General features: G+C 44.5%; 3 protein-coding genes across 6 annotated transcripts; 2 read left to right on the forward strand and 1 right to left on the reverse strand.

Moving 5' to 3' along the window:
• Positions 1-35,844: 35,844 nt before the first annotated feature.
• On the reverse strand, positions 35,845-36,984 carry B3GALT6 (beta-1,3-galactosyltransferase 6). The gene has a single exon (XM_074306625.1). The coding sequence runs from the start codon at positions 36,982-36,984 to the stop codon at positions 35,977-35,979; it is 1,008 nt and encodes a 335-aa protein (XP_074162726.1). The 3' UTR covers positions 35,845-35,976.
• On the forward strand, positions 36,865-77,729 carry SDF4 (stromal cell derived factor 4). 3 transcript variants are annotated; one of them, XM_074306622.1, is made up of 7 exons: positions 36,865-37,507; positions 44,632-44,991; positions 56,157-56,293; positions 64,038-64,151; positions 68,879-69,037; positions 71,933-72,108; positions 76,684-77,729. In XM_074306622.1, the coding sequence occupies exons 2-7, from the start codon at positions 44,687-44,689 to the stop codon at positions 76,858-76,860; spliced, it is 1,068 nt and encodes a 355-aa protein (XP_074162723.1). In that variant the 5' UTR covers positions 36,865-37,507; positions 44,632-44,686; the 3' UTR covers positions 76,861-77,729. The 3 variants fall into 3 exon arrangements, with proteins under 3 accessions (XP_074162723.1, XP_074162725.1, XP_074162724.1); XM_074306624.1 differs by having other exon boundaries at positions 37,347-37,533; positions 44,585-44,991; XM_074306623.1 differs by lacking the exon at positions 36,865-37,507 and adding an exon at positions 38,005-38,112.
• An 8,917-nt stretch (positions 77,730-86,646) lies between these two features.
• Positions 86,647-100,160, forward strand: TNFRSF4 (TNF receptor superfamily member 4). Of its 2 annotated transcripts, none has more exons than XM_074306627.1 (7): positions 86,647-87,236; positions 89,345-89,467; positions 91,203-91,304; positions 96,936-97,002; positions 97,259-97,329; positions 97,977-98,102; positions 98,305-100,160. In XM_074306627.1, the coding sequence occupies exons 1-7, from the start codon at positions 87,095-87,097 to the stop codon at positions 98,364-98,366; spliced, it is 693 nt and encodes a 230-aa protein (XP_074162728.1). In that variant the 5' UTR covers positions 86,647-87,094; the 3' UTR covers positions 98,367-100,160. The 2 variants fall into 2 exon arrangements, with proteins under 2 accessions (XP_074162728.1, XP_074162727.1); XM_074306626.1 differs by having other exon boundaries at positions 86,648-87,236; positions 97,259-97,470.
• Positions 100,161-109,465: the final 9,305 nt, after the last annotated feature.

Genomic DNA, 109,465 nt, shown 5'->3' on the forward strand with positions numbered 1-109,465 from the left:
ATGTAGTGGTTCATAGTCATCTCCCAGAGTTCTTTCGCTGGGCGTAACTGGTTCAGTTCATTACTGCTCTATTGGAACTGATTTGGTTCATCTCATTGTTGGAGAGGGCCACGTCCATCACAATTGATCATCATACGGATGTGGGCATCCACTCAGTTTCCAGTTTCTGGCCACTATAACAAGGGCTGCCACAAATATTCTTGCACATATAGGTCCCTTTCCTTTCTTTAAGATCTCTTTGGGATATAAGCCCAGTAATAGCACTGCTGAGTCAAAGGGTATGCACAGTTTGATAACTTTTTGAGCGTAGTTCCAAATTGCTCTCCAGAATGGCTGGATGTATTCACAATTCCACCAGCAATGTAAGTATCCCTGTTTTCCCACATCCCCTCCAACATTGCGCATTATTTTTCCCTGTCATTCTAGCCAATCTGACAGTTGTATAGTGGTAATGAGATAATATTTTTAAAGCATTTTAGCACAGTGTCTGGCATGTAATAGATACTTAATAAATGTTTGTTTCTTTTCCTTTTTGGTCTACCAAAATGTAAATCCCCCTGGTAGGGAATTTGATAAGGATGGAAAAATGGTCCTTTCTCAGCACCATGGCCAGTGATGTTGACCTTCTTTGATTCTGAAATTAAACCAGTTCATTTGTATTTGATATCTGAAAGATCATGGAAAACAGGAGAGGTAGCTCAAGGAGAAGGGCAAAATATGTCCCTATTTCCCCCAGAAAGGGAAGACAATAGAGTAGCAACAATAAGCCAATGAGTTTGGCTTGGATTCTTGGGAAAATTCACATTAAGAATATAAAAGAGATGACTGGCGACCATCTAGAAAAGGGAACAGGAATTGCTAAGAGCTAGCCAAGTCACACCAGACTAAATGCAATGACTTTTTTGAAAGGATTGCTATTTAGTAGATGAGGGTAATGTTGTGGATATAATTTATTTTTTAAATTATTTTTTAATTATAGCTTTTTTATTTACCAGATATATGCATGGGTAATTTTTCAGCATTGACAATTGCCAAACCTTTTGTTCTAACTTTTCCCCTCCTTCCCCCCACCCCTTTCCCCAGATGGCAGGTTGACCAATATATGTTAAATATGTTAAAGTTTAATTTAAATATAATATATGAATACATGTCCAAACAGTTGTTTTGCTGTACAAAAAGAATCCGACTTTGAAACAGTGTACAATTAGCCTGTGAAGGAAATCAAAAATGCAGGCAGACAAAAATAAAGGGATTGGGAATTCTATTTAGTGGTTCATAGTCATCTCCCAGAGTTCTTTTGCTGGGTGTCGCTGGTTCAGTTCATTACTGCTCTATTGGAACTGATTTGATTCATCTCATTGTTGGAGAGGGCCACGTTGTGGATATAATTTATCTAGATTTTTGTAAACATTTGGTAAAGTGTTTCATTCTATCCTTGTGAAGAAAGAGAGATATAGATTAGGCAATAATATGATGGATTCCAGATTTCATTGAAGACTAGATTCAGAGCATGATTGTTAGTGGTTTAATATCAATATAGAAAGAAGTCTCCAGTAGAGTGCCCCAAGGATATGGGCCTAGTATTGTTCCATTAAACATTATTGTTACACTTTGGTTGGGCACCTTGATGGTGGATAGAGTGCCCTGCTTGGAGTCAGAAATATCTAGGTTCAAATTTGGCCTCTGACACTTACTGTGTGACACTGGGCAAATCCCTTTATTCTATTTGTCTTGGTTCATCATCTATAAAATGGTCTGGAGAAGGAAATGGCAAACCACCCCAGTATCTTTGCCCAAAAAAATCCCTAATGAAGGATTCAACAACAATAAAGTACATTGGTTTAATAAAGATATTGATAACCTGGAAAGACAAAGATAAATCAATAAAGAAAGTGATAATTAGGATGGCAAAGATTTCAAGTTAATGTCAAGTGAAGATTGATTGAAAAAAGTGGGGATATTTAATTTAGAGAAGATTCAAGGGGGACATGTTGGTTGCCTTGAATAAGAGAATTCTTTTTGGCTAAGGGTTGGATGAAATGGTTATTGAGGTCCCTCCCATCTCTGAAATTCTGTTATTCAGTATATTTGAAAGTTTTCAGACTAGGATTCTAGGAAGATGGCAGAGTAGCTTGGTAAATTTTAGCTTTCCCAATTTCCCTCACAAATAAAACAAATTTGCGCCTTAGGATGAACACAGGTGACAAACCAAGAAGACTTGGGGCAGAACAGTGTTCCTCCTGATACAACCTGAACAGATCTGAAGAAAGACCCCGGGGAACAGATTTAACCTGTCTGAAGTGCAGAACACCTGCTAGCTCCACAGAAACCTTCAGGCAAGCTGGATGTGGCTGGAGCTTCAGAAGGAACCAGAGACTTTCACTTCCTAGACTGTTTGTAGAGTTGGGTTTGTGTCCTTGAAGACTGAGTGAACTTTGGCTGGTTGGGAACCCCTGGCCTCAGTCCTATTGTGGTGCAGGGACACTGCCCTGGGTGAGAAGCAACCAGCATCCAGTGAGTGCAGAAGCAGTTGGGCAGAGATGCTGATGGCTGTGGGCACTTGCAGGAGAAAGGATTTCTTGGTTTGGAGTTCCTGGTCAGAGTGGACAGCTGAGGGAAGCTTGAGGCACCCTCTCCACATACACATATAGTTAGAGGTACTTAAAGTAATACCTCTTATTAAAAGTTAAGTGAGACTGCAAAGAAGAAAGAATCCCACTTTGAAACATATTATGGGAACAGGGAAGACAAGGATTCATCTTCAGAGGAGGACACTTTAGTGTAAAAAAAAAAAATTCTACCCCAAAGAATAACAATGCGAAATGGCTTCTTGCCCAGAGATAATTTATAGAAGAACTCAAAAAAGGATTCAAAAATCAAATTAGACACATTGAGGAAAAACTAAAGAAAAAAATTTAAACTATCCAAGAAAAACAAGATTATGGGGAAAAAAAGTTAACTAATTAGAAAAGGAGGTACAGAGTTTCAAAGATGAAAATAACTCTTTGAAAATTAGAATTGGGAAAGGGGAAGCCAGTGAAGCTATGAGAGATTAAGAAATAACAAAACAGATTATAAAGAATGAGAAAATAGAATGTGAAGCATCACATAGGAAAAACAACAGATCTGGAAAACAGATCAAGAGAAAATATAAGAATAATTGGACTGCCAGAAAGTTGTGACCAAAAAGAGAACCCTGACACAATAATGCAGAAAATGATCCTAGAAAATTGTCCTGGAGGGATAGAACATGAGGGAAAAGTAAATAGAAATGGAAAAAAATCCACCAATCACCACCTCAAAAGATCCTTTGTGGAAAACATGTAGTAATATTATTGTCAAATTTTGAAACCCCTAGATCAAAGGGAAAATTTTGCAAGAAACAAGAAAAAAACAATTCAAATATCTTGGAGCTACGCTTAGAATTGTACAAGACTTATCAGCAGTTACAATAATAGATCACAGGCCTTAGAATCATATCTACAGACAAGCAAAAGAACTAGGCCTGCAGCCAAAAATATATCCAACAAAATTATCTATAATTTTCAATGAGGAAAAACAGATATTCAGCAAACTTGTAGATTTTCAGGACTTTCTATCAATCAAACTTGAACTCTTACAGAAAATTTAATATAGAAGAGCCAATATGAAAGAACAATTTTAAGAAACTTAATATGGACAAACTGTTTAAACGTGGACAAATTGTTTTTTTAGCATGAGAAATGTAAGATTTATCTCAACAATAGGGTAAGCTCAAAAGAAAGATTGACAGAATAAAGTTAAAAATAGTAAACGTGTAAAAGCCTCATTTCTAAAATACATACAGAATCGACTCAAATTTATAAGAATTCAAGTCATTCTCCAATTGATAAATGGTCAAAGGATATTAATAGGCAATTTTCAGATGAAGAAATTGAAATTATTTCTAGTCATATGAAAAGGTGCTTTATATCACTATTGATCAGAGAAATGCAATTTAAGACAATTCTGAGATATCATTACACAACTCTCAGTTTGGTTAAGATGACAGGAAAAGGTAATGATAAATGTTGGAGGTGGGAAAACTGGGACACTAATACATTGTTGGTGGAATTGTAAACGGAGCCAACCATTCTGGAGAGCAATTTGGAACTCTGCTCAAAAGGTGCATACCTTTGATCCAACTGGGTTTATATCCCAAAGAGATCTTAAAGGGGAGGGCAGCTAGGTGGCAGCTAGGTGGTGCAGTGGATAGAGCACCAGCCCTGAAATCAGGAAGATCAGAGTTCAAATCTGGCCTCAGATACTTAACACTTCCTAGCTTTGTGATCCTGGGCAAGTTACTTAACCTCAATGCCTCGGGGTGGGGGGAAGATCTTAAAGGAGGGAAAGGGACCCACATGTGCAAAAATGTTTGTGACAGCCCTTTTTATAATGGCAAGAAACTGGAAACTGAGCAGATGCCCATCATTTGGAGAATGCCTGATTAAGTTATGATATATGAATGTTCTGGAGTATTATTGTTGTATAAGAAATGAAAAGCAGGATGATTTCAGAGAGGCCTGGAGAGACTGAATGGGGGGAAGTTAAGTAATAGTAAGCTAAGTTATGGAGCAGAATTTAATGAAAGAGCAGGGACAGGAAAGACATGTGTATGTGAGGTAAGTCTTTATGAGTGTATGTACATATATATATATATATACACATACAATGTATACATAAATATATCCTTTCTTAATTGTAGCTTGTTTGGGGGTGGGAGTGGAATGAAAGAGATATGTGTATATCTATGTGTGTGTATGTATGTGCACGTATATATCTCTATCTCTATCTCTATCTCTATCTCTATCTCTATCTCTATCTCTCTCTATCTCTATCTCTATCTCTATCTCTATCTCTATCTCTCCTTTCTTTACTATAGCCTACTTGGGAATAGTGGAGAGGGATGAAAGTAGAAAAAAAGAATAAAGTAAAAAAAGGTGTCCAGAAGAGAACAAAAGAACAATTTACAAGGAAGTAAAGAAAAGGACACTCATGAATATAATTTCTTCTACTGATATATATATATATATATAATTATTATTATTACTATTAACTTGGTATTTGTTGTTATATATTTTGAATCCTCCCGATGTTCTGTGGGCACATGATAATATTCTCTTTTGTTTTGTATTGCTTTTTTTTTTTCCTTATTCTGTTTCTTCAAATAAAATAAGTTTGGGGGAAAAAGAAAGTATTCTCTAAGTTATGTTTTTCTTCATCAAGCCCTCTGGGCATTAGGAAGAGATAACATCCTCCCCATCCACTCCAACAAGGCTGAAAAAGAGCAGAGCTCCGCTACCCCTCCTGATCCCATTGCTTGCCAAGGTCCCTGCCTAGGACGAAAGAGTCACACATGACAAGTCTTCGGAAAAACCTCCGTCAAGCCTGCCTAGGATTTCATGAGAGTAGAGTGGGAAATGCCCTCAGAGACTATAACCAATTCTGGGAATAATGCTATTTGAGTAACTTTCAGAGGAAAAAGAGAACAAATAACAATGTGGTATGAGGGTCTAGGATTATAGCTTCAGAACCTGGAAGAATCTGAAAGTGGAGAGTATTCTGACTTTAAATCTGGGGCTCTCTCCACGATTTCATCCTTCCTGAAATGAATCACTCACATTTTAGGGTGAAGGGAATAGGGCAGTTTGGGGAACCAAACTGGTGTTGAATGGGTGTTTCCTGCCAGGGGAGCAATGGGTCCCCTCAGGCTTCCAAGTGAATGTGAATCCTTGAGTGAACCTTTTGCTCTAAGGTCCTTGGACCTAGGGATAAACTCAACATGATCTAGGCTGGGTAGGGATCACTCAAAAGAGGCTGGCCTTTCATTTCTCCTTGGCTCCAGTTTCAGCCCTTATCACTCTCGGATCTTTGGGTAATTAGGACAGGACAAGCCGTTCCCATTCTTTCTGTCATAAAGGACAGATGGGTGTTTAATTAAATCTGTAATCCCCCCTCAACTCTCACTTCAAAGCGAGTCTCTCTGAAGACAGCTACAAGGGAAGAAATCTGCTGTGATTCAGGGCTCAGTTACTGAACTAGGCAAAAAACTAGGCTTGGGCTGTTGAACTGTATTCACTAAAATGGGGCCTCAGAAAGCCCAGGACAAGAGAGGGTAACTTCCCTCACACACCTCTTCATGTCAGATTGTGGCCTTGTGGGGCTGGATGGCTGTGCTGGCTTTTGGCATTGGTGCCGTTGGTCTTGGAATGGCTGGGTATGGTATTAGTGCTACTGTGGTATTCCGTTTTAAAAATTTAATTATTTCATTTCATTTTCATTTTCAATTTCCAAATACATGTAAAGATAGTTTTCAACATTCATCTTTGTACAGCTTTGTATTCCAAATTTTTCTCTCCCTTTCCTTACCTTCCCCTCCCCAAGACAGCAAACAATCTGATATAGGTTAAACACGTGCAATTCTTTTAAACATATTTTCATATTTGTCATGTTATGCAAGAAAAACCAGGGGAAAAACACGAGAAAGAAAAAAAAAATAAACAAAAAAGGGTGAAAATACCATGCTTTGATCCACGTTCAGTCTCATAGTTTTCTCTCTGGATGCAGATGGCATTTTCCATCCGAAGTCTATTGGAATTGCCTCGAAGGGCCAGCTAAATGGCACAGTGGATAAAGCATGGACCCTGGAGTCAGGAGGACCTGAGTTAAATTCAGCCTCAGATATTTAACACTAATTAGTTGTGTGATCTAGGCAAATCATTTAGCCCTAATTGTCTCATGAAAGGAAGAAAGGAAAGAAAGAAAGAAAGAAAGAAAGAAAGAAAGAAAGAAAGAAAGAAAGAAAGAAAGAAAGAAAGAAAGAAAGAAAGAAAGAAAGAAAGAAAGAAAGAAAGAAAGAAAGAAAGAAAGAAAGAAAGAAAGAAAGAAAGAAGGAAGGAAGGAAGGAAGGAAGGAAGGAAGGAAGGAAGGAAGGAAGGAAGGAAGGAAGGAAGGAAGGAAGGAAGGAAGGAAGGAAGGAAGGAAGGAAGGAAGGAAGGAAGGAGGAAGGAAGGAAGGAGGAAGGAAAGAAGAAGGAAGGAAAGAAAGAAAGAAAGAAAGAAAGAAAGAAAGAAAGGAAGAAAGGAAGAAGAAAGAAAGAAAGAAGAAAGAAAGAAAGAAAGAAAGAAAGAAAGAAAGAAAGAAAGAAAGAAAGAAAGAAAGAAAGAAAGAAAGAAAGAAAGAAAGGAAGAAAGGAAGAAAGAAAGAAAGAAAGAAAGAAAGAAAGAAAGAAAGAAAGAAGAAAGAAAGAAAGAAGAAAGAAAGAAAGAAAGAAGAAAGAAAGAAAGAAGGAAAGAAAGAAGGAAGGAAGGAAGGAAGGAAGGAAGGAAGGAAGGAAGGAAGGAAGGAAGGAAGGAAGGAAGGAAGGAAGGAAGGAAGGAAGGAAGGAAGGAAGGAAGGGAGGAAGGAAGGAAGGAGGAAGGAAAGAAGGAAGGAAGGAAAGAAAGAAAGAAAGAAAGAAAGAAAGAAAGAAAGGAAGAAAGGAAGAAAGAAAGAAAGAAAGAAAGAAAGAAAGAAGAAAGAAAGAAGAAAGAAAGAAAGAAAGAAAGAAAGAAAGAAAGAAAGAAAGAAGAAAGAAGAAAGAGAAGAAAGGAAGAAAGAAAGAAAGAAAGAAAGAAAGAAAGAAAGAAAGAAGAAAGAAAGAAGAAAGAAGAAAGAAAGAAAGAAAGAAAGAAAGAAAGAAAGAAAGAAAGAAAGAAAGAAAGAAAGAAAGAAAGAAAGAAAGAAAGAAAGAAAGAAAGAAGGAAAGAAGGAAGAGGAAGGAAGGAAGGAAGGAAGGAAGGAAGGAAGGAAGAAGGAAAGAAGGAAGAAGGAAGAAGGAAAGAAGGAAGGAAGGAAAGAAGAAGAAGAAAGAAAGAAAGAAAGAAAGAAAGAAAGAAAGAAAGAAAGAAAGAAAGAAAAAGAAAGAAAGAAAGAAAAATAAAGAAAGAAAGAAAGAAAGGAAGGAAGAAAGGAAGAAAGAAAGAAAGAAAGAAAGAAAGAAAGAAAGAAAGAAGAAAGAAAGAAAGAAAGAAAGAAGAAAGAAAGAAAGAAAGAAAGAAAGAAAGAAAGAAAGAAAAAGAAAGAAAGAAGAGAGGGAGGGAGGGAAGGAGGAAGGGAGGGAGGGAGGAAGGAAGGAAAGAAAAAGAAGGAATTACCTTGAATCACTGCATTGCTGGGAAGATCCAGTTGATCATCACATAATTTTGGTACTGTGTACAATGTTCTCTTGGTTCTGTTCTACTGTGGCTATTCCTTATTGACTTTGGTATAGAAGTAAGCTTCTCAAGGGCATGGATCATTCTTTGCCTTCCCTTGTATATCTGGTGTTTAACACAATGCCTGGCATGTGGTAGGCACTTAAATAAATGTTTAACTTATTGATGACTGGGTGCCTATCTATCAAGGGGCTATTATAGAGAGATTCCTCAAGTGGATGTTCATATTAAGGGGATGCAGTGGGAGAAAATCAGACTAGATAATCTCTGAGTTTCTTTCTGATGCAGCAGGAGAGAAAGGTGAGGATAAAGGGAGGAACTTGAGGAAGAAGCAACTGAAGAGGGGTGAGTACATGTATAAACTATATCAGATGTGTAAATAAAATTTAAAAAAAAGAGATAGAGTGAGTGGAGAGAGGCAATTGACCTATTTCCCTTCTTCATTCCTCCCTCTCCAACTGAGAATTTTATTTGTCCAGTTACGTGTAACAATAATTTTCAACATTTATTTTTGTAAAATTTTTGAGCTTCAATTTTTCTCCCTCCTTCCTTTTCCTCCCCTCTCCTCAAAACAGCAAGCAATCTGATATGGGTTATACATATGCAATCATTTTAAACCTATTTCCATATTAGTCATATTGTGAGAGGAAAATGAGAACAAAAAGGAAAAATCTACAAGAAATAAATAACGGGGGCAGCTAGGTGGCGCAGTGGATAGAGCACCAGCCTTGAGTTCAGGGTTAGGGTTAGGGTTAGAGTTAGGGTTAGGGTTAGGGTTTAGGGTTAGGGTTAGGGTTCAAATCTAGTCTCAGACACTTAACACTTCCTAGCTGTGTGACCCTGGGCAAGTCACTTGACCCTGGGCAAGTCACTTAACCCCAGCCTCAGAGGGAAAAAAAAAAAAAAGAAAAAAGAAAGGTGAAACTAGCATGCTTCAATCTTCGTCTCCATAGTTCTTTCTCTGCATATGAATGGCATTTTCTATCCCAAGTCTGTTGGAATTATCTTGGATCATTGTATTGCTGAGAAGAGTTAAGTCTATCATAGCTGATTATCACATAATTTTGCTGTTGCTCTCTATATTGTTCTGGTTCTGCTCATGTCACTCAGTATTAGTTCATATAAGTTTTTCCAGGTTTTTCTGAAATCACCCCGCTCATCATTTCTTATAGAACAATAATATTCTTTTATAGGGGAATGAATTCTTACCAAGATGCAGTTAGGCATGAGGAAGGGCTTCCTTTGCACCACTGGGGCTGTTCCGATGCCATGCTTAAATGATGAGAGTGAGGGAGAAGATGGCTCCTTTGGGTACCTGGCTGCCTGGAAGAATGTGAGTGAGAGACATTTGAAGAGGAATGCGTTGTGGAAAAACAGAATTTTTTAAATTTTGGTTTTATTTTGGATATGTTGAGTTTGAGATGGTAAATGCCTTGAGGACAGGAATGATCTCATGCTTGTCTGCTTCTCACAGGTGCTTGGGGCACGCTGGATGATTAGTGATTGATATTGGAAAGGTATCATTCAATGGAAAAAACGTAGACTTGGAAGCAATGGACCTAAAAACAGTTCTGCCTTTTACAAACTGTGTGTCTTTGGGCAAATTAAGTAAACCTATTTTCCTCAGTTTTCCCAGTTGTAAAATGGGGATTTTTTGGGAGGACAAATACTCCCTGCTTCCCAGGATTGTTGTGAGGATTATATGAAATCATATTTCTAAAGTGCCTAGCACCCTGCCTGGCGTATGATAGCCACTATATAAATGATAGTTATCCCTCTTTTGTGGCTATGAGGAGACTATTTTGATCTCCCAAGTATGGGAGGGCAGCTGGCTGCATTATCCTGCTTGTCTAAGACCACGAGATTCCTCTGTTTATTTTATATATTTTTTTCCTGTTTTTACACAAATTAGCATTCTTCACGTGGCATGATGAGGCCTGCAGGTTCTGAGGTCTCAGAAGGGACCAGATGCAGACACAGGGGCTCCCAGTGCAGTCATGGCTAAGGATAGAAAAAGCCCCCAGAGATGGGGATGGTGATGGTATTATAGGGAGGTGATGGCTTTAGAGAAAAAGAACCCTCTCAGGAAAGAGAAGGGCTGTCTGTGGGCTCAGCATAGGCCCAGAAGTGATGCCCACTTGAAAAAGAACTGTGGACACATCACCACAAAAGAAGAAAAGTGGATTTCCAGTGTCAAGTTTGGAATGACCCTTTGCCATATGTGTTGTCTATACATGTGGCGAGTTTGAGCTCATGCTCCCAGGATCATTGTATATCTAAGAGTCAACAGCCCACCCCCATTTTCGAGAGAAAGTTTTATACCAAATTTTTTACTTCTTAGTAAGTACCCTTTTGAATGTCTCTAATTGCCAGGAAGCTTTTCCTTTCTTTAAGCTGAACACTGTTTCTCAAACTCCAAACCAAGGGAGTGAATTCTTTATTATTGGAGGAATTCCAGTACCCAGGAGCCAGGTAGGAGGGCAGCTACTTATTAGGGGTGTTACGCTGAGGATTCTTAGTCAAGCCTGGTTTGGACTAGGTGGCTTCTGGGGTCAAGTCTAGCTCTGGAAATCTATAACCTGTTATAATGTCCTGAACCAACTCAAGATTGTTGGATTTAAAACTATCCAATGAAGCAATTTTTGGTTCCTTTCTATTCCACCCAGGCCTAGGCCCCCATATACTTTCTGGCATGAGGTGAGGAATACCAGAGACCAAGCCCAGGTGAGAGCCTGACTGGGGGCAATCACACATGATCCTGTGGGGTAGAGTCTGTGATACCGAGAGCTCTGGACCTTGTCAGACAAGCTTGAATCCAGCCTGGAATAGTTACAATTGCATAGCTCTATCTCAGGCACAAAACTTTAGTGTTTTCATTCAGAAGGAAGGCCCATTCTCTACTCGATGTATTAATAATCTGAATATTCATATAAAAGCTGGGGGACTTTTTGTATATTTGGTACATGAGTCAGGTTTTGATTTCCTCAGAGGAATCCTTGGGTAGAGTGCAAGTAGAGGTAAATGCTGATGAACACATGGAAGAAACCCAAAAGATAGATCATCTTGGAAGGGTCCCCAAGACTGAACTGTTTTTGTAAACCCAGAACTTTAGTTTGGGGTCACAGGTTATAATTATCTGTATAGGTACGGGGGTATCCGCCTGAGCAAGAGCCTTAGTGGTCCTCAGAGGGAAGCCGGCCAGGAAGGGGAAAAGAAATTTCCTCAGCTTCATCTTGTCATCGGAAGCAAGTGAAACACAAGCTTGCACGCCTCCGGGACAGATTTTTTTTTTTTTAAATGAAAAAAAATCATGAACCAGAGCATAAATACTGAACAGCAAATTAGATTTACTCTGAAAATTCCATTCTTATTATCTCCCGTGACATGAACAACACAAAGAAATCATGATTTTTATCTCTATACCACCCCCTTTAAATTTTTCTTCCAAAGAGCTTGGGCCCCTTTTTTCCTTCTTCACGAATGTCCTGAAATACACTCTGGCTGTTGACAATCGGCCTAACCTGTTATGAATTATTCCCCTTTTTGTTGTTGAATAGTTTACTATCTGTGTTCATTTTTCCTTTCTTTCTCTTCCCCCTTCCCCCCGTTCTTCATTGAATTGGATGTATCAAGTCCCTGGGGTCTGCCAGACATCCATCCCAAACGCAGCTCAGTCGTGGGGAAACTTCCATCACTCAGGCCTGGCTAGGGCCGAAGCTGTCTATTTATGTTGGATCGTCTGGCCCCAGAATCATTTCTCAGTAATTTAAACTCAATCATCCAATTCAAATGGGGGCAGTCTGCTGTTGAACACGACAGGCCGTCTCCTGAGGAGACAATAAATCCAGATGTGAGGCTGCCAGAGGAGCAAGCTTGTGCATAATTCATGGTGCCTTCCAGCAAACTTGACCAAAAGAAGAAGAAAAAAGGGGGAAGGAAGAGAACAGACAAGCTGCTTCCTCCAGATTCTGACCCGGGCTGAGGGGCACAGGGTATTGGAAGGAATTCACCCTTTCGCCTGTACTGGGCCCGAGGCTCTGCCCGTCTGGTCCTAATAGGATTCTTAGTGGGTGAGTGGACAGTCTCACATCCAAGCCCAGTGGTTAGGGCTCTGAAGCCTTGGGAGAGGGGAAGATGGGTTGCTGGCCCCAAGATGGGGCTCTCTCCCATGCAGGAAGTTCAGGTCCTCTCCAGGGGATTGTCCGTACTGGGGAAATGGGATGGCCGTTCTTAGGGGCTAGAAAGTAGCACCCACCTATGTATCTCTTCTCCTGACTCTCAGAGCTTGGACCTAGGTCCACAATCAGGGTTTTTCATGTCTGAGGCAAGTTCACAAAATACTAACAGGGTGAATGTAAAGTGCCTTCAGATAAGTCATGCAGGAGGTGGCAAACTATGGGACAAAGGGAGGCTGATGTGCTCTTATGGGGTGACTGGTGAGAAACTGGCCCATGGCAATGGCTGGGCACTCCAACTGCTATCAGCTCCTTGAGGCAAAAGGCCCAGGTCACAGCTCTGACAGAGCCCCTTGGCAGAGGATGCCAGACTGACTGCAGAGGGGGCAAAGCTTAGAGTGGTGACTTCTTTGGGAAATGTGGGGTAGGGCTCCCAGGGGCTGGCTAAGAGGGTCACAGAGGCCCCAAAAGCAAATCTCAAGCATGAGATCGGCTAAGGAGTTTGTGGAGAATGACCAGAATCTACACGGACCACTTCTGCTCCTGGGAAACAGGTCAGGGGATCCGGGCAGAAGCTGATTTACCGGCTCCCTTCAAGGTCTGTGTCTAGAATGAGTTCAGCTGTGGAACAGAAAAGGACCGTCGGCAGATTTGACAATTAATCAGATCTAGCTTAGCAAAGTGAATCATTAATTTGTTTTTAATACAATATTGGTTCTTGTCAGATAATCAGTGCCCATTTGAACCAATGGGATGGGGGTGGGAGGAAAAGGCATGGAATTGGAAGCCAAAATGTCTGGATTCTAATCTGTTCTGTGATAGAAAATCCACAGGATCTCAGAGCTGGAAGAGACCTCGGAAGTCACCAAATCCAGCCATACCTGAGCAGGGAATCCATTCTTCAATACCTGCACAAACTTTCCTCCAACCTGTTAAAGACCAGTGATGAGTGACCCCCTACCTCCTTGGCCATTTTGTGGAGTCATTGTGGTCATATCTCAATCTCTGTGACCCCCTCTGGGACTTTTTCATGTTATGTCAGACTCCTTGTGGCCTCTTTGGGGTTTTCTTGGCAGAGATACTTCTGTGGTATGCCATTTCCCTCTCCAGTTCATTTGGGGAAACTATGTTAAATAGGATAGGTGACTTGCCCAGGGTCACACAGCTAATAAGTATCTGAGGACAGATTTGAACTCAGAAAGATGAGCCTCTAGGGCTGTTACCTGACTGCCCATCTCCTTTCCACTTTGGCACAGCTCTAATTATTAGGAATTTCTCTTTTAATTAAACGTAAATCTTTGGGGCAATTAGGTGGAACAGAAGATAGAATGCTGAGTCTGGAGTCAGGAAGAGCTGAGTTCAAATCCCATCTCAGACACTAGCTGTGTGATCCTGGGCAAATCACTTAACTCTATTTGCCTCAGTTTACTTATCTGTAAAACGAACTGGAGAAGGAAATGGCAAGCAGTTCCAGTATCTCTGCCAAGAAGACCCCCAAAGGGGACATAAACAGTCTGACATGATTGAAAAAGTGACTAAAAAACTTTGTAACTTCCTCCCACTACTCCTGGTTTTGCCCTCTTGGGCCAAACAGTGTAAAAGATTAATCCCTCTTCCCCAAGACAGTTTTTCAAAGTCCACTCTCTATTCCCCTCAAATACTCCCTCTCTAGCCTAACCAAGACCAGGTACTTTTGCAATCAAGGTCTCCCTCTCTGCATCTTGGCCAGCCCTCTCAGGGATCCTACTTTCTCATCTCTACAGTGACAGCGTTGGATGTTCTGTGCATTTCAATATTCCACGTTCCCCATCTCTTGCTACTCAAACTTCCTATGATCCTAGTTGTCTCTGGGTTTGTACATATGGAATTTCCCATCTGCTTCCAACTTCATTGGGATACTTCTGAGGAGGTCAGTTTAAATTGATCAAACAATACATATTTAGGACTCCCTATTAAAGACATGCACCGTGCTAAGTACTAGGGACACAAACATGAAAAACAAAGACAGACCCTTCTCTTGAGGAGCTTACAATCTAGTGGGAAAGAATAGCACACAAAAGAAAGTTGAAAAGGGGTGGGTTGGGGAAAGATGGGCAGTAGGGGTATGTATGCCATACAAGGTCTCTGGGGAGAATGGAATCGCATTTAAAGTAAATGGTAATAAGATATACATATAATGAACACACACAGGAAGTGGGTATCTCCTGACTCTTGACCCTGGAAGTCTTTCTCTTCCTAATGAAGACCTCATGGAGTTTGTGGAGGGATGTGCTATTGGTGATGAAGTTCTTCCACCATCTCACTGGCCTGGTTCCTCATAGAATGGGTCCTTCTGTTGTTGGACTGAGCAATGATGAGAGTCTACTTTCTGGACTTAAGCAAGTAGAGGCACAATGGATAGAGTGTTGAGTCTGAAATCAAGAAGACCTAAGTTCAAATCTCATAAGCTTATAGCCAATCACAGGATTATAGAATTGGTGTTAGAAGAGATTTTCACTGAGTCCAATTTTCTCCTTTTACAGATGAAGAAACTGAGGCTCAATGAGGTAAAATTATTTGCCCGGAATCAAACAAGATTTGACACAGCTACTTGTCTTGGGAGTAAATCAGAGAAGCAAACGAAACTCTCCTTCCCTGTCACTAGTTAGAAAGTTGAAATGGAAGTAAAGAGATGAGCCCTCTGATTATGGTCTCTGGGCTGCTTCATGTGGGCCACTTGAGCTTTACTTCAGCTCTGAAGGACTTGGCATGAGGGATGGCACAGAGAGTCCTTGATGGTAACAGCAGGAGGTATATTGGAATAGGTTCAGTCACTGAAGAGCTGCCCATTCAGCACTTATTGGGACAAAACTTCTGTTCTTGCTTTCCTTTCTCCCTTCTGAATGTAAGTCTTGGAACTCTCTGGGACTTCCCATGAGATGAAGGGAACGATTTTTTTCTTTCTCACCCCCATGCTGGCAGCAGTGGGGAAATTGAGAAACTGCTAAACAAAAAATAAGAACTCTTCGGGATTTACCAGTAGACTAGTTCATCCATCTCTAAGAAAGCAGTATTTAATTCCACGAAAAGAAAAGTGTGAGAAGTTTAGAGAGATTCAAGATGGTTCAGTAAGAAGGCAGAGAAAATTCAGTTTTACACTGATAGTAACAATCCAAAGAGCTTTGAAGATGCCCTGAAGGCTATTTATGGGCCAAAGATCCATGATATATTTCAACTATTCCATGTTGGAATCATATGGATGGAACCATAAGGACATGATCCTGGAGAGAAGGACTGAACACTTCCAGAGTGTTCTCAACACATTGTCATCATTCAATGCTCAGGGTTAAGTCAATTCCTCTCAGATGAACTTCTAACTGAAGAGGTTTTGAGATTACTAGGCTCCTCTCATGTGGCAAAACACCTGGTGCTGATCCTAATCCAGCTGAGATTTACAAGGGACAGTGTCCATCGCTCATATAAAAGCAGATGGAAATTTTCTGGCAAGAGGATGTTATCTCCTAAGAGTTCAAGGATCTTTCATGGTCCATCTCTATAAGGGAAGATTCTGAAGATCACCTGGCAGGATAAGGTACCAGACACCAAGCTCCTTTCTAGAACGAAATCATCAAGCATTCCAACTCTAGTGCAAAGAATGCCGCTCTGATGGGTTGTAAGGATGCCAAACATGTTTCCCTAAATGATTACTTTGTGGAGAACTTACAGGGCAAGAGCTCCCATAGAGAAGAAGTGACACGAGGACACTCTCAAGGTCTCTTCTCAAGAACTCTGGAATTGACTGTGGGACACGGGAGACGCTGGTGCAGAACTCCCCAGAGGGCTCTGCCAGCTTTATACCTTCATCACAGTGATGTCATTCAGGCCTCTTCAAGATCGAAGGCTGATAACCAACCAACTTCAGCTCTGAGGGATGGCACAGGGATGTCTTGATGGAACCTTGGAAGGGAATGCATCAGAATAAGTCTGGTCAACAAAGAGCTGCCTACTCAGCAGTTTATTGGGATAATTTCTGTTCTGCTCTGTGCTTTCTTTCTCCTGAATGTGACTTGGAACTCTCTGGGATTTGCCTTCAGGAGAAAGGAACAAATTTCTTCTTTTTGCCCCATGCTGGCAGCAATGTCAATCTCTCAGACATGGCTCGTGTCTGTCTAGGTGCACCTGAGTCTAGATTTCAAGGTTATTGGCCATCTCTGTTTTGCATTTCTTTCCATGAGCATGGGTGGCCAGAGATGTTGAGATGGGTATTTTCGGCCTGGGAGGCAATTCTGTAAGCTTCTGGGTGATGGCTGCCTGCACTGCAGGAAGAACTGTCTGCACTAGCACAGTACTCCCTGAAGAAGAGCTTCTACATCAGAAGATATGGACCTTGAGGGAACCAACAGTACAGAGCTGAGGTTAGGGTGAATGACTGTTCAGCAGCATTCTACTAAATGTTTCATGTTTGAGGCTGGTTCTTAAAGCATTTGCTGAAGAGCAGAAGTTGCTGCTCACTTGTATTTTATTTATTGGTGCACGTTATTTATATTCCCCTCCCACCCAGTGAAATGTAAGCACTTAAAGGCAGGGACTATTTCCAATAAATTTTGTCTTTGTATCCCCAGAGTTCAACATGTGCCAGCTATGTCCTGAATAATGTCTGTCATTGAATTGACTTGCAACAAGGAGGTGGGAAGTGGGGACTGCCCCACAAGAGCCCAGTCTTCCAAGCATCCCCAATATTCTCTGCCCCTTGCATAGCCAGGGGAAGGTTTGGTGATCTTGCTTCCAGAAATGTGTGATGGGATGGAGCAGCCCTCGATCTCCCTGATGTAGAGCACGCCCAGGAGTGCTACGTCTGTTTCCTGTTGGCTTACTGCATGATGACAAAAAAGTCAGAACTGACTTTACCTACAAAGGAATGGGACCACTCTCTCTTCACTGGTGGCAAGATCTGTGACAACTGGAGAAGGGGCTAACAGTGTGCTTAGCTGCAGGTTGCTGTGACTGCCTTCTCTCTCTCCCCACCTGGGTCACCATGGGCCCATAAACGATCATTGCCTTTTGTCTCTCTGATGCTCTTCTTTCCTACCTTCAGGTAAATTCGTATTGGAGATAGAACAAAGCAGGTTATGAGTCTGTGAGGTTCAAAAGGTTGATGGTAGATACTTTCAGTAGCTGCAGCAGTCAGTCAGTCAATCCACAAATATTTTTTAAGTTTTACTCTGTGACAGACACTGTGTTAAGTGCTAGGAATATAAAGAAAGGAAGTGATGATCAATTCAGCTCAATAGTGAATCAAACCATTGGCTGAAACACCGTGTCTTTCTTTCTTTTTTATTAATTTTATAATTATAATTTTTTGACAGTATATATGCATGAGTAATTTTTTAATAACATTATCCCTTGTATTCATTTTTCCAGATTTTCCCCTCCCTCCCTCTACTCCCTCCTCTAGATGACAGATAATCTCATACGTTTTACATGTGTTACAGTATAACCTAGATATTATAACACCGTGTCTTTCGACAAAGAATGGCCTTAATTTACTGGCTTGAACTAGATGGGGAAAATGGCAGCCATCACTTGGTAAATTTGAGCTCACTCACTAATGGGATAAAGGGGGAAGTCTGGGAGATTTTTCTACTTCAGTTCTTGCTATAACTTTTCAGTTAATATCCCACTGTTTGACCTTAACTAGTTAACTAACTAACTGACATACAATATGATATTGAGGAGATAGCAATGGGTCAAAAATTATACTGCAGCAATAAATCCGGGTGATGGAGGAGAACACAGATGGGAACTCATGGGCAGTAGTACTAAAGAAGTCTATCTCCCTGATCTCTCCATATCCTTCGAATCTGGAGTAGTCATCTGATCTGTTAGGGTGGGTTGGAAGAGTAAACCCAGAGCCCATAAGCAACAGATTCAAGTTTTTGTATATAATTTACACTTGTGTTCATGTTGTACATCCCCTTTACAATATAAGTTTCTTGAGAGCAGGAACCATTTCATATAATGTACAAGCCTTGGACATAGATATGTAATAAATAATTGCACAGTAGACACTGATAAATGTTTGCTGAATTAAGTAGGGGAAAAATGTAGGAAAAAAACAACCTTTGGGTGGGACTTTCTGTGTCATCCCTGTACATGTGATGACTGTATTCTTCCACATATCCCAGGTTTCTCTTCACTAAGTTTGGATCAAACGGGAGTGTTATTTCCATATTGGAGTTATTTCTGACTTTGTTTAAATGGATAGTTTCTGAGCAATTTGATTTCTTTTCCCAGATTCCCTAGATGGGCTTTGGGCTTGGGTTCGATGAGAGGTCAGGAATTCAGCCAGCCAGGCGACATTCCATTTCCCTGAAACACTGGATGTTGCTAGAACAGCCAGTTACCTGGGGCTGAGAAAACCAGCTCCTTCTAGGACTCCACAGCAGCCTCGAGCTCCCACCCACTGTGGAGAGGTAAGGTCCAGGCAAGGGCTGGAGAGGACAGGGAGTTCACCACTGTCAGACAGGGAGGACCCTTTCCTACAGACAAGCTCAACTGAGATACCCACCAGGCAGTTCTCTCCAGCTTCTTCAAACTAAGTGGGGCCAAGAGAAAACGAACCATTGGTACTGATGATGATGATGGTGACTGTGCTTTTGCTGTGGGCTCAGAGATGGAATTCCTTAGATTATGGGAAGTGGCGTAGGGTGGTTTGAGCTGACTCCCCCTGGCTCTGTGACGCCAGGCAAGTCCCCCAAGCTCTCTGTCACCTATCTAATGGGCAAGATTACAAAAAGCTAGACATCTGCCCAAGTTCCAATGGGGGAATGGGCTTCTCCACCATATAGTCCAATTAAATCACAGGCCAGGATGAAGGGAGGAAAAAATCAGGGATCCAGATTATACAGACAGGGGAACAAGGTAATAAAATCTTGTTAAGTGCCTATTATGTGCCAGATACATGTGCTAAGTGTTGGGGATACAAAGAAAGGTAAAGGACAGTACCTGCTCTCAAGAAGCTTACACCTAATGTGGGAGACAACATGAAAATAATTATATATGAGCAAGTTATAGGCAGGATAACCTGGAAATAATCAGCAGAGGAAAGGTACTTGCAGGGAGGAAGACTGAGAAAGGTTTCCTGTAGTAGGTGACATTTTAGCCTGGACTTGAAGGAAGCCAGCAAAGCCAGGGGGCAGGGATGAGGAGAGAGAGAATTCCAGGCACTAGAGAAGTTTGTCAATAGGGAAACGCTCTATTTGCTGCCTTTATTTTAGTCTCTTACTTCACATGAAACAGAGCAGCTCTTTACTGTGTGGGATAGTGGAGAAAGGGCTAAATTTGTCTTCAGGAGACCCGTGGTCAAATCCAAGCAATTTCATGTCCAATGATTAAGTGGCAAATTTTGGGATGGAAGTTTTAGATAGTTAAAAAAAGTGTTCTCTAAAGATAGGCAAGCAATTAGAAACCCTATGATCACTAATAAAGTGTTATCAAGAAGAAAGAGATCTATAAAAATGAGATGGGCCAAATAGTACAGTATATATAAAGCTGTCTCTTGATTCTGAGAAGGGATCTATAGGCTTTGTCAAAGGGGTCCAGATCACAAGGAAAGAGAAGATTCCTCCCCCAGTCCTCCTCCCCTTCATTTGGAGTGGTCATGGAGCTCATGCAAGAGATCTGGGGCTCAGTAAAATCCCATTATTCGCAGTGGGTCCGGAGGCACTTGCCGACTTTCTACCTTTTTTCTACCCGAATATACAAATGGCACATCTTTCCCAACACAGGGAAACTCTTTGGGGAGTAGAATTCTCCAATGTTTATGCCTCAGGTGACCTTAATAATGAGAGGATGGTGGTCTTCTCTGTGGCTGGTATTTCTCAAGGATTCACCCATGATTCTGGCGGCTAAGAGCCTTTACTTAAAGTTGCATTTTTGCTTCATGGAATTCATTGTTTTTTGTTTCTTTTTTTCCAATCAATAAATTCAACAGGATCCTATCTTGTCTCCCCCTGTCAGTCAATTGCATAAATAAAAGGTGTTTGCTCTAGACACAGTGCCACTCAAACTTTTTAAATAGGGGCCAGTTCCCTGTCCCTCAGACTGTGGGAGGGCCGGACTATAGTAAAAACAAAAGCTCACACTCTGTCTCTGCCCCTCAGCCCATTTGCCATAACCTGGTGGGCCGCATAAACATCCTCAGCGGGCCGCATCTGGCCAGATGAGGAAACAGGCAAACAGGATGAAGTGACTAATCCAGGCCTGGCCTCACTTTGTGAATACAAGTTAGAACAAAAGGATTATGTTTTCTTTTTAAAACTTTTACTGATATTTTTTGTTTTGATATCATCTCTATATCCCAATATTTTCTTCTCCTCTTTCCCCAGCTATCTTTTAAAACAAAGTTTTTATTTTATTTTTTTAGCTGAGGCAATTGGGGTTAAGTGACTTGCCCAGGGTCACACAGCTAGGAAGTGTTAAGTGTCTGAGACCAAACTTGAACTCAGGTCCTCCTGACTTCAAGGCTGATGCTCTATCCACTGCACTATCTTGCTTCCCTCTAAAACAAAGTATTTTAAAAGAGAGAAAAAAAATTTTTAAACACAACTAATCAATGAATACACCGAGTCCAACATTATATGTAGCCTCAGTTTCCTCAACTGTAAAATGGAATAATAGTACTTTTTAAGGTTATTACAAGATCAAATGGAATCTATTTGTGAAGCATTACTTAATATAGTAGCCAATAAATGCTTGTTTCTTCTCACCTCCTGTTTAAGCTTGATCATTATAACTCACAACATTATCTGTCTATTGTTTTATTGTTGCTATTCTTTCTATTTACATTATTGTAGTCATTGTATATATTTCTCAGTTCTTGGAAGCACAAAAAAGCTTCTCCTCTTGCCCTCTCTTTTAGAAATATTAAGACATAAATATTTCTCTGGGCTGAAACCCTTTCCAGATTTAAGTGAAGGAGGAAAACTTATCAGCATTTTACCCAGCTGTTAGGATAACAACGTCCTTCACCAAATCCTTTGTCTTTCTTCAAAGGTCTAACTTCTCTTGGTGAGGAAACTGGGAAAAAAATTTAAGTGGGAGATAAAATTCCTAGAAAATAGATTACAGGTGATAATCCGACTTTAGAATATCTTTATCTAATTAATTATCTACCTCCAGGGCAGCTAGGGGGAGCCTTAGTGAATAGAGTACAGGTCCTGGAGTCAAAAGACTCATCTTCCTGGGTTCAAATCTTACCTCTGACACTTCTAGCTGTGTGACCCTGGGCAGGTCACTTAAAACTATTGACCTCAGTTTTCCTCATCTGTAAAATGAACAGAAGGAAGTGGTGAACCACCCCAGCATTTCTGCTTTAAAAAACCCAAATGGGGTCATAGTCAGACATGTCTCAGCGACAACAATCTGTCTCCACACTTGTCCCAACTGAATGAAAGGAAAGTTATTCTCCGGGATCCATCCTTGCCATTTAAAAAAAAAAAAAAAAAGTGACTGTTCTATTGATGAATAAAAATTGTTAACTCAAAATGTTCATCTGAGCTCTGCAATTGTTTTATTTATTTATATTTGCTTGAGAATGTTATAAATTATAACTTAAAATGGCTCTTGTCAGAGAGATTTTCGAAGGCAGATGGATTTCTGTTCCTTTGGATTTCAGATTTTGTTTCTAAACAGAAATACTTGGAATTACAATCATATTAATACAATTTGTCTCGACCCCAAACACAGAATACACCAGTTCTACAGCTTAGTTCAAACTTTTTTTTTTTTTTTTTTTTTTTTTTGCCCTTTTCTGAGTAATTAGCAGAGCCCTGAATCACAAGATCCACATCACAGGTTGGTAGGGCAGGGAGATTTCATGAGAGTGATGTCATGGTACCCACAAAGAGTCTTTCAGAGTTTCCTCTTTAGCAGCCCCTAGTTCGAGAGTGTCAGAATCCAATCTTGTAGCCAGAGGAGGGGAGTTTTGTGAGCAATGAACTTCAGAATCTCGTTTCTTTGGCGGGACTAGAATTGCCTGATAGGTAACCCCAAGTTTGAGAGTTGAGGGATCTATCAAGAAGATATTTCTTGAACAAAGAAATCAATCAATTGTAACTTAATTGTTAATCGTAACATTATTAAGCACCTACTATGTGCCAGATATTGTGCTAAGCTCTGGGGGTACAAGAGAGGCAAAAGACGGCGCCCCACCTCAGGCAGCTTCCAGTCTAATTAGTATCTCTTAAGAGAGTCCAGAGGTTGATGTATGGGACCAGAGATTATCCGTGACATTCAAACAGCCAGGAAAGACTGAAGCTGATGTAGTTAGATTTCGTTTTCCTTTTCCTTTCATTTTTTCTACATTTTCTGATCTAGTTAATGGTATGGTTATTCAGACAACTCATGCTAACCTGGCTTTGAATCTGGGTCTTCCGGTTTTGCCTCATTTGTGGGACTAGCTGACTTCTCAAGTCTCTTCCAGCTCAGATGTCCTACCTGTAAGAGACACAGTTCTCAAGTATGTAATCAATTTGTCCAGTCAGTTTGGGGTATCTCCTGGGTCTACGGCTTTCCAAGTCAATTTTGAAGAAAGGTATGTGGTTTGGACTTGTGGGACTGCTAAGGAGGCCACAAGCCTTTGAGGACTGAGCTAAAAAGCAGTTAGATTGGAAAAGCGAGGCCCAGAGGGCCAAGGGACTTACCTAGGATCACACAGTTAAGTATCAGGGGCTTCCTGCTTCCAAGCCCAGCACTTGAACCACTCGGTCCTGTTTTCTCCAGCATCCCTTTACCCATCCTCCCCTCCTTGCCCACCTTTGCACTGTGCACCCAAGATGAGAAAATTTCTCCATCTCTTCATCACCTGCAACCGATATCGGCGTTTATGTGGTGCTTATGTGGCGATTACCTTCAGGGTGGTCGCTTTTTGTTCTTGTTATTGTGAGCATCACGAACCGTGCAATGTCAGATGATTAAGGTCCCATGAAATGACAGTGTGTTGAAACCAATTCTGCCAAATGCTGGTCTGACTCTCCAAGGAGAACCTGGGAATTAGTCTGCTTTGGGGCTGCAAATCTCCTTCGTCTTCTGCTTTCATTTATCATGAGAATATAAATATTTGTATGTTTGAATCTTTCCAAAATTACACTGGACCAAGATCTTACACTCAGAGTACCTAAAGTTAAATTAGTGCTTCTAGACAGTCTGCAACTGACTAATTCTTAGCAGTCTCTTTTTCTATTAACATCTACCCGGGGCCCAGGGTCCTCCACTATTTTTCTTTCCTTCATGGGTTGCCACGGCAAAAGAATTCATGACCTAGTGGGCAGAGGAGTGGTGGCGAGCTGCTTATTTCACGTGGTTGGTCCAAGTTCTATAGGCTCTGTCTGTTGGTGGGACCACCCCCAGACTTCAGTGGGGAAAAACCTGCCAGGGCTAACTCTCTTCCTGCCCCCTCCTCCCAATCTTTGAGAGTCCCAGGTCACCCCCAACCCATAATCAGGCGTTCAAATTAGTGGTTGTGGATATTCGAATGGAAACCTTTGAGGTTTCAGGCACTGGCATAGGACTGAGCTTTCAAGCGGAGTCTTGCTTCTATTTGGGGGGAAATGGAATATTTTAAAGTAATAACAGAGTTGTGTATGGAGTTAGATATCTTGCAATTTGACTATTACTGGGTTATTTAGAAGATGGAGAGTTATGGCTTGTGGGTTAAGTAGACTGTCTTCAGTCTCCTTTCCCAAACCCGTGGCATTTGTGGGTGCCAAATTGTGAACAACAATAATAGGCATGTATAGTAGCTCCCTTGGACCTAGGACCTTATAATCTTGGGTTCCATTCTGTTCAAAGTGAGACACTGAAGAAAGATAAGAGAATGAGAGAGAAGGGGAGAGAAAGAGAGAGACACACAGCAAGAGATAGCAACAGAGAGAGACAGAGAGAAAATGAGTTAGAGAGTGAAGGTTAGGAAAAAGGGAGGAAGTTAATTAAGAAGGGAGCAAAAAGAGAGAAATGGAAATAGAACTGAAGAAGGAAATAAAGGAAGGAATGAAGAAAGGGAAGAAATGGAGAGGGTGAGAAAGAGAGAGGAAAGAGGAAGGAATGAGACAGAAAGATGGAAAAGGAGAGAGGGTAGAGGGGGGAAAGGAAGAGACAGAGAGAGGTTGAGAGACTGAGAGAAAGGAAGGGAAGGAAAGTGGGAGAGAGAAAGAGGAAGAGGGAAGAGGAAAAAGGGGAGGAAAGGAGAGAGGAAATGGGGTACAGGCTCCAGCAGACTTTATTTTCCTACAGCTTAGTGTGAACCACAAGCCCAAATCCTGGCAATGTGAGGGTTTATCCAGAATGTTCTCTGGGTAAAGCATTTCAGATGTGGGGTGGAAGAATAAGGGGTACATACTTTATATATAGTTTAAATTCTTTTAAGAATTTTTTTCTTTAAAAATTTTTTCCCCTTTTCTTAGCAAGAAAAGACTGTCTTCTGTTAGAAACTCACATTCTGTGATTGTTGATGGCAGATGAAGCATTTCTGCTGGACCCAATGAATTCAGGTTTTACTCCAGGGCTGTAGAGCTCCCTCCCATGGGGACTGAGTTAACTGTTATATTAAAAAAGAAAGTTTTATTGAAACTCTTTTCCCCCCACCACAGTTATTTACTGAAATTCTCTCCTCCCATCAAGTTCAGAAGGGGACACAGAAACAAACTGGATAATTGTGTTATTAACTTATTAAATTTAATAGACACTTTTTGATGGAAAAAAAAAAAAACAAAAACCCCCAAACAAACTGTTCCCAACAGAAGTCCACAGTCTCTTTTACAATTCTCTTTGATTCTTTGCACTTAGAGATTTGCTGTGGCTAATGTTCAAAATAAGATAATTTTTTGCAACTGAAAAGATACATCATAACTACATAAGGAATTTCATTCTTTATGATCTGTTTTAAACTAAGATTTTATAATCTTTTCTATTTGTAATGGAACATACATAGATTTGGAGTGGCTTTTCTCAACCCCTTCAAGCACTGCTGGATCCTTTTTCAAGAACAGACCTGATGCATCTCCCTTCAAGGGGCTGGGGGACCCCCAGGAATTAGGAGGTAGTTCCCCTTTTTTTTAAATCATTTTTTCCAATTACATACAAAAACAATTTTTAACATTTATTTTCTAAAATAGTGAGATCCAAATTCTTTCCTTTCTTCCCTCTCCTCGTTACTGGGAAGCAGTTTTCATATGCTATGGAGTTTAGGAGCCTTTTCTAATATCCATCCCCAACACAAGGCTGAGCACTTATCCCTCTGATGTCAAAGTGGATTTGGGAAGAGCTAAGAGTGATCAGGTGAGAACTGACACAACTAACTCCATTTTATTCCCCGTTCACCATTTGATTCTGCATTTCCCAAGCAGGGACAACAAGCTGGCTGCTGTCAGCCTTTAGTTGAGGCAAAAAGGCTTTATTTTGAAAAGGAGGACTTGGATAATTAAGAAGTCTGTGCTTCTTCTCCTGCTAATTAGCACTAGTGAATAAGTCTGCTCCCAAGGAGAGGTTCCTTCCATTGGAACAAATAATGGTGTAAGGACCTTTCCAACCTATGATCTACATGCTCTGACCCATCAACTCTCTAATAAATACTTCTGCTCTTTTATCTGGAATCAGAAATTTCAGACCCGGCCTTAGACATTTCCTCACTGTATAACTCTGGGCAAGTCACTTAACCCCATTTGCCTCAATTCTTCAATTGTCTCCGTCTGGAGAAGGAAATGGTAAACCACTCCAGTATCTACGCCAAGAAAGCCTCAAACGGGGCTGGCAGAGTTGATCACAAATGAAGAACAACCTCTTTTATCTGATGTGATACATGGACACGACTGGCATAAATATCATTAGCTGAGTTGTAACTAACACAAAGATCCATCATCTCCTGGTGAGAGATGTCACAATGGTTGAGTAAACTGCATTTTTCTCTGTCTATTAGTCTCCTGTGCTGGTTTATTGGCTGTGGCTGTCAAGAGCCTAAGAGAATTCAGGCAACACTGATAACCAGTCCATTTTGCCTCTTGATATCGATTAACCAATCATTAGTAAGCCAACTGACACTGATTTGCTCTTACAAAGTCTATTAAGATATAGCTTTGTGTTTAACTATAGCCTGCTTGGGGAGTGGGGAGGAGAATGAAAGGGGAAAAAAAGTAAAAACAGTCCACAAAAAAATAATAACCTAGAAGAAAGCAAAGGAAAGATAGAGACTCATGAATATAATTTCTTCTATTATTATTTATTCTTCTTGAACTGGTAATTTATTGTTTTATATTTTGAATCCTCCTTGATGTTCTCTTTTGGTTTGTTTTCCTTTTGTTTTTCTTTTTTCCTATTCAGTTTTTTTTTAAATAAAATAAATAAAAATTCTGCTCAGAAAAAAAGGTATATAACAAGACATAAAATACAAAAACATATCACCACCCAACCTGGTGCTAGAGCACACTCTTCCTCACCTTCCTCAGTCCTTAGTCCTTGGACTAAAAGTGGTTATCACAAAACACTGTTCCCTGCCCCCCAACTGAGGCAGAAGCCCTTTGAACGGCCTTGATCTCAGGACAGAGTGGACAAACAAACCAGCAACTCCAGAAAACTCCTCTCATCAAGTTCCCTTCTCTATACAGCATACTAAGATTAGAGGAATTGATCCCTTTCTTGCAGGACACAGGAGACAGTCTCAGCTGCTGGGTCTCTCCCACTCTTGAGCTGGGTCCAGCCAGTCACCCCTCAGGGTGGTTCCCTGGGCTCAGCTGCTGTGGATTTGCACAACTGGACCTTTGGTAGTGCTTCTGACATTCTGAAAATTACAATGTTGCTGTTTTCTTTGTTTTTCTTCTTCTTTCCCCCTATTTAATAATATTTTATTTTTTCAATTACATGTAAAGAGTTTGACATTTCTTTTTTTAAAAATTAATTTTCAATACACATTGCTTTATGAATCATGCTGGGAGAGAAAAAATCAGAACAAAAGGGAAAAAATCATAGGAGAAAGAGGGAAAAAAAAACAGAAAAAAACAAGGGAACATTGCATGTGTTTATTTACATTCAATCTCCATTTCTTTTTCTGGATGCAGATGGCATTTTCTGTCCGTCTACTGGGATTGCCTTGGATCACTGAGCCACTAAGAAGAACCAAGACTTTTATGGTTGATCATCACACGTTCTTGCAGTTGTGTGTACAATATAATCCTGGTGCTACTTGTTTTGCTCAGCATGAGTTCGTGTTAATCTTTCCAGGCCTTTCTAAAAATCAGCTTATCATTTTTTATAGAACAATAATATTCTATTACCTTCATATAACACAACTGGTTCAGCCTTTCTCCAACTGATGGGCATCTATTCATTTTCCAATTCCACAAAAAGAGCTGCTGCAAACATTTCTGCACATTTGACTATAAAAATATAAGCAATTCCCCAATTGATAAATGGTGAAAGGAAACGAAGAGTTAGTTTTCAGATAAAGAAATCAAAACTATTTATAGTTATGTGAAAAAATGCTCTAAATCACTACTGATCAGAGAAATGCAAATTAAAACAGCTGGAGAACCATTCTGGAGAACAATTTGGAACTCTGCTCAAAGGGCTATAAAACTTTGTAGATTCTTTGACCTAGCAATACCACTGTTAGGTCTATATCTCAAAGACATCCAAAACAGGGGAAAAGAATCTATTTGTACAAGAATATTTATAGCAGTGCTTTTTTGTGGTAGGTAAATAATCAAAGGAATGTCCATCAATTGAGGGATGACTAAATAAGTTGTGCTATATGATTGTAATGGAATATTACTGTGTTATATGAAATGACATGCAGGATGATTTCAGAAAAACCTGGAAAGACTTACATGAACTGATGCATTGTAAGGTGAACAGAATCAGGAGAATGTTGTACATGATAACAGCCAATATAATTGGCTGAAGAACTGTGAATGAACCATTCCCAGCAAGATAATTCCAAGGGATTAATGATGAAGCATACTATCTGCCTCCAGGAAAAAAACAACAAAATAACAAACTAATATTTATTGAATCGACTGAAGCATGCTATTTTTTACTTCTTTTTCTTTTGAATTTTCTTGTATAAAATAACTAATACAGAAATGTTTTACATAACTACACTTATATAGCTTATATCTGATTGCTCACCATCTCAAGGAGTTGGAAGGGGAAAGAAGGATAGAATTTGGAACTCAAAACTTTAAATGAAAATGTCAAAAATTGAGGGGGAAAAGTGACTGGCAGCTTTCTTTGTCTACCTCACAAAATCAAGTCTTTCCAGTTCACATTCCTTGCATGTGTTCACAGATGCCTGGTTCTTTTTGGAAAAACCTCCATAATCATGGCTTAAGGTTTGCAGAGGTCCATTATTACATTATCTCATTTGGCCCCCCAACAACCCCCGGGGCAGTGATAGTCCAGGAGCAGGAGGCTCACATCTCACCCTCCACAGCTGCTCTGACTCTTTGTGAGTTCTCTCTTAAAGGTTTTTATTGTCCAGGTTGGGGTCACTAAGCTCTAAGCTTGGATCTAAGCTGGAGTCACTTCTCTTATCTTGAATTCAGGACCTGGTTCAAAGCCTTGCCTGATCTAGTTTGATCCAACCATCCCTTACCATGTGCCAGGCACTGGGTTAAGTTCTGGAGACATAACAAAAACCTGTCTTGAGGGAGGTGACCTTCTGAGGTCATGGAGGGGTATACTTGTTGTTAAGTTGTTTCAGTCCTGTCCAATTCTTTGTGACCTCATTTGGGGTTTTCTTGGCAAAGCTACTGAGTGGTTTCCTTCTCCTGCTCATTTTACAGATGAAGAAACTGAGATAAGCAGGGGATAGGAACAGCTAAGTAAATGCAAAATATGAATGTGCAGTAATTTAATGTGGGGGAAGAGGGAGTGGTTAGCACCTGGAAGACTAGCCAAGGTCCCCAAAAGAGAAGCAACATTTATATACTGCTTTAAGGTGTGCAAAGCAGGTAACAAATATCCTGGGAGTAGGTGCTAGTGTTATCCCTATTTTACAGATGAGGGAACTGAGGCAGATAGTGATTAACTTGCTCAGAGAAACAAATCTCTTAAGAGTGTGAAGCTGGATTTAAATTTGGGTCTTCCTGAGGAGGGAAAGGGAAAGGGAGAGAGGGAAAAGGAGAGGAAGTGGGGAGGGAGAAAGAAAGAGAGACAGACACAGACACAGAGACAGACAGACAGACAGAGGTCCTTCTCAAGACCTGTCCTCAGCCACAGGTTCAACGATCCTTTCCAGTGCAAAGGACTCACAGGTCTAGGTCCAGCCCTGACCTCTCTCTAGAACACTAGTCACCATCACCAACTATTTCTTGGGGCATTTCAACTCAACCAAAATGTTAACCGCATTCTCGGCTCTGTCTCTTCCTGGTTCCTTGCTCTTATTACAGCCTCATTTACCCCCTTTCACTCTGGACTGGTAGTAGACCGAGTTACCAATACTTTGTCCTTCTTGATTCCCTTTACCTATGTACTGTTCTTTTTGTTATTTATACTCTACCCCCATCTTCAACCTGGGATCATCCCCACCAGCCACACAGAGGGTAGGAGTATAGATTTAGAGACAGAAGGGATCCTAGAGCAATAAATCAACCACCAAACTTTATTAAGCACTTACTGGTTACCAGGCACTCTCCCTCATCTCACCTTCCTGGCATCCTTAAATCCCAGGTAAAATCCCATCTATTACAGGAAGCTTTTCCTAAGCTCTCTGAATTCTGGTGCATTCTTAATGATTTCCTATTTATCGTGAAAATAACTTATTCTGTATATATTTGCTTGCTTGCTGTATTTCCCCTTTGATTAGTGCCATTGGGACAGGGTCCGTCTTTTGCTTCCTTTTTGTATCCCCAATGCTCAGTGCAGGTGCCTAATAAATGTTTATTTTAATTTATTTTTAAATTTTTATTACACTATTCTCTTGGTTTTACTCAATTTACTCGGCATTAATCTCTCCAGGCCTCTGTGAAATCCTCCTGCTCATCATTTCTTATAGAACAATAACATTCCATAACGTTCACAAACCATAACTTATTCAGTCATTCTCTAATTGATGGGCATCCACTCAGTTTCCAGTTCCTTGCCACTACAAAAAGGGCTGCCATAAACATTGTTGCACATGTGGGTCCCTTTCTCTAATAAATGTTCACGGATTGACACAGAGTAAGACAAACCCAGCCCCAACCTTGTAGGACATGTCATGCAAACAATGCTGTATATAAGATACATACAGTGGCTAATGGAAGGTCATCTCTGAGGGAAGGTACTTGCAACGGAGGATGGGGGTGTCCTTGGGGTGTCCTTGGATTTCGAAGTCAGGGAAGCCTGGGAAGGGGCACTCCAGGTATGGAAGGGGGAGGGGCTGCCTGTTCAAAGGGATGAATGAAGGGAAATGGGGGGTGGTGCATGAGGAACACAGTGTAGCCAGATGGCCGTGTACGCAGAGGGGAGCAGGTGTAAGATTAGAAGAACGAGATAGGGCCAGGTCACAGAGAGCTTTAAATGCCACAAAGAGGATTTATCTCTGACTCTGAGTAAGAGGGAACTCCCGAGGTTCACTGAGGGAGGGGGGAGGGCGGACAGGTGGTCAGATTTAACTTTACAAAGACCTGAGAAGGTGAGGACTCTGAATTAGGACTGGGAAAGCAGCAATGACATGTGGCCTCAGATTAGTTCTCTGGAGTGGGAAGAGCGAGCCAGGAGCACTCTGGGAGCCTAGCAAGGTGGTGCCCTTGCCAGTAATAGAGAGATTGGAAGGGTTGGGGCACAAGGAGTTCTGTTCTGGTCAAGTTGAAATGTCTAGAAGACATCCAGCTCGGGATGTCCCATGAAGTAGTTAGTGATGTGTGATTAGTGTTCCAGAGAGAGGTCAGGGCTGGACCCTTTGCACTGGAGATGATCACTGAATCTATGAGATCATTGGAGTGCCCATCTCCTACCCACAGGCTTCTTATGAGCAATCAGCCAGGAGACAAATCAGGTTTGCTCAATCCAGTTCAATCCAACAAGCACTTATTATGACAATCACATTAGGACAATTGGCTCTTAGCAAATAAGGAGAGGCAGGACCAGCAATTATAAAATATTATTCCAATATTCCTAAGGTTCTTTCCCTGACAGACTTCTAGGGACTTCTTCCTGCCGATGGATAGAATAAAATCCCCTCTAATTGTAGCCTCCTCTTTTCAGGCAGGCTCTTTCTTGCTTCCCCTTACACACCCCAGGTGTCTTTCCACGAGAGCTCGTCTCCTATGTGACTTCCCTGATCCCCTGTCATGAGCCAACACTTCTTTCTTTACCCATTTGTATTTCTTAGGGAAAGATCCTTTTTGAGGGCAGATCCTTTTTGTATCCCCACCACGGTGCTTGGCATTAATACCTGCTGAACTGAATGGTGCTCCCTTTTCCAATGATTGCCCCTCCTTCCGTGGCAGTCTCTGGAAATCAGCCCCCTGACATGCAGTTACAGGGAGACAGCACTAATGGGGTTCTTTAAATCCTCAAGCCATGCCTTTTTTTAAAAAAAGAAAAAAAAAACCTTTTTGTTTATGCAGCATCTCCGCTGCTATAAAAATCGAGCCCCATATTGGGGTTGGAATAGCCACAATTAGGGGCTAAATTAGGAAATGAAGAGCAGCCAGGTTTCATTAGCCAGCTAAACGTAGGCTTTATGTCTGGGTTCCACCCTTGGAAGACCATAAATATGGTGTATTTACAAACTTAATATAAATGTCACACACAGACCTGAGCAGCTGAGTCACCCCCAACTTGGAAAGGGCCTCCCAATCTTGGACTTTGCATTAACAACCACAATCCCCTTCCTCCATATTGGCAGTTACATCTTGCAAAACCTGCCCCCCCCAGGATGATTCCCAGTAAGAGAATTCCACTCTCTCTAGGGGTGGCCACTTTCTATAGGAATCCTATTTCATCTTCCTGAATTAGTTTGGTTTTTTTTTTTTTGGGGGGGGGGATGGTGAATAGGCCTAGTCCTTATTTATCACTTGCTAAATTCTAAAATTACTTTGTATTTACCTGACTACTACAGCTTACCTTCAGTAGAATGTCCGCTCCTTGAGGGCAGGTGTTCCTTCCAGTTTTTGCCCTTATAGCGCCAGGATTCTCCATCCCAGTGTCCTCATACAGTGAACTGCTCGAGAACTGCTTGGACAGGGCTAGTCAACGTAACAAGGTTGGCCAGGTAAGGCAGACATCCCCGCAGCTAGGTGGCAGCGTTGGGCTTGGAGTCAAGCTGTCAGTTCAAATCTGCGTGCAGACACAGTAGCTGCAGTCATTCATCTGACTCAGTTTACCCTAGCTATAATGGGGATATGGACAGCACCTCCCTCCTAGGATTGTTGAGACCAGATGATATTTGTAAAGCACAAAGTAGGTGCTGTATAAACGACCGTTTCTTTCCCCTAGCTCCTTTATCACACGAGCCACCCCAAAAGCCCAACTTTCCAGTATGTATAGTCCAATATATGTTCCAATGTAAGTGGGATAGTGAAGGTGCCGATACAAATGGCCCAAGGCAAAACTTTATCAGGCTATAAAGCAAATTCTCCAGATAGAAAAAGTTGTTTAAAATTAAACTAAGAAGGTGACCAGGTAGCCCCAAGTTCAAATCCTGCTTTTGACACTAATTTTGGAGGATGATCCCAGGCAAGTAACCTTTACTTTTCTCAATGTGCTCATTTATAAAGCGGAGAGAGCACAGAACAAAGCAGCTTCCTAGTAAGGGAGAAGGCCTAAAATGTGGCTGTCTTATAGGTGGAGATATGACTCTAAATCCAAGTATATCATTGTAAGGTTATATACAACTGTCTGTTGCTGTGAATTCTTGGTCCCCAGGACAATGCTTTTAAGGCACCGTCCTCACTCTCTAAACCTTTTCTGTAAGGCAAACTGGGGAGAAAAGATAAGAGGGGTCTGCCATGGGGGACTGATGGAGACACTAGGCACACGAAGCAAAAAGTCACTGGGAGCTATTAAAATAGGCGATGATTTGTAAGTTTTGACTTAGAACTAAGGAGCACTGACAGTGGATACTCTATTTTAAAATAGCAGCATCTTTCTTTCTTGCTGAGGCAACTGGGGTTAAGTGACTTGCCCAGGGTCACACAGCCAGGACGTGTTAAGTGTCTGAGGCCACATTTGTACTCGGGTCCTCCTGACTTCGGTTGGTGCTCTCTCCACTGCGCCCCCTAGCTGCCCCTAAAGCATCATCTTTCTAAACAAAACAAGACATAAATGGAATAGTGTTCCTGCTGTCCACAGCCTTTCAAATATGTTACTAGAACTCAAAAGGGTCTCTGCTGCGAAACAAACCAAATCTATATAAAACAAAAAAAAATTCTTAAAACTTCATTCAGAGATTTGATAAGCAAAAGGTCACAATGGACAGAAAAGGCCTTGGAACCAAGAAGGCCTGAGTTTGAGTCTTAACTCTGAAACCCACTGGGCTCTGGGCACCTGGGCACAATCCTTAATCTCCCCATAGTCTAGGTATGGTTCTAGGGCTGTATGTTCTAGGTAAAGCCAAGAACTCTGTGACCACCACAAGAAACCCTTCTCTCTAGCCCAGGACTAGAGTGAATGAGATAAACAAGAGGCTCCCTTTGATTCCTGCAGGCTTACTTCAAACAAACACAGCCTTTATCTACATCTGGGTTGATTGATGCTCACATTCCTTTTCTTAAGAAAGTCTCAGCTGCGACCAGTGTCCCAGACCAAGAGCTGGTCGTTGCAACCCTGCCTTGGCTGCGGCTGCCTTCAGCAGTCTCCTTATAACCTACTTAGGAAGGCAGTCGGGCAATCTAGAGAGGAAACGGATGCAGAAAGCAGCTTTTAATTCAGATTCTGACACGGACTGGTTCTTCTGGATGTTTCCACAGACTGTGTCTCATAGACTCCCGGAGCTCGGCCGTAGAGACCTTGGAGACACCACCTCTGCCTGTGCACACAGGGAGACAGAGACTCATTTGCCCAGGGTCATCCAGACTGCTGGCCCTCCATGTAACACTCACTCTGCCCTGGAGAAAGGGCCTCAAAGTTCTTACACCATTTTCTTCCTTTTATAAAGAAAAATAAAACTTGGAATTTCAAGAAACACTAATTATTTTAGAATCCTCATCACTCCTAATGTTTGTTTAAAAATGAAATGACTTAAACGTGGGTTTTAACAAGTCTAGTAAGGTGCATAATAGCTTCTCAGGTACAAACCACAAAGGAAAAAGTCTCCAAAATATAGCTAAAAAATAGTTTAAATAACTTCAGCAATCAGTTGATAAAATGAAGGTTCTAGAGTCATCTGGAAAGAGAACGAGGCACTGGAGGCCCCGGCCAGGGTCACTTCCTAGGAACCTCGTTCTGTTTTTTAAAGGAAACCGCGGCTCGGTGGGAAGGTCTCTCCAGGATCTGCAGCAGCTCCCACCACGTTAGAGAGGCCCTTCTCCCTGCCTGGCTGGAGGAGCTTGTGACTGTTCACTGAGGGAGCCTTAAAAGGAGAGGCTTTAACAAGAGACATAGATGTAAACTGTGGAGATAAATGGATGTCCCTGCGTCCTTGCCAGTTCAAACGGACACGAAGCAATCTGGGATATAAAACTCCGAGCCTAAAGACAGGCCGCGCCCCGCGAACGTGAAGCTTTGTTAAGACAGATGGAGAGTAAAAGCATTAACTAGCACTCAAATCCCGGGAACCTCACACTCGGTTTAAGCTCCTCGGATCCGCGTTTACACTATTTATAAATATATCACAGTTAAACCCTGACCGTATTTACAGAGCTGCCTTCCCCGGAGCCCGCCAGCGGCCCCTTAAACGTAACACTCCAAGGTAAAATTCAAACCCGGTTACCCCCTACACTAACGCCCCAACCGCAGAGGCGAAAGAGATTAAGGAACTGTCTCGGCGGGGTATTTTTACCTCTACGGTGGAAAGGGGGTCAAAAAGCGATTTCCTTTTCAACCATTAAAATCATTTTTCCCTTCAGGCATTAGTTTTGTTTAGAATGAGACGAGAAAATTTATTCACTCCCACCCTAGAACATATACAGTCCTGATTCCTTTGGCATAAATGACTAAACAGAGGTCACTTTAGTATGTTGGAGTTTGTCTCCCCTTCCTGGTAACAGGGCTGGGGGGCCTGGCTCAGACAAGAGGTCCGCGACCACCGCGTGCAACTTTCAATAAATAAACCTCAGAGAGGGCAAATAATCAATTTCATTCCACGTCCAAACATCCGACGCGCCGTCCCCGGCGGTCTCAGCCCGCGCTGGGGGTCTGGAGAAACGTGAAGCCGGGAGGCCCCTATTTCTAGGGGAGGCCACGGCAGGGAAGGCGGCGGACCCCCCCGGGGGAGGGGCCCAGGCGGCGGCCCGCAGTCCTCCTCTCGAGGCTGCTCCGCCCCCAGGCCACACCCAGGGGGCAGCGTGGGGGCTGCGGCTGGGCTGATCCTCCTCCAGCTGTCCCGCTTCTCCGGCCCGGCCCATCGAGGGGGCTCAGAGTCCTTGCCGCGGCTCAAGGTCCTCCTCCGCTCCGGCCCCGTGCCCTCGGGGCGCTCAGGGGATGCCCTCCCTGCGCCGGCAGCACTGCGAAGGCGGAACGTCCCAGTCGTAGATGTAGGAAAGGCGCAGGCGCAGCTCCTGCGGGCACAGGCGGCCGTCGCGGGCCAGGCTGCGCTGCTTGGCGCGCATGTCGTCGGGGCTCTGCTTGTGCGTCACCAGGTAGAGGTTGCTGCAGCCGCGCGAGCGGTACTCGGTGTCGAAGCGCGGGTCGTGCTCCCGGCGTACGTCGAGGGGCGCCAACCAGGCCCCCAGAGATACGTCCTCGCTGCGCCAGCGCTGGAGCACATCGCGGTTGCGGCTCACGAAGCGCACCAAGTCGGCCGCGAGCACGTAGCCGCCGCCTAGCGCGTAGGGCAGGTAGTGGTCGCAGAGCAGCCAGGCGGCCTCGCGCCAGCGCCCGCCCGTCTGCACGCGCCCGCGCCCCGAGAAGAAGCCCCAGTAGAGGCGGCGGCGCTGCTCCGGGGAGCGCGCACGCAGCTCGTCGCGGAGGGCGCCCAGGCGCACGAACGTGTCGTCGTCGGCCTTGAGCACGAAGTCGAAGGCCACGTGCTCGTCGAGCCACGCGAACATGGCCAGCACCTTGGCCGTCAGGTTCTCATAGGCATCGCGCAGCTGCGGTAGCAGCAGCAAGTCGCCGTGGCGCGCCTGCTCCCGCTCCAGTGCGTGCCGTTCGGCAGCCTCTAGCCCGGCCGTGCCCACTACGAAGCGCGCCCACACGTCCGCCAGAGGCCCGGGCCGCCCCGCGCTTGCCAACCACGTGTCGCGCACGGCGCTCCGCCGCTCGACGCCCGCGGGCGCGCTCACCACCAGCACGGCCAGGAACGCGCGCTCCGCTGGCTCGCCCGCCCCGGCCGGCGCATGCGCCGCGGCGGCCGCGCGGCCGCTTCTCGCCGGGTCCTCGGGCGCGCACCTGGCCAGCCAGAGCAGCGCGCCTGCGGACAGCGCCAAGCCGGCCAGCGCTAGCGCCGTGCGGTGCCGGCACACGAGCCGCAGCAAGTTCATCGCACCCTGCCGCTCGCGCACCCCCTCTGCGCTGTCCTCCGCGGCCTGTTTCGAGGAGGGGGCGTCTGGCGGGCGGGGGGCCGAGGGGTGGGGGCAGCGCGCTGCTATTGCGCGTGCGCGGGACGGCCTCCCACAGCCCCTGTCATCCGGAGTTGTGACGCGCCTGAGGGCGGCGCTCACCCCTCCCGGCGGCCGAGGAGAAAGTGAGAGGGGCGGGCGCGCAAACTCGCTAAAGGTGGAGGCGTGCCTCCAGCCGAGCGCGCTGAGGTGGCAGGGCTGAAGGGCGGGGTGGGCCCGAGAATCATGTGACGCTGGTAGCTTCCGACGTCTCTGCCACGTGATAGGATCTCCGAGGTTGCGGTGTCTTCCGCCCGGGGAAAAGATGGCGACGCGAGGGCGCTGCGAGCCATAGAGTCTGCGGCCTCTTGCCCCTCCCCGCTCCTTCCCTCAAGAAAGATGGCGGCGGCCTGTGCGGGTTTCCGTTGACTGTGTCGAGGACTTTGCTCCTGGCCATCTCAGGGCGGTGAGTGACCGGGTGGCTTCCTTGGGGTGGCCTGGCTTGTCTGGGAGTGTGTGTGGGGTCGGGGGTCACGAGGTCACAGGCCGTCCAGGCTAGAGGGGTCTCTCCGGGAGAGCTTCGGCAATGGGGAGCTCTCTACCCAATCACGGAGCGTCGGGTTTGGCGGGGCTGGGGGCTGCTTGGGTGTCACAGAGTCACAGCCTCTCAGCCGGTCTGGTCTGGAGGGGTCCCGCTGGGATTCTTCGGGCGACCGGGGGCTCACCACTGCACGACCCTGCGGGAGGGGACGTCGGAGGTTACGGGGTCACAGTCCCAGACTCCCTGGGGTGGAGCGCGGACTTGTTCGTGGTGTAGGGTCCCTCTTCCCCCGCTGGGGGTCACTGCCGCACCCGGAGGCAGCTGCCTCTCCCACCCTCCCCCTTCCGTCCGCTAGTCCAGCCTGCCGTGGCCTGAAGGCCTCCCTGGCCGCCCCCTGGTTCTCCGAGTCCGGCCCGACGCCTCGTAGGCGTCCGCTAAAGGCCGGCCGGCGGGGGTGAGCCCAGCTCCTAGGAGGACCTGGAGCTCCTCTGTCCCCCGAGGCCCGGCCCCGCCCCCCGCGCCGGCCCCAGGTCTGCCTCTTAGTGTTATGGACGCCAGGGGGGCTCCTGGTCCGGGCCCCTCACGGAACCCCGCCCTGCGATCCTCCGGGCTCGGATGACCGAGTGGAGCCCCCCACGTCGTAGCGACCCCCCGGGGCCGGAGCCTGGGGCTCCGGTCATCCTCTCTCTCTGTCCGGGGGCTGCCTCCCGCTGGTGCTTCGGGCTGAGCCGGGGCTCCCACCCGGCTTGTGGAGGCTCCGGGGCTGCCTGGCTCCTGGCGCGGTTAGGTGTCCCCGGACCCAGCCTCAGGCCGTCCTTGCTGGGAGACCGGGCAGCTGCCGTTTGCCTCAGTTTCCTGGTTTGTAAAACGGGTGGGACGCTGGTCTCTGGCCCTCCGAGGGGGAGGGGGCGAAGGGCTCAGCAGCGCTTAAGGAGGGAGACCGTCATCGGGGGACAGGGCGCGAGGAGGAGGATGCTGGCCTTCCCCATAGGCCCCCTCCTCCCAAACCCGCAGGTCCTCCCTGTGCCCGTGCTCAGAGGCTGGATCCTCCCCGGAGGGCCTTGTTGTCCCGCAGCCACCCAGTGAAAGCGCCTCTTGGGGGGGGGGGGGGTTGTTCAAAGGAGCGCCCACCTGGTGGGATGCCCCGTCACGCTGCCGGTTCTCCGGAGAGGGCTCTGTTCTCACCGCTCTGGGAGCCCGCAGAAAGGGCAGGGGCGGAGGTTCCCAACTGCCCCCAGACAGGGGAGGCGCCGGGGATCACTTATAAAGTGCAGCAGCCCAACGGGGGAGGCCGCCGGGACCCTGATCTCAGCCGAGTCAGGAGCTCCCGCAGCCCTGGGAGAACGCCCTGGGGCCTGGAGGAGACAGAAAGGACCCGAGGCTTTCGGCACCTGGGGCCTGCTGGGGGCTGGGGGATTGTCTCTAGCGGCTGGTTCTGCTCATGATTTTGAAGGGATTTCACTTTTAAATAATATTCACTTTTACAAAATAAAACACTTTAAATAGTGCGTAACCGAAGAGCTAGGTCGGAGCGCCTGAGAGCACCGAGGCCGCAGGGAAGCTTGTCTTTGCTAAGGCCGGAGCCCAGATCCGGAAGGCCTGGGGAGCTAAGTGGGAGAAGCGTGGCCGGAGGTAGTCAGGTGGCCCTGAAGGGTGGAGAGGGAGCTTCGCCCCAGGGACTTTGGGTGAAGACTGAGAGCTCGGGTCAGAGGGTCGGCTGCGGCTGTGCGCCAGTGGTGCCAACCAGAGCTGCCCTGCAGTGCCAAAGGGGGCAGGAAGGGAGGGGCCAGGAGTGCTGCCATCCCCTCTCTGTGGTCGAGGAAACGAGGTGATTTGGAGTTCAATGGTTTGTCCAGGTGGGGGGTGGGCAGTGACCAAGAAGTCATGAGCTCAAATCTCCGACCCTGGGCAAGTCATGTCACCCTGTTTACCTCAGTTTCCTCATCTGTAAAGTGGGCTGGAGAAAGACAGGGCCCTTGGGTGTGTCTGCCCAGCTGGTCACAGGGAGTTGGGCCTTGACTGAAGTGACACCCTCCTTACCCCAGGAGTCCTGAGTTTGGGAATCAGATGTCGGAGGGGTAAGGGGGCTGAGGTCATAGGGGAGGAGAAGGGGAGAAGGAGAGTCCTACCTGGGAACTGGGAGCTAGAATCACTGTTTTAGGAACATTCTGAGGCCGGAGCTCCGATGGGAGAGGCTTGCCCCGCATCTTGTCCGCCGCCTCCCGCTCGGAGCCTCTGACATCCCTGGCACGTGGGCCTCCGGCCTCCAGCCCTCAGCCTGGGGCTTCCACTCGGGGCAGCTGTTTGTTACTGCCTGGTCTCTCGGCAGCTTTGCCGTGGGACACCTGGTGATCCCGCTTTCCTGCAATGACCTTTTTGTTTACTTATTTTAACTTTTATACCGTCTTTCCTTGAATTCTTGTCAGAGTAATTTGGGCAAAACCTCCTCCCCAAAATGACTGCGTATAATAGCATAGCTCCTGAGAGGCCAAGAGAGTGCCACAGCCCCTTCGTATTGTTGTCATTATGCTATTATGGTGAATTGTAGAGTGTTCTTCGTCCTTCAGAAACGTGTCCTCATCTGCCCCTCCGGGCCTTCTGCAGGCCAGACGCCGCCAGGTCCAGTGTACTCACGACCCCAGTGTCTGCTCCCACCGGAGGGAGGGCCACTGTTGCCTCTGGCGTCCATAAGTTAGTAACATCACTGTTGTCCAAGGGCTTGTGACAGGCCTTGCCGCCTGTATCAGCCATAGACATTTTGAAGTAGTTTGTAACATGCCGAAGAGAGAACGCAGTTCGCAGAAGCCAGGGCGTCCTGAGCAGCCCTTTCAGCTGTCTCAAGTAGCTCTGAGTTACTTCGGGCAGGATGGATACATAGAATTTCACAAATGGCAGGAAAGATTCAGACATCAGAAGGGGAGCCTATGGACTGGCCAGTAAAACCAGGGAGCGAGCTGGGATTGGCAGACCCACATTACCCTTCCCGAGCAGGCCTGTAGTGAGTTGGTAATTAAACATTTACAAAGTGCCAGGGATACAAATTCAGAAAATGCTAGCTCCTGTCCTGATGGGGGAAGCTGGAAGAGGGATTCGATGCTGCTCCTGGCATGGGGCCTGGAGGAAGAAGTCAGAAATCAGCAGTGCAGCTGGGCCAGAGCTGAGGAGGCTGAGTCAGGAACTTCTGTCACTGACCCACTACTCCTCTGAGCCCGTGGGGGGGGTGGAAGGGGCTCAGCTCAGTCCCCCAGGTGTCAGCGAGTCACATGACTTGCTCTTAGGAGGAATCTCCTAAGGGGGGGGGGGGGAACTAAAGCTAATAGAGAAAAAAGCATTGTTGATGCTGCTGGAAATGGTGTCGGCTTTTTTGGGCAGCTTGCAAGTCTCTAAAATTCCCAGATTTTCTTTTTCCTTTTTTTTTCTCCTAAAGAAATAACGGCTATTAAGCCATGTTTCCCCTTCTCTTTGTTTTGGGTGATCTTCACATAAGATCAGCATACTTAGGTAGAGACCTAGATCCATTGACTAAAGGGTTCAACACCATAGGGCCAAGGATAGAGGGTGTGTGTGTGTGTGTGTGTGTGTGTGTGTGTGTGTGTGTGTCATTCTCTGTTAATTTGTAGCAAGTCAGGAAGGAATACATACCATTTCTTTCCAAGTGTTTGTCTCAGGACAGTGCTGGGAGCCTAATAAAGGAAAGGAGGTTGGGAACAATTACTTATTTAGTTTGATGTTACAACAGTTCCAAGTGGAACGCACATGCCAGTAATAGAATGTAATTTTTGTTTTGGAAGAACTTTCCCTTTAGCTACATCTGCCTGTGAAATCTTTTTCATAGGAAAGATTGCTGGGACTTCAGGACTTCTTTTGAATTTACTGTCTCTGATAGATTTAGGGATTCTAGTTGCCTCCCTCCTTTCAAATTAGCAAAATGTGGATTTTGGATTTCATTCCTGCTAGGCTGGAATGAAAAAGGGGCTTTTGAGTGGGCACAGAGAGATCTAAAACTGCAGTCAGAGGGGCAAGCTCTGAATTTTTGTCTTTTGGCTTAGGATATACAGCTCCCCAAATCTGTAGAATCATTGATGTTCAAGGGGCCTGTTGTGGTCATGTTCACAGTACATATTTTGGGGGGGCTTCCACTGCTTTCAGAGTAGCCCATTCCATGTTAGAGAGCTCCTAGATCAGGGGTTCTCATACTAGGGCCCGTGGGCCAGATGTGGCCCGCTGAGGGTATTTATGCGGCCCGCTGGGTTATGGCAAATGGGCTGAGGGGCAGAGACAGAGTGTGAGCTTTTGTTTTTTCTATAGTCCGGCCCTCCAACAGTCTGAGGGACTGTGAACTGGCCCCTATTTAAAAAGTTTGAGGACCGCTGTCCTAGTGAGTTATTCCTGCTGTGTCCTTACCCCCTCTCAAATGAAGCATAAATTTGCTTTTTTGCAACTTCCTCCTCCTGCCTTTAGGGACTAAACAGGATGGGGCTGAATCCTGCTTTGGGTGCTTCAAAGGAGCTGTGCTATCCCTGGGACTATTAGGGACTTCCATGCATTTGGGGCCCTTCACCGTTCTGGTTGTCTTCCTGTGGATGTTCTCTAGCTTGTCAGGAAATGCTGCTCAGAAGAACATAGCACTCCAAGGACCATATTTGGGGGCAGGGAGGAGGGATCAGGCTTTGGCCTTTTCTCCCTAATGCAGATTCAAATGATTATTACCTGACTGGCTCATTGAGTTTGCAATCCCCTCAAAGCCCCAACTCTGCCCACCATGCTTCTGCCAGCCCGGTTTCTTGTGCCCATCCTTTCTCTTTGTTGGGTTTAGTGCACCCTTCTGGCCTGTCACTTTAAGTTCTGACCTACCCAATGTGTTAGCTAGCTCCCAAGCTGACTGCAGCTTTTGTAAGACGCTCTCTAACATTATCCAGCTTGCTAATAAAGGGCTGGGCAGAGATCCTGGGCTGTTGTCAGAGAATCTCGCAAGCTGATGTGGAATCATTGTTGATGGTGGCTCTCTGAGCAGCCTATTGGAGATCCATCTAATTGTGCTTCTGTCTGGTCAGCATCTCTCCTTTTTCCTGTTAGAGTAGCATAAGATAAATGGAAAAATCAAAACTGAACAGCGCCATGATAACTGACCACGCCTGGCCTTGAACAAGAGAAAATGCATTTCCTTCTTTGGAGAGGTCTCGGATTTGGCTGTTGTGCTGGCCAGTTTTCTGTAGTTGTTTTGCTCCCTTTTTATTTCTTATTTTTAGTTAACAAGGATCCAGAAGCCTCTCTGACACATCCTATCTGTGTGACTTGGGCAATCTCCACCCCTGCAAAACATAAGAAGAGGCTGATTTGCATCCTGTCCTGGGAGTTCTCAATATAGGGGGTCCTTGTGTCTAATTGGGAAGGGGGCTTCTGGCAGGAAATGGAAAATTAAAATATATGGGTATATATATATATATATATATATATATATATATATATATATATATATATATATATATATATATATATATATGTGTGTGTGTGTGTGTGTGTGTGTATGTATATAAATAAAATGTCATTATGATGAAAAAAAAAACAAAACAACCTGTATGAGATACTTTTATCAAGTGGTTTAAGATTTGGGTGAACCGTATTGATAATACTCCCTGCTTGTACCAGCTTAGAAACCCTGTCACAAAATGAAATATGACTGGTGTCTTGCCCTGGCTGGAAGTATCGTGGCTACATGTAGGCCTGATCCCCACATTGATGGGCACAGAAACTCTAACTGCCTCCAGGTTTCCAGCCTGCCTCTGTTTGTCTCGCTCTTTGGCCACCTGGTCACCTTAGCTCCCAGAGGCTCACTTGATTGGTGTTAGACATAGGGTAAATACTCTTCCCTGAGGTGTCTGAGCCCACTTAGGTCTTCCCAGCAGCAGGGATTATGGGCATGTGCCACCAGGCTGTCCATAGCAGCCCCTGATCTTCCTCTTTCTGTTCACTTCTTTTCTGGATGTTCCCATCATTAGAAATAGAGAACTTCTGATAAAAACTGTATTGATAGAGGCTTAGAGCAAAGTCCCTTAGGGCAGAGGATTCAGGGAATCTACTGGTCAGCTTTGTGTTGGTCTTCCATCCTTTCCTTGCTTTTCCTAGTCCAGATACCTCCTGAAATGCCTATTAGGTGATGGTTGCAGTAATCTAATTGAGTTGATGGAGACCTGGCCCTTGGCCCATAGTAGGTGCTTTAAGGTATAGATGGTTAGATGGATGGATGGATCTAGTTGGTAGCAGAGACAGGAGAGAGGAAGGTCAACTGCTGTAGGTAGTATAAGATTTGGTAGCCATTTCCCTTCAAAACTATTTAAGATATTTATTGTAGACATTGTATGTACTTTGCCTTAATTTTTTTTTTTTTTTTTTAAACAAAAAAGAAAGTTTCCAATAGTGAAAATGAATGCTTTACAGCTGTTGTTGTTGTAGCTCATTTCCATGTCCTTGGAGGAGCCATGACTTCCTCAGCCTGGTGACTCCCTCTGATTCTCAGGAAGCCAGTCTCTGTGACCTGCACTTGGTCCTTTTGGGACAGGACGGTTCCTGACCTGGGCTTGCAGCCCTCCCAACTGGCTGGGGCCTGGCTCAGCGTTGTCCCTGGAAGCCAGGGGCAGTGGGGAAAGGTTTTGTAGCCAGCACTTAGCATTCATTATGTAAATAACTTGTGCTTGGCTCTGCCCAGCATTCCCATGGCATCTGGGTAAAGAGTGCTAGCTATAAACACAATGTGTTTGGGATAAAGTGACAGGAGTGAGCCTGACCCTGCTCTTTTAGCTGAGGTAGGCCCCAGGAGGAAGCCTGGAGGTTTCTGCTTTTGACTCTGGCTCAGTGGATGCTCTTTGTCTGAAGAGTTTAAAACCAGAGACTGACTCTTCAAGTGGCAAAATAGATTTGTCCTTTTGGAAGCGTGTAGCTGGGCTTGGTTGTGGATCTGTTGATGGGTCTCTACTTGACCGTGGCCCCTTTTCAGGAGGCCAGTTTAAGCTTCTTCTGGGGGCTTTACTGTCTTGTTTTTATTTTGACAGCTCAGTGGATCCTTCCTTGAAGATACTTGAGGTCGTATTAAAGAGCTGAAAGAAAATGGTGTCCAAGCAGGCCTTTCTCTGCAGCCTAGGCTCCGTCTACTTGTCTCTGCTGTTTGTTTTCCTCCTCATGGATGTTTACGCTAGGCCTGCGAACAACTCAGCCTTAAAGGAGAAAGGAGCTGACAAGGATGAGAATGAGATCCTGCCCCGAGACCACCTGAATGGCGTCAAGATGGAGATGGACGGGCACCTGAACAAAGACTTTCACCAGGAGGTCTTTTTGGGGAAAGAGATGGAGGAATTTGATGAAGATTCAGAACCACGAAGAAACAGAAAAAAACTCATGGCGATCTTTGCAAAGTAAGTCAGGGATAAGTCTTAGGGGCGGACTTTTGAGTGTTTACTGTGGCCATTGGGAATTACTGGGCTCCACAAGAGAAGGGAAAAGCTGCAACAGGAGACCTGAGTGTGGCTCCTGCCTCTGATGATTGTAGGTGACCCCAGGGAGTCACTTCTGAGTATTAGGGTCCATCCTCATCCATAAAATGGGAACGATTGTCCCACTCATCCCAGGTGTTCTTGGAGTTGTGAGCAGTAATGGGCTCTCATGACTTGTGAACTGCAAAGAAGTTATGAATCCACATTTTGTTACAGTCAGATCACTGCTTCTTCACAGGCAAATTTACTCTTCCTCAGGGTCCATTTGTTACATTATACTTTAAGTATTAATTAAGCACTCACAATCTTCAAAGCACTGTGCTAAGTGCTAGAAGTACAAAGCTAAAAACCAATCTGTCCTTGCTTGAGAGGATAAAGCATTTATCTGGAAAAACAATAATGATGCTGATAATAATGGTAATAACTAGCATTTATGTAATACCTATCGTGTGCCAGGACCTGTGCTAAATAAGCTTTTTTACAAATATGATCTCATTTGATTCTCACAACAACCCTGGGAGATGGATGCTATCATATTCCCATTTTATAGACGAGGAAACAGACAAAAAGTGACTGAGTGACTCATCTTAGATCACACAGCTAGTAAGTTCCCAAAGCACAATTTGAACTAAAGTCCTTTCTGATCCAGGATCAGAATCGCATCCATGGCCCTTCCTGGTTGTCTCTTAGTAGAACTGATAAGTATAACACAAAATAATTTGAGGAGAAAACCTTAGCCTATAGAAGGAAGGTTTGAGAAGAGGAGAGAAGCACAGAGCAGGAGGTGCTGGCTTGTGCAGCCTTCCCAAGGCAGGTTGCAAACCATGGCTTTGGAGAATAGAGGCTCATCCAGTTTGACCTAAATAGAGTCAGGGGAGAGGAATAATGTGAAACATGACTGGAAAGACGATTTGGAGCAGATTGTGGATTCTGGGCTGTGAGGGGTCTTGTCCTGGAGGGCAGGGGACACCGGTGAAGGATTTTGACCTGGTTGGTCAAGTCAGCAAACATTGATTTAGCATCTGCTATGGGCAGCACCTCTGGGGTGCAGCAAGAGGCAAAACACAATCTCAGGCCTCAAGGAGCTTGTAGTCTAATGGGGGAAGATAATGAGCAAAGGAATAGTGTGAACTAGCTGTGTGAATAGTCCTGGGCCTTGTAGACTGATGGCAAGTGGAATGATTGATGGAGGAGATACAGGACTGAGCATAGTGAGAAGGTATCTTGATAAGGAGAGGGCCAGTTTTTCCTGAGAGGCTGGAGCTAAGGCTTGAGCATGTGGATGGTAAGGAGGGGAGCCGAGGGGGGCGAGGCCTTCTTCGGGGTAGAAAGGCTGCCTTCTCAGGCTTAGGGGAAAGCCATGGTCTTATTAGGGAAGATTCCAGCCTCAGCTGATTTAGGTGACTGATTTGCTAGCAGACACAATCCAATAGCATTTAGCAGTCTGAAATTAGGAGCTGCCCAGGTGCCTGCTGGTAGTGCCTGAGCGGAGGGCTGGCTCTGGGTGATCAGGGGATAGTGAGAGCTTCCCAAATTCTAGAGTCAGGATTGTGAAGGAAAGAGGGATTGATGAGGGAGGAATGGAAAGGAGATGAAGAGCTCTCATTGGAAGTGAGCTACGTGAGACACAGGGTCTTAATTAATGCTTTGTGATTGAGGAGCATTTCTGAGGTCCTGTTGTTTGTACAAGTTCCTTGAGGCAGGGGCTGTGTTTGCTTTTTTTTTTTCTCAGTTAAGAACCTTGACCCATTTCACTATTGGTTCCTCCCCCTTCCTTCTCATCTCTCATCACTCAGAGGCCTCCCTCATCCTTCCTAAGGTAGTTGAATCCTCTGCCTGCCCACAGGACCCCGTTCCAGTTTGTCTTTGCGAGGTTTTCCCTACTGTCATCTTCACCCTCCTTCAAACTCTCCCTGTCTGCTGGCTGCTTCTGTGCTGCCTACCAACATGCCCATGTCTCGTCCATGCCCACAAGCTTTAATCTTTGTCTTTTCTTCTTTCGGGGCCAAACTCCCAGGGAAGGCCATGAATAATTGGTGCCACCATTCCCTTCCTGTCACAGTCTTCTTAAATCTCCATCGTTTGGCTTCTGACCTCATCATTCAGCCAGAAATGTTCTCTCCAAATTATCAAAGATCTCTTTTAAAAATAAAAAAAAAAAAAATTGTTTATTTTAAGAAGCTAAGATTCATTTTATCTTCCTGCCCCACTTAATTGAGAAAACAGGAACATGGAATCAAGCCATAAATATGTAGTCAATCAAAACAAGTTTTTATATTCACCATGTCTAAGAAGTATTTGTCCCATTCTGCATTCTGAGTCTTTCACCTCTCTGTTGGGGCGGGTGTCTGCTTCACATCGGTCTTCTGAAATCTTGGTCGGTTATTATTCTGGTAGGAGTTAGCACAGTGGTATTCCATACATTCGTATACCATAACTTGTGTGTGCATTGCACCCTCTCAGATTCTCATTCTTTGCCCCTTCAAAGAGAGCTCTAGATACTTTCTTACATCCTTAGAATTTGCTTTGCATAGAACTAATCTATCCTTTAATTCTCTCTCTCTCTCTCTCTCTCTCTCTCTCTCTCTCTCTCTCTCTCTCTCTCTCTCTCTCTCCCTCCCTCCCTCCCTCCCTCCCTCCCTCCCTCTCTCTCTCTCTGTCTCTGTGTCTCTGTCTCTCTGTGTCTCTGTCTCTCTCTCCTTTCTCTCTTTTCTCTCTCCTCTCTTTCTCCTCTCTCTCTCTCTCTCTCTCTCTCTCTCTCTCTCTCTCTCTCTCTCTCTCTCTCTCTCTCTCTCTCTCTCTCTCTTCCTCTTTGCTCCTGTTTTCCTGTTGAGTGAAATGTACCTTTTACGTGTGTGTGTGTGTGTGTTCTTGCGTCCTCTGACCAATTCAGATGAGGAGGAGGTTCAAGTATCAGCTGTTTCTCTCTACCCCTCCTCTTTGTTTTTATAAATGTCTACTTGTGTAGATGTTAGATAATTTTATGAGATATTTTTCTGTGAGATACTTTTATTGTGAGATTATATGAGATGATTTTTCCTTTCTCCCTCTTCCCCTCTTTTTTCATTCTTCTCTTAAAATCATCAAGGGATTATAGAACCACTCTTAAACCTTGTCTATTTGGACTCCCTCTGCGGCCCCTGATGATGATAAGAATCAGAGAGACTTTTGTATCATCTCCCCATGTTTGAAATGGAAAGAATGTATCCTTGTTAAGTCCTTTATTTATGCCTTTTTTTTTTTTAATCATTCTCTTCATTCTAGTGTTTGAATTTCAAAGCTTCTACATAGCTCTGATCTTTTCATCAGGCATGTGCATAAGTCCTCTATTTCATTAAAAGTTCATTTCCCCCCCTTATAACATTATGCTCAATTTTGTTGGGTAAATTCTTGCCTGTAAACCCACATCCTTTGCCTTCTGGGATATCATATTATAAGTTCTCTGTTCCTCTATAGTGGTGCTTCTAAATTTTATGTGATAGTGATTAGGCTGTCTTGGTGCTTGAATTCTTTCTTTCTGACTGCTTGTATTATTATTATTATTATTAATTTTATCTGGAACTTTTGGATCTTGTCTATAAAGTTCCTGGGACTTTTCCCTTTGGGGTTCTTTTCAAGAAGAGATTGATAAATTCTTTCTATTTCCATTTATCCTTTGGTTCTCAGAGATCCAAAAATTTTCCTTTAAAATTTCTTGAAACATTATTTCTAGACTTCTCTTTTGATCTTGGTGTTCAAATAGTCCAAAGAGTTAATTTCCTCCCCTCAATTTGTTTTCTAGATCAGTAGTTGTTGCTATGATGTTTTCTCCTGCTCTTTCCCCTCCACAAGGTTTTTGCTTGGCACTTAATAGGTACTTAGTATTTTATGCTTCGATTTTAAATAGTTTTAGTGGAGATAGAACGGTGATAGTTTTTAAAGTTGCAGACAAGTTATTGTAGAAGTTTAAACAATAAATTCACCATTGATAAAAATTCAGCCCTATAGGGAATAAAAGGGAAATGAGAAGAGGTCACAGAAGCAGTACAGAGATGCTGAGGGGTGCATCCAGGAGAAGAGGAGATCAGATCAGCCAAGGCTATGAGGAAGAAGCTAGAGACTATGAAGAGGCTACAGCAGATCCAGTGGTAGAAAGATTGTCACTGGCAGTTTGGCTGTTTACTTGTCTAGTTGTGTCTGACTCCTCTTGTTCCTTCTGTGGTTTTCATGCCAAAGATACTGGAGAGATTTTGCTCTTTCCCTTTCCAGTTCTTTTTGCAGATGAGGAAATGAGGCAGATTTGGAGGGAAGTGACCTGCTCGGAAGTGTCTGTGGTCTAATTTGAACTCAGAGCTTTTGAATCACAGGCCCAGTGCTCTTCTGTACAATGGCACCTGCTAAGACCTTGCAATACCGATACCCACCTGAGCTGGTTTTGAGGGGGTCTTGTCTGTGAAGGGGCAAGGGAAGTGGGGGGTCAGGGGGCCTCCGGAGTGGCTCAGCTCCCTTGGCTCTGCCTCAGCACATGGGGCACAGGCCGCAGCCCTCCATCCCCCTGGCTTAGGCGCTCCCCTCCCTCCTCCAGCCTGTCCTGGCCAAGAGAGTGCCCAGGAGAGTGGATCCCCTTGGGGGCTTAGCCTCATATTGGTACCATTGGGCCTCAGAGGAAGCACAGCTCAGTAACTCTGCGACATAGCTTGAAGTGACTTGAGATTAATTTTCAATAGATAACTCTAACACCCTTCTGTGGAAATGGAGTGTTAAATGTCTTTGTGAAGAAAAAAATAACCTAACTTTAATATAAGATTTTATAACATTTCTCCCTAAAATATGAAGCTCTGCTCTGCTTTTACAGCTGTGATGACCTCTAAGTCACGTGCTGGCTCTGGAGTAGAAGGCCGTTCACCAAGGCAATTATACTCCCCTATTGGGGTAGCAGGTGCTAGCTATAGCACTGGTGCATTTCCCATTAGTGTTAGTTAGATTGATGACAAATTTGCCACAAGGTGGCAGTGATTCCCCCTTAGCATTTAAAACTTAGAGCTTCATAAATATGTTTATTTGTTTTGTTTTAGTTCGCACTTTTTAATGAATCATGTTGGAAGAAAAAATCAGAACAAAAGGGAAGAACTATGGGGGTAGGGGGAACAAAAAAAAAAAATGAATATAACATGTGTTAAATATAGGTTTAAATAAATGGTAGTGCTTGGACTTGATGGGAGGGCAGCAGCATATTCCACCAAGAACTTGTCTTTCATTTAGAGGAACCTTTTGTTTGAAATGAAGTATGTTGGGGCAGCCAGGTGGCGCAGTGGATAGAGCACCAGCCTTGAATTCAGGAGGACGGGAATTCAAATCCTATCTCAGACACTTAACACTGCCTAGTTGTGTGACCCTGGGCAAGTCACTTAATTCCGGCCTCAGGGGAAAAAAAAAAGAAATGAAGTATGCTGGGGAAGGAGAAGCCAAACTTTTTTTGAATTTTTTTGAAATTGTTATTTGTCACCTGCTTATCCAGGAAACTATCTCTGTTTAAAAAAAAAAAAAAGTAATTTTTAAAAAAGAGAATAAAAAAACCAGCCCAGTATAACTGACTCATACAGCAGAGTTGACAGTATGCAGAAATGCAGTGTTTGGTACCCCATCTCCCTCTCCCCCAACCCTGTCTCATTTTCTCATTTCTTTTTCAGGAACAAACTTGATGACCAGCTGTGTAAGTTTACTGCTATGACCTTCTAATCTCCTTTAGTAAGGGAGAATGTGGTTTCTGAGATAAGCAAAGGAGGTAGTTCTGAGAAAGGACAGGTAGTTCTTGTCACCCTCTGTTTGTTTTCAGAAATGTTGCTCTCTTGCTGCAAATGGATTCCCACCCTTCAGCAGGCAGAGCCGCCTTTCCTGTCAAGAGATTGGCCCCTTATGACTGCTAGCTATATGCACGTGACAGCAACGCTTCTGCTCCACCCTGTGATTCTTGGGAATCAGAAACTCATTTCTGTTCTGACTTAAGAATGTCATTTGATTCCCATTGACCTCTTTATCCATTGCTAGGAGTGGATAGATGGGAATGTGGTGCGGGGGGCCTCAGGGATGCTGGGCAAGCGAGACCTTAGGTCATCTCTCCACTAATCCCCAGAGGGGGCCTGGACCCAACCCCGCCCTGCTTGTCACAAAGGATGTGGTCAGGTCCTGTCCAAGAATACAGTCCTCTGTCCTCAAGGTGGCGAGCTTTGTCTCAGTTCTCAAGAGGGAGCTTCCTTGTCTTATTGGGGTTACCTTTAGTGTGCTCTTGCCTGGGTTATCCTTCCTCTGTCAGCTCATTCAAGACTTCCAGGTTTCTCTGAGTTGTCCCGTTCATCTTTTCTTATGGCCACTGTACTCCCTTAAATTTACGTGTCATCATTTGTTCAACTGCTCCCCGTTGATAAATACCTTTCTCAGTCAGTTATATGTGGGTTCATGTTGTTCTTTTCTCTATTTTGGCCACCGGGATGGCATGGGAGCCTATCCAACATGTGATGAAATGGAGGCTGATCATGGTTATTATATTCTGGTCTTGACAGGGTCAAATAACCCTCCTTTAAAAGGAAATCAAGTTGGTCTTCCATGGTCTTTATTGTTAAAATCTTACTTTATTGAAGCTTCTTGCTTTTTCTTTTTTCTTTCTTTTTTTTTTAAATAATATTTATTTTTCCAAATACATGCAGATAGTTTTCAGCATTCATCTCTGCTAAGCCTTGTGATCCAAATTTTTCTCCCCATTCCCCTGTCCCCTCCCTACGACAACAATCAGATATAGATTAAACATTTATACTTTTTCTAAACATATTTCCAATCAGACCAAAAGGGAAAAAAAAGAAAGAAAGAAAGAAAGAAAAAGCAAACAAAAAAAGGTAAAAATACTCTACTTTAATCCGCATTCCGTTCCTACACCCTTCTCTCTGGATGTACATGGTTGTCTCAATCACAAATCTATTGGAATTAGTCCAAATCACCTCATTGTTGAAAAGAGCCAAGTCCATCACAGTGGAGCATCACATAATCCTGCTGTGTTCATCAGTTCATATAAGTCTCTTCAGGCCTCTTTGAAGCCATCTTGTTGATTGTTTCTTACAGAACAATAATATTCCATAACATTCATATATTATAACTTATTCAACCATTCTCCGGATGGGCATCCACTCAGTTTCCAATTTCTTGCCACTACAAAAAGGGCATTTTTGCACGTGTGGGTCCCATTCCCTTCTTTAAGATTTCCCTGGGATATAAGCCCAGTAGAAACACTGCTGGATCAGAGTATGTAGAGTTTGATAGCTACTGGAGCATAGTTCCAGATTGCTCTCTAGAATTGTTGGATCAGTTCACAACTCCACCAATAATGTATCAGTGTCCCAGTTTTCCCACATCCCCTCTAAAATATGCATCATCAGCTTTTTCTGTCATCTTAGCCAATCTGAGAGGTGAATAATGCTACCTCAGAGTTCTTTTAATTTGTATTTCTATAATCAATAGTGATTTCATTGCTTTTTCTTTTAAAGTTATTTGCTAATATTCTTTCCTGGTAGGAAGGGCCCTCTCTTTAGCTCTATACCCATTGGTGGGTTTTGTCTCTGATGTAAACTCCTGTGGATGAGCCATTTTGGGAGTTACCAATCAGCACTCCTCTTAGTGTTCTCAAACTGGTCTCCAATGAAGGGATGGAGCAAGCAATCTGTCACACCATCAGCAAGGCTGTTTTGAGATTCAGGCATTTGAGTATCCTCTGCAGTCTTTCTGAGGCCCTTGACCGTGACTCAGCTGCCATATCTGCCAGCTCTCATCATACCTTGTGAGACCATTGTCCACCCTTGGTGTCTAGTGTGTGTCCTTAATGACTCCAATCTTTCAGCTCCTGTTCATAGTCTTTGTTCTGTTTTTTACAGCACAAAGAGTACTGTTCTTGGCAGAGAAAATGAGCGGAATCTGGGGGTGGTTCTGCTTTATCTCCAACTTTGGGGGAAAAACCTAATTTTGTTGATGCTTTTTGTTCTTAGGTTGTAATCACTTAAAGACAAACAAATAAGCTAGAAGAAGAGAGAGAATTAATAGGGCTTGGAGAAGTCTTCCAGTAAGAGATGGGATTTTTAAAAGATCAGGAAAGGTAGAAAGCAGAAATGAGAAGGACATAGGGGGCAACCAGAGAGTGCCTGGAGCCAGGAGAGGATCTGGTTCATGGAAGAGCCAGGAGGCCAAGTGAGTTAGGTAGATAGTATAACCTCCCCTTGGTTTAACCCCCAATTTCCCTCTCAGAAGCCAGCAGAAGGCCTGTTCCCTTGCTGTCCCTGCCCTGGCTAACTAGAGAGACCAGGCAATATGCCTAACAGCTTTTGAGGATGCCTACCTTATCCTGTACTCCTGAGAAAGCTTGTTACCTGCTGGCTCCAGAGGAAAAATTCCTTTAAAATTACATTTAGTTCAGTCTGTACCCAAATTGTTGTGGTTGAGTAGTGGTAGGTGTGGGGAAAACAGTAGGAGGATGTGAACATTGCCTGTTGCTGTTTTTTTGTTGCCTTAAATTATTATGGAGACTCTTGTTTTACTGTAGGTAGACAATGGAGTTAATTTAGAAATAGTTCACCAAGTGTATTCCCATTGAGAATGAGCAAAGCATTGTGGCTAGAGAGCCGATTTGGAGATGAGATGACCTAGATTCAAGATCCTCCCTTGACACCTACCGGTTGTGTGAGAAAAGTCACTTCTCTCACACTAGGCCACCAGGATCTCTCTTTAAGACTAAATAAATTGGAGAGAAAGTACCAACCTTTAGGAATTCCTTGTAATAATGATGGCTAGCATTTATATAGCTTTGCTTTCCATTTGTCATTTCATTTGGTCCTCACAATGACCCTGGGAGGTGAGTATCCCCATTTTATCTCAGGTTGGATCTGAACTCAGAGCTTTCTGAATCCAGGCCAAGAGCCCAATCCAGTAAAATCACTGCTCTGCTCCCTTTTTCCTTTCTTTATTCTCTTAATACCATAGTCAGGATTAAAATAGGGAATCAGAATGAAAAGTAGAATTATCTAATAATTTCCAAGTGGTTCCTTATCAATGCAATGCTATGAAGGTAAATTTACAGTATAATTTTAAAGCATCAAATAACTTATAGCTGTTTGTGAGAGAGAGAGAGAGAGATGGAGACAGAGGCAGGCAGACCGGCAAACTGGCAGGCAGGCAGAAACATTAAAAACCAGAGGCAAAGAAAGAAAAGAGAAAGATTGGCTGCAAAGATGACTGTCCCCTCTACATTTCTGTGATATTTCCATCTAATAACAGGTCTGCTTATTGATTTAAAATTGTTCTAATCTATCTGCTATCTGCTGACATTTTAACTATTCATTTCAGTCATTGTGGTTAGTCTTGGAATTTTTTAGGGGTAATGTGACCTATAGAATGGAACCAGAGATATTGCGCTTAAAAAAAGAAAAGTCCCCTCACTTTCTGCCATTATTTGAGAATAGGAACAGTAGTTTTGGTTGGCTAAGGTGGGTCCAGGCTCAGATACTCTGTTTTATAGAATCAGACTCCATTTTTATCATCTCGCCTGGTTAGTGTAAACCTCTAAAAAATGAGAATGATGGATAGAGTGGAAACTCCTTTTAAGCAGACAGGGGAAAAAAGGAGAGGAACAGATTGGGGAGATAGTTATTCCACAGTGGTCAAGTGGCCAGGCCAAAGTGAGCTACCTCCCCGGGGTGCTGAGTAACTGCCGCATGGGACGGGCAGCCGTTGTTGGTGTCTGAGGGATTGTGGACCTCAGGAGAAGTGCCTTGGGACTGGAGGACAAAGACTGGGCTGATTCCTAAGACGGAATGAGAAGGGCACCTGTAGAGTGTAGGTCAGTGAGTTGGACTTTGATTTCTCGCCTTCTTCTGAACTGTCTAGTACTTAAATGGTTTGTACAAGTCTAGAGGAGACAGCAATTGTTGGTCAGCATGGTTCGGTCCTGAATGGATCCTGTCAGACTGCCCGGGTGAGCCTGGTTCAGTTACTCTTGCATTTGTGCCCCAGCACGCAGCATGAGTGCTCCTTCTCAGAGTGCCTGGGGTCTTGTCGGGCCATTTTCCCTTTTCTTCCAGGACAAGGCACAGATGGCAGGTTTAATTATGGTTAATGATAGTTATTCTTCAAACAGACCTCGGCAGGCTGAAAGATCGGAAAGGTGACATTTAATAAGAGAACACAGGTCAAGTCTTTAGGCTGAGATTTTGGTTGGGTGAGAAAGGTGACATTTAATAGAGTACAGGTCCAGTCTTAGGTCAGGATTTTGGTCTGCTGTTGTCCTTTGTTTTCAAAGAGGACCAAGTCACTCTGGTAGAGGCGTCATGTGTCCGGCTGGCTGATCAGACCAATGCAAGCTCGGATTGCTCTGCTACAGGTCGCACACAAAGTCCTCACAAACATTTGGGGTCTTCTCTATCTTTGCACATTAACTTGAGGAGATAACAGTTTGTCCAAGGAGATCCTGGTAGCACTCGTGGACTTGAACCTTAGTATGAATTAGAGTTGCAGTCTGGTGCTCACATAGTCTCATAAAACCACTGTAGGCCGAATTAAGAGAAGCCTCAGACCTAGACCTCACTGGGACCTGCCAAAGCCCCCAGGGTGCCAGGATGAGGAGCTCCTCCTGGGGTGTCAGCACCCGGGCTTTTCCTCGACACCTTCTGGCAACAGTAGCAGCTCTGAGCCCCGTGCGGCCCTCGGCCCTCATCTGCTTTACTTGTCCCTCTTCTCTGTCTCTTTTGCCTGAGGGGGTGTAAGCATGTCATTGGGCACAGAAGTGTCTCTAGATCCTAAAGGGGACACCCGTACCTCCCATAGCCCCACCCAGCCATCACCAGGGCTTAGAGTCAGGCCACAGAAGTGGTCATTTCCAACAGCTATTGTGTCCTGGCTCAGGCCCAGGGACCCCAATGTGCTGGGATTGGACCTGCGCTCCCTGCTGTGATCGGACATGGGGAGAACTTGGACTTTGGGCATTTGGATGCCCTGGTGGTCAGGGGATGGCTCTCGTCAGCTGCCCTTAGTCCTACAGGGACGGCTCTTTCATTGGCTTTGGTGCATCTTTGCAGGGTGGATGTCAATAACGACAAAAGAATCAGCGCCAAAGAAATGCAGCGATGGATCATGGAGAAGACGGAGGAGCACTTTCAGGAAGCTGTCAAAGAGAACAAGATGCACTTCAGGGCAGTTGATCCCGATGGTGACGGTAGGACTGTCTTACCCCTGACCCTGGCATTGTGCCTCTTTTAATAGACCCTTGTGTTTCCAGCAGGGTCACAAAGGTCTTCCTGAGCCAAACTGCAGGGTGGGCCTCCACATTCTAGGCTTTAGACCATAAGAAAGACAGCTGCCCCTGCTGCCCCTGGCAGATAAACCAACCATAGGCCTGGCTAGTCTGGAGCTGCCAGGTGGCTGCTTTCCTGTCGCTGAACTGCACAAAACACTCAAAAGGTGGCTGGGCGGTGGAATAGGCAGTTCTGCTTGTATCCTTCCAATGTGATGAGGATGTCCATAGAACTTGGTTTCTGTTCCTTGTAGCCCCAGATACAGTGCCAGGTCCCCAGGAGGCCTTTATAAATACAGTCACAGTCAATTCCCACTTAGTAAGTTGCTTTTCATATTAAAAAGTCTAAATACAATTGATTGACAACATGAACTAGGAAATGGCCTGATATTTTTTGGTTTAATATAGTTTGGTATCATTTAGAGTGAACGTCTTAAAAATAAATTTGAAATACTTTACTGCATGGACTCCTGAACTTTTTTTTTTTAAAATGAAGGATTCTTAGTATAAATACTGACTAAAGTTGTACATTGAAAAGGACAACATAATTTGAAGAAAGAAAAGGACTAAAGAAAATAATCAGTAAAGGACACAGAAACTAGCAGTTTAAAACATCTTGTTTTTTATAATTGTTTTATAATTATATAAAGTTCCCTCCCCCCCTCCAAAAAAAAAAAAACATGCTTAGGTAATATTCACCTTGCAAAAGTTTGTATTCCAAATTTTTGTTCTCCCTTCTTCCTCTCCACCTCTACCCTTAGATGACAAGCAAGCCAATGTTTTACATTGGATTTTTAAAATAAATTTTATAATTTTTTTTGTTTTGAAATATCTATATTTCTTGAAGTATCTATTTTTTACCATCCCAGAGAGCCATCCTTTTTAACAAAAACGAAAAAGAGAAATAAAAGTTTAGAAAAAGTGACCAACACTGTGAAAAAAAATCTGACATAATTTGCAGTGTTTCCCACCCCTGGTCCCTCACCTTTGCAGAGAAGTTGGGGTGATGTCTTCTCATTCTGGTTCTTTAGAGAGAACTTGGTTGTTACTTCCCAGCATTCTGTTTCCATCTTATTGTGTATTTGGTTTTCTGGCAGTTCTTCACTTTACAGAGATCCTCCCACGCTTCTAGCATCTTTACATCCATGACTTCTTACTACTGTTACATAGTTCTTACTATGTAATAATATTACAATCAGGGGGAAAGGACCCACATGTGCAAAAATGTTTGTAGCAGCTCTATTTGTAGTGGCAGGGAACTGAAACTGAGTGGGTGCTCATCGGTTGAGGAATGGCTGAATAAGTTATGGTATATGAATGTTATGGAATATTATAGTTGTATAAGAACTGATTAGCAGGATGCTTTTAGAGACTGACATGAATTAATGCTTAGTGAATTGAGTAGAACCAGGAGATCCTTGTTCACAGCAACAGGAAGATTGATGATCAACTTATGATGATAGACTTAGCTCCTCTCAGCAATGAAGTGATTCAAGGTAATTCCAATAGACTAGGCTTGGAAAATTCCATCCACATCCAGAAAGAAAACTATGGAGGCAGAATGTGAATCAAACCATAGTATTTTCACTTTTTTTGTTTGTTTTTTCTTTCTTGTTTTTTTTTCCTTTTTAGTCTGATTTTTCTTGCACAATATGACAAACATGGAAATATGTTTAAAAGGATTGCACATATTTAATCAGATTACTTGCTCTCTTGGGGAAAGGGAGGTAAAGAAGGGAGGGGAAAAAACATTTGGAACACAAAAATCTTACAGAAATGAATTCAACATTCATAAAAGTGTCTTATGTTTTTGGATAAATAAATACTACTAAGGAAAAAAACTACTGTTACACTCATAAGCCAAAGTTTCTGGCCAACTTGCTTTCCAATGTTCACCAAAAGAATGCTCTCTTGACTGTCTTAGCATAAGTGGAGCCTTTCCTTCTGACTTTGATCTCTGGAGTTTTGCCTGGCAGTGGCTTATCATGAGATAATGAGCACTTTAATTGTACTTTAGTTTCTCCCTTTTTTTTTTTTCTTAAAAGCATAATTCTTAGTGATTCTCCAAAATGATTGGAGCACTTTACATCTCACCTCATGGCAGATATGTGCGCCCCATCTTTGTTTTTTTTTTTTTGTTTGTTTGGTTGGGTTTTTTTTAGTAATAACTTTTTATTTTTCAAAATAAAAAGATAGTTTTCAGCATTCACTCTTGCAAAACCTTATGTTCCATAGTTTTCTCTCTTCTTCTCCCCCTCTCCCTTCCCTTAGAACAAATAATCCAGTATAGGTTAAATATAGTAACTTTTCAAAATATACCTCTATCATGTTGCACAAGAAAAACCAGATCAAAAAGGAGGAAAAAAATGAGAAAGAAAAAACCAAGCAAACAACAACAACAAAGGTGGAAATTCTATGCTGTGATCCATACTCAATCCCCACAGTCTTCTCTCTGGATGCAGATGGTTCTCTCCATCCCAAGTCTATTGGAATTTATCTGAATCACGTCATTGCTGAAAAGAGCCATGTCCATCACAATTGATCATCACATAATCAAGTTGTTGCTGTATACAGTATTCTCTTGGTTGTGCTCAATTCACCTAGCTCAGTTCATATAAATCTCTTCAGGCCTTTCTGAAAGCATTCTGCTGTTCATTTCTTACAGAACAATTACATTCATATACCACAACTTAATCAACCATTCCCCAACTGATGGGCATCAGTTTCCAGTTTCTTGCCATTACAAAAAGGGCTGCCACAAACATTTTTGTACCTGTGAGTCCCTTTCCCTCCTTTATGATCTTTTTACAATGCAAACCCAGTAGATTGTATGCCCCACCTTTTAAATACTCCTGAAACATTTGTGTATTCCTGTTTTTTGTCATCTTTGTCAATTTGCTGAGTGTGGGGGGGAAAATCAACATTTCTCCTAAATGACTTGGAGCCATTTTTCCTCTGGCTATTCATGGTTGGCAATTCTTTTGAGGATTGTTTGTTTATATCCTTCAATCACTGATCTGTTGGGGCCCAGAAAAGGATGAGGTATGACTTATTTTTATTTATCTTATTTCTTTTGTTGTTTTTTAAATATATATATTTTGGACATAAGATACTTTGATTTTATTGGTGCTGAAGATTTTTTATTAATATAATTTAAAGTATCTAAAAGTATCTTTTTTTGTCCTCTGTGATTATTTCTCTTATGTAGAGAAGTTTTCCATTATTCACAACTGAATTAATAAAAAATCTTCTACATCAACTTAAAGTATCAGTATTTTTTATTGTGTAATCATTTGTATTTCACAATTGTGTATTTTGTGGTATATTGTGTAATATGTTGGTCTAAACTTAATTTTTTATAAGTCTGCGCTCCAGTCATTGTTGCTGAAGAAGCCAATACAATATTTTCTAGAAATAACACTAATAATGTCACATTCATCACAGGGGACTAGAATGCTAAAGTAAGAAATAAAAAGATAATTGGAATAACAGATAACTTTGGCCTCAGAGTATGGAAGGGAAGTAAGGCAGAGACTAACAGAATTTTGTCAAGATATCTCATTTTCAACAACCCAAAAGTGGATTGATGTATCACCCAGATGGTCAATTTAGAAATTAGATTAATTAATTACATATTTTGCAACCAAAGGTAGAGAAACTCTGTTCAATCAGTTATAACAGCACCTGGGGCTGACTATGGTTCAGATAATGAGTTTTTTATTACAAAATTCAAGCTTAAAATGAAAAAAAGAGGGAAAATCTCCGATCTCATAGGTATATCCTAAATAACACCCCTTAATGAATATGAAATGAAAGTGATAGATAAACTTAAGGGATTAAATCTGGTAGATAGAGGGCCTGAAGAATTATCAAAACAGGTTTACAGTATTGTACAGGAGGCATCAACAACAAAAAATTCCAAAGAAAAAGAAAAAGTAAGAAAGAAAAATGTCTGATAAGGCTTTATCAATAGTTAAGGAAAGGAAGAAAGGAGAAAAGAAAAGATAGACCTAACCAAATGCAGAATTTGAGAGAAATAAGGTTTTCTTAAACGAGCAATGCAGAGAAATGGAAGAAAACAATAGAATAGGAAAGGAGATTTCTTCAAGAAAGTTAGAGATATCAAGGAAAAGTTTCAGGCAGAAATGGGCATGAGAAAAGACCAAAATGATAAGAATTTAACAGAAGTAGAAGAGATTAAGAAGTAGTCACAGACTAGGTCAGAAAACTCTTGATTCTTCAAATTTCCTTTGCAGAAAAAAAAGTGACTTTGCCTCAGAGGAAAGGTGGAAAGGTGGGAATAAACAAAAGTCAGGGGAAAGCACTTGTTCTCCTGAGACAATATGAGAAGACTGCAAGAAATGTACTGTTGAGGGTACACCAAGCATTGCTGGTGTCCTTGGGTTTATCAGACCCATCCTGGAGTGGGGTGGGGGTGGGGGGCATTTAACATCCACGAAAAATATATAATAAACATTAAGTACCAGTTTATAGGGGACTTCTTACATGTAAAAAATTATTAGTTCTTTTGTGACTTATTTTTATTTGGGTAGTTTGAAAGAAAAGCTTGGGCTGAGCTGAGTATGATGGGCTGATTCTCTCTAAAACTAGGAAGAGGTAAAAGGAGCAATTTTCTCATACAAATGAGGCATAAAAGGAAAAACTGATATCGAATAAACTAGTAGGGGAGGGCAGAGAACTCACTCTCTCTCTCTCTCTCTCTCTGTGTATGTATATATGTGTGTGTGTGTATATATATAATGTAAAAAAATATATATATATATCTGGAAAGATATAAAAGTCTTATAAATTAATAAAGAAATAAAAGGGCAAGGAGGTAGGATGGGGAGAGAGGCTAAGGGAGGGATTCCTGGAGAATAGGATAGGTTAAGGAATAGGAAGACAAGATAGCAGATAGAAAGAAGTAAAGCAGAGGTGTGAGGAGGGATGGGAATAAGATGAGAACAATGAGGAAAAATAGAAAGGAAGAAAATATACAAGTAATTATAACTTAGAATGGAAATGGGATGAATTTACCTATAAAATTGAATGGTTAACGGATTAAAAATTTGATTTAAATCATATGTTGCTTTCAGGAAATGCTTTAAAAATTAAAAATATACACAGATAAAATAAAAGTCAAAAGTGGAATTTATTATGTGGGAAAAAAGGGTTAGTAATCATCTCAAAATTAAAGCTAAAATAAATTTAATCAAAAATTAGAGAAAAATTTTAGAAAAATAGGAAAACTGCTCTGTCAGCAATATTATTCAGTATTATTTCAGACCATTTAAAATAACTAGACGGTATAAAATACCTGAGTGTATCTCTGCCAAAACAAGACTCAGGAATTATATGAACATAAACATAAAATCCTTTTTACACAAATAAAGTTAGATCTAAATAATTGAAGTAATAATTTATTCCTCATGGGCAGGTAAAACCAATATAATTTTTAAATGATAATCTTAATTAACTATGTAATGCCATCCCAATTAAATTACTAAAAATATTTTGACTAAATTAAAAAATAATAACAAAGTACATTTGGAAGTACTAACGGTTTAAAACTTCAAAGAAACCAGAGGAATAAAAGATGTAAAGAAAGCAGATTCAGTAGAATTAGACCATAAACTATATTATAACAAGAGAGCATTGTTGAAGTGTACAATGGATAATTTTGATTATTTTAAATTAACATTTTCTTGTATGAATAAAACCTATGCAGCTGAAAAAGAATGTGGGAAAATGAGGAAAATCTTTCATAGACATTCTGTTTCTCAGATAGAATGTGACTGGGTTGGAATATTAGTCTAAGAAATGATTGAATCGAGGATTTGGTATGGTATTGAACAGGAATTGAGGTAGTATCAAGCTTATTGTTATATTGTCGCTGGCTAGCAATGAGCAAGAAATCTCTCTGAATATTTCAGTTTTTCTTTTTCTTTTTAAAAAGGGTTTTATAATTTTATGTGTCTTTTTTTTTTTTTTTTTTTTTTTTTTTTGTTAAACAGACTCCAAGATAACTTCTGCATTTACTAGCTGGGATTGGAATTTTCCTTTCCATTATTGTTCTCTGAGTTTTATTATTATTACATAGAAATGCCATTTATTTGTAGGTTTATCTATTTCCATTTTCTTAATTGAACATTTTCTCACCTAGATGACTCAGTGTTTAGAGCACTAGCCCTGGAGTGAGGAAAGCCTGAGCTCAAATGTAGCCTCAGGTATTCCTTAGCTCTGTGACCCTCGCCAGGTTCCGTTTGTTCATCTGTAAAAAGGGGAATAGCACTTTCCTCCCAGGGTTGTTGTGAGATGCTACATATTATATAAATGTTCTGTCTTGCTAACTGTTGCTGTTTTATTAGTTGTTTGCTGAAGTTCTATGCCAGCAGCAAATAGGATTAATTTTGTTTTTTGCTGCTGTGTATTCTTTTCTTTTGTATAATTACTCTAAAACTATGTGAAATAACTTTATTCCTTTAGTTACTGGGAAAGCTTCTCATGTTTCCTCATTGTTAGCTTTCCCCAATGTTAGTTTTTAGTTTTGGACTTGTATTCATTATCACTATTTTGTAAAAAGTTCATCTATCCCTATATTTTGGAGAGTTTTTTTTTAAAGTATAAATGAATATTTTATATTTTATTTAAAACTACATAGCAATGGGTTTTTGTTTCTTAAATGCTCAATGATGTTCACTGTTTTTCTAAATTGAGCCATTTTTACGTGCTTAATTTTAATCTAATTTGGCTGTAGTGAATAATTTAAAATCACATTACTGTATATGCTTATGATGATCTATCTAAGACTTAACTATTTAATCAACGCAGTGTTCTAAGAGTTTCAAGGGATTCATATATCCACAATCAGAGAGAAAACTGATAAATTCTGAGTGTAGATTAATTTTTCTTCCTTTTTTGCAACATGGCTGACATGGAAATATGTTTTGTGTGACTTCACGTGCATAATTGATGATATATTATGTGCCATTTCAATGGGTGGACTGAAGAGCTAGAAGGAGGGAGCGGATTTAGAACTCAGATTTTAAAATATTAATGCTAAAATATATATATATTACATGGTTGAAACAGTTTTTCATATGGTTATTAAATTCTTTTAAAAAGTGTTCCTCTTTTAAAATTTTATCTGCTGCTGCAAGCATGACTCTTAATCATATATTCCTGGCTGCTTTCTTGGCTATTGGACTTTTCTTAGACATGTTCAATGGCTTTTCCACACACACAACCTACCAGGTTCTCCTCTCTTATTCTGATTGCACTGATTTTGTTTGTAGAGGAAGTTTAAAATTTTACATAAGAATGTTTGCTCTTACCATACTGCCCCTCGGGTTCATTCCATAGCATGCCCATAGAAGGGCTGTGCGCCCAGTCGAAATTCTGGGGAAGTGGAGGCCGACATGGGGGTTTCCTTGGGTGGTTTCTTATCTGTTTTTCCTTTCTCTTCCCACTGCCCTACCCCCCACTTTATCTAAAAGTAAAATTGGACTTAAGAAAAGTATTTTTGAAGCCTTTGTTCAAAGAGAAGACTCCTGGGGTTTTTCCTGCCTTTTACATATGACTGTAGTTTTGGGGTTTTAATAGATATATCAGAAGAGCAGAATAATGTATTATTAAGTATTCTAACATGTTTGATGTATTCTTTTAGGCCGTGTGTCTTGGGATGAATATAAAGTAAAATTTTTGGCAAGCAAAGGCCACAACGAAAAAGAGATTGCAGAAAAGATAAAAAACAATGAAGAGCTGAAAATTGATGAAGAAAGTAAGTAGAGATGAGCCCTGAGCCAGGGCCAGGTTTTCTGGGAGTTTTCTGGTATTGCATGACTTCCTTCTTGGACCAGCTGTGTATTGGGTCCTCGGAACAAGGGTGCTGGGGGGCCAGTTGGTGCTTCCTGGGTGGAGTATTTGCTTTGACTTGAGTAAGAGCTGTGCTAGGCCAGGGGAGCAAGCAGCTCCCAGATGGAGTGTGGTGGCATGCTGCCAGATGTGTAATGCCAAAGGTGGGGTAACGAACGTGCAGGTGTTCAGGGCCCAGCGAGGGTGTATGGCTCGCAGATGTGTCAGACTGGGGTGATAGTAGCTGCTGGGCTTCAGGCTTTATGAGGCGTTTCACATACAGCAGTATTGCTTTCATTCTTCAGAAGGTAGCAGAATTATCCTGACTGAGCAAGGGCCACCTTGTTGTTAAAGGAGGGACAATGAAGACTTTGGGGGAGTAAGTGACTTCCCCCGATGCATAAATATTTGTAAAGGGAAATGGTGATCACGAAGAGCCAATGTGGCTTCCTGGAGGACAGAGCTCACCTCTTTTGGCCAGCCTTAGGAACATGATGGAGAGTCTGCATAGATGTCAGTAAAGTCTTTGACAGAGTCACTCATGTAGACAAGTTAGAGAGGTGGGGGCTGGAGCTCCCATGGTCATGAAAATCCATGACATCTTGGGGAAGTCTAGTGGAGTGCCACAGGAATCTTTCATTGGCTCTGGACCATTTAAAAAGTGGGTAATTAGGGGTGGAGACGAAGGAAAGACAATTCAGAACTTGAAATAAAACAAAAAGTGAAATTAAAATAGAAACAAATTGAATCATCAACTGGGAAGAAAGCATGACTGGTATATTTTTTCAACATGAGTATCAGAGCTGGAAAGGATGTCCACTATCATTGAACTACAGAGTCCCCAAGGCTGGAATAAAGGGCTAGATCTCCTCGAGTGACATTTAATTGGCATCAATGTGAAGTTTTGTTGTTGGGTTTCGAAGATAGCTTTACAGACACAGAGAGAAGGTGGCGTGTGTAGAAAACTTGTGGGGGTTTGAATGGACTCCATGTGAATCACCCCAGCACAAAGGGCCAGTGGAAGCTGTGTCTGCCTTCAGAGGAGGGCAGGAGGCCAGCCCTGCTGCCCTCCGCCCTGTGTAGTCGTGGACAAGCAGAAGAATGGCCAGAGGGTGGAGGACCTGGAGTCCATGTAGATGGAGGAACTCAGGAGGTTTAGATGGGGGAAGAAAAGCTTTGTTGGGGGAGGAGGAGGTGGGGTGGTCAAAATGGATAGACATGGAGTCTTCAGCTCGTGAGCCTCAGGGATAGAAATGGGGGCAGCCAGCAGCTGTTTGGGGGCAGGTCAGGCCCCTCCTGAATCTGGGCCCTTCTTACTGGACGGCTGCTCATGCACATCCTGCTTGAACCTGGTGGCCCCTGAGGGCCCTTCCAACTCAGGCTCTGGGTTCCTTTGATCTGTGTGGGGATTAGTCATTTTAAAATGGTTTTTTTGTTTTGTTTTGTTTTGTTTTTTACCCCTTATTCATCAAAAGACAAATATAATTGCTGTATATTGCAAGTATTTTCCCTTCTTCTTAGGACTACATGTATGATTTTCCTTTACAAGAATGCTGAGTAGGCCATTCACATCTGTCAGATACTCGTTTTGAGTACAAGGTCTTGGGCCCAGTGGGGGGGCTTTGCACACAGTCCCTCATTTGAATCTTAGTAGCCCTGGATGAGACATATTGTTGGTGGGGTGCATGTAAGTGACATACAGCTGGGGCTCCAGGGCCCAATTTGTTACTGAGAAAGATCAGCCAAGTGTGGGAGCCTAGGACGAGGGTACAGATCAAGAGGTTGTAGAAGGCAGTGATGGGAAAGGGGGATTCAGGACAGGATGCTCTAAAAGCTCAGGGAGCTCCGGGAGGCCCCTGGGGGGAGTGGCCCTCCAGCTGAGCCTCAGCTACTGGGCGCTTGTCTGCATCTTGAAACTTGACTGGTCCAAATCTTGTTTTCATGGTTTTTATCCCTGTTTGGTCCATTCTTATCAGGAAATAACATTCTATGGTGGACTTTTAATGGAAATTCTTGTCATTTGTCCTTTTGCACATGGGAATAACCTACAGTAAGAAAAGAATCGGCCTTCGGTTTCTTTGTTATGACTAAGTGTTGGTAGCACAGTTTCCACTTAATGAAAAAAGACAAAAGAATCAAGAATCTTGTCTCCATAATCAGAAGAAGGGTCAGGCCCGGCCCTCTACTGTTATCGGCAAAGAAAGGACTGGCCTGACAGTAAGACCCAGTTATTGGTGACTTGGATGGAGGCTGACCAGCGGCCTTGCTGGGAGGGACACACACACACACACACACACACACACACACACACACACACACACACACTTACACACACCACATACTCACATTTACTCTCTTACTCTGAATAATTTTTCAGGCTCAAGGACATGGAGGCCGAATCTAATGAGATGAAATTTAGCAGGAATGCGTCAGGTCCTTTACTTGGGTTAAAGAAAGACCTAATGTCTGACTCAGGCGTTGGAGCGATTCCCAGCAGTGCGACTCCTCTGTGGGTCTCCTCGCGACTTTGGGTTTCCTCTCCCACACTGGAGCAGCCTCCTCACCCTGCAGTCTTATTCCTCTCACAACTGTAGCCCGTTCTCTTTAGATTAGATGGTTCCCCCAGAACCTCCTTTTTCAAGAGAGAGCCCACACCAGTCCCCCCAAGACTTTCTTTCCCGGTCCTTCTCCTCCAGGCTCCTTTTGTAGCTTCTCTTTCCTTTTAGGGTAGAAGCTCCTGGAGGGCAGGCGGGTGCTTTTCTTTCTGCTTGTTTTTGTCTATCACTTAGTGCAGCACCTGGCACAAAGATAAACACTTGTTAACAGCCACAAAAGCCATCTGCGAGATGTGCCCCAGGAATAAGGAGGCGCTCACCTCCAGGATCATGATCGCTTCTGTCACCCTGTGAGGCGCGTCCTGTTCCACCTGCTGTCATGCCTTGTTAGTCCTTGAGCCCTCAGCAGATCTCGGAGGCTTGGGTGGCTGGTGGATACCAGGCTGGGAAGGCCCTCTTGGTGGGTCTATGGTGGGCTCTGAAGCCCATCTCTCCAGCTGTGCCAGTAGCAATGAATTAGACCAGCGGTGCTCTAACATTTTGGTTTTGGGGCCCCCCCCTTTATACTCTCTCAAATAATGGAGGATCCCAGAGAGCTTTTTAAAAATGTGGGTTAGGTATGCTATTATGAGTAACGACCATATTAGAATTTAAAACTGATCTACTTTTAAATATTCATGTCAAATAATAAATCCATATGTTAGTTGAAGTATATGAAGGATCGTATTCTGTGGATATAGCGTTTGAAAAAGGAAGATACAGACAAATAATATCCTAGTGTATTACAAAAATAGACTGATCTCTTGGATCCCCTGAAAAGGTCTCAGGGCCCTTGGGTATCCTTAGGCTACACTTTGAGACCGCTTGGACTAGACACCAGTTTTCCTGGGCCCCACTGAGGTTCTGGTGAGGTCTGCTGTCCTGCAGCAGCCATGGTTGTAGTTGGGACCTTGCCACCAAGAGTTTAACGAATGTTTGCTTGACTTGAATGGACCATGCCAGGTGGGAAGCAGGGGAGACAGGGAAACAAAGCAGCCTTCTCTTTCTGACATCATCTTGGAATGCAGCTGGGGATGTTTCTCCAGACACTGAAGCAACCAAATCGCCTTTTTGCTGGATCTGAGTTGGAAAAGGTTTCACTGAGATCACTGACATTTGGAAGGTGGCCAGCCTTGTCTGAGATAGCTGGGTGGCGGCCTCCGGCCTCCCCTTTCTCGGGCGGTGAGAGCTAGCCCTCTGCCCTTCTGTTTGGCCAGAATGTGTGTGAGTGAGGCCCAGAGAGGTCAGTCTTGTCCAGTCCCTTGTGTGGTCTGTTTGCAGTTGCTGAAGTACAGTCTTCGAAGGGGTGTCTCCTTACTGCGGCCTCCCCAGCCCTCAGGTGATTCCAAGTGCTCTGTCACTCAGTGGCCCTTAAAAGTCTTTGACTGTGAGGGCTCCTCCCTGCTTTCATTGGGCTGGGCTGGGAGGGAAGCCTTTAAGAAGTGCTGGGGGATGAAGGCAGAGACAAAAGTAAAAAAACCTTTCCCTCCAAGGGCCTGTGTCTGGAAAGTACCTGGATGGGGAGGGTCGGGCTATGAGCCCAACTCAGGAGACCTGGAGTTGGGATAAGGGCAGAGGAGGGGGTGAGCGAGACGGCTGCAGAGACTGACCAGCAGCGTCCTCTTTTGGGGCCATCTTGGGGTTCCAGCCTCAGGCTAAGGGAGTCACACAGCCTTGCTTCAGTAGATGGCCTGTATTAGTCCCAGTCTGGCAGACCAGCCCTATTTCCCTCGTTTTCAAAATAATAAAAGCTTTACGACTCATCCATCCAATTTCAGGTGATTACGTGCTTTCTGCACATGAAAGGATAGCTTCTGTAGGAGAGGACAAGGCATCAATCCATTTTCCCCCACGTTAATGGCTTTGTCACATGAGATTATATTGGAAGGGTCTGCTGGGTTTATTTATTTTTTAATTCCAATTTGATGATCTTTTCTTCTTAAAACGTACATAATCAGAACTCCCCAGAAACATCTCCCTTCAGCGGTAGGAGACTAAGGTGTCAGGTGTGTGGCACCTGTGATTACTTGTGCTAATGAGCTATGATGTCCTTTTTCAGCCCTGGAAGTTCTCGATAATCTCAAGGATCGCTGGTATCAGGCTGACAACCCTCCGGCCGACCTGCTGCTAAATGAGGAGGAGTTCCTGTCCTTCCTCCATCCAGAGCACAGCAGGGGAATGCTTAAGTTTATGGTCAAGGAAATTGTCCGAGACTTGGGTATGTGCTTCCTCCTCGCCCAGGGTAGTAAAAGGGTCTGCTCAGGACAGGCTGGGGACAGAACCTGGCGTATGGAGATGGGCCAGAGGGGCTTAGGGTGTGTCGATCTGGAACAGAGAGCTGACTTTAAATAATTAGAAAGGTCTCTTGTGAAAGAGATCAGATTCACTGGATCCATTTTGTTTGTTTTGCTGCTGATGACTTCTGTTTTTATATCCAATCCAATCTCTGTTTACCTTCTGGGCTTCCCTTGTAACTTGGAAACCTCCATTATAATAAACCCAGTGACACAGAGCTCAGTGGTGCGACCACCAGGAAGAGCCCCTGACTCCAGAGAGTGGGCAACAATGACTGTATGACAAGCACCTTGCTGACTTGTTTTTTGTTCTGTGGTCGTCTCTCTTGTCCTCCTGGTTCCGGTTACTTCACCGGGTATCCTTTTATTCAAGTGTCCCTCTGATCTCTGAATTTAGACCTAATTGGTTTGAGTAACTCCTGCATCAGGGAAGGAAAAAGACATATTTCAGCATGCTCTCCTCAGAGCTTTGTAATTAGATGTCTTTATCAAGAAGTAGTGAGTTCCCTGATACCAGAAGTATTTAAGGAACAGGTGACTGATTTTCTTATGGCTTTGTTTATTTTTTTTATTTTTATTTATTTTTTTTCCCTTAGGCAATTGGGGTTAAGTGACTTGTCCAGAGTCACACAGCTAGGAGATGTTAAGTGTCTGAGGTCAGATTTGAACTCAAGTCCTCCTGACTTGAAGGCTGATGCTCTATCCACTACGCCACCTAGCTGCCCTCTCTCTTATGGCTTTGGGTAGAAAGTTTAAACTGAAACTATTTTTAACTTTCAGATTTTATTATTTTAGTATTCTTTGTAGAACTTCCCTGAAATTTAAAAAAAAAATTTTTTTTTAACCTGTGTTTTTTGTGGTAGAATTTATTAACAATGTAAATTTTGTGGTTTACCTTAGGGGAAAAACAGTTGTTTTTTTATAATTCATTCTCAAGGAGAAGCTGACAACAGCTTCTACCTTCTCTCTTCCCTTAATCTTACACCTTTGAAAATAAGTTTTCTCTCACATTTCTTTATTTTTCATGCTCTTTTCAGTTCTGACATTTTCTTCATTTGGTTCATTTTTCATTCCTAACCCATAAAGGCTGGGCCTTTATATGATTTTTCTTTCTTGGACATTTTAAGCATTTTTGGGAAATTCAGGTAAGCTGAGGGATTTTTCCTTCTTAGGCATCTATTCAGAAAATTTTCCAGGACTCTCCCCTACTCTCTGACTCCCTTACTGATTGTCTTATTGGGGAACAGTTATTATTCATATATATTCATATATGCACACATATAGATATATGTATGTATATAGTATCATGTGTTATGTGTGAAAGAGAGGACTGTGACCTTTCTTTTTGTAATTTCTTGTGTTTTCCCACCGTTGGGACTCTGCTCAAGGCCAATTCCTTACCTCTACTTGAGCTTTGTAGATGTGCAAGAATGAATACATGGAGAAATTATTTAATATATAAAAATAGAGATAATTTTCCTTTCTTTCATGGGATCAAAGTGCTTTTTTTCACTAAGACTCTGTCATACTATCTCTCATACTTGAGTTTAACTAATGGCAGAGTCCTTTGGAAGCTCTCAACATCTCTGCCCGTATCTCCCATATTTGTGTCCTACAAAGGCCCAGAGCCCTCCTTGAGCATAGAGCAGGTCCAGGTGTTGGGGAAGCAGAATGCATCAGCACAGGCTGCCCAGGAAAGAGTGGTGCCAGGCCTGTCCTCTCAGAAAGGGCTTCAAGTGGCCCAGCCATGCTTTGGAAGCGAGAATGCCAGGCTCCTGACTGGGCCATGCCTGTGGGTGGGAGGCACCTGCTGACAAGAGCTGAGCTGTCTAGCCTCCAGAGCCCACTCTGTCCTCTGGCAGCCAGAGGACTTTTCCCTTCATTAAGCATTCACCAAGGGCCCGGGTTCCAGGCATTTCTTTTGTTAAAATCTGGTTTGGCTGTGGGCCTCGGCAGAGCTCGTGTTTGATGAGTTCTCTGGGAGTGGAGAGAGAACGGGGCCCAGAGCAGAGCTGCCTTGGGAAGGGGCAGCCAGGAGGGTCTTCTGGGGAAGGGGATCAGGGAGCAGAAAGGGAATGGATGGCAGGTAGTCAGGAGTGACGGTTCTCTAGAAGGAATTGAGAGAAGCTGTGGGTTTTTTAGAGGGATTCTAAGCGAGGGTCTGTGGAAGGCGTGAACAGAGAACGCTGGGCCTGAGGGTGTTACTCACTGTGTGACTGTGGGTGAACCTTTGGGCCTCTCAGCCTCAGTTTCCTCCTCTACCAGATGGCTTCAGGCTCTAAATCTGTGATCTGATGCTGGTGTTCTCTCAGCTCTAAAAGATACTCCTGTGAGCTGGTGGGTCACTAGTCTGTCCTGCTTGTCAGGTGCCCTGGGAAGAGCTACAAAGAGCTTAGGTGGGGTGGGCAAGGAGAGGAGGACAGGACAATGCCCAGGTGACTTGGGTCTAACGTGGGAGGAATAACTGTCTGGGGTTCCTTAGGCATAAGTGTTGTGCATCCTCTACTTGCTTCCTTGCCCCTTCACCAGAGACTAAGGATCTCTTTTCAGAACGACTCTTAATTCACTGGCAGCTCACATGGCATCTGTGTTTCAAGTTACTTCAACTAATCTAAGTTTTTGGGACTAGTAAGATAAATGAAATTTGTGGCCCGACTTGTTCCAAGAAAAAACAAAAGTTTGGACTAAATTTGTCACCCCAGACTCAGATGGTCTTCTATCTGCTTAGGGGTGACTTATTTCTGTTGATCAGTGCGGTCAGTTGCAAATCTTTTGTGCCCGTTTCTCACGTGCCTTCTTTCTTCAAACCTCTTCTCTAGACCAGGATGGTGATAAGAAGCTGGTTTTGTCCGAGTTCATTTCCCTGCCTGTGGGGACAGTCGAAAACCAGCAGGCCCAGGACATTGATGATGATTGGGTGAAAGACAGGAAGAAGGAATTTGAAGAAGTAATTGATGCTAACCACGATGGGATTGTCACCATGGATGAGCTCGAGGTGAGGCCCGTGGAGGGGACCTGTCCAGAGGCCATTCTCTCAGCTTTTGTCGGTCTGTGACAGGCCCTCAGGTCTTTCGTTATGGCCTTCGGTGATCTGTGGTTCAGTCACTGCTTTTCGGTCCAGTCAGGCTTGTGCTGTGGGCAGCCATCCAACCCTTCTGCTTATAGAAACAGAGGGCTTGCTTCCATTTCAGGTCAGCAAGCCTCTGTTGGGTGTCACTGGGTGAGTCCCATCTCTGATGTAAGAGAGTTAAGAAGGGGGTTGTGGGGATTTTCATTCTGGGTGATCTATCATTCCTAATTCGATTATCTAGCCTGCCCACCTTCACACCTCTGGTCTGAAGATCCAAATAGTTCTTAAACTAACCCTTGGGCATTCATAGTAGGAGGCCATTTACTGTTTAAGAACCATTCCTTATGGTGTATGATCACCAAGTTCCAAGGTGGTCTGCTCCTTAGATTTCACTGGTGCAGGCAATGGTCAATAAGGAGCCTCCCTGTGCTGGTGCAGCGGACCCCACCTTTCCTGCAGTTCGGGTCTTGGAGAGTTCCTTTAGACCCCTGATGGGACCAAGCGACTTGTGCCAGCTTTGGGGTCAGCTCTCTCTCTAGTTTGCCGCCCTGCTTCACTGACATGTGTCATACTCTTAGAGAGCTATTTTATATGTGGAAGAAGTATGGTGGGGCAGGAGAAGAAGGAGGAAGGAGGGAGATGGAGTCAGAGAAAGAGAGGGGGAGAGAGGATGCCGTTAGTGGTTCATTAAAAGTTTTAAAGGATGCACAACTCGGTGCTTTGGCTGGGCTTCCATAATTTCATAAACTCACCAAGGGCCCCTGGTTCTCCCCATGGCCTGCCCACAGCTTTAAATAATGAAATTTTTGCCAGTATTTAGGCTTCTGTAGAAAGAAGGAGATGGTCCCTTCAACACCTGGGTATGTCCAGTGGGCACTGAATAGGTTTTCCTATTCTTAGCTCCCACTTATTGGAGAGGGAAGCTCAGCTGGTTAGAGGAAGGGCTGACAGCACCTTGTTGCTGCTGTTACTGATCTGACATGGGGTGGGTTTCTGGGCATGGACCTGTAAAGAAGCTCGGGGGGCCTGGAGATGCTGACCCTCACCCCATCTTTCCTCTTAGAACAGAAAGGGGATTTCAGGAGTCAGGGAGGTGGGAGCGCTCTGCCAGGGCAAGTACGTCTGTTTTGTCTGATGTTCCACAGACTAATTTCACAGATGAGGAAATCAATTCTTGGAGAAGAATTGAACTCTAATCACGGTCTCTTTCAGCTCTAAAATCTTTGGTTCTCTCCTTTAAGAAAACTTGGAGTTGTCTCGAGTCATAGGATGTGCAGGAAGCAAAGCGTCCAGTCCTCTAGGCCCGCCCTGGCTTTTCTTCATTACTCTGGGTGCAAAAGTGCTTCCTGAGGGTTTAGTACATTGAATCAGAAGGGCCAAGCTGGCCACTGTGTTGGGAGCGGGCAGACTGAGGGGGTTGGATTATAAGGAAGAGCTCGGCCACCACAGAGAACAAGACAAGGCAGTGAGGTCTGGAATCCCCCCTCTGGAAGGTTTCAGAGCCCTTCTCCCCTGCTCTCGGCTCATAGCAGAAGCACCGACCCCTGGCTCCTCAAGCTTGGGACTGCCTTTCTGGCCTTTGTCCTTCAGCTTCTGTCCTGTAGCGAGAAAGGTGGGAAACTGAGGAGAAACAGCTGGTGGTTTAGAGCTGTAGCCCTGGGTGGAGTCGTACAGGCATGGGATCCCTTGTCCCAGGCATTGCCCTGCTTGTGTGCCCCGAAGCCAAAGGGGATGCCCATCAGTGCTTCCCTGGCAGAGGCGGGCTGGCGTGGCCACCCTCATAGCTGAGGAGCCCTGCTCAAGAGCAGGGAGGGGGGGCTTCATATAGAAAACCTGTCTCTGGGAGGATGGAGGCTGAGGCAGCGAGCCACACAGCCTACGACAGGCCCAGAGCTTATCAGTCAGTCAGCAAGCATCTCTCAAGTAAGAAGACTTCTGTTCTGTCAGGGAGAGAAGATTGATTCAAGGCACATCAAGAAATTTGTGGTGGGTGGGAGGCAGCCAGGGGAATCAGGGTGAGCTTCATGGAGGAGGTAGCACCTAGGGTAAACTCTGAAGGAGACCAGGAGGCAGAGGGAAGTGTGGGGAGAGGGAAGGCATGCTAAGTTTGGGGGGCAAAGGTGTGGAGATAGGATGTGCCAGATGGAGATAATTTGCTGCCCACTTGGCAAACAAGTTGAATTTGACCTTCGAGTAAGAGGGAAACCTGCAGTTTTTTAAGCAGAGGTGTGAGATAGTTAGTCTTGTGCTTTAGCAAAGTCATTTTGGGGGCTTGCAGAAAGTAAATAGTCTACCTCTCAGACCTGTGGAGGAGGAAGGAATTTATGACCAGAGGAGAATTAGAGATCATTATTGATCACAAAACAGAAGATTTTGATTACATCAAACTAAAAAGTTTCTGTACAAGCAATACTAATGCAAACAAGATTAGAAGGGAAGTAACAAATTGGGAAAATATTTTTAAAAGGAAAGGTTCTGACAAAGGTCTCATTTCCAAAATATATAGAGAACTGACCCTGATTTATAGGAAACCAAACCATTCTCCAATTGATAAATGGTCAAGGGATATGAACAGACAATTCTCAGATGATGAAATTGAAACTATTTCCACTCATATGAAAGAGTTCCAAATCACTATTGATCAGAGAAATGCAAATTAAGACAATTCTGAGATACCACTACACACCTGTCAGATTGGCTAAGATGACAGGAACAAATAATGATGAATGTTGGAGGGGATGTGGGAAAACTGGGACACTGATACATTGTTGGTGGAGTTGTGAAAGAATCCAGCCATTCTGGAGAGCAATCTGGAATTATGCCCAAAAAGTTATCAAAATGTGCATACTCTTTGACCCAGCATTGCTGCTATTGGGCTTATATCCCAAAGAAATACTGAAGAGCGGAAAGGGACCTGTATGTGCCAAAATGTTTGTGGCAGCTCTTTTGTTGTAGCTAGAAACTGGAAGATGAGTGGATGTCCATCCATTGGAGAATGGTTGGGTAAATTATGGTATATGAAGGTTATGGAATATTATTGCTCTGTAAGAAATGACCAGCAGGAGGAATACAGAGAGGCCTGGAGAGACTTACATCAACTGATGCTGAGTGAAATGAATAGAACCAGAAGATCGCTGTACACTTCAATGCTGTATGAGGATGTGTTCTGATGGAAGTGGATATCTTCAACATAAAGAAGATCCAGCTCACTTCCAGTTGTTCAATGATGGACAGAAATAACTACACCCAGAGAAGGAACACTGGGAAGTGAATGTAAATTGTTAGCACTACTGTCTATCTACCCAGGTTACTTATACCTTCGGAAGCTAATAATTAATGTGCAACAAGAAAATTGTATTTACACACATATATTGTATCTAGGTTATATTGTAACACATGTAAAATGTATGGGATTGCCTGTCATCAAGGGGAGGGAGTGGAGGGAGGGAGGGGATAATTTGGAAAAATGAATACAAGGGATAATATTATTTTAAAAAAAAAATCTAAATAAATTTAAAAAAAAAAAGAAAAGAAAAAAGAAAGTAGATAGACTGTGGAGGACTTCACTAAGTCTTGTGGCAGCTTCCCTAAGAGCCGGCCCGCAGGCCTGTCCTCCTTGGCCTGCCCTCCTTGGCCGTGAGGGAACTGCGAGTACATTCTGGTGTGGTAGTGAACAGGAAGCCTGCTGGGGCCCTGGCCACGCTAAGCCTCGGGCGCCCATGGAAACAAAAGTGGGGTTTTTGTTCATTTGCCTTTGGGCCAAGGATGGGATTTCAGTTTCCTCTGGGCAGGAGCCTCCGAACATGCGGCTTCCTGGGTGACCCATTGGCGGCACTGGCTTCCTGTGCTATTTCGTGGCCTTCTTTCCCTTCAGTGGCAGTTCTTTGCTTGTGAATATGGGATATGAAGGACCCACATGGTAGGACTCTGAGAAGGGAGCGACCTAATAAAGGAGGATAACCACTGAACTAGGCAGCCTGCTCTGCTGCGAGAGGTTGCGGCCCTGGAAGATGAACAGTCTGGGATCTTGGCAGTGTTCACCGTCTTTTTAGAGTTTTGAGGGCTGTGTTTCTGTTGGAGTGATAAGAAACACATTCAGGGACCCTTAGCCGTGTGGGCACTTTGGCCTTTTGGGTCTCATTTCATCCGTTGCCTAAAGCCGCAGGTTCCCAATGGTCAAAACTGTCCTTCCTTCTGGGCTTCCCTGATCGAGTTCAGAATTCATCCTCAGCCTACCGCTTCTGGCCTGCAGCCTTCTGCAGAATGTGGAGGGCGCCTGTGGCGGGAGGGGGCGACGTTGGGAAAGGGACTTTTTCCTCATATTACTCTGTTTGGGAGACTGGGAAAGGTGGGTGTAAGTCAGTCATTTGTGAGTGAAAAATGTATTTTAGTGCTGGTAAATGCCCCAAACCTGGAAGAGTTTTGGCGTTTGGGATTCATGCCTTAAGGGATCCCGGTATGGTTCTTGTCTCTGTCTTTCTGATTGTTTGTCTCTCATAGGAGTACATGGATCCCATGAACGAATACAACGCTCTCAACGAAGCCAAACAGATGATAGCCGTGGCCGATGAGAACCAGAACCACCACCTCGAGATGGAGGAGATCCTGAAATATGGGGAATACTTCACGGGGAGCAAGTTAATGGACTATGCCCGGAACGTCCACGAAGAGTTCTGAGGTCTCCCTCCCGAGGAGCTTGCTGCACCTTCTCGCGCTCCTGCCCTTGCTCCTGCCCCACTGACGAGAGAATAGAATTCTCCTGCTGCTATTTGTGGTGTGAGTGTGTGTGTGATTGTGTGATTGTGTGATTGTGTGTGTGTGTGTGTGTGTGTGTGTGTGTGTGTGTGTGTGTGCGCGCGCACCCGCGCACTCGCATTGTTCTGGAACAGAGAGCCTTCCGTCCACCTAGAACTCTAGACGTGTGGGTCCGTTGTTTTGCCCATCCCAGCTCAGCAGGGGAGTGGCCATTGGAATGCTTTTCCCAGAGCAGACCACCATGTTTTCAACCAGACCCTTCCTTTGGCTCATGACACCCCTCCAGGAACCAGCTGAGTGGGATTGGGGGGACGTGGGGGCTTCTCTGTGGCTTAGGAAGAGGAAGCAAGTCCAGGGGCCAGTTCTTGGCCGGCAGGCCGAAGAAGAATAAGGATGGTTTTTCCCAACAAGTCAGGGCACCCTGCTTAGCCCTGAGACCGTGTGAATGAGGCCTCGGTTAATGTTTACTCTGGCTGCCTTGAGTTGGTCCTTAGAAGTCATCCAGGGAGAGAATCCAAACTGGGCGCGAGCAGCATGATCTCCATGTTCTTTTGGCATTTTCTGGAGCAGGCCTGGGCCCACTCGGAGCTGGCCATGCCAGAGTGACGGAGGCTCTAGTTTGGAGGGGACGGGCTCTTCCTCTTCGTCCCCAGTGAGGAAGCTGCCCCACTCCGCATCAGGCTTTTGGGAGACACTCACATCTGGATCGGGCCTCCCCTGCCCTTCCTGTATTGTTATTTTGTCCCAACAGCAGTTTTGTTTTTCAGATTTATTAAAAATCTCCTCATAAAGCTTGGCTTATTGTATTTATTGAGAGCACTCGGGGGTGGCTGGTCTAGGAGTGACTTAGCCAAGGTCCCACGGAGGGCTGCGTCAGAGGTGGGCCGGAAGCCGGCTCCTGTGGTCTTCAGATCCTGCTTTCTTCCCATTATACCGCCCTGGCCAGGGACCAGCAGCCTCTGAGGCGTCCCGTTAATACCCGCTGTTAATGGGATACAAAATGTCACCCACGGGCACACCCAGGGCGGCAGCGACCCCCTCTGCCTCACTGAGACAGAAAACTGAGGAGGGTCTACCCACGAAAAGGAGTGAGCTTGCCAGAAGAAGTGGCCAGGCTTTGTGGTGGGGGTTGTGTCTCGGGGCGGGGTGGACCCTGGGATGGTGACCAACGGCAGCCTTGCTCCGGCAGAGGGGTCCGTGGCCCCCGTCACTGCAGAGGAGGGACCGGGCTCACCTGCCTCAGACTCTGAGGGACCAGGGGCCTGCTGCTGGTAAAGGCCAACAGTCAGTGCCAGGGAGCCCGTTGCAGAAGAGGACGCTGAACATGCCTGGCCTGATGGGCCTGCCCACGCCCTTTTCTCCTGGGTCTCCCTGGAAGTGTCTTTTTCATCTCCTGAGCGCTTAGTCTTTAGGGCCACACCTGGCCCAGCCTGGAGCCTCTCAGGATGTGATGGTTTTTTTCCATCCTCCCCAGGGTCCTTATCTTCCCTGCTGCTGATCCTCGATGACGTGCTGCAGCCCGCCTGCTCACACGCATCTGCCTGATGGGCTTTCAGTTATCTGGGGGCTGTGAGTCATGTGTCAGCCTGGAGAGGGAGAGCCACTGGGGGATCCTGAAAGGCTTTTAATAGATGTGTGCTTGTACAGCATGAAATCTGGGGGGAGGGGGTATTGTGCGTGTTAGGGAGCATGTCCTGCAGAAGTCTCATTTGGATCACTGGCCTAGGGGATGGGCTGCCCCTCCTCCCAGGAGTGTGTGTTCTGAGGGCCATAAGCAGGCCGGTCTCCTGGGGCAGAGGCAGGGCCCGCTTACATCATTTGTCCTTGGCTAGAAGTCGCATTCAGCCACGCTGCTCCCCAGGACCCCTCTCCTTGGCTGGTTGTCTGCAGATAAACTGATTTTGGCCTGGAGAACCAGCCCTTTGGTGAGATAGGTACTCGAGAGTCCAGCTTTTTAGAAAAGCAGCATAAAAGAGAGGCCGGAGCACTGTGTCCATCCTGCTCGGGCCCCAGGTAGCTGGGCATCCGCTCCCACCTCTTTATGTTCACAGATGTCTGCCACGTGAGCCCCTGGCCAGCTTCTCGTGCTCATTTACCCACATGAAATGTGTCCCAGTGGCTAAATGCTAAAGACCTTAGCTTAAAGGGGCTCCCACTGTATCCAGGGCAGTCGTCCTGACTCCGGACCCAGGGGGCTCTGGAGGACAAAGTGAGACTGCTGACCCCAGCCTCACCTCTGGGGGTCATCAAGGACAGAGGACCAAGGAGAACGGATAAAACCTTCCTCTCTGAGTGACGGGGAGCGAGCGAGAGCTTCGCAAGCAATGCCCTTTTATCAGCACCCTTAGGGGTCGGCATATTTCGGGCAGGGGGCTCCACTGCTGGCCAGTTTCCCATGTGGGTGTGAATTGGTGAGTGGCCAGTTCCATGGAAAGTCGTCTATTTTTCTCTTATTAACTCTTTCCAAGGCCCTCGGAGACGCCCTATTTTCCCCTGGCTGCCACGTCTGCTGAGCCAGCTACTGGCATAAGTGTGACTGAGCTAGAATCTCCCCGCTGGCGGGGGCTTGCTCCCTACATCACTGAAAGCCGTTTCCTGCGGTGTGCCAACTGTGAGTGGGCAGAGTTTGTGTAAAAATAGACGAGGGGGAAACTTTGTCCTTCCTTGGGAGTTTAGATAACTTTAGAAGGGCTTTACATCAAGCTTCAGATCTTGCCGGTATCAGCATAGCAGGGACCGAACCACGGACCCACGGCTCCCAGCGACGTGGCTCGAGACTGCCGGACGCCGCAGAGACCGTGGTCAGGCTTTTGGAGTGCATCTGTCTCCATCTGCGGCCCCTCTTCAGTCTCTATCACAGGCCGGACTCTAAGAGCGTGTCACGGCTGCTCTATCCGAGGGAGAGCCCCTTCTCCAAGCAGGCCGAAGGCCCCACTGCTAGAAATGTGAACAGAGAAGTCTGACGTCGGCTGCGGGACCGGCGGCCCTGCCTGACGCTTGGTACTTTCTAGTGATGGAAAATGCTTCTGAGGACCGTGCTGACACCTGCCCCTGCAGCCAGGAAGTTGTTCATTTGTTTTTCAGTCACGGCTGACTCTGCGTGATCCCTCTCATGCTTTGTGCCATTTCCTTCTCCAGCCCATTTGTACAGATGAGGTAAATAAATTTCAGCGACTTACCCAGGGCCCAAGGCCAGATTTGAACTCAGGTTTTCCTTATTCTGGGGTTCTTTTACAGTTTGAATGTGACCTCAAGCACACACAGCTGTGTGACCTTAGGCAAGTCCCCTCTCTGTCCAACCTAGATTCCTCAGCTGTGAAAAGGGCCTGCTGGGAGAAGCAAATCTTTATTCATATCAATATTTGTAAAGCACTTGGCGCAGTGGCTGGCACGTGGCAGCATTTCCTAAATACCCATTTCCTTCCTATTGAATTTTCTCTCAGTAGATTCAGCCCAGTGCTCTCGTGTCAGGATCTTTTAAAACCCTGATGATGTTAGGCAGTTTCCCACCGTCATCCAGTCCTTTTCCCCGGATCCAGAGCAGATCCCTCACTTTGGTCCAACTTGTGACATCACCTCCCTGAGTCAAGGTCCTTGAAGGGCAAACTACAGTATCCGGCTCTGCCCCCACCCCTCCTTCTTTACTAATTTGATAGTTTCTTTAAGCCATTGATGAACAGTGATAAAGTAGCGATCCCTAGGGCTTTCCACGGAGCCCTACTGTTGGGCTCTGCTCTTTCTGGCCCTCTGACCAGTTCAATCCAGTCTCCATCTTCTCCAGGAGAGTGGTCTGAGATGCTTTAGCAGATGCTTAGCTTAACCACCTTGCCCTCTCCACCAAAAAAGGACCCGATGTAAATCAAAGCACCCTAAGCCTAAGGCCAGTGGAATCTGCAGAGGCCTAGAAAGTCTCCAGGAAAGCAGAGGGGAGGGGGGTGCTGGGCCGTGAGGTGTCCCGTGAGTGTTCTCCCTAGCACTTGGCACCCTGGCTGGGCTCCTCACTGTACCACCATGGCACCCCCCCCACCCCCAACCTGCCCGAAATTCACTCAGCGCAAGACCTACCAGCGGCCTGCTGGGTACAGTATAACTGTCATGTCCCAGACGTAGCACCGAACTAAGGGATGAACCAAGCAGATGGGGGCTGAGACTTGCACATCAAAAGGCCTGATTTCCCTTCACCTGTAGCTGCTCTGACCTGGGGAGGGAACGGGGATTTCCAGTACCTAGCGGAGGAAGAAAAAAAACCCCTAGGGATGAAAGCAGGGAAGGAAGGAGGGTTATTTTTTCAAGTCTGGTGGTGTTTTTAATAACGTATGTGAAAGGTTAGTGTACTTATCCTTGTCCCCGTTCTTCCCCATCAGGGGCAGTGTCCGGAAGAGAATAAAGTTGGCTTCTGACTCAAACAACCTTTCTGTCCCTAGGAAAGAGCTCCCAGTTAGACAGAATGTGAGTTAATGACAGCCATTTCATTATTATGATGTTTAAAATAACCACTTTATAGATCTCGTTCGATTCTCACAACAACCCTATAAACGCTGTTATTATGATTATTTTTCACTTTACAGATGAGGAACCTGAGACACAAAATGTAAGCCACCTTTCAAGGACTACCAGCTGATCCCAGAAGCCACCTGCTCCTGCAGTTCTACAAGCCGCTTCCATCCCTACCACACCCTCCCTTTCTCACGTCTGCCGTCTGCCGAAGGAATCTTGGCTCGTTAACTCAAGTTTAGCCTTCGTGCAACCAGCCAGCAGTGGGCTTAAAAAGCGTTTTTGTTCCTGAGAAGTTTGGAGGATGCTTGCCCTGGACCTGGCCGGAAAGGAAACGGGAATTGCTGAGCCAGTCCAGCTGGCTGTGTCCTGCCCATGGGGTCCTTCCATAAAATCTCAGCCTTTCTTCCTGCTTTCACTCGGTTTCCTTTCTCGGAGTCATGGTGACAAAGGAAAAAAAACTGGTTTTCCACATCAGCAAAGTCTAAGATAGAAAAATAGGAAGCATTGTACAGAAGGGAACTGACTGCTGAGCGGGTGCTGAACCTTGAAGCTCAAAATACTTAAGCTGTTCCATGAAAATCGGAATCGATGAGATGGGATCCCATTGGCTTATCTAGCCTCCCATGCCTAAGATCCTTGGCTTTACATCTTCATTTAAAATGTTCATTTAGGGGCAGTGGATAGAGAACCAGTCCTGAAGTCAGGAGGACCTGAGTTCAAATCTGGCCTCAGACATTTAACACTTCGGACCCTGGGCAAGTCACTTACCCGCAATTGCCTCAGCAAAAAGCAAGCAAGCAATAAATAAATAAATGAATGAATGAATGGATGAATAGATAGATAGATAAATACATAAATATATAAATGAATGAATGAATAAAATGTTCATTTAGTAATGCTCAAAGGAAGAAGAGATGATTAGTGGTGTCTGAAGTATAAAGAAGCTTATTGCCTTAATGACCCCATAATGCTAGGGTAGTCTCCCATCCAGAGGTATATGCCTGATGTGGCTTAGAACTTCCAAGACTTGTGAAAGCATACGATTCCTGCCCAATTCTGATGAATGTTTGGGAAAAGGACGAATGGCTTGATGGATAACAATAGTCAGAAAGTTAGACTCTATGACCTGTGGGCCATTGAGCTCTACTTGCCACTACTACTACTACTACTACTACTACTACTACTACTACTACTACTACTACTATTACTATTACTACTACTACTATACTACTACTACTACTACTACTACTACTACTACTACTACTACTATTACTATTACTACTACTACTATACTACTACTACTACTACTACTATTACTATTACTACTATTATTACTCTTACTACTACTACTACTACACTACTACTACTACTATTATTACTCTTATTACTACTACTACTACACTACTACTACTACTACTACTACTACTACTATTACTATTACTACTATTATTACTATTACCACTACTATACTACTATTATTACTATTTCCACTAGTACTACTAGTACTGACTACTAGAATATTAAGAATACTAGGTTCTCTCCCTACCCCTTACTGTTTCTTGAATCCCCAAATCTCTTCCATTCATTCATTCATTCATTCATTCATTATTTTAAAGAAATTGCCTTTTTTTCCCACATGGGAGGCAGATCTCCATTTCTTTTTCAGTAAATTGATAGTGTTGGGCTAGATATCTGATCACTAAGGTCCCTTTCATCTTGGAATCTTCCATCCACCATATTGAAATCTTCCCTAATTTCCCCCAGCTGGATTCAGGGGTTGGGAACTATATGTGTATGAATACATGCAGACTAGACGCAGAGTGTTATCTGGGATTGAGGCAGCCATATTTGTAGGGGGGACTCAGGGAAAGGGTCACAAAGATGTGGGGGAGGGGAAGGGGAAATAATCTACTGGATCCCAGCCTCTGAACAAAACAGAAGGGATATATATTTTCCAGGTGTTTTTTTTAACAAGGAGCCCCTTACTCCAAACCCCAAAACCCATCTGCTTTCTCTTATCCTATTTCCTCTCCCCACCAACAAATCAACAAACTAGATTTTTAGGTAAAAAAAAAAAAATGATATCATGTGGAGGGGGAAGTATCTGTGGGAAAAATTCTGGTGATTTTAATGAACTCAGTTTGAGTCAGCAGTGTGACAGGCTCCCCCCAAATAACAAATCTGACCTTCAACTATACTGAAAGGTCTCGTGCCCAGGACTAGGAAAGTTCTAGCTGTGCTCTCTGCCATTTTGAGTAATGGAGGATATTGACACGCTTGAGAGTGATGGAGTAGGGGGATAGTGACCACAATGATGAAGGACCTGGAGTCTATATTGTATGGGGATCCCTCGAAGAGAATAGGGATACTTAGATTGGGAAATGGAAGATTTGTTAGGGGGAAGGGAGTATGGAGTGGACTTCATGGTTGGACACAAGGTGGTCCTGGCCCCAGTGGACCTCAGCTTTGGGGACAAGCACTACTTATTTGACAAAAACTCCTGGGAAAACTGGAAAACACTATAGTAAAAACTAGGTATAGACCAACAGCTTAGACCACATCCTAAGATAAAGTCCCAATGGGTACATGACTTAGACATAAAGGGTGATACCATAAGTAAAAAAAAGCTCATGTCAAATGTATGGAGAGGGAGAAAATTTATGACCAAATACAAGATAGAGAGAACATCATGAGATATAAAATGGATATCTTTGACTATGTTAAATGAAAAAGTTTTGTACAAACAAAACCAGAGCAACCAAGATTAGAAGGAAGGCAGAAAGCTGGGAAATAATTTTTATAGCAAGTTTCTCTGATAAAGGCTTCATTTCTCAAATATGTAGAGAATTGAGTCAAATTTATAGGAATACAAATCATTCTCCAATTGATAAATGGTCAAAGGAAATGAACAAGCAGTTTTCAGATGAAATCAAAACTATCTATAGTCAAATGAAAACAAAATTGCTTTAAATCACTATTGATTAGAGAAATTCAAATTAGAACAACTCTGAGGTACCATTCACAGCTATCGGATTGACTAATACGAGAGAAAAGGAAAATGATAAATGTTGGAGAGGATGTGAGAAAATTGAGACACTAATGTATTGTTGAACTTAGTTGTGAATTGATCGAACTATTCTGGAATGCACAAAGGCCCATTAAATAACGCACGCCCTTTGAACCTTCAAAACTACTACTAAGTCTGCGTCCCAAAGAGATTTTTTTAAGGGGGGAGGGGAGAGAAACATTTGTACAAAAATAGTTTTTTGGGGTTTTTTTTGTGGTGGCAAAGAATTGAAATTTAAGGACGTGCCGATGTATTGGGGAACGGCTAAACAAGTTGTGGTATATAACAGTAGTAGAATATCATTGCACTATAAGAAATAGCGAGCAAGATAATTTCAGAAGAACCTGGAAAGACTTAGATGAACGGAGCAAAGTGAAGTGAACAGAACCAGGAGAACATTGTACACCATAATAGCAATATTGTTCAGTTATGAATGACGTAGCTCTTTTCAAAAATGCAGTGATCCAAGACAACGCCAAAGGACTCGTGATGAAAAATGCTATCCACATCCAGAGAAAGAACTAGCTTGAAGCATATTATGTTCACTTTATTTTTTGTCATTTTCCCCCTTTTGGTCTGTTTCTTCTTTGAAACATTATTAATAATTCAATTTGTTTGAATATAGAATAATATGATTGAACATGTGACCTATATCAAATTGCTCATCCCATCTTAGGGAGGAGGAAGAGGATGGGGAGAGAAAGTTTGGAACTCATAATTTAAAAAAAAATTCAATGTTTAAAATCATCTTTACATGCAATTGGGAAAAATTTTTTAAAATTTAAAAAGGAAGTTGATTCAACTGGCTGATACAATTCACAAAAAGGAATGATAAGTAATGAGCCTGGAAAGATAGACTGGATCCTAATTGTGAAGGGCTTTAAACCCCGGAGAAAATGATATTTGAGCCTTTAGACAAAAAACTATCAGATCCAGGTAACTTGGCTAGGCTTGGGCTGTGTGACGTTAGCTGGGAGAGGGGAGATTCTGGAGGTAGAGAGTCCAATGAGCAGATTATAGAAATAGTCCAAGAGAGAGGGGATGAGATTGTGAACTAGAGGCTTTGTGAGTCAAGATGATTGGATGTCAGGGTTGAGGTGGAGGCAGAATCAGCCCGATTTAGCAAGTGACTGGAGGTCAGGGGTGATTCCAAGATTTGGAACCTGAGTGATTGAGAGGTGGAAATAGGAAAATTGAGAAAACCCTCTGTAAAATGAAAGGGGAGGCAGTGATCTCCAAGACCTTCTAACTCTTCTCCCAGAATGCTGTGAATTCTGGCAAGAACACCACAGCTCCCAGGGGTTTTAGAAAAGGTCCACGATTGAGAATGATTGGGCTTGATTATCTGAAACTCCTCCCAGGTCCAAATTTCATATGACTGTGATGGATAAATATTACAGAGTGCCCAATTTAGACCTCATTTCAGAAATATTTCTTTTTCTTTTTGGCGAGGCAATTGGACTTAAGTGACTTGCCTTGGATCACACAGCTAGAAAATGTGTCTTGTATACATATATTGTATTTAATTTATACTTTAACATAGGCAACATGTATTGGTCAGTCTGCCATCTGGGGAAGGGGGGCAAGGGAAGGAGGGGAAAAATTGGAACAAAAGGTTTGGCAACTGTCAATGCTGTAAAATATCCCATGCATGTATCTTGTAAATAAAAAGCTATAATTAAAAAAAAAAAAAAGAAAAAAGAAAAAAAAAAAAAAGAAAAGAACAGAAAAGAAAAGAAAATGTGTCTGAGGCCAGATTTGAACTCAGGTTCTCCTGACTTCAGGGCCAGTGCTCTGTCCACTAGCTGTTCCTAAAAATAACAATTTTTTAAAAACAATTAGAGCTACCCCCAAAATGGAAAGGGCTGCTTTGGGAGGGAGAACTCTTCTCTTGCTACAGAGATAGCCCCTTGTTGGGGATTTTATAACGATGGTTTCTAGCCAGACATGAGTTGAACTCGATTGCCTCTGAGGGTCCAGATCTTGAGATTATGGCACATGGGGCCTGATTGAGCAGGGTTGCTGGGGCTCCCTCTGAATCAGCAATTTGAGAAGGCAGCTGAGAAGGCTGCCCAAAAGAGGCCGGGTTTCCAGGAAAAAGGAAATGAGTCGTGCTCTGAACCATGCTCGGACCCCAGAGGGAATATAGCGTTCCAGGTTTGATGAATGACATTTGGAAGCTGTGGGAACCCAGAGGAAGCCCACCAGGGTGCTGACGGGAGCTGTCCACCAGTACTGAGGAGGACTCTGGGAAAGGAGGGGTTTGGTCCAGGCAACAGCCAAAACTGAGAGCAAGAGGGGACAGTGGGCGTGCCTTTTAGGCTTGACTACAGGGGGGTTCCTCCTTCTCCCCCAGAAGAGGAAGGAGCAGAGTCCCCCAAGCAGTCTCCGAGCCAAGCTGGGAGCCCCTGGCGAGTACTCTGTAGGAAAGTCTGTGGCGGGGCTTTCATCCAACTGAGACTCTGTGATTCTATGAAATAACAAGCAACGACCTCAACATCCGCTGAAAGGGGCTTTCCCTGGTGAGGGAGGAAGGGCTTGGGGCTCCTGAGTCCTCAGTGCGGGCAGAGGCCGCGGAGCAGGAGGCAGAAGATGACTGACCGGCAGCGATGCCCATGGAGGCCCGTGACTTTGCTCTGGCTCCTCGCCGCCCAGCTGCCCCCGGCCTCTCTGCAGCCATGCGGCAAGTTCTCCTACAGCTTAGAGGGCAAATGCTGCAACTATTGTAAACCTGGTGAGTCCTGGGGAAGAGGAGGCAGCCAAGGGTGGAGGCCAGGAGGAAGGCTTCATAGAGCCTCCGGGTTCAGACTGGCCAACTGAGCCAAGCCAATCATATTGCAGAGGGAGAAACTGAGACCCAGGGAGGTGACAGGTCACACAGGCAGGAAATAGCGGAGGGGGAATTTGAACTGAGGTCCTCTGATTCCAAATCAGGGACTCTACACCAGGGAGGAGGGAGAGTGGGGGAGTTGAGAGGAAACGGTGGTAAGTATTTTAGGAATAGGAGGAAGGGAACGGGTATTTATATATCAGGTGCTATGTGGGAGCATTTTGATCCTCCTAACAACCCTGGGAGGAAGGGGCTATTATGATCCCCATTTTACAGTTGGGGAAACTGAGGCAGGCAAGTTAAGTGATTTGCCCAAGATCATACAGCTAGTATGTATCTGAGGACAGATTTCAACTTGGGTCTTCTTTGTCTGAGGCCGGAGTTCCATTAAGCAGGAATTAGCTGCCGTGCACTACATATACAAGGTGCCAGACCCTGTGTCTGCTCTCAGGGAGCATCCTGATACTCCATCAGCTGTGTGCAGACAGGACATAGGGAGAGGCAGTCTTGGAGGGAAAGAGCCTTATGAGATTTCGGACTAGGCTGCTTCCACTGCTAGGGAGGCACGTCCCCTGCCTCCCCCCCCCCCCATTTTGTGGATGAGGATGGGGAAATGAAACTCAGACTTGGCCAGGATCACTCGGCGAGTACGCGGTCGGAAGCGGAATTTGAATCCAAGGCTTCCGCCTTTTGCCCTTGGTTCTCGGAGGACTGTGACGTGGGGAGGTGATGCCGTCAAGGTGGATTGAGGTAGCCATCTGGGTCCAGAGGCAAGATACAGATGGGAAGACCTGAGCTAACACTCTCGGTGAAGGACGAAGAAGAAGGGGAGTAGGCATTTATTAAGCACCGACTGTGTACGATGCCATGGGAAGCACTTTATAACTATTATCTCATTGGATCCAAACTGTAGGAGACCGGTGCTGTTATCCCCATTTTACAGGGGAAACGGAGGCAGTGATTAAGTGTCTTGCCCAGCGTTTGAGCAATCATTTGACCTGGGACTTTTGCAACTTCGAGTCCAGCACTCTCAGTGCCTCAGGGATATTAGGCTGCCAAACCCTAAGTAATTAGTGTTGAATATGCTGTGATTTAGAGCCAATATGCTGTGATTTAGAGCCACCGGCCAAAGGATGCTAGAGGGCAGGCATTTATTAAGCACCTATTATGTGCTTAGTTATTTTAGTTAGTTAATTTAGGATTTGTTAAGACCTATTATGTGCAGAAAACAATGTTGGGGGTTGGGGGCTCAGTGAGGCTTCTGATGGACAGCTGGGGATGAGCCAGAAGCCCAGGAGAGCTGGAATCATGGAAGGTGGACCTTGGAGGGGCTCTAGTGCCAGGTCAGACCAGGTTGTCCCGGGGCTGGGTTTGCCCTATTCCTGCGTGCCAGGGTTTTGGATCTAGAGGGGGAGGGGGATCCCAGAGTCCTTCTAGTCTAATTTTTATAGAGGAGGAAACTGAGGTTCATGAGGGGGAGGGGCTTGTCTGGAGCCTCATAGGAAGTAAGCATTGGAGGCTGGATTTGAATCCAGTCCCTTTGACTCAAAAGCACTTTCTCCGAACTGCACTTTCTCCCTCAATCTCCTCCCACCTTCACTCGGGCCGGGGCTAACCTGATCCACAAAGACTGCCCGAGTTCTTTTAGCCCCTAGCGCTGACCCTTGTGCCCGACACACAGTAGGTTCGAGCTGGCGGGATAGCTGCCGAGGAAGCTCGTTCTCTGAGGAGGGAAGAGCACCAAGGGGGGCAGGGCGGAGGGATCAGGGCAGGCTTCCTGGAGGAGGAATGAGCCTTGAAGGAAGGCGAGGATTCTGAGACTTTGCAGGCTCAGGGGGAGACGGGCAAACGCGTGGAGGTGGTAGACGAAAGATCGCCTTTAGGGGCGTCGCTAGGAGCCCGGCGAGGCCAGGGAGGACCCGGAGGGGGGGTGGGGAGACAGGCGGGGACGAAACAAGGATGGCAGCCGGGCAAGGGCGAGGCTCAGGGCAGCTCCCCGGCTCCCACCACAGGGTTTGAGATGGCGAGCCGCTGCACCAGCACCAGAGACACGGGCTGCAGACCCTGCCACCAGGGGCTCTTCAACGAGGGTTTCAGCAACGAATTCTGCCAGCCTTGCACTCAGTGCAACGTCGGTAAGCGCCAGTCCCACCCCAGCCAGTGCTCCCGCCCCTCCTCGGTGCTCCCACTTCTTCTTGGTGCTCCCACCCCTCACCTGGTGCTCCCACCCCTCCCCAATGCTCCCACCTCTCCCTGGTGCTCCCACCCGTCCTCTGTGATCCCATCCCTCCCCTGTGTTCCCACCCCTCCTCTGTGCTCCCACTTCTCTCTGGTGCTCCAGCTCCTCCTCTGTGCTCCCACTTCTCTCTGGTGCTCCCCAAACATGGCACCCCACATCCACAACCTTTTTTGTAAGACTCTCCCCCCTCCTGGTCACATCTCCTCTCATTGGATGGCATTGTTTGCTAGATCATCACATTCTTTGTTCTGAGGGCCCTCCCAGCTCTGACAGCCCATTTTACAGGTGAGGAAACTGAGGCAAACAGAATTATCCAGGGTCACTAGATTTGAACTTAAAATGAGTCTTCCTGATTCCAGGCAGTCTATGCGCTGCACCCCCCAGACCAACCATGACAGCAACCCAGAGCTTCTGGGTAAGACCGGCTCAGAGGCAGCAAAGCCTGGAGGGGCGCCCCCAAAGGCCCTGCAACAGAGAGCACAAGTGGGGTGTGGACAGTGCACACGCACACATGGGGTGGGGGGGGAGGGCAGGCCAGGATATATGTGCCGCCGACCCAGGGTCCCTAGTGTGCAAGCTGATAAGTGCCCATTGTAGCTGGGGAGAGAGAAGTGGGCCTCCTCCCTCCTCCTCCTTTTCCTCCTCTTCTCCCTCCTTTTCCTTTTCCTTCTTCTCTTCTCCCTCCTCCTTCTTTTCCTCACTCTCTTCCTCCTTTTCCTCCTCTTCTCCCTCCTCCTCCTTTTCCTTCTCTTCTCCCTCCTCCTCCTTTTCCTCCTTCCTCTCCTCCTCCTTTTCCCCCCCTTTTCCTTTTCCTTCACCTCTTCTCCCTCCTCCTTCTTTTCCTCACTCTCTTCCTCCTTTTCCTCCTCTTCTCCCTCCTCCTTCTTCTCCTCCTTCTCCCTCCTCCTCCTCCTCCTCTTCTCCCTCCTCTTTTTCCTCCTCTTCTCCCTCTCCCTCCCCCTCCCACCTCTTTCCATGGCCCCTATGACTCAGGAGGTCTCAGGAAACGCTAATTGAAAGAAGAGTGAATGAAAAGCCGGGGCGCGCTGACGAGCGCTGTACCCATTTCCTCAACCACAGAGGCAAACCTCAAACCCCGTGGGATCCTCACTGTTGGAGGTGTGTCGAGCGGCCCCAGAGGGGGCCGAGGGGCGGCCCCACAGAGACAAGGCCCGGCGCGACACACGTGTGATACATGAGGACGGGTTTGGTACGGGTAGATAGAAGTAGAGGCCATGTTTCTGTAACACGTTAAGATTTACAGGCATTCTCAGCCTTATCCCCTCATTGCTCCTCACCACAGCCTGAGAGGTGCTGTGATTATCCTCCTCTTACCGTGGGGGAAACTGAGGCAGGCAGCGGTGAGATGACTGGCCCAGGACCACCCTTCAAGGGAGCATCTGAGGCCGGATTTGAGCTTGGGTCCTCGGCTGCTCTTCCTCCTCTCCACCATTCCCTAGATCTGGCCGTCATGGTCCAGCCCAGCACAGTCCCGGACAGGAAGAGTCGGCGGGCTCAGCTCCCTTCTGTTCCTTTCCTGAAGGCCCGGCCGCTGGCCAGGGGTTCTACAGAGGCCCCACGCCAGGAGGCCAGCCTTGCGCTGATTCTCCTTTTCCCCTTCGGTCGCTCAGGGAGTGGGAGCCGGGTCCTGAAGAACTGCACCAGGTCCAGCGACACCGTGTGCCAGTGCACCCCAGGGACGCAGCCGGCTCAGTTCCCCAAGTGGGGAGTGGGTGAGCAGTTCCCCCCACCCGACCGGGGAGAGGGCTCTCAAAACCCCAAGTCTTCCCCTCCCCCCAGAAGGGATCAATCTGGGAGGGATGTGGGGGGAGGGGTGTGGGGTGTGTGTGTGAGAGAGGGTGTCAGTGTGTGTATGAATGTGTGTGTGTGTGTATGAGTGTAAGTCTGTTAGTGTGTATGTGTGAGTGTGGGTGGGTGAGTGTGTGTTATGAGTGTGTGAGTAATTGTGTGTGTATGTGTGTGTGAGTGTGTGTTATGAGTGTGTATGTGTGTGAGTGTGTTATGAGTGTGTATGTGTGTGTGAGTGTGTTATGACTGTGTATGTGAGTGTGAGTGAGTGTGTGAGTGTGTGTGTGTGTGTGAGTGTGTGTGTATGTGTGTGTTATGAGTGTGTGTGTGTGTTATGAGTGTGTATGTGAGTGTGTGTGTATGTGTGTGTATGAGTGTGTGTATGAGTGTAAGTCTGTTAGTGTGTATGTGTGAGTGTGGGTGAATGAGTGTGTGTTATGAGTGTGTGTTATGAGTGTGTGTGAGTGTGTGAGTGTGTGTGTATGTGTGTGTTATGAGTGTGTATGTGTGTGAGTGTGTTATGAGTGTGTATGTGAGTGTGTGAGTGTGTGTGTGTGAGTGTGTGTATGAGTGTAAGTCTGTTAGTGTGTATGTGTGAGTGTGGGTGGGTGAGTGTGTTGAGTGTGTGTATATGTGTGTGAGTGTGTTATGAGTGTGTATGTGAGTGTAAGTCTGTTAGTGTGTATGTGTGAGTGTGGGTGGGTGAGTGTGTGTTATGAGTGTGTATGTGTGTGTATGAGTGTGTTATGAGTGTGTATGTGTGTGAGTGTGTGTTATGAGTATGTATGTGTGTGTGTTATGAGTGTGTGTGTGATGAGTGTGTTATGAGTGTGTATGTGTGTGAGTGTGTGTTATGAGTATGTATGTGTGTGTGTTATGAGTGTGTGTGTGATGAGTGTGTATGTGAGTGTGTGAGTGAGTGTGTGTGTATGTGTGTGTGAGTGTGTGTATGAGTGTAAGTCTGTTAGTGTGTATGTGTGAGTGTGTGTGGATGAGTGTGTTATGAGTGTGTGTGTAAGTGTGTGTATGTGTGTGTGTGTGAGTGTAAGTCTGTTAGTGTGTATGTGTGAGTGTGGGTGGATGAGTGTGTGTTATGAGTGTGTGTGTGAGTGTGTGTTGAGTGTGTATGTGTGTGTTATGAGTGTGTATGTGAGTGAGTGAGTGTGTGTGTATGTGTGTGTGTGTTATGAGTGTGTATGTGTGTGTGAGTGTGTTATGAGTGTGTGTTATGAGTGTGTGTGTGTATGTGTGTGTTATGAGTGTGTATGTGTGTGTGAGTGTGTTATGAGTGTGTATGTGAGTGTGTGAGTGAGTGTGTGTGTATGTGTGTGTGAGTGTGTGTATGAGTGTAAGTCTGTTAGTGTGTATGTGTGAGTGTGTGTGGATGAGTGTGTTATGAGTGTGTGTGTAAGTGTGTGTATGTGTGTGTGTGAGTGTAAGTCTGTTAGTGTGTATGTGTGAGTGTGGGTGGATGAGTGTGTGTTATGAGTGTGTGTGTGTGTTGAGTGTGTATGTGTGTGTTATGAGTGTGTATGTGAGTGAGTGAGTGTGTGTGTATGTGTGTGTGTGTTATGAGTGTGTATGTGTGTGTGAGTGTGTTATGAGTGTGTGTTATGAGTGTGTGTATGTGTGTGTTATGAGTGTGTATGTGTGTGTGAGTGTGTTATGAGTGTGTATGTGTGTGTTATGAGTGTGTATGTGAGTGTGTGAGTGAGTGTGTGTGTGTGTGTATGAGTGTAAGTCTGTTACTGTGTATGTGTGAGTGTGGGTGGGTGAGTGTATTGAGTGTGTGTGTGTGTTATGAGTGTGTATGTGAGTGTGTGAGTGAGTGTGTGTGTATGTGTGTGTTACGAGTGTGTATGTTAGTGTGTGTGTATGTGTGTGTGTCTGTGTATGAGTGTAAGTCTGTTAGTGTGTATGTGTGAGTGTGGGTGGGTGAGTGTGTGTTATGAGTGTGTATGTGTGTGTGAGTGTGTGTTATGAGTGTGTATGTGTGTGAGTGTGTGTTGAGTGTGTGTGTGTGATGAGTGTGTATGTGAGTGTGTGAGTGAGTATGTGTGTATGTGTGAGTGTGTATGAGTGTAAGTCTGTTAGTGTGTATGTGTGAGTGTGTGTGGATGAGTGTGTGTGTAAGTGTGTGTGTTATGAGTGTGTATGTGTGAGTGAGTGTATGTGAGTGTGTGTGTGTAAGTGTGTGTGTATGTGTGTGTGTTATGAGTGTGTATGTGTGAGTGAGTGTATGTGAGTGTGTGTATGTGTGTGTGTGAGTGTAAGTCTGTTAGTGTGTATATGTGAGTGTGGGTGGATGAATGTGTGTTATGAGTGTGTGTGAGTGTGTAAGTGTGTGTGTATGTGTGTGTTATGAGTGTATGTGTGTGTGAGTGTGTTATGAGTGTGTGTGAGTGTGTGTTATGAGTGTGTATGTGAGTGTGTGAGTGAGTGTGTGTGTATGTGTGTATGTGAGTGTGTGTATGAGTGTAAGTCTGTTAGTGTGTATGTGTGAGTGTGGGTGGGTGAGTGTGTTATGAGTGTGTGTGTGTTATGAGTGTGTATGTGAGTGTGTGTGAGTGTGTTATGAGTGTGTGTTATGAGTGTGTATGTGTGTGTGAGTGTGTGTTATGAGTGTGTATGTGTGTGAGTGTGTGTTATGAGTGTGTATGTGTGTGAGTGTGTGTTATGAGTGTGTATGTGAGTGTGTGAGTGAGTGTGTGTGTATGTGTTACGAGTGTGTATGTGAGTGTGTGTGTATGTGTGTGTGTGTCTGTGTATGAGTGTAAGTCTGTTAGTGTGTATGTGTGAGTGTGGGTGGGTGAGTGTGTTATGAGTGTGTGTGTGTATGAGTGTGTATGTGAGTGTGTGTGAGTGTGTTATGAGTGTGTGTTATGAGTGTGTATGTGTGTGTGAGTGTGTGTTATGAGTGTGTGATGAGTGTGTATGTGAGTGTGTGAGTGAGTATGTGTGCATGTGTGTGTGTGTGTGTATGAGTGTAAGTCTGTTAGTGTGTATGTGTGAGTGTGTGTGGATGAGTGTGTTATGAGTGTGTGTGTGAGTAAGTGTGTGTGTGAGTGTGTGTTATGAGTGTGTATGTGTGTGTGAGTGTGTGTGATGAGTGTGTATGTGAGTGTGTGAGTGAGTATGTGTGTATGTGTGTGAGTGTGTGTATGAGTGTAAGTCTGTTAGTGTGTATGTGTGAGTGTGTGTGGATGAGTGTGTGTTATGAGTGTGTGTGTGAGTAAGTGTGTGTGTATGTGTGTGTGTTATGAGTGTGTATGTGTGAGTGTATGTGAGTGTGTGTATGTGTGTGTGTGTGTAAGTGTAAGTCTGTTAGTGTGTATGTGTGAGTGTGGGTGGGTGAGTGTGTTATGAGTGTGTGTGTGAGTGTGTGTTATGAGTGTGTATGTGTGTGTGTGTTGAGTGTGTATGTGTGTGTGAGTGTATGTGAGTGTGTGTATGTGTGTGTTACGAGTGTGTATGTGAGTGTGTGTGTATGTGTGTGTGTCTGTGTATGAGTGTAAGTCTGTTAGTGTGTATGTGTGAGTGTGGGTGGATGAGTGTATGTTATGAGTGTGTATGTGTGTGAGTGTGTGTTATGAGTGTGTATGTGTGTGAGTGTGTGTTATGAGTGTGTATGTGTGTGAGCGTGTGTTATGAGTGTGTGTGATGAGTGTGTATGTGAGTGTGTGAGTGAGTATGTGTGTATGTGTGTGTGAGTGTGTGTATGAGTGTAAGTCTGTTAGTGTGTATGTGTGAGTGTGTGTGGATGAGTGTGTTATGAGTGTGTATGTGTGTGTGTGTTGAGTGTGTTGAGTGTGTATGTGTGTGTGAGTGTATGTGAGTGTGTGTATGTGTGTGTTACGAGTGTGTATGTGAGTGTGTGTATATGTGTGTGTGAGTCTGTGTATGAGTGTAAGTCTGTTAGTGTGTATGTGTGAGTGTGGGTGGATGAGTGTATGTTATGAGTGTGTATGTGTGTGAGTGTGGGTGGATGAGTGTATGTTATGAGTGTGTATGTGTGTGAGTGTGTGTTATGAGTGTGTATGTGTGTGAGTGTGTGTTATGAGTGTGTATGTGTGTGAGCGTGTGTTATGAGTGTGTGTGATGAGTGTGTATGTGAGTGTGTGAGTGAGTATGTGTGTATGTGTGTGTGAGTGTGTGTATGAGTGTAAGTCTGTTAGTGTGTATGTGTGAGTGTGTGTGGATGAGTGTGTGTTATGAGTGTATGTGTGTGTGTGAGTGTGTGTTATGAGTGTATATGTGTGTTATGAGTGTGTATGTGAGTGAGTGTGTATGTATGTGTGTGTGTATGAGTGTAAGTCTGTTAGTGTGTATGTGTGAGTGTGGGTGGGTGAGTGTGTTATGAGTGTGTGTGTGTGTGTGTTATGAGTGTGTATGTGTGTGAGCGTGTGTTATGAGTGTGTGTGATGAGTGTGTATGTGAGTGTGTGAGTGAGTATGTGTGTATGTGTGTGTGAGTGTGTGTATGAGTGTAAGTCTGTTAGTGTGTATGTGTGAGTGTGTGTGGATGAGTGTGTGTTATGAGTGTATGTGTGTGTGTGAGTGTGTGTTATGAGTGTATATGTGTGTTATGAGTGTGTATGTGAGTGAGTGTGTATGTATGTGTGTGTGTATGAGTGTAAGTCTGTTAGTGTGTATGTGTGAGTGTGGGTGGGTGAGTGTGTTATGAGTGTGTGTGTGTGTGTGTTATGAGTGTGTATGTGAGTGTGTGTGTGTGAGTGTGTGAGTGTGTGTTATGAGTGTGTATGTGTGTGTGTGTGTTATGAGTGTGTATGTGAGTGTGTGTGTGTGAGTGTGTGAGTGTGTGTTATGAGTGTGTATGTGTGTGAGTGTGTGTTATGAGTGTGTATGTGTGTGAGTGTGTGTTATGAGTGTGTATGTGTGTGAGCGTGTGTTATGAGTGTGTGTGATGAGTGTGTATGTGAGTGTGTGAGTGAGTATGTGTGTATGTGTGTGTGAGTGTGTGTATGAGTGTAAGTCTGTTAGTGTGTATGTGTGAGTGTGTGTGGATGAGTGTGTGTTATGAGTGTATGTGTGTGTGTGAGTGTGTGTTATGAGTGTATATGTGTGTTATGAGTGTGTATGTGAGTGAGTGTGTATGTATGTGTGTGTGTATGAGTGTAAGTCTGTTAGTGTGTATGTGTGAGTGTGGGTGGGTGAGTGTGTTATGAGTGTGTGTGTGTGTGTGTTATGAGTGTGTATGTGAGTGTGTGTGTGTGAGTGTGTGAGTGTGTGTTATGAGTGTGTATGTGTGTGTGTGAGTGTGTGTTGTGCCAGGATGCACCTGGGCAGGTGACCATTTGAGCCTGGGCTCACGGGTGGGCTGGCAGAGATGGCAAAGGAGTGTCATGTGCTCAGGTGTGGGGAGCAGTCCCTGGGCCCCTCAGCCTGCCAGATCAGCCCTCCTCCCGTCCCCTCCCCTTCAGGCCTCCCTCCCTTTCCCATCCCCCCTCCTCTTCCCATCCCTCCTGGCCACTGAGAGGGACAACCCCCCAGCAGGGCCACAGAGCTGAGCCAGGGTGTCCTTGTCTTTGCTTCCAGAGTGCACCCCCTGTCCCCCAGGACACTTTTCTCTGGGAGAAAACACCATGTGTAAACCATGGACCAAGTAAGTGACCAAGGGTCCCGGAGGGGGCAGGGGACCCAAACTAGACTGGCACCCAGATGCCAGCCGGCCCTCAGGCCTGGCTAGGGAGGGGCCACGGAAAGGATGGGGGAGCCCCCAGCCTCGTGCTCCCTCTGTCCCAGGCCTTCCTCCTCCCAAGGCCCCCAACACCTCCTGGATCTCGGGGGCAGCAGGGGTGGGGGGGCTGGCTCCCTGCCCTCTGGCCCTGCCCTCACACCTGCCTCCCTCCCCCTTCCAGCTGCATGGCCACAGGCAGACAGACCCAGCGGGCCGGGAGCAGCAGAGCCGACGCCGCCTGTGAGGAGGCCAGTACGTCAGGGCCACACCGATCCCCTCCGACGCCCGCCAGGACCCCGGCCACCAGCTCCCCGCCCACAGTGCCCTTGCGGCTCACCACCCAGAGCCTAGGGGTGCTGAGCACCCTCCAGCCACAGCCTGACAAACCCTGGTGTAAGGACGCACCCTGGCGTCCCCCTGCAAGCCCTCCAGGCTGGGGGAGAGGGACAGAGCCCCCGGCGTCCAGTCCCTGGCTCTGGGCTCCGCTCTGTCTCATCCCCTCTTTGGGAATCCTCGTCTTTAAAATGGGGATCCTTCTCTTCGGTTCCTCTCTGCTCCCACGGCCGCCTGGGTTAGACCTGGGGCCTTCCAAGGGGATAGCTTCCACTCTCCTGGAGAGCATGAAGTCTCCACTTTCCAGCCACTTGCTTCTCCAGGGGAGCCTTCCCAGCAATCCCCGAGACTCCAGAGTCCAGGGCAGAGGGCTCAGGGCTAGGGCGCCTCCCATCACTGGTCCTGGGGAACCTTCCCAGCAAGCCCCAAGGGCAGGGGGCTCAGGGCTGGGGCCTCCATCACTTGTCCAGCGGAACCTCCCCAGAAAGCCCCGAGGCTCTGGGGTCCAGGGCAGAGGGTGCAGGGCTGGGACGGCAGCCACCTTCATCCTGGTCCTTCTCTTGCAGCCTCGTTCTCCGTCATCTTCCTGGTGCTTTTTCTGCTCTTGGTTTTTGGCTTGATTATGTTGATCCTGGGGATCTGCCTGTCCAGGAGGGACAAGAGGCAGCTGCCTGCAATTTGGAAGCCCCCCGGTGAGTGCTCCCTTCTCCCTGCCTCTCCCCACCTCCCTCCGAGCAAATGAACAGAGGACATGGGGGAATGGGAACAGGAGCAGCGTACCAAGTAGGGGAGGCTGCTGGGGGACTGGGGTCCTGAATGGGGGGGCTCCGTCTGCCCCTCCAAAGGTGTCCTCCCCCCTGCTTCAAGGTCAGTCCCTTCTCCCTCCATCCCCAGGGCCGTACAACTTCCGGATGCCCATCCAAGAGGAACACCAGTACAGCCTAGCCAAGGTCTGAGCCACAGAGAGCACCCATGGAGGCCATCCCCGGGCCCCACCTCCCAGGCTGGCTGGCTCCGCTGTGGGAAGGCTGCGGCCTCGGGGGGCTCTCTGCTGCTCCCTCTCTCTCCTCCCCTCCCCCCAGGTCCAAGCTCCTCTTCCTGCACCCAGACTCCTAGGCCCCGGGGCCTGTCTGGGTTTCCTCTGCATCTCTTTCTAAAGGCGGCCACCAGTGTCCAATGTAGGGAGAAGCTCCTCTAGTTCTAGGGGGTTTTGGGGGACTCAGCCCACAGAAAGTCCCCAGTCTGAGAGCTGGAGGGAACCTCCAGGACTGTCTTGTCCCACCCAAACCCAGTGAAGTCCCCCATAACATCTGAGCGAGGGGCCGACTGCTCCACAGCCGACGGCATTCCCCCGTGGAAGGAGCATGGCATCCGGCAGCTGGGCTGGCATCCCTGCGCTCTTGGAGGAATCCCCTGGGCTTTCCTGCTTCCTCTTTTCCAAAATGGGGATGTTGGTGAGATGCCCTCAGAGGCCCTCCCGGCTCTGCCTGAGGGGGGCCTCTGAGGAGTGGCTAACCATTTTATAAACACACAGACCAGAGCTTCTCCCACAGAAAGGTTCTGGGGGGGAGGGGTGGACAGAGGCCTAAGGAAGAGCATCCTCCCTCCTCCCATCTTTCCCCACTCCTTTCTTACCCCCATAATGAGCCCCAATGCCCCATCCCTGCTTCTGGCTTCTCCAGTCCAGATGCAGATTGCTTCAGGGCCCCCACTGTCTGCTGGGCTGGCTCAGAATGGGGGCTTCTCTGGCCTCCCTTCCTCTTCCTCGTTCTCCCCTCCTCCTCCTCCTCCTCTTCTTCCTCCTTCTCTTTCCGGTGCCTTGTTCCCTGAGGTCCCAGATGCTTATTCACGTTCTCACTCCCAGCCATGTTCTTCTTTACGGCCCTCTCCTCTTCCCATTCCAAAAAGAGAGAGAGACCCGTGGTCATTATCCCACTCTCCAGACATGGTACCCTCCCCTTTCCTTGGACCTACCCCCGTTTCAAGTCTCTGACACTCTGTCTCCCTTCACTTCCCCCTGTGTCTGGCCACTCTCTCTGGTCCTACCTCCCCTTTTCCTGTTTCTGGGCATAACCCCCATTCTCTATGGTAGCTGAGTCCCGAGCTGCTAGGGGTGGGATAGAGGGACCAAATGGGGTCTGCCCTGAATATTCACCCCCATGGGGTGTCCCGTCCTGTGCTTGGAGCCTCGAGTGGACCTTGGGCCTCCTTCCAGCGAGCTGAGTTTACCCTCTGAGACTGAATGGTAAAAGCTGAGAGCAGCCCCTGCCTAGAGGCCCTTATGCTGATGTCTGCAGCTCTCCATATGGTTTATTATATAAACTCTTGGGCCCGTGAGCAGGCCTGGAATCTGGGCCTGGAGGAGCTTTGCCCAGTGTGTGGAGTGGGGAGAGAAAAAGGAGGGGGGAGAGAGAGAGACAGACAGAGACAGAGACAGAGAGAGACAGAGAGAGAGAGAGAGAGAGAGAGAGAGAGAGAGAGAGAGAGAGAGAGAGAGAGAGAGACAGAGACAGAGAGAGAGAGAGAGACAGAGACAGAGAGAGAGAGAGAGAGACAGAGAGAGACAGAGAGACAGAGAGAGACAGAGAGAGACAGAGACAGAGAGAGAGAGAGAGAAAGACAGAGAGAGAGAGACAGAGAGAGAGACAGAGAGAGAGAGAAAGACAGAGAGAGAGACAGAGAGAGACAGAGAGACAGAGAGAGACAGAGACAGAGAGAGACAGAGACAGAGAGAGAGAGACAGAGACAGAGAGAGACAGAGAGAGAGAGACAGAGATAGAGAGAGAGAGAGAGAGAGAGAGAGAGAGAGAGAGAGAGAGAGAGAGAGAGGAAGAGAGGAAGAGAGGAGAGAGAAGGAAGGAAGGAAGGAAGGAAGGAAGGAAGGAAGGAAGGAAGGAAGGAAGGAAAAAGAAAAGGAAGACAAAAAAGTAAAGGAGGGAGAGAGCAAGACAGAAAAAGGAAAAGAAAAGGAGAGAGGAAGAGACAGATTTGCAAAGCAGAGAAAGAAAGGAAAGAGAAAAGGAAAGAAAAAAAGGAATAAAGGGAGAGGCAGAGAAAGAGAGAAAAAGAAGAGAGAAAAAAGGGAAAGAAAAAAGGAGAGAGGATAAGGAGAAAAGAAGAGGAGAGAAAGAAATAGAGAACAAGAGGGTGAGAGCACACCATGCTATTGTCTTCTCTAGTTCTCCTGCTGGCTCGCTGTGTGACCCTGCACAGCTTATTCAGCCGGTACAACTCTCCTGTTTCTGTGCTTAGCTGCAAGCCCCCATGTCCCCACCTGGGCCCGTGCCCTCCTCCATATGCTTTGGGCAGTTGGTCAAGGCTTTCTTCCCTCCGTGGCGCTCTCCCACCCCCACTGCATGTCCATCGGCGTCAGGGCGCACTGTTTTAAGTGCCCCTTGTGGCAGGATAACTGGCTGGGAGTCCTCCTGGCAAAGCCTCCTCTCCGTGCTCCTTGCTAGTGGCCGGGCTAGACAGCCATGTCCTGGGTCATTCTGGGAGCCATCGGGGGAGGGGTGCTGGCCATCTCTCCCTCCCTGTCCCTCCCCTGTCCCCATCCCCCCATCACACAGTGCTCACTAACATTGGCTTCTTTGTGAGAGGCAGGCAAGTGAGTGGGAGGATGGTGGGATGCACTTGAGTCCAGAAGACCTGGATTCAGATTCTGACTCAGACACATATTAGCTCTGTGATATCTGTGATATTTTGACCAGAGCAGGTTGGTCTGTCTTACTGAGTCTCGGTTTCCTCATCTATAAAATGAGAATAATAATAGCACCTACCTCACAGGATTGTTGTGAGGGCCAGAGAAAATCACCCAGGGAAGCACTTGCCAGCCTGGACCTGTGCTATTTACTGTTAGTGAGTGCCACATTCCCATTCTAACTGTCCATCCCTGACTTAGTCTTCTCACCTCTAAAATGGGTAATTATTACCTTACTCTTGATTTGAAAACCAGGAATCTCAATAACAAATAACAATAACAAAATAAGAGTCTCTGGCTACTTCTTCCCCCTACCCCAACCCTCAGGCAAAAATCAAAAGAAGTCATGTTTGTGAAATCAGTATTGTATACACAGATGAGTCAATGGAAAATCATGGCACTGCAATTCAATAAACATTAAGCCCCTTCTGTACTTAAGGTCTTATTTCTGGCCCCAAGGGTACAAAGATTAAAAACTAAATAGCCTCTTCCTCAGGGGATGTATATTTTTCTGGAGAATATAATACATGCAAAAATAATAAATTATTTGAGGAGGGTGTGCATCAGGAGAAGCTTTATAGATGCAAATGTCCAGAGGTGGGAGACTGAGTCCATATGGAGTCCGGAGTCCAGGCAATCGAGTTTGTCTGGAACATAGAATATACAAAAGGAAACAAAATGAAATAAAGTTTGAGACGTAGGCTGGAGTCAGGTTGTGGGCCTTTACCAGGCTGAGAAGACTGGATTCATCCTAGATCATTCTAGAATTTTTCATTTGGGATCTGTGAACTTTTTCTCTCTTTGCAATTCCATGTATTTTAAATTGTACATTTAAAAATATGATTCTGAGAAGGTGTCCATGGGATTTATGGTCAGAGGGGTCCTTGATACAAAAAAGGAAAGGAACCCCTTTGCTGGTGGGAATAGGGAGCTATTGAAGACTGCTGAACAGGACATTGACATGCAGGGAAGTGTAATGAGCCAAATAGATGGCCCAGTGCATAGAGCACTAGATCTAGAGTCAAGAAGAGCGGAGTTCAAATTCAGCCTGGCACTTATTACTTGCATCTGCTAGTTAAAAATAAAGGCAGTGCCTTCCCTCAAGGAGCTTACATTCTTTTAAAAAATATTTTATTTTTCCCAATACATGCAAAGATAGTTTTCAACATTCACTTTTGTAAAAATCCTGTGTTCCAAATATTTCTCCCTCTCTTTCTTCTTCCCTCCTCCCCAAGACAACAAGCAATTTGAAATGGGCTGAACATGGGCAATTCTTCTAAACATATTTTCATATTTATCATGAAAATATGTTTAGAAAAGTCAAATTAAAAAGGAAAAAATATGAGAAATAAAAAGTCCCAAGAAAACAAAAAATGACAACAAATGTGCTTTGATCCACACTCAATGTCAAGGAACTTATATTATTTTCCCCCAAAATTTATTTTATTTAAAGAAACAGAATAAGAAAAAAGAAAAGCAGAAAAGGAATACAAAACAAAAGAGAATATTGTCATGTGCTCAGCAGAACGTCAGGGAAGATTTAAAATATATGACAACAAATACCAGGAACTTACATTCTAATGGAGGAAAAGAAACACAGCAAAAGGAATTAGTCAAAAAGAGGATAGGGATTGTGGGGAAGATTGGACAAGGTGGTGAAATATGGTGATTCAGGAATGGCGCCGGGTCTGAGAATTTTCTTTTTCTTTTTTAAAATTTATTTTTAATACACATTGCTTTGTGAATCATGTTGGGAGAAAAAAAAATCAAAGCAAAAGGGAAATACCATGGGAGAGGAAAAAAAAAAACCCAGAAAAAAGAAGTGAGCATAGCATGTGTTGATTTAGATTCAGTCTCCATAGTTCTTTTTCTGAATGAAGATGATGTTTTCCATGCAAAGTTTATTGGAATTGCTTTATATCATATATATGAACCACTGAGAAGAACCAAGTCTTTCAGAGTCGATCATCGCACATTCTTGCTGTTATTGTGTACAATGTGTTCTTCTCATTTCTCTTAGTATCAGTTCATGTAAATCTTTCCAGGACTTTCTAAAATCATTTGTTCATCATTTTTATAGAACAATAATATTCCATAAACCCCCAACCAAAAATTAAACTCGAAATACAAAAATTAAAAGGAGAAATCAATAAAATTGAAAGTAAAAAAACTATTGAATTAATAAATAAAACCAAGAGTTGGTTTTATGAAAAAGCCAATAAAATAGATAAACCTTTGGTAAATTTGATCAAAAAAAAGAAAGAGGAAAATCAAATTGATAGTCTTACAAATGAAAAGGGGGATCTTTCCACCAATGAAGAGGAAATTAGAGAAATAATAAGGAGTTACTTCGCCCAACTTTATGCCAATAAATTTGATAACTTAAGTGAAATGGATGACTTTCTCCAAAAATATAGGCTCCCTAGATTAACAGAGGAGGAGATAAATTGCTTAAATAGTCCCATTTCAGAAAAAGAAATAGAACAAGCTATTAATCAACTCCCCAGGAAAAAATCCCCAGGGCCAGATGGATTCACATGTGAATTCTACCAAACATTTAAAGAACAATTAGCCCCAATGTTATATAAATTATTTGAAAAAATAGGGGATGAAGGAGTCCTACCAAACTCCTTTTATGACACAGACATGGTACTGATACCTAAACCTGGTAGATCGAAAACTGAGAAAGAAAATTATAGACCAATCTCCTTAATGAATATTGATGCTAAAATCTTAAATAAGATATTAGCAAAAAGACTTCAGAAAATCATCTCCAAGATAATACACTATGATCAAGTAGGATTTATTCCAGGAATGCAGGGCTGGTTTAATATTAGGAAAACTATTAATATAATTGACCATATTAATAATCAAATTAATAAGAACCATATGATCATCTCAATAGATGCAGAAAAAGCATTTGACAAAATCCAACATCCATTCCTACTAAAAACTCTTGAGAGTATAGGAATAAATGGATTATTCCTTAGAATAATCAGGAGTATATATTTAAGACCGTCAGTAAGCATAATATGCAATAGAAATAAACTGCAACCTTTCCCAGTAAGATCAGGAGTGAAACAAGGTTGCCCACTATCACCATTACTATTCAATATAGTACTAGAAACGCTAGCCTCGGCAATAAGAGCCGAGAAAGAGATTCAAGGAATTAGAGTAGGAAATGAGGAAATTAAACTATCACTTTTTGCAGATGACATGATGGTATACTTAGAGAACCCCAAAGACTCTGCTAAAAAGCTACTAGAAATAATTCAAAATTTCAGCAAAGTGGCAGGATACAAAATAAATCCACATAAATCCTCGGCATTTTTATATATCACTAACAAAATGCAACAGCAAGAGATACAAAGAGAAATTCCATTCCAAACAAATGTTGAGAGTATAAAATATTTGGGAATCCATCTACCAAAGAAAAGTCAGGAATTATATGAGAAAAATTACAAAACACTTGCCACAAAAATAAAATCAGATTTAAATAATTGGAAAGACATTCAGTGCTCTTGGATAGGCCGAGCGAATATAATAAAGATGACAATACTCCCCAAACTAATCTATTTATTTAGTGCTATACCAATCAGACTCCCAAGAAACTATTTTAATGACCTAGAAAAAATAACAACAAAATTCATATGGAAGAATAAAAGGTCAAGAATTGCAAGGGAACTAATGAAAAAAAACTCAGAGGAAGGTGGTCTAAGTGTACCTGATCTAAAGCTATATTATATAGCAGCAGTCACCAAAACCATTTGGTATTGGCTACGAAATAGACCGGTAGATCAGTGGAACAGATTAGATACAAAGGACAAAAAAGGGTACATCTATAGCAATCTAATCTTTGACAAACCCAAAGATTCCAACATTAGGGATAAAAATTCATTATTCGGAAAAAACTGTTGGGAAAACTGGAAATTAGTATGGCAGAAATTAGATATGGATCCACACTTAACACCATATACCAAGATAAGATCAAAATGGGTCCATGATTTAGGCATAAAGAGGGAGATAATAAATAGATTAGAGGAACAGAGAATAGTCTACCTCTCAGACCTGTGGAGGAGGAAGGAATTTATGACCAGAGGAGAACTAGAGATCATTATTGATCACAAAATAGAAGATTTTGATTACATCAAACTAAAAAGTTTCTGTACAAATAATACTAATGCAAACAAGATTAGAAGGGAAGTAACAAATTGGGAAAATATTTTTAAAAACAAAGGTTCTGACAAAGGTCTCATTTCCAAAATATATAGAGAACTGACCATAATTTATAAGAAACCGAACCATTCTCCAATTGATAAATGGTCAAAGGATATGAACAGACAATTCTCAGAGGAAGAAATTGAAACTATATCCACTCACATGAAAGAGTGTTCCAAATCACTACTGATCAGAGAAATGCAAATTAAGACCACTCTGAGATACCACTACACACCTGTCAGATTGGCTAAGATGACAGGAACAAATAATGACAAATGTTGGAGGGGATGTGGGGAAATTGGGACACTAACACATTGCTGGTGGAGTTGTGAAAGAATCCAGCCATTCTGGAGAGCAATCTGGAATTATGCCCAAAAAGTTATCAAACTGTGCATACCCTTTGACCCAGCAGCGCTACTACTGGGATTATATCCCAAAGAAATACTAAAGAGCGGAAAGAGACATATATGTGCCAAAATGTTTGTGGCAGCTCTTTTTGTTGTAGCTAGAAACTGGAAGATGAATGGATGTCCATCAGTTGGAGAATGGTTGGGTAAATTGTGGTATATGAAGGTTATGGAATATTATTGCTCGGTAAGAAATGACCAGCAGGAGGAATATAGAGAGGCCTGGAGAGACTTAAATCAACTGATGCTGAGTGAAATGAGCAGAACCAGAAGATCACTGTACACTTCAACAACAATACTGTATGGGGATGTATTCTGATGGAAGTGGAAATCTTCAACATAAAGAAGATCCAACTCACTTCCAGTTGATCAATGATGGACAGGGGTAGCTGCACCCAGAGAAGAAACACTGGGAGGGGAATCAAAATTGTTAGCACTAATATCTGTCTGCCCAGGTTGCATGTACCTTCGGATTCTAATGTTTATTGTGCAACAAGAAAATGATATTCACACACATGTATTGTACCTAGACTATATTGTAACACATGTAAAATGTATGGTATTGCCTGTCGTCGGGGGGAGGGAATAGAGGGAGGGGGGGTAATTTGGAAAAATGAATACAAGGGATAATATTATAAAATATATATATATATATATATAAAAAAAAAGAACAATAATATTCCATTACCTTCATGTACCACAATTTATTCAGCCATTCCCCAATTGAAAGGCATCTACTCATTTCCCAGAGAATTTTCTTTTTTCTGAGCATCTTCAATAATGTGGAGATTTGCACGGCACACCCAGTGAACCAGAAACCAGGAGACCCATGTCCCTGTTCTCACCAGTGCCAACCTTTGTGCCATTCAGCAATCAGAGCAATCGCAACCAACCCTAGAATCACATGCTCAGAGCAGGAAATGACATCGGGGGCCAACTAAACCAACTCCCTCATTTACACGATGAGGCAACATATCCATCCTCAGGAAGTTGTGATCTGCTGAAAGCCACAAGAGCCTGGAGAAACATGTGCTGAGATCTATCAGGAATTAATAAGGGGATGAAGAAATAATGGGCATGAGAATCAGGAAAGTAGCCCCACAGAAGTAGAAGAAGAGAAAAATATGAGAGAAGGGAAGGGCGACCGCCATTGAGAAACTGGACCTTGGACAGCAACCTCAGAGCAGAAGCTAGATCCCAAGAGCTTGGAAGATGGAAATGGAGGGTGTTCTATGGCCTTAAATCTCTCTGAAGCCCTCAATTCTAGCAATGACTTTCTTCTCCCTGCTACTCTCTTCTCTCTAGATTTTTTCTCCTGGTTTCCCTCTTCCTTCTCAGTTTCCTTGGCTGGATCTTCATGTCACTAAATGCTCACTAAATGTAGGTGCTCCCCAAGATCCTGTTCTGGACTCTCTTTTCTTCTCCTGCTAGACTATTTCATTTGAGGATCTCATCAGCTTCCCCGATTCAATGATAATCTCTCTGAAATTGATTTTCAGATCTGTTTATCTTGCCTTATAGTCATTCCCCTGACCACCAAGCTTATAGCTTCCTTTCTTTTAATTGAATTAATTTAGTAATTTATGGAATAAAACAAGTATTTCCATTACACAGTATTTAATTTAAAAAGATGATTTCACATAAATCTGCAAATCTGTTATGAACAATTTGCTATTCCTTTTCAATCTATAACAAAATTATGTAAATTTATTTTTTTTCCTTCTCTCCCCACCTTCTACCCTAGAGATGGTTACTGTTAGATTCAAATTTATAAAATCATTCTATACATACTTCTACTTATCAGTTCTTTCTCTGGATGTAGATAGTATCTTCCTTCCTATAGTCTTTGTAATTAATTAGAGTATTTATAATAGTAAAAATGACATTTCACTTGAAGTCATTCTTTAAGAGTATTGCTGTTACTATATACAATCTTCTCTTGGTTCTGTTCTGCTCATATCATTCTTTTTTTTTTCCTGAGGCAATTGGGGTTAAATGACTTACCCAGGGTCACACAGCTAGGAAGTGTTAAGTGTCTGAGACCAGATTTGAATCCTCCTGAATTCAGGGTTAATTCTCTATCTACTGCACCACCTAGCTTCCTCTGCTCATCTCTCTCTTCAGCTGCCTATGATTATATTGAAGACATTTTTAACTCAATATGTCCCAAACTGAACTTGTTATTATCTATCTCCCCAAACCCCTCCCTCCCTCCCGTTAGGACCCCCTTACTATCTAAGTACCATTCTCTGTCACTTAGGCTCACAAGTGTTATCTTTAATCCTCATTCCTTCCCTCTCTATCCAATTTGTTGCCAATTTTTTGGTACCATCAACCCAACCTTCCTACCATTCCTTGTCTATGTCCCCTTCTCTCCCCTGACACTACCACCTCTGTGGTGTGGGGACCTCACTACTTCCCTCCTGAACCATTGGAGGAGGCTGCCTCCAATCTCTCCCCACTCAAATCTATCCTCCACTCAGCTGGCAAATGGATTTGCCTAAAGCACAAGTCTTACCATGTCATTACTACCTTCATCTGTCTTCAATAAAGTCCTGTGGCTCCCTATTGATTCTAGGATCAAATAGAAAGCCCTCTATTTAGAATCCAAGGCTCTTCATAACCTGACTCCTTCCTACCATTCCACTCTTCTCATACCTTACTTTCCTCTACATAGTCTATGAAAGAGGAGCCATGGGACTCCAAAGTGTGGACAGAGCAAAGTTGAGCTGGGCGATTTAAAGGGTCAAGATTATTAAGGGTTGAGCCCAGCCTGGAGGAAAGAGAGGGATAGAGTAAATGCAGGTAAAAAGAGTGAAGACAGGTAGGCTTGAGTCATCAAAAAACATTTATTAAGCACCTACTAGGTGCTAAAGTGAACAGCATGCTGGATCGGCAGTCAGGAAGACTCATCTTTCTGAATTCAAATCTGGCTTCAGGTACTTACCAGCTGTGTGAGCCCGGCACAGTCATTTCACCCTGTTTGCCTCAGTTTCCTCATCTGTAAAATGAGCTAGAGAAGGAAATGGCAAACCTTTCTAGTAACTTTGCCAAGAAAACTCCAAATGGGGTCACAAAGAGTTGGACGTGGTGGAGAAATGACTGAACAATATATGCTGAGCAGTGGGCTAAGAGCTGGAGATATAAAAAAGCAAAAGGCAAACTCTAAGTGAACTTAGAGCAGTGAGGCAGGGCGGAGATGGAAGTCAGGAGGTGATGATCAGAGAAGAGATATGATAATTCAATGTGGTGGAAGAGGAACTTTGGAGGTCATGTGGAGATCTAAAGTTGTGACTCAACTGGCAGAGAGCTGATTGTGGAGATGTAGGTCAGGAGAGGCAAGGAGGCTGAACTGGGGAAATCGGGTTATTCAAGGGGATCTCATCTTAAATTCTGAAGTCCTGGAGCATGAGGGCAAGGGCTGAGGAAGGGAGAGGCCAACTGCTGAGGAGAAGGGAGAGTGACTTTGCAATAGATTGAGTGTTGGACCTTGACTCAAGAATTGGTTCAAATTCTGCCTCAATCACTTACTAGTTGTGCCATCCTGGCAAGTCTCTTAACACCTGCCAGTCTATTTCCTCATTTATAAAATGGGGATAATGCTAGCACCTACCTTCCAGCATTGTCATGAAAGTCAAATGAGATATTTGTAAAGTGCTTAGCACAGCACCTGGCACATAATAAATACTCGTTTCCTCCCTTCATTCCTTTCTTCTTTTGACCATAAATT

Source organism: Sminthopsis crassicaudata, chromosome 3 (assembly GCF_048593235.1).
Source record: "Sminthopsis crassicaudata isolate SCR6 chromosome 3, ASM4859323v1, whole genome shotgun sequence".
NCBI lineage: Eukaryota > Metazoa > Chordata > Mammalia > Dasyuromorphia > Dasyuridae > Sminthopsis > Sminthopsis crassicaudata.

Excerpts from the sequence above, each read along its gene's own strand:
- B3GALT6 (XM_074306625.1), bottom strand. The coding sequence starts at position 36,984 with ATGAACTTGCTGCGGCTCGTGTGCCGGCACCGCACGGCGCTAGCGCTG.
- TNFRSF4 (XM_074306626.1), top strand. The coding sequence starts at position 87,095 with ATGACTGACCGGCAGCGATGCCCATGGAGGCCCGTGACTTTGCTCTGG. Across the intron at positions 91,305-96,935 it reads GTTCCCCAAGTGGGGAGTGG|AGTGCACCCCCTGTCCCCCA; the intron begins GTGAGCAGTTCC and ends CTTTGCTTCCAG. Across the intron at positions 98,103-98,304 it reads TGCAATTTGGAAGCCCCCCG|GGCCGTACAACTTCCGGATG; the intron begins GTGAGTGCTCCC and ends CTCCATCCCCAG.
- SDF4 (XM_074306622.1), top strand. The coding sequence starts at position 44,687 with ATGGTGTCCAAGCAGGCCTTTCTCTGCAGCCTAGGCTCCGTCTACTTG. Across the intron at positions 56,294-64,037 it reads AGTTGATCCCGATGGTGACG|GCCGTGTGTCTTGGGATGAA; the intron begins GTAGGACTGTCT and ends GTATTCTTTTAG. Across the intron at positions 69,038-71,932 it reads GGAAATTGTCCGAGACTTGG|ACCAGGATGGTGATAAGAAG; the intron begins GTATGTGCTTCC and ends CCTCTTCTCTAG.